Raw genomic sequence first — 126,694 nt, forward strand, 5'->3', positions numbered from 1 at the left:
AGGATTATTAAAGTAGTACATAATATCTTTCACATAACCAGCATCGAGGGTTTTAGGAGGTTCCCCATCTCCATGAGCAGAAAGTACACCTAATTTTTTTGGTATTTCGTGTTCCATATCCATAACTAAAGATAAAGAACAACTAAGAACAGCAAATAAAAATTACTTAGTGATAAAGCAAACAAGCACACACGAGAATATTCACCCCACGCTATTGCTCCCCGGCAACGGCGCCAGAAAAAGGTCTTGATAACCCACGTGTAGGGGATCGCAACAGTTTTCGATAAGTAAGAGTGTCGAACCCAACGAGGAGCTAAAGGTAGAACAAATATTCCCTCAAGTTCTATTGACCACCGATACAACTCTACGCACGCTTGACGTTCGCTTTACCTAGAACAAGTATGAAACTAGAAGTACTTTGTAGGTGTTGTTGGATAGGTTTGCAAGATAATAAAGAGTACGTAAATAAGAAGTAGGGGATGTTTAGATAAAGACACAACTAAGTTAGTTTTAGTAAAGAGCTTTTTGTTACGAGAAAGTTATTTGTCCCTAGGAAATCGATAACTAGACCGGTAATCATTATTGCAATTTTATATGAGGGAGAGGGATAAGCTAACATACTTTCGCTACTTGGATCATATGCACTTATGATTGGAACTCTAGAAAGCATCCGCAACTACTAAAGATCATTAAGGTAAAACCCAACCATAGCATTAAAGCATCAAGTCCTCTTTATCCCATACGCAACAACCCCCTTACTCAGGTTTGTGTTTCAGTCACTCACGCAACCCACTATAAGCGAATCATGAACGTATTGCAACACCCTACAGCGGGGATCCCTCACGCTTGCACGATATGGAGAGCACCATAGGACAGCACCAATAATAAAACATGCAACTCAAACCAATCTTGATCATCAAATAGCCCATAGGACAAAACGGATCTACTCAAACATCATAGGATAGCCATACATCATTGGGAAATAATATATAGCGTTGAGCACCATGTTTAAGTAGAGATTACAGTGGGTAAGAGAGAGGTTACACTGCTGCATAGAGGGGGGAAGAGTTGGTGACGATGGCGGTGAAGTTGTTGGTGAAGATTGCGGTGATGATGATGGCCTCCGGTGGCACTCCGGTGCCACCGGAAGCGAGGGAGAGAGAGCCCCCTCCTTCTTCTTCTTCCTTGACCTCCTCCCTAGATGGGAGAAGGGTTTCCCCTCTGGTCCTTGGCCTCCATGGTGTGGGAGGGGCGAGAGCCCCTCCGAGATTGGATCTGTCTCTCTGTCTCTCTCTGTTTCTCTGTTCCCAGATTCTTCCCTTTCACCGTCTCTTATATTCCTGGAGATCCGTAACTCTGATTGGGCTGAAATTTTGACACGATCTCTATCCAGATATTAGCTTTCTTGCGGCGAAAGAAGGGCATCAACCGCCTTACGGGGTGGCCACGAGGGTCAGGGGCGCGCCCCCTGCCTCGTGGGCCCCTCGAGCATCGTCCCGCGTGGATTTTTCTTCCCAAAAATCATATATATTCCAAAAAAATCTCCATCAGTTTTTATTCCGTTTGGACTCCGTTTGATATGGATATTCTGTGAAACAAAAAACATGCAACAAACAGGAACTGGCACTGGGCACTGGATCAATATGTTAGTCCCAAAAATAGTATAAAAAGTTACCAAAAGTATATGAAAGTTGTAGAATATTGGCATGAAACAATCAAAAATTATAGATACGACGGAGACGTATCATCAACCTAGAAGGACCGCGAACTATTCAGCAATTCTTTGGCATGACGCTCGAAGGGATGTATGGATTGTTCTTCGGATCACGAATAAAGTGTCCGGGCACCATCGAGGATGCGGGCCTAAACTACAATCGTCCAGGTACCCATGTAAGTAATTCTGCGGTCGTACACATCGTCTTTTCATTTGTCATAACATCACTCTGAAAAAATTTCTTTCGCCAGGACTGGATAAGAAAGGCGAAGATGATCAGGTGTTCGGCCCCCTTCCCGAAGGCTCACCGGATCCTGTACTAGTCAGGATGCTTGAGCACGCACTTTATCAAGTGCCATCAGGGGAAGATAAAGGGAGGGATAAAGAAGCCGAAAGCAGGACTCACGCATTACCCATCCAAACCGGGGGAATTAGTGTCTCCGCGAAGGAGGATAGTCGGGGAGAAAAATCTAGAATCCCCTCTCCCCAAGGAAGAAAAAGGACTGCCTCTGACGACTCGGAAACGAAAGTTTCCAAACGAGGGAAGAAACCTTCGCTAGGGGGCCCTGCCTTGGAGGGCGTCCTTACCGCATAGTGCCTGCAAGGGGGCCAGCCCTCCACCGAGCTATAAGTGAATCAAGAGTACTTTTGGTAAATATATCCTACTTTATCTCTGAGGACAATAACCGAGACATATATTTTCTGTCCGGCTCGTAGCCCTTCTCAACAGAGTTCGTCTTCGGGGGATCTTCTTTTGGAGATGATGGAGAGCGAAACGCCTCCCCCTGTATCCCCGCCTCTTGGGCAGACGACCCTGAGGTGTCATCACAGAGGATTTCTCCTGATCCGCCGAGGCCAGAAGGTAACCCTTCGGCCACCCGAAGTCCGGAGTATTCGGCTTCTAAGGAGAGCAACAGAAAGAGTCTGGGATTGTCCGGTGCACAATCGGACTTGCTGATGGGCCTTTTGGAGCAAGCGGCTATCTTAGAGGAGCATCGTACTTTAATGGGTACGGTGGTTGAGAGGATCTCATCCACCAAAAGTGGGTTGCATGAAGCTTTTACGAGGCTGCTAAGAGGCTTTGAGGTACGCAAAGTAATATATGTAAAAAAAATGACGGTGCCGCACACGCTAGGTGTGCTCTATACAGATAGTAGCCCCTAAGACTCTGGTTGCTGTCCAAAGGCGGCAAACAGAGGATCGTAGTCCCAGGTAATGATCGCGCTGCTTTCATGTGCAGGCGGCTGATGGTCCGGTGGCTGGCCGAACTGCTGAGTTTTCTGGACTTAGCCGGCAACTTGACGTGGCAGATGTTGACATCGCGCTTGTGAACAAGCGGCTTGACGAGGCACAAGGTATGTATTTTTTGGTGGTCAACAAATATTAAGAGGAGCATGATGCTAGTATCTATAATATGTTGTGAATGCAGATGGAGCTGCCGCTGTGCAGACCCTTTGGGCGGAACTTGTCCGAGCCAAGGAACAAGCCAGGAGGAGTGATGCGGCCGCCCTAAAGGCGGCCGAAGAGTTAAGAGCCGAACGGGCTTCTCATCGCCAGAGCGAAGATAAAATAGCCAAGATTGCTGTTGAGCTAAAGGATGCCGCCGACCGGTATGAGCTTCTTGAAAAGGAAAGCCAAGCGAAAGCGGCGGACCTGGAAAAAACCATGGTAGCAGCCAAGGAGACCCACTCTAAAATCAGAGTGGCGAAAGAAGAGCTTCATCAAGCTAGAGATATCACGGCTGGGAAGCCCTTTTTGTTGCGGACGAAGTTCGGAGATCCGAAGTATGCCCCTCTGGATCAATTATGGAGTGCTACAGACGCGTATTCGGACCTTGCAGTGAGTGCTGTTGATGCGACTGAGTTTTTCAAAGATCAAAAAGATCACGAAGTGGAAAAGTTGTTCTGGTCACAGTTCAGTGCTCCAACGCGTCCGCTGCTGTTAAATGAGCAAATGGCAGAGTGGGCTGAGCTCCATAGGTTGTTCGGGCTTGCCATGAGGTCTGTCGTGGATCATCTTTGGCCGGAAGGACCAAGGCTAAATAGTTATTTTGGTTTAGTGCAACGATTCCTTGGTGTTACGCCGCATATCGATGTTGTAAAGAGCTCGGCGTGCATAGAGGGTGCGCGGATGGCTCTTGCCCGAGTTAAGACATACTGGGCTGAGATGGATGCCACAGCTACTGCAACCCGGGGTCCGGCCGTAGGGCAGGGCTCGGCCGAGCACTATTTTGTAGAAGTCCTAGAAGGCGCTCATTTAATAGAGGATCGGTGCTCGAAGAGTATCATGTTCGAGTGACATGTATCATGATTGTAAAAACAATGCTATTTGGATTATAAAGGCTGTGTTTATACTTTTTCCTGAAAGTATTATGATGCCTCCTGTGCGGCCGTTTTATGTATGTATATAACCTGAAAGTTTGCAGTCATCGGCTTCAGCCCCCTGATACGTCTCCGTCGTATCTATAATTTTTGATTGTTCCATGCCAATATTATTCAACTTCCATATACTTTTTGGCAACTTTCTATATTATTTTTGGGACTAACATATTGATCCAGTGCCCAGTGCCAGTTCCTGTCTGTTGCATGTTTTTGGTTTCGCGGAATATCCATATCAAACGGAGTCCAAACGGGATAAAAACGGACGGAGCTTATTTTTGGAAAATATGGAAAATTCGGAAGGAAAATCAACGCAAACCAGTGCCCGAGGTGGTCACGAGGCAGGGCCCCCCCCCGGGCGCGCCCCCTACCCTCGTGAGCCCACTGTAAGGCGGTTGACGCTCTTCTTTTGCCGCAAGAAAGCTAATATTCGGAAAAAAAATCATGGCGAAGGTTTCAGGCCAATCGGAGTTATGGATCTCCATATATATATATGAAACGGTGAAACAGAGTCAGAGGAGAACGCAGAACCAGAGAGAAACAGAGAGATAGATCCAATCTCGGAGGGGCTCTCACCCCTCCCATGCCATGGAGGCCAAGGACCAGAGGGGAAACCCTTCTCCCATCTAGGGAGGAGGTCAAGGAAGAAGAGGAAGAAGGGGGCCCCTCTCCCCCTCTCCTCCGGTGGCGCCGGAACGCCGTCGTGGCCACCATCATCATCACCGCGATCTTCACCAACACCTCCGCCATCTTCACCAACATCTCCATCACCTTCCCCCCTCTATCTACAGCGGTCCACTCTCCCGCAACCCGCTGTACCCTCTACTTGAACATGGTGCTTTATGCTTCATATTATTATCCAATGATGTGTTGCCATCCTATGATGTTTGAGTAGATTTTCGTTGTCCTATCGGTGATTGATGAATTGCTATGATTGATTTAATTTGCTAGTGGTTATGTTGCTATCCTTTGGTGCCCATCATATGATTGCACACGTGGATCACACCCTAGGGTTAGTTGTATGTTGATAGGACTATGTATTGGAGGGCAAGAGTGACAGAAGCTTCAACCTAGCATAGAAATTGATGCATACGGGACTGAAGGGGGACCAATATACCTTAATGCTATGGTTGGGTTTTACCTTAATGAACATTAGTAGTTGCAGATGCTTGCTAATAGTTCCAATCATAAGTGCATAGAATTCCAAGTAAGGGATGACATGCTAGCAGTGGCCTCTCCCACATAATACTTGCTATCGGTCTAGTAAAGTAGTCAATTGCTTAGGGGCAATTTCGCAACTCCTACCACCACTTTTCCACACTCGCAATATTTACTTTATTGTTTCTTAACCTAAACAGCCCCTACTTTTTATTTACGTACTCTTTATTATCTTGCAAACCTATCCAACAACACCTACAAAGTACTTCTAGTTTCATACTTGTTCTAGGTAAAGCGAACGTCAAGCGTGCGTAGAGTTGTATCGGTGGTCGATAGAACTTGAGGGAATATTTGTTCTGCCTTTAGCTCCTCGTTGGGTTCGACACTCTTACTTATCAAAAACTGTTGCGATCCCCTATACTTGTGGGTTATCAAGACCTTTTTCTGGCGCCGTTGCTGGGGAGCAATAGCTTGGGGTGAATATTCTCGTGTGTGCTTGTTTGCTTTATCACTAAGTAATTTTTATTTATTGTTCTTAGTTGTTTTCTATCTTTAGTTATGGGTAGGAAACGCAAAATACCAAAAAAAATAGTTGTACCTACTGAAGCAATGGTTGAAGAACCACTCAAAATCTATCACACTGTTGAAGCTTTTTACTTGGATCATCTTCGATCCCTTTGTGCTCGTGCCGAAACCCCAACTAGCTTAGTTGAGGGCAAATCTTTAGATGAACATGCTTGTTATGTGCGACACCGTATATCTGAAAAAGGGAAATTATTATGGAGTCAAATTCAACGTTTGCAATGCTATGCTTGGAATTTATGTGAAATATATGATTTTACTTGTTGTTCTGAAAACCCTAAGAAACACCTTCCCTATCAATGTGAGTTTAGTGATAATGGAATCGTATCTTCGTATGCTAAGGGTGTTTACAATTACTATGATGTTCAACAAATGGAAGAATTTGTTGCTTTTGAGGGTGCTTATGAAATTGCTTCTTTGATTGAAAAGTATGATGCTACTTTTCACAAATCTGAAAATTTTGCTATACTTAAATATTGCTATGATAATTATGCGTCTAATACCTATGTTAAACAATATATTGAGGAATACTTCGCTGTCCAAGAAGAGACTAATATTTTGCAGGAGACTATGGAAGAAGAAATTGATGAAACTGTGAGCTCATTGGATGAAAAAGATGATGAGGAGAGCGAAGAACAAAAGGAGGAAGAGTGGATTGATCACTCGTGCCCACCTTCTAATGAGAGTAACTCTTCAACTCATACATTGTTTAATTCCCCTTCGTGCTTACCGAAGGATGATTGCTATGATGACTGTTATGATCCCATTGATTCTCTTGAAATATCCCTTTTTGATGATGCTTGCTATGCTTGTGGCCAAGATGCCAATATGAATGATGCTTATGGAGATGAACTTGCTATAGTTCCTTATGTTAAACATGAAATTGTTGCTATTTCACCCACGCATGATAGTCCTATTATCTTTTTGAATTCTCCCGACTACACTATATCGGAGAAGTTTGCCCTTATTAAGGATTACATTGATGGGCTGCCTTTTATCGTTGCACATGATGATTTTTATGAATATAATATGCATGTGCTTGCTGCTCCTACTTGCAATTATTATGAGAGAGGAACTATATCTCCACCTCTCTATGTTTCCAATACGATAAAATTGCAAGAAACTGTTTATACTATGCATTGGCCTTTACTATGTGTGCATGAATTGTTCTTTTATGACATGCCGATGCATAGGAAGAGAGTTAGACTTCGTCATTGCTTGATATATGTTGCTTTGTGCTCACTACTAAATTACAAATCATTGTTAATTAAAATTGGCTTTGATATACCTTGGGATCCGGGTGGATTCACTACTTGAGCACTATATGCCTAGCTTAATGGCTTTAAAGAAAGCGCTGCCAGGGAGACAACCCGGAAGTTTTAGAGAGTCATTTATTTCTGTTGAGTGCTTTCATATAGTTTAAAAACAACAAAAATAAAGAGGGGAACCCAAAACTTTTTCAAAAAGGAAAGCGAAAGTGAGAAAGACAAGCATTGTTGAAGTGGGAGAGCTCCTTGAACTTTGTTCATGCTCACGACAACTTTGTGAATCTTGATTACAGAATATTTTCAATAAAAATAATTATCCCCTTGTACAATTCCATTGTATTATAAAAATAATGTGCCAAGGTTTGCCTTTAGGATGTTTACGATGCTTGTTGGTTTGTGCGGTGCAGGACAGAAACTTTGGCTGTAGTGCATGAATTTTAATTTTTTACTGGAACGTCAAATGGTTCTGATTCTCTTTGCAATGTCTTTCTGTACAAATTTTTTATTTTTCCTAATTTTTGCAGAATTTTTAAAGTATCAGAATTATGGTGAATGTTCAGATTGCTACAGACTGTTCAGTTTTAGACAGATTCTGTTTTTGATGCATAGTTTGCTTGTTTTGATGAAACTATCAATTTATATTAGTGGATTAAGCCATGAAAAAGTTATATTACAGTATACACAATGCAAAAACAAAATATGAATTGGTTTGCAACAGTACCTAGAGTAGTGATTTGCTTTATTATACTAATGGATCTTGCCGAGTTTTCTGTTGAAGTTTTGTGTGGATGAAGTGTTCGATGATTGAGAAGGTTTCGATGTGAGAAGAAGGAAGAGAGGCAAGAGCTCAAGCTTGGGGATGCCCGAGGCACCCCAAGTAAATATTCAAGGAGACTCAAGCATCTAAGCTTGGGGATGCTGGGAAGGCATCCCCTCTTTCTTCAACAAATATCGATATGTTTTCAGATTCGTTTCGTTCATGCGATATGTGCAATCTTGGAGCGTCTTTTGCATTTAGGTTTTCATTTTTTTTATGCACCATGCTGGTATGAGATGGTCCTTGGTTGATTTATAGAATGCTCATTGCACTTCACTTATATCTTTTGAGTATGGCTTTATAGAATGCTTCATGTGCTTCACTTATATCATTTGAAGTTTGGATTGTCTGTTTCTCTTTACATAGACAACCGCCATTTGTAGAATGCTCTTTTGATTCACTTATATTTGTTAGAGCACGGGCATATCTTTTGTAGAAAGAATTAAACTCTCTTGCTTCACTTATATCTATTTAGAGAGATGACAGGAATTGGTCATTCACATGGTTAGTCATAAAATCCTACATAAAACTTGTAGATCACTGAATATGATATGTTTGATTCCTTGCAATAGTTTTGCGATATAAATATGGTGATATTAGAGTCATGCTAGTGGGTAGTTGTGGATTGTAGAAATACTTGTGTTGAGGTTTGTGATTCCCGTAGCATGCACGTATGGTGAACCGTTATGTAACGAAGTCGGAGCATGATTTATTTATTGATTGTCTTCCTTATGAGTGGCGGTCGGGGACGAGCGATGGTTTTTCCTACCAATCTATCCCCCTAGGAGCATGCGCGTAGTACTTTGTTTTGATAGCTAATAGACTTTTGCAATAAGTATGTGAGTTCTTTATGACTAATGTTGAGTCCATGGATTATACGCACTCTCACCCTTCCACCATTGCTAGCCTCTCTAGTACTGCGCAACTTTTGCCGGTACCATAAACCCACCATATACCTTCCTCAAAACATCCACCATACCTACCTATCATGGAATTTCCATAGCCATTCCGAGATATATTGCCATGCAACTTTCATCATCATCATATACATGACTTGAGCATTCATTGTCATATTGCTTTGCATGATCGTAAGATAGCTAGCATGATGTTTTCATGGCTTGTCCATTTTTTGATGTCATTGCTACGCTAGATCATTGCACATCCCGGTACACCGCCGGAGGCATTCATATAGAGTCATATCTTTGTTCTAGATATCGAGTTGTAATATTGAGTTGTATGTAAATAAAAGTGTGATGATCATCATTATTAGAGCATTGCCCCAGTGAGGAAAGGATGATGAAGACTATGATTCCCCCATAAGTCGGGATGAGACTCCGGACGAAAAAATAAAAAAAAATAAAAAAGAGAAAGGCCAAAAAAAAGAAAAGAAAACAAAAAAATGAGAGAAAAAGAGAGAAGGGGAAATGCTACTATGCTTTTTCCACACTTGTGCTTCAAAGTAGCACCATGTTCTTCATATAGAGAGTCTCTTGAGTTATCACTTTCATATACTAGTGAGAATTTTCATTATAGAACTTGGCTTGTATATTTCGATGATGGGCTTCCTCAAATGCCCGGGGTCTTCATGAGCAAGCAAGTTGGATGCACACCCACTTAGTTTCAGTTAGAGCTTTCATACACTTATAGCTCTAGTGCATCCGTTGCATGGCAATCCCTACTCACTCACATTGATATCTATTGATGGGCATCTCCATAGCCTGTTGATACGCCTAGTTGATGTGAGACTATCTTCTCCTTTTTGTCTCCTCCACCATCATATTCTATTCCACCTATAGTGCTATGTCCATGGCTCACGCTCATGTATTGCGTGAAAGTTGAAAAGGTTTGAGAACGTCAAAAGTATGAAACAATTGCTTGGATTGTCATCAGGGTTGTGCATGATTTGAATATTTTGTGTGGTGAAGATGGAGCATAGCCAGACTATATGATTTTGTAGGGATAACTTTCTTTGGCCATGTTATTTTGAAAATACATGATTGCTTTATTAGTATGCTTGAAGTATTATTGTCTTAATGTCAAAGGATAGACTATTGCTTTGAATCACTCGTGTCTTAATATTCATGCCGTGATTAGACATATGATCAAGATTATGCTAGGTAGCATTCCACATCAAAAATTATCTTTTTTTATCATTTACCTACTCGAGGAAGAGCAGGAATTAAGCTTGGGGATGCTGATACGTCTCCGTCGTATATATAATTTTTGATTGTTCCATGCCAATATTATTCAACTTTCATATACTTTTTGGAAACTTTTTATATTATTTTTGGGACTAACATATTGATCCAGTGCCCAGTGCCAGTTCCTGTCTATTGCATGTTTTTGGTTTCGCGGAATATCCATATCAAACAGAGTCCAAACGGGATAAAAACGGACGGAGCTTATTTTTGGAAAATATGGAAAATTCGGAAGGAAAATCAACGCGAACCAATGCCCGAGGTGGTCACGAGGTAGGGGGCGCCCCCCCTAGGGCGCGCCCCTACCCTCGTGAGCCCACCGTAAGGCGGTTGACGCTCTTCTTTTGCCGCAATAAAGCTGATATTCGGAAAAAAACCACGGCGAAGGTTTCAGGCCAATCGGAGTTACGGATCTCCATATATATACGAAATGGTGAAACAGAGCCAGAGGAGAACGCGGAACCAGAGAGAAACAGAGAGATAGATCCAATCTCGGAGGGGCTCTCGCCCCTCCCATGCCATGGAGGCCAAGGACCAGAGGGGAAACCCTTCTCCCATCTAGGGAGGAGGTCAAGGAAGAAGAGGAAGAAGGGGGCCCCTCTCCCCCTCTCCTCCGGTGGCGCCGGAACGCCGCCGTGGCCATCATCATCATCACCGCGATCTTCACCAGCACCTCCGCCATCTTCACCAACATCTCCATCACCTTCCCCCCTCTATCTACAGTGGTCCACTCTCCCGCAACCCGCTGTACCCTCTACTTGAACATGGTGCTTTATGCTTCATATTATTATCCAGTGATGTGTTGCCATCCTATGATGTCTGGGTAGATTTTCGTTGTCCTATCGGTGGTTGATGAATTGCTACGATTGATTTAATTTTCTTGTGGTTATGTTGCTGTCCTTTGGTGCCCATCATATGATTGCGCGCGTGGATCACACCCTAGGGTTAGTTGTATGTTGATAGGACTATGTATTGGAGGGAAAGAGTGACAGAAGCTTCAACCTAGCATAGAAATTGATGCATACGGGATTGAAGGGGGGCCAATATACCTTAATGCTATGGTTGGGTTTTACCTTAATGAACATTAGTAGTTGCGGATGCTTGCTAATAGTTCCAATCATAAGTGCATAGAATTCCAAGTAAGGGATGACATGCTAGCAGTGGCCTCTCCCACATAATACTTGCTATCGGTATAGTAAAGTAGTCAATTGCTTAGGGGCAATTTCGCAACTCCTACCACCACTTTTCCACACTCTCTATATTTACTTTATTGTTTCTTAACCTAAACAACCCCTACTTTTTATTTACGTACTCTTTATTATCTTGCAAACCTATCCAACAACACCTACAAAGTACTTCTAGTTTCATACTTGTTCTAGGTAAAGCGAACGTCAAGCGTGCGTAGAGTTGTATCGGTGGTCGATAGAACTTGAGGGAATATTTGTTCTACCTTTAGCTCCTCGTTGGGTTCGACACTCTTACTTATCAAACTGTTGCGATCCCCTATAATTGTGGGTTATCACCCCCACGCATATAATGCGGGGGTGTTTGGAAAAGCGCGTGTTCACACTTGATCCAATGTCTTGGTCCATTAAGGAGGTGATAGCGCGGCGAACAAGGCAATCGGACTATATTGCTTTAACACTTTCACTTAGTCATAGGAGTTTGACAGTGGGGCTACTATATAGCCCTTGGTATTTCCGCGCTTATCCGAATACGGTGCGCGTACATACATGACCGGGAAACCGGTCCTTCGTTAATGCGGAGGAATCGCGAAGATTTCGCTGAGTCCTAGAGTGGTTGACCAGTCTCGCGCTTTATCATGACAGTCAATTTTCGGCTTTCTCTACTGAGGTGCTCATCCAGATGAACCAGGGCACAATCGTAGTAGTTCTCCCGGTGCCACCTTAGTCGATAGAGCAGAATGTAAGGTAGCAAAACATGGGAGCCGGGCAAACCCAACTATTGACCAAAGACATGATTCGGAGCTGATGCATATAAGGCCAAACTCGCGACGCCGAACACTCCCTAAGGTATTCGGTCTTTACAACATATACTGGGCTGAGTAACGCCCTCGATAATAAGCCCTGAATTTCCAGGTACGTGCATTAGTCTGACGTGACAAATGTCAATAACGCCAGCATCCCTCTTGGTTATGTTCAGTATCCTGAGGGTGTGAAGCAACAAGAGACAGTAAAAAAGGTTTACACAGGGTCTTAATCTAAAAAGAAACCTTTGAACGGGGCCCTGCTGCATGTCTGTGCCTGTGTCTCCGTTGTGCCGTATCCTTGAAGGGTATAGCACGATGATCATCTGTAAGAGAGAAAAGCCCAAGTGAAAGTTTTCGTGTGTGAAAAATTGGTTATTCTTAATAAACCATGAAAATTCAATCTAAATAAGATCAAGCCGAACTGTAGTCCTTTTTACATGTGGGAAGCCCCTAGCACCACCTATGGGGGTATATCCATCGACCCAGTCTTAGGTTTATTTGAGCTGTTACAGCTAGTGGTGCGCCGGACTCGTCTAGCCGTGTCCGCGGTCTTGACGATCGATCATTTATTCTGGTTGGAGAGGGCGTTCAGTGTTCGGCTGCTAAAGCTGCCACACGTTCTTCCGCACGTAAGGAACATTCTGTGTTTCTCCTAACTATGATGATGCCATGTGGACCGGGCATCTTAAGCTTAAGATAAGCGTAATGCGGTATTGCATTAAAACAAGCGAAGGTCGTTCTTCCAAGTAGTGCTTGATAGCCACTTCGGAATGGAGCGATGTCGAAGGTTAACTTTTCACTTCGGAAGTTGTCAGGAGAACCGAATACAACCTCTAGTACTAGAGAGCCCGTGCAGCGGGCCTCTGGGCCTGGTATTACTCCTTTAAAGGTAGTATTGCTTTGGCTGATTCTTGTCGGGTCTATCCCCATTTTGCGGACTGTGTCCTGATATATCAGATTAAGACTACTGCCGCCGTCCATAAGGACTCGGGTGAGATGGTATCCGTCAATTATTGGGTCTAGTACCAAGGCAGCCGATCCTCCGTGCCGGATACTAGTCGGGTGATCCCTATGATCAAAAGTGATCGGGCAGGCCGACCAAGGGTTGAACTTGGGGGTGACGGGCTCCACGGCATATACATCTCGGAGTGCGTGTTTTCTCCCCCTCTTCGTTATGTGAATCATGTTCACTGTTTTGACCTCTGGTGGGAATTTTTTCTGTCCCCCAGTGTTCGGCTGGCGATGCTCATCCTCGTCTTCGCTTTGAGTCTCCCTCCCCTTGTGTTCGGTGTTTAGCTTGCCGGCCTGCTTGAAGACCCATCATTCTCTATTGGTGTGATTTGTCGGTTTGTCGGAGGTGCCATGAATCTGACATAACCTGTCTAGAATCTTGTTTAGGCTGGGCGGTCCATCTCTGCTGCCTTTGAATGCCTTTTTCCGTTGACCGGGTCGAGAGCCCGTGAATCCGGCGTTTACCGCTGTGTTGTTTGGGTTGTCTTCATTGTTTCGACGCTCGCTTTTATTTCATCGTGGTTTTCCATTTCCATCCCTGACTTCGGATGTGCCTGGGTCGCTGGTGCCGCTATGGGCCAGCCAGCTGTCTTCGCCCGCGCAAAAGCGGGTCATAAGGCTTGTTAAGGCTGCCATTGTCCTCGGTTTTTCCTGGCCGAGGTGTCTGGCGAGCCATTCGTCCCGGACACTGTGTTTGAAAGCCGCTAAGGCTTCGGCGTCCGGGCAGTCGACAATTTGATTCTTCTTAGTGAGGAATCTGTTCCAAAGCTTTCGGGCTGACTCCCCGGGCTATTGAATTATATGAATTAAATCATTTGCATCCGGAGGTCGGACATAGGTCCCTTGAAAATTAGCCCTAAAAGCATCTTCGAGCTCTTCCCAACTTCCAATTGAGTTTTCGGGGAGGCTCTTCGGCTAGTGCCAAGCTGGTCCTTTCAACTTGAGGGGCAAGTATTTGATGGCGTGGAGATCATCTCTGCAAGCCATGTGGATATGAAGGATAAAGTCCTCAATCCAGACCCCAAGGTCTGTCGTCCCGTCGTATGCCTCTATGTTCACGGGTTTGAATCCTTCTGGAAATTCATGATCCAGAACCTCATCGGTGAAGCATAGGGGGTGCGCGGCACCCCTGTATTTGGATGTGTCATGGCATTCTGACGGTTGTAGTGTTCGGTTTTGATTCTGTGTCGGAGCATGCTTCCTAGATCTGTAGACAGACCTAGTCATACCGGCTTTTTGGCGCAAGTCCTCACGTAAATCGTGTGCTGACTTATGTGCAACATCGTTAGCCGCCCTATCGCGGCCACGGGGTGGTCGATCCGGCTAATCGTCTGTTTTATTTTTCGGCTGTATAGGCTCTAAAGCCTCGTCATCGAATTCGGGCAGCAGCTTGAGCTTTGGATAGCTCTTTGTGTGGCGACTGCCACCGTACTTTTCTTAATGTCGAGCACTTTGTTCCATCTACTGTTGAGTGTATTTTGCGCGGCCTTAAGCCTTTGCTTCTTCTTCTTCAGACTCCTCGCGGTGGCAATAAGCCTTCTATGGAGGTCCTCTTGCTCCAAGTGCCTTTCCGGGATGATGTGTGCATCGTCGTCCGGACTGTTCTCCTATCCGGAGACAGGTTGATGAGCTTTACCCTTGGCGTCGCCGTGATTGGATAGCGGCTCCGTACAATGTTCGTCGTCTGCTGGTTTATCCTGCTCTGTCGCTGGGTCCATGTGGTCGTCGTTTGCTTTGGAGTCAACCGGGGTATTATTCTTTCTTGTGTTGTTATCGCTGTTTTTGCTGAGGCGGGATTTGGAGCGGCGCCTACGCCGTCGCTTTGGTTGCTTCTCGAGGGCATTATCCTTCGCTGCATCCTTCCGTTCCTCATCATTGTTTTCTTTGGGTGTATCCACCATGTATATATCATGTGATGAGGTGGCTGTCCAGCGCCCTGCGGGCGGTGGTTCCTGTTCTTCTCCTGCATCGTCGTCCATACCGTCGATGTCTTCGGAGTCGAAATCAAGCATGTCGGTTAAGTCATCGACAGTGGCTATTAAGTGGGTGGTGGGTGGGGAATGAATTTCTTCGTCGTCCGCTTCTCACTCAAGCCGAACATAGTTCGGCCAAGGGTCTTCTAACAAGGAGAGAGACCTCAATGAATTTAGCACGTCGCCCAAGGACGAGTGCTGAAAGATATCCGCGGAGGTAAACTCCATGATCGGTGCCCAATCAGATTTGATAGGCACGGACACAGGCGGTTCAGAGCCTATGGTCGGGGACGAATCCAAGGGTCCGGCAACACAGGTCTCATAGGGGGTGAAGTCAGTATTCGGCTCTATCGCCGCTGGGTGTGCGGCCTCCATGGCGGGGTCCATCCACCCGTCCTCGGACGGCACGATCTGCTCCGTATTGAGGGACAGAGTAGCCACAGGTGTGATCTCCTGAACACCGTCCGGCGGCAGAGCTAACGCATGCTCGTCGTGACTGTGCAGCGCACCTGACACGGGCTCGAATCCGCCGAAGATCAAGTCTCCGTGGATGTCGGCAGTATTGTTTAAGTTTCCAAACCTGACCTGACGGCCAGGGGCGTAGCTCTTGATCTGCTCTAGATGGCCAAGCGAGTTGGCCCGCAGTGCGAAGCCGCTAAATACGAAGATCTGTCCGGGGAGGAAAACCTCACCCTAGATCGCATCGTTGTCGATGATCGAAGGAGCCATCAAGCCTTATGGTGATGACATAGTGGAACTCTCAATGAAAGCACCAATGTCGGTGTCAAAACCGGCGGATCTCGGGTAGGGGGTCCCGAACTGTGCGTCTAAGGCGGATGGTAACAGGAGGCAGGGGCACAATGTTTACCCAGGTTCGGGCCCTCTCGATGGAGGTAATACCCTACTTCCTGCTTGATTGATCTTGATGATATGAGTATTACAAGAGTTGATCTACTACGAGATCGTAGAGGCTAAACCCTAGAAGCTAGCCTATGATTATGATTGTTCTTAACCTACGGACTAAACCCTCCGATTTATATAGGCACCGGAGGGGGCTAGGGTTACACACAGTTGGTTACAAGGGAGGAGATCTACATATCCGAATTGCCAAGCTTGCCTTCCATGCAAAGGAGAGTCCCACCCGGACACGGGACGAAGTCTTCAATCTTGTATCTTCATAATCCAACAGTCCGGCCAAAGGATATAGTCCGGCTGTTCGAGGACCCCTTAATCCAGGACTCTCTCAGTCTTATTAATTCCTTACGGTCGTAGCCACTTGGGTAGTCATTGCTCGTGCCACTAATGGATGGGATCCATCTATGCATGTACGTACCCCATGACTGAAAGGTCAGGTTCAGCCGGCTGCAGATGCTGAGGTAGGGCGATTGAGGCGTACCATGTGGTGAAGATCTTGTTGGACTGGGCGATGGCGAATCGAGAACGGCGGGGAGGAGCCTATAGTTGTCGGCATGGTCAAGTAGGAGAAGGAAGGCGACACCGCATGTAGTGGCTGCGCGACGGAGGCGAGCGTCTCCCATCGAAAACCAGTTAGTTCTAGAAGCTTCCACAGTCATCCTCTTCCGCGAGACTTGCACCGCAGGTGATGGTCGACGGAGGCGGACGTCTCCCATCAACAATTAGCTGGTTCTAGAAGCTTCCACACTCAGCTTGTGCCGCAGGCGGAGACCGTGGACAGTGCGGGGGCGAAACCTAATCCCCAGATTCTGGATCGGGATTAGGAGCAAGGCAGCACCTTTGCATTTCTCCTCGCCAACAGGGACGCACGCTCGGCTCCTCACAGCACCGCCGAGGACCTCCGGCTCGCGTCGGTTTATTGATACCGCACCATCTGTTGCTTATTCCTCTTCTCGACCGAATAAATGCATGAGAAACAGATGGTGCATTTCTCTTCTGCACGCACTATGGAAAATTGGAAATCAATGGATGATGGAGTTAATTGAGGAGATGGGTGGGGGAAGTTAATTAGGGGAGATGATTGGGCCGGGATTCATAGACGATGGGGAAGAAGATGTGTTTTGCACTGTGCGCATGAACATGCGGTGGTTGCCCTCATGTAAACCTGTAACCCAACGTTCATATGTGGATTGATATGTGGTGGGTCCCTCTTGTAAGCTGGTAACGGAGCATTGATGTGGCGGTGCCGCTGATGTGGATAGGCTGCATGTTAAGGGAAATAGGTTAGTGGGGATAAAGTATTATAGTATTATAGATTGGTGTTAAACCTACTGTATTCCAACTTCTCTATGGTTCATACCCTCCGATACTAGCCATAGATTCATCAAAATAAGCAAACAACACATGAAAAACAGAATCTGTCAAAAACAGAACAGTCTGTAGTAATCTGTAGGTTTCGAATACTTCTGTAACCCCAAAAATTCTGCAATAAGTTGGTGGACGTGAGGAATTTGTCTATTAATCATCTGCAAAAAGAATCAACCTAATCTCACTCTCCAGTAAAACATGACAGCAAATCTCGTGAGCACTAAAGTTTCTGTTTTTTACAGCAAGATCGCAAAAACTTCCCCCAAGTCTTCCCAAAGGTTCTACTTGGCACAAACACTAATTAAAAGCATAAAACCACATCTAAACAGAGGCTAGATGAATTATGTATTACTAAACAGAACCAAAAAGCAAGAAACAAAAATAAAATTGGGTTGCCTCCCAACAAGCGCTATCGTTTAACGCCCCTAGCTAGGCATAAAAGTAAGAATAGATCTAGGTATTATCATCTTTGGTATGCAATTCTTCAATAGAACACTTACAACCCTTGGGAGTTTCCCTATTTTTATTAATGATCAAACTCCTAGGCAAGAAATCAAGAAATTCATTTGTAGTAAAAGGTTCCTTAATGATATCGAAGAAGTTGGGGTGAACACTTATTGATTTGAGATCCGCATTTCCTTACTAGAAGATTCACCCTTATTTTTAGGAACATACATTAATTTGGCAATCTTGGTAGTAGGAGGATTTGGAGTATTTTTAATGGATGAAAAGGTAGACTCTAAATTAGTAATAATATCCTCGAGTTTACCAATTCTTGTGGAATCTTGATCTATTCTTTCATTAACTATATGTTTTTTCTTTAAAAAAATTCAGAGTAACCCCTACCTTAGATCCATATTGGGTGATTTGGTTGTGGATCTTTTTATCCAAATTTTCAATCAACTCCACAGAGGCAACTTTATTTTCAATAATTTCAAGCCTTTGCATCACATGTTCCAAAGTTAAAATAGTTCCATTAACCAAAAGAGGTGGTGGGCCAAACAAATCTATCATAGCATTATAAGAATCAAAAGTATGGATACCCAAGAAATTCCCTCCGATAATGGTATCAAGAATATATCTGTTCCAAGGAGTGATGCCTACATAAAAATTGCGAAGAAGAACGGAAGTGGATTGCTTCCTAGTAGATCTATTCTGAGCATTGCAAATTCTATGCCAAGCATCTTTTAGATTTTCTCCCTCCCTTTGTTTAAAATTAAGAACTTCATGCTCAGGAGTACTAACAATGATAGAAGGATTAGCCATGACGACACACAGAGACACAAGAAGCAAGCGAAAAAGAGGCGAACGGAAAAAGAGGGCGAATAAAACGGCAAGGGTGAAGTGGGGGAGAGGAAAACGAGAGGCAAATGGCAAATAATGTAATGCGAGGGATAAGAGTTCGTGATGGGTACTTGGTATGTCTTGACTTGTGCGTAGATCTCCCTGGCAACGGTGCCAGAAATCCTTCTTGCTATCTCTTGAGCACTGCGTTGGTTTTCCCTTGAAGAGGAAAGGGTGATGCAGCAAAGTAGCATAAGTATTTCCCTCGGTTTTTGAGAACCAAGGTATCAATCCAGTAGGAGACTACACGCAAGTCACCTCGCACCTACACAAACAAATAAGAACCTTACGACCAACGTGATAAAGGGGTTGTCAATCCCTTTACAACCACTTGCAAAAGTGAGATCTGATAGAGATAATAAGATAATTTTTTGGTATTTTTATGATATAGATTGAAAGCAAAGATTGCAAAGTAAAATAGATTGGAAACTTATAAGATGGAAGATAAACCCGGGGGCCATAGGTTTCACTAGTGGCTTCTCTCAAGATAGCATAAGTATTACGGTGGGTAAACAAATTACTGTCGAGCAATTGATAGAAAAGTGCATAATTATGAGAATATCTAGGCATGATCATGTATATAGGCATCACATCCGCGACAAGTAGACTGAAACGATTCTGCATCTATTACTATTACTCCACACATCGACCGCTATCCAGCATGCATCTAGAGTATTAAGTTCATAAGAACAGAGTAACACATTAGGCAGGATGACATGATGTAGAGGGATAGACTCAAGCAATATGATATAAACCCCATCTTTTTATCCTTGATGGCAATAATACAATATGTGCCTTGCTGCCTGTGGGAGTCCTGGATAAGGGGGTCTCCGGACAGCCGGACTATATCCATTGGCCGGACTGTTAGACTATGAAGATACAGGATTGAAGACTTCGTCTTGTGTCCGGATGGGACTCTACTTGGCGTGGGAGGCAAGCTAGGCAATATGGATATGTGTATCTCCTTTGTAACCGACCTTGTGTAACCCTAACCTCTCCGGTGTCTATATAAACCGGAGGGTTTTAGTCCATAGGACAACATACAATCATACCATAGGCTAGCTTCTAGGGTTTAGCCTCTCCGATCTCGTGGTAGATCTACTCTTGTACTACCCATATCATCAATATTAATCAAGCAGGACATAGGGTTTTACCTCCATCAAGAGGGCCCGAACCTAGGTAAAACATTGTGTCCCCTGCCTCCTGTTACTATCCGCCTTAGACGCACAGTTCGGGACCCCCTACCCGAGATCCGCCGGTTTTGACACCGACATTGGTGCTTTCATTAAGAGTTCCTCTGTGTCGTCGCCGTTAGGCTTGATGGCTCCTACTATCATCGATAGCGATGCAGTCCAGGGTGAGACTTTTCTCCCCGGACAGATCTTCGTGTTCGGCGGCTTTGCACTGCGGGCCAATTCACTTGGCCATCTGGAGCAGATTGAAATTTACACCCCTGGCCACCAGGTCAGGTTTGGAAGCTCAAACTACACGGCCGATATCCGTGGAGACTTGATCCTCGACAGATTCGAGCCTCTGCCTTGTGCGTCACGCGGTCACGATGAGTACGACTTAGCTCTACCATCGGACAGTGTTAAGGAGATCGCACCAGCGGCCGCTCCGACCCTCAATTCAGAGCTAGTTGCGCCTTTCGCGGACGGGTGGATGGACCCCGCCACGGAGGCCTTACCCTCAGCGGCGATCGAGCCGAACATCGACTTTACCTTGCACGAGAGCCGTGTTGTTGAACTGCCAGATACTTCTCCGGCCACGGTCCAAACCGCCTGCGCCCGTTCCGATCGAATCCGGTTGGGCGCCAATCATGGAGTTTACCTTCGTGGATGTCTTTCAACACTCGCCCTTCGGCGATATACTGAAGTCATTAAAGTCTCTCTCCTTGTTAGGAGAATACGGGCCGAACTATGCCCGACGGGATTGGGATGCGGATGACGAAGAAATTCACCGCCCACCCACCACCCACTTAATAGCCATTGTCGATGACTTAACCGACATGCTCGACTCCGACTCCGGATACATCGACGGTATGGACGACGATGCAGGAGACGAACAGGAACCACTGCCCCCAGGGCACTGGACGCCTACTTCACCACATGACGTATACATGGTGGACACACCAAAGGAAAACGACGACGAGGAATGGAAGGACGCAGCGAAGGGTTGTTCCCTCGAGAAGCAGTCAAAACGGTGGCGTAAGCGCCGCCCCAAATCCCGCCTCGGCAGAAACAATGATCATATAGACCCAGCGTTAGAGCAGTGGGAACCATTGCCGGACCATGGCAACACGGAGAATCAAGCCGAACAACCCGACTCTGTCAAAGATCATAGTCCAGATGACGTCACACCAGACGGACACCCGGAGCAACAGAATGCCCATCAAAGGATCGTTGCCACCGCGAGGAGTCTAAAAAAGTAGAAGCAAAGGCTCAAGGCTGCACAAGACACACTCCAAATCAGATGGAGCAAAGTACTCAACACAGCAGCAAAGTACGGCGGTAATCGCCCCACCAAGAGCTACCCGAAGCGGAAGTTGCTACCTGAATTCGATGAGGAGGCCTTAGATCCCCCACAGCCAAAAATCAAAACAGCCATCTGGCCGGAAGGCGACCTCACGGCCAACATAGAGCGGCAAACAACGCCGCACATAAGCCAATACACGATCCACGCGAAGACTCACATCAAAAGGACGGCACAACCAGATCCATCTATGGACCACGTAAGCGCGCTCCAGCATACAACGCAACACAACAAACATCCGAAGAACGCGGTACACCTGGATATAGGGGTGCCGCACACCCCCTATGTTTCACCGATGAGGTGCTGGAACATGAATTTCCAGAGGGATTCAAACCCGTAAATATAGAGGCATACGACAGAACAACAGACCCTGGTGTCTGGATTGAGGATTATATCCTCCATATCCATATGGCTCGAGGAGATGACCTCCACGCCATTAAGTATTTACCCCTCAAACTCAAAAGGGCCAGCTCGGCACTGGCTTAAGAGCCTCCCCGAAAGTTCCATTGGAAGCTGGGAAGAGCTCGAGGATGCTTTTCGGGCAAATTTTCAGGGGACTTATGTCCGACCTCCGGACGCGGACGATTTGAGTCATATAACTCAACAGCCCGGAGAGTCAGCCCGAAAACTTTGGAACATGTTTCTTACCAAAAAGAACCAAATAGTCGACTGTCCGGACGCCGAAGCCTTGGCAGCTTTTAAGCATAGCGTCCGTGACGAATGGCTTGCCAGACACCTCGGCCAAGGAAAGCCGAGAACAATGGCAGCATTAACAAGCCTCATGACCCGCTTTTGCGCGGGTGAGGATAGCTGGCTAGCTAGATGCAGCATCAGCGACCCAAGTACATCCGAAGTTAGAGATGGAAACAGGAAATCATGGCGCAACAACAATAACAAACGCCGGAATAAAGAAGACAGCACGAAGAGCACGGCAGTAAACGCTGGATTTAGAAGCTCTCGGCAAAGTCAGCAAAAGCAGCCCTCTAAAGGCGCCAGAGATGAACTGTCCAGCCTAAACAAAATTCTGGACCAAGTATGTCAGATCCATAGCACCCCCGGTAAACCTGCTAATCATACCCACAGAGAATGTTGGGTCTTCAAGCAGTCCGGCAAGCTCAACACCGTACACAAGGGGGAGGATACACCAAGCGAAGACGAGGATGAGCCTCCCAAGCAAGACACTGGGGAACAAAAGAAGTTTCCACCAGAAGTCAAAACAGTCAACGTGTTACACGTGATCAAGGGGAGAAACAAAGCGGCACTCCCAGAAAAATATGCCCAAGGGCCTATCACCGCGGAGTCCTGCCACTGGTCGTCTCAACCGATCACTTTCGACCATCGTGATTACTCAGCAAGTATCCGGCGTGCAGGATGGGCTGCCCTGGTATTAGACCCAATAATTGACGGATACCACTTTACATGAGTCCTGATGGACGGTGGCAGCAGTTTAAACCTGATATACCAGGATACAATCCGCAAAATGGGGATAGATCCAATGAAAATTTGCCATAGCAACACTACCTTTAAAGGAGTAACGCCAGGCCCAGGGGCTCACTGCACGGGCTCCCTGCTACTAGAGGTTATATTCGGCTTCCCCGATAACTTTCGTATCGAACATTTAACCTTCCACATTGCTTCGTTCCAAAGTGGATATCAAGCACTACTTGGACGCAAAGCTTTCGCTCGCTTTAATGCAATACCGCATTACGCTTCCCTCGCGCTCAAGATGCCCAGTCCACGTGGCATCATTATAGTGCATGGAAATATTGAGCGATATTTGCGCGCCAAAGAGAGTGCGACTGCCTTGGCAGCCGCACACTAAAAACGGCCTCACCAACTAAAGCATTTGATAGGTCGTCAAGACCACGGACACGGTTAGACGAGTCCGGCGCAGCTATATGTAATTCATACCAGATTGATGGCCACACCCCTATTACAAATACAAGGGGCTCAACGCACGCAGACAAGTGGCAATTTTTACTTATCTTTAATTATACATGGTTTCTTTAAAAACTACCTTTTTGCACGACAACTTTTCACCTAAGTTCCTCTCTTTTACAGATGACCATCGTGCTACACCCGTCCAGCATACGGCACAACGGAGACACAGGCGCAGACGTGCAGCAGGGACCCGCTCCAAGGATTCTTTTTAGATTAAGACCCTGCATAAACCTTTTTTACTGTCTCTTGTTGATATACATCCCTCGGATTCTTAGTACAAATTGAGAAGGATGCTGACGTCTTGGCATGTGGCCACGCCAGAATAACGCACGTACCCGGACACAAGGGGCTTATTACAAAGGGCACTATTTAGGCCCGGTTTATACCTTAAAGACCGAATACCTTAGGGAGTGTTCGGCGTCGCGAGTTTGGCCTTATATGCATCAGCTCCGAATCATGTCTTTGGTCAAATGTTGGGTTTGCCCGGCTCCTGTGTTTTGGTGCCTTACGTTCCGTTCTATCGGCTAAGGCAGCACCAGGAGAACTACTACGATTGTGCCCTGGTTCGTCCGGACGAGCACCTCAGTAGAGAAAGCCAAAAACTGACTGTCATGATATAGCGCGAGACTGGTCAACCACTCGATGACCTATCGGAATGTTAGAATTCCTCCGCTTTAACGAAGGGCCGTTTCCCGGCCAGGCATATACGCACCCCGAGTTCGGGAGAGTGCGGAGCCACCAGGGGCTATATAGTAGCCCCACCGTCAAACTCCTATGGCTAAGTGAAAGTATTAAAGCATCATAGTCTGGTTGCCTCGTTCGCTGCGCTATCACCTCCTTAATGGGACCAAGACGTTGGGTTAAGTGTGAACATGCGTTTTCTGCGAGCACCTCCGCATTATATGCGTGGGGGTTGAAGCCGACGACTGCAATCTTTCAGGTTATATACATATATACATAAACGGCCGCACAGGAGGCACCATATTACTTTCCGGCAAAAGTATAAATACAGCCTTACTACATTTCATAAAAACATTGTGTTTACAATGGGGACGCATGTCACTCAAACATAATATTGTTCGAGCACTGGGCCTCTATCAAACGAGCACCCTCAAGAACCTCTTCAAAATAGTGCTCGACAGCTACTCGGCCTATGGCCGAACCTTGCGCCGCAACAGTGGCAGCATCCATCTCCGCCCAGTATGCCTTGACACGAGCAAAGGCCATCCGCGAGCCTTCTATGCACGCCGACCTCTTCATCGCATTGATGCGCGGCACCGCACCAAGGAACTGCTGCACTAAGCTGAAATAGCTGTTCGGCTTCGGCTTCTCCGGCCACAAATGATCTACGACGGACCTCATGGCAAGTCCGGACAACCTATTAAGTTCGGCCCATTCGGCTAGCTGATTAGTCAAGGGAAGCGGGCACTCTGGAACGTTAAATTGCAACCAGAACAGCTTGTCCACTTCACGATCTGTCTGATCTCGGAAGTATTCGGCCGCATTGACAGTGCTTGCCGCCAAGTCCATATATGCGTCTGCCGAACTCCACAGCCGATCCAGAGGGGCATACCGCGGATCTCTGAACTTCCTCTGCAGCAGAAAGGGCTTCCCAGCCGCAATATCCCCGGCTTCGCACAACTCCTCCTTCTTCGCCCTCATAGCAAAGCGAGTGTCTTTGGTCTCCATCATGGCCTTTTCAAGGTCCGCTGCCTTCACTCGGTTCTCTTCTTCAAGGAACTGGCAATGGTCGGCAGTGTCTTTTACTTCTACGGCCATCTTGGCCATCTTCTCTTTGCTTTCGCAATGCGCGGCCTTCTCGGCTCTTAACTCTTCGGCCGCCTTCAAAGCAGCCGCATTACTAACTCTTGCTTGTTCCTTGGCTCGGGCAAGTTCCGCCCGAAGGGTCTCCATGGTGGCAGCTCCGTCTGCAGTCACAATATATTAAAGATACTGGCATCATGCTGCTCTTATTATGTGACATTCACCAGAAAACATTACTTACCCAGTGACTCATCAAGCCGCTTGTTAACAAGCTCGATGTCGGCGTCTGCCGCATCCAGTTGCCGCTTTAGTTCGGCAAACTCATTAGTCCGGCTAGCCACCGGAGCTTCCACCACCTGCACATAAAGGCAGTACTGGTTATTACCTGGGACCATGATCCTCTGTTCGTTGCCGTTCTCGACGACAACCAGAGTCTCAGGGGCTACTATCTACACAGGGAACACCTAACATGTGCGGTACTATCAAAAAGTATATCATTTCACGTACCTCAAAGCCCGTCAGTAGACTCATAAAGGCTTCATGTAATCCGCTTTCGACGGACGAAATTCTTTCCATCACTGTACCCATCAATGTACGGTGTTCTTCTGAGATGGACGCTCGCTCCAACAGCTCCCTCAAAATGTCCGACCGCATACCAGATGGTGTCGGACTCTTTTGTTTGCTCTCTTCGAGAGCCGGACGCTAGAGACTTCGGGTGACTATGGGATTATCTTCTGGCCTCACCGGATCCGGAGAGGCCCTCCGTAACGACACTTCGAGGTCGCCCGCTTCTTGAGCGGGGGAGTCCGGGGGAGGCGTTTCGCTCTCCATCATCTCCGGAAGAAGATCCCCCGAAGACGAGCTCAGCTGAGAAGGGCTCAGGTCCGAACTGCAAGATATATGCTTCGGTTATTTTCCTCAGAGGAAAGGTAGTATACCTTCACTATTAAAGTATTTTTTGATCACTTACGACTCGTTGGAGGGCCGATCCCCACACGGACTTTGTGTGGCAAAAGCACCCCCCGAGGCAGGACCCTTTGTCGGAGACTTCTTCTCCCGTTTGGAGGCCTCGATTTCCGGATCCTCAGAGGCAGTCCTCTTCCTCCCCCGTAGAGAGAGAAGGTCATAATCTTCTCCCTGGTTATCCTCCCTTATGGAGGCGCTCATTCCCTCGGTTGGAACTGGCAGCGATGGGGGCCTGCTTTCGCCCATATTATTCCCCCCCGTATCTTCCTTCGAGGGCTCTGGGCAGGGTGCGAGCTCGAGCATCTTTTATAGTACCGGGTTTTCCAAACCCTCAGGGAGGGGGGCCGAACACCGAATCATCTTCGCCTTTGTTAGCCAGTCCTGGTCAAAGGGCGATTTCTCAGGAATGACATCATGGTAAATAAAAGATGGTGTGTCCGGCTAGAGGATTACTTACTTGTTCGGCGGCACGGTTGCTACTCAGGCCCACGTCCTCGGTAGTATCCGGACACTCTGTTGGAGGTCCAAAGAATGACTTGTACATCTCCTCGCGCGTCAGGCCGAGGAAGCTTTGAATAGCGCGCGGTCCTTCTGGGTTGAACTCCCACAAGCGAAGGGGCCGGCGTTTGCAAGGCTGGACTCGACGAACCAACATGACTTGCATTACCATTACCAAATTAAAATCTCCCTCGAAGAGATCTTGAATGCGGCTTTGCAGTATAGGCACGTCCTTGGCTGGACCCCAGCTCAGCCCTCTGCTAATCCATGACATCAGTTGTGGTGGGGGGCCCGAGCGGAAAGTGGGGGGAGCCACCCACTTGGCACTTCTGGGAGCTGTGATGTAAAACCACTCCCGTTGCCATAATCCGGACACCTCTGGAAAGGAACCTTTTAGCCACGGAGCTCCCGCAATCTTGCTTATTAATGCTCCTTCGCACACTGCGTGCTGTCCCTCGATTGTCTTCGGCTTCACATCAAAAGTCTTGAGCCACAGGCCGAAGTGAGGGGTAACGCGGAGGAAGGCCTCACACACGACAATAAATGCCGAGATGTGAAGAAAGGAGTCCGGGGCTAGATCGTGGAAGTCTAGCCCGTAGTAAAACATCAAACCCCTTACGAAGGGATCCAGAGCGAGGCCTAGACCTCGAAGGACGTGGGAGATGAACACGACGTCTTCGTTGGGTTCAGGAGTAGGGACGACCTGCCCTCGGGCAGGCAGCCGATGCGAAACTTCGGCGGCCAGATATCTGGCCTCCCTCAATTTCTTGATATCTTCTTCCATAACGGAGGAGGGCATCCATCGGCCTTGAAGGCTGGATCCGGACATGGTTGAAGATCCGGAGCACCTGACCTGGGCTTTGGGTGTTAGAACTCAAGGCGGGGGAATGATTCAATTGAGCACGGGAGGGGAAAAAGTGAAAGCCTTGGCCCTTTATAAAGAGGGTGAATACCAAGCGTCCTCTCCGTGGCCGTTTGGGGCTTGCCTATAATCTAGGAGTCCTAGACGCGGTTGGGTTACCCACGCCCGTATTGATGAGAATCCCGTGATAAGGGGACACGATCTTTGCTTTGACGAGACGTGTTGAAAAACTGCCTTGCGTTATGTGCGGGGCTAGTTAAAAGAAACGATTCGAATAATCACCGGGCCGTGACATAATGTCGTGTTGCCAAAACAAGTCAGCAAATTGGATTTGTGGAAATATTATTCTCTCTACGGTGGTATGTGGAACTTATTTTGCAGGGTCGGACACTATCCTTGTATTCAAATTCTTCCGTGGTGTATTTGGAGGAGGAACCCGTCTTGCAATGCCGAAGACACTACTGCGCGCCGGACTCATCGTCATTGAAAGCATGGTCCGGGGGCTACTGTGGGAGTCCTGGATAAGGGGGTCTCCGGACAGCCAGACTATATCCATTGGCCGGACTGTTAGACTATGAAGACACAGGATTGAAGACTTCGTCTCGTGTCCGGATGGGACTCTACTTGGCATGGGAGGCAAGCTAGGTAATACGGATATGTGTATCTCCTCCTTTGTAACCGACCTTGTGTAACCCTAACCTCTCCGGTGTCTATATAAACCGGAGGGTTTTAGTCCGTAGGACAACATACAATCATACCATAGGCTAGCTTCTAGGGTTTAGCCTCTCCGATCTCATGGTAGATCTACTCTTGTACTACCCATATCATCAATATTAATCAAGCAGGACGTAGGGTTTTACCTCCATCAAGAGGTCCCGAACATGGGTAAAACATTGTGTCCCCTACCTCCTGTTACCATCCGCCTTAGACGCACAGTTCGGGACCCCCTACCCGAGATCTGCCGGTTTTGACACCGACACTGCCCCTGCTGTCATTGGGAAAGGACACCGCAAGATTGAACCCAAAGGTAAGCACTTCTCCCATTGCAAGAATGATCAATCTAGTAGGCCAAACCAAACTAATAATTCGAAGAGACTTGCAAAGTTAACAAATCATGAAAGATTTAAGAGAAGAATCAAACATTGTTCACAGATAATCTTGATCATAAACCCACAATTCATCGGATCTCTACAAACACACCGCAAAAAGAATTACATCGAATAGATCTCCAATAAGATCGAGGAGAACTTTGTATTGAGATCCAAAGAGAGAGAAGAAGCCATCTAGCTAATAACTATGGACCCGAAGGTCTATGGTAAACTACTCACACATCATCTGAGAGGCTATGGTGTTGATGTAGAAGCCCTCCGTGATCGATTCCCCCTCTGGTGGAGCTCCGGAAAAGGCCCCAAGATGGGATCTCTTGGGTACAGAAGGTTGCGGCGGTGGAAATAGGGTTTCGTGGTGCTTCTGGATGTTTTTGGGGTATATGGATATATATAGGAGGAAGAAGTAGGTCGGTGAAGCTGCGAGGGGCCCACGAGGGTGGGGGGCACGCCCAGGGGGGCAGGCGCGCCTCCCTGCCTCGTGGCCTCCTCGCTCCTTTCTTGACGTCTACTCCAAGTCCCCTGGATCACGTTTGTTCCAAAAATTACTCTCCCAAAGGTTTCATTCCGTTTGGATTCCGTTTGATATTCCTTTTCTGTGAAACACTGAAATAGGCAAAAAACAACATTTTGCACTGGGCCTTGGGTTAGTAGGTTAGTCCCAAAAATAATATAAAAGTGTATAATAAAGCCCATTAAACATCCAAAATAGATAATATAATAGCATGGAACAATAAAAAATTATAGATACGTTGGAGACGTATCAGACGCGGGCTCCTAGGATCCGTCTGTTCGGTGCCGAATCCGGTGGCAACGATGGTGGTGCAGAGCATCGGGGCGCCGTGGCGGGGAAGACCTGCGATCAATGCACCCGACCACCGCTGCCAGGCTCACCGACCTCGGCCTCGCCAGCGCCTCCAATGGCTTCCATGCCACCGAGCTCGGGGCCATCGCAGCCACGTCCCCCTGCCCTCGGTGGCCAACTGGCCATGGCATCCTGTAGTTTGGGAACAGAGAGAGATTAGTGGGGAGAGGGGGAGAAAACGTAGGAGGGTGTTAGGCGCGGTTGACCGGCTGAGGAGGTCGGTGGCGGCTTGCAGGAGCGCGGGCGACAACCGGAGGCAGGGTCAACTCGGGGTGGATCGGGGAGAAGTGCACAGAAGGAGGAGAAGCGAGGAGCGGCGGCGCCGTTTTTCTTGATCTAGGAAGAGAAAGAAGGATCAGGCAGGCACAATTCAGTTGGAATCGGCCCGAAAATTAGGGAGCTGATCGAGGATGCGGTTGTTTCCGCTGTGCAGGCGTGCGAACACTAGAGTTTTCATCCGCCCTGAAACATGTTCTCTTGTTTAATAGTAGTGTAGACTCATGAATGAATGACCTGGCACATACCAGAGATACACATACTGGTATTGATCGGAGATCAAGATGACAATAGATATACAAAGGAGCAAAGGTGTAGCGCTAGGTGTGGATTGTAGGACTTTGAATCCATCATGATGACACGTGAGTGACATGGACGAAGTATACAAAAGATCACTTTATAATTTCATCCATGGTTATGTATAAGTGTTGTGCTACCTTAGTTTTTGGCAAGGTCCATGAATTCTCGGAATAAATGACCACATGTGATTTTGACTGTTTTTAGAGAGGAGATGGACTTAAGGTTAGATTTGACACCCCCTCCTTGGGCTGGCCGACTCACGCCTCATGTCTCCCCTTAAATACCCACTAGGTCGTTTTAGGGTTTTGGTTTTGATTGATTGAGTTTTACCATTTGCTACTCTTTGCCATAGACACAGAGTCGGCAATACCTCATGTAAGGGTTGCAACAATCATGGGTGAACAGAACAGATATGAAGCACTAACCATGCAACTCAACTCAATGCAAATTAAAGCACTCCTAGTTTGTTGTATCCATCTTAATCCACTTTCAGATGGCAAACACCAAACTATGACAATAAAAAATAGCAACCAATGACCCCAGGCTAGGGAATATCATCGATTATTTCTTGTACTAAGCCATGAAAGCATCATATATCATCAATCTACACCATAGGAATTAAAAAAAACTCTAAACATAATGTACATATTGGCAAAAACTAAAGCATGGGTTGTATAGTAACATTCTCTTATCACTATTTGTGTACACACCATTATTGGAGAGCCAGTAATATCAACATTAAGTCGGAACTTATGACTAATTTGTTCCATATAGTCCATGTCTAAAGTAGCTGTTCACAATCTATCATGTCAAATTTTCCATGTAACATACTTTTTGTTCCCTCTTGAGAAAGTAAGGAGCACACAAGTTGTACCAAGTAGAATGTAGATGTGCTGGTTTCATACTAACCTGGTAGTCTAGGACAAAAACGCCACAGGTAGAGTGGTCATTAGGATGGAGATCTGACCATGCAATGAACTAAATAATTATTGATTTACTGTTTCTCAGCATGTCAACTAAAAGAAGGCAATCATCTCTATTAGGCAGCAGAAGCAAATATCTGAAGATGAAGACATTGTTGTTCGCATCATGGAGACCAAGTCAATGAAAATGTTCTCAAAATACAAGACACACAACAAACCCAAACCCTTGAATGTTAAATATTTAGGTGACAATGCAACCAGAACATAAAAGCTATAAAACTAAAACACTCTACCTTTCGGGGATTGCAATGGAGCAATGAAGTGAAGCTCACCATCATGGATGTCTTTTGTCATGTTCTCCGACATGCTTAAGATCATCAATTCACCATGGATGCATGTCCATCACGCATGCAAGCAACAAGTCGCCCAAGCAAAAAAATGTATTGGTTTTAGGAAAGATAAATCATAACATAGGAAAACTCTGGATACATGTATTGCCAAATATCATTACGAACGTGACCAACAACACTCTTACAACAGAGAAAAGAAGTCTGAACAATACAAAACAGGAGTTAAAAAATGCACTACATTTTTCAAAAAGGATGACTAACACCAAAGCACATAATTAATTCGTAAATACAAGAAGTAGCAGCTTGCTACTTGCATATGCAATAAGGACCAAACTGGGCGAATCAAAAGGAATTGCCTCGCATAACAGATCAATGAGACGAAGGGATGTGTTTCAGTCGCTTAAGGCCTAACATAGGAAATCAAGAACAACAACCTCATTTCTGCATCAAACTTGAAGTTTGACAGAGGCAAACATTAAATACTAGCGTGAAAGTAAAAAAAATCATGATTTTAAATAGCTCGCTATAGCGAAGGTCTTGCTCTAAGAGACTTTGGTCCAAACAAATGAACAATCATTTTAAGTAGCGCGCTATAACTCCGCTATAGTATGCTATTTCATTTAGAAGAGGTCCGCCGCTAACAGGCTTATCACGCTATTTAAAACTATAGAAAAATGTTGAAAAATAAGAGCATAACAACAATCAACAATAAAAAAGGAAAAAAGAAATCAAGCTCCAGCCATATCAAGCTTTTGGTTTCTTGTAGTGAGAGTTTTAATGTATTCCAGGCATGCATGACACTATATATAAATTTAGAAATAGCAAGTATTTCGACAACAAGGATTTCAACTTCTACCCCACCCAGGACACAAATTTTTTATCACTCAAGCCAACTTCTCAGCTGGCGGCGACGCATATGGGTGGAGAAGCGACAACGTCAACGGCAGAGCATAGAGAGAGAGAGTCGACGACATAGCATAGAGGGAGATGCGAAGGGGTGGGGCCAGACGAGATGGGATGAGAAGGAGGACACAGGGGATTTTTCACTACGCGAGTAGAGCACAAGAAGGACGGCTCAGATCGAGGGACAGACAAGATCGGACGGCCCAAATGCTTTTTTTAGGGGATTTTTAGAATTAGTTTTTTTTGAGGGATTTTTGAGAATTAGTTACGCTGGTTTTTTTTTTGAGCAAAATTAGTTTTTTTAGAAGAGAGCAAAATTAGTTACGCTGGTATCAGCAGCACATGCAGGCTGTGTCAGCCCATTTGCAGACTGAAGCCCAGGCCCAGGAATGGCACGGGCGTCGCGCATAAGGTCGCTGACAGAGCCCATCACTCCGCCGCATCCATTCCAGAACCCTAGCTCTAGCTAGAGCAGCAGCGTCTCCCCCGCCGCCGCCGTCCTCGCCTCCGGGCGCTGAGGATCCACTGCAGACGAAGATGGCGCTAGCGATCTCGATGGAAGCCATAGATGCGCGCGCGCGGGAGCTGGGGATCGACCTCGACTCCGTCGACGTCGACTCCATCACCCTCCCGCCCGGCGAGGACTTCGACATCCTCAGGTATCCACCCACACCGCACGTCCTTCCAGATCCGTCACCTGGTTGGTTGATGGCCCTATTTGCTTAGAGTATATCTGTCTCATCGGGACGGGATGCAAGCTCCTGGAGCCTCCAGGATTGTTAGAATCTGTGAAATAATGATTTTCTTTGGCCGCAGATTCATTCTAGTGGTGTGTAGTTTTCAACAGAAATGCTTGCTTGCTTTGTGTTCAGTACACTAGTATGCTGACCCACTCTGTATGTTCAAGTAGATCACTACATGGTCCGTCTTACCATCTACCATCTTGGTTGGTTTACTGGCGTTATTCAGTTGTGCAGAGCTGTAAACATGTGCTGCTGTTTTGCTTATGCAATCGGTCTATTACTGCTTTTATTTATTGTGCAATACCGTTGTGCTGCTGATACATTGTTACATGACACTAATCAGCTAATTATTAGGGTAGCTACATCAAAGATCCAACATGTTTAAGAAGAATACCTCAATCCTGCTTGACCAGGAGGGGGGCATCTTCACATTGTTTATCTATATACAGCTTTCCTGGCTTGGGGTATATCTTGACTCTGTTACCTTTGTTTTTGCGATTATATTTTCAGTGATGATGAGGATTTACTTCAGAATGAAGACATTCCAGAGCTGGAGATGGGCTTTTCAAACATTATTGTGGTGGACAATCTGCCCGTTGTTCCCCCAGAAAAGTATGAGAAGCTGGAGAACGTCGTACGCAAGATATACAGTCAAATTGGTGTCATCAAAGAAGGTGGGCTTTGGATGCCTACACACCCAGAGACCAAGAAGACCTACGGCTACTGCTTCATTGAATATAACACTCCGCAGGTATGTTGCTTCTTGTCAGTTATATTTATTTACTTATCTGCATCATGGAATGATTCTGTTACCTTTGCAAGTCATGTGCATTCCTTCTATGAAAAAGGTCATCCCAGTTTCATTTGAATTATTTATCCTGCTTCACGTTTTTACTAGTAGTTAACATGGATCGGAAGAAGATAATCAGTAGAGAGGAAACATGCATGAAAAACATCTTTGTTTGGGTAGAGTTTGTTTGATTGCTTAATTAATAGGTTTTTCCTGTACAAAGACGATTGCTCGAAGCAAGAATATCTGTACTTCTAGTTTTACTGGATTATTGCTATTGTGTTATAGTGTTTTGCAGTTATGACCAAATTTATTTAAATGTCTGTCCCAACTGAACTCCACTTTTGCTTTCATAAATTGTTTTTTGTTCTGTGACTCTCAAATTATTCATGTCCCTCAAAGATGATTGTTTGACAATGTGCCAGGAAGCTGAGCTTGCTAGGGAAAAAACAAATGGCTACAAACTGGACAAATCTCACATATTTGCTGTTAATATGTTTGATGACTTTGAGAAGTACATGAAAGTTCCTGATGAATGGGCGCCAGCTGAAATCAAGCCATACACTCCTGGAGTATGTGCTCTATCCACCCCCACCCCCCCCCAACACACGCACGCACAATGTTGTTTCTTTACGTTACGAGAGGTTTCATGTAATTTGTGTTATATGTCTGTGTTCTGCAGGAAAATCTTCTGAAGTGGCTAACTGATGATAAGGCCAGAGATCAGTTTGTGATCCGTGCTGGAACGTTTACTGAAGTGTACTGGAACGATGCCAGACGGGCAATGCCTGAGCTTGTGTACCAAAAGCAGGTACTTAACTTTTTGTGGATTTAGCTTGTATTACGAAATGGAAATAAAGTTCATGGGAGGCCTATTCTATACGGAGAACTAACTTTAATTAATATCCTATATCCTTCTTCTTTGCCAGTACTGGACGGATAGTTATATCCAATGGTCCCCTCTTGGAACACACTTGGCTACCGTGCATAGGCAGGGCGCACAGGTGTGGGGTGGTGATGATAAGTTTGTTCGTCTAATGCGCTTTGCTCATCCACAGGTACTGGCTTCTGCTAACAGTTAATCTATGCAATACACAATGTTCTTTTAGCTGACAGCTACCTGTGACAGGTGAAACTCATTGATTTCTCTCCCGGTGAGAAATATTTGATCACTTACAGCAGCCAGGAGCCCAGCAACCCTAGGGACACACATGTAAGTGAATGTGATAAGACTTATTTTCTGTCATGTCTTGGGTCCTATCTGACTTGCATTGTTATGCTTGTAGAGGGTCGTACTAAATATCTTTGATGTACGCACTGGAAAAGTGATGCGGGACTTCAAGGGAAGTGCTGATGATTTCACTACTGGTGGAAATATGGGTGTCTCTGGTGTTTCATGGCCTATCTTCAGGTGAAAACACTAGTTTTGTACTTTGAAGTGAATGCACAACTTATTAGGTTGCCCCGAGTTGATGCTTAATATGGTTTTTTTCATGTGTTTTTTAAGGTGGGGTGGTGGAAGAGATGATAAGTATTTTGCTAGACTTGGAAAGAATGTCATATCTGTCTATGAGACTGATACGTTCTCTCTTATCGATAAGAAGTCCCTAAAGGTAGAAAATGTGGTTGACTTCAGTTGGTCTCCTTCTGATCCTATCATATCACTCTTTGTGCCTGAATTAGGTGGTGGAAACCAGCCTGCCAGGGTAAGTACAAATTGCTACACTTACCTCTTCTAAGATGTTCATTCAGTTAGCATCGAATGCTAAAATATGTGCTTTGTGTTGAAAGGTGAGTCTTGTGCAAATTCCGGGCAAAGAGGAGATTCGACAGAAAAACCTTTTCAGTGTTAGCGACTGCAAAATGTACTGGCAGAACAATGGAGAATATCTGGCTGTCCAGGTAGACAGGTACACAAAAACAAAGAAGAGCATTTACACTGGGTTCGAGCTGTTCAGAATCAAGGAACGAGACATCCCAATTGAGGTCTTTGAATTGGAAAACAAGAATGACAAGATAATTGCCTTTGCATGGGAGCCTAAAGGTCACCGCTTTGCTGTTATTCATGGTGATGGGCCTAAGCCTGATATAAGTTTCTACACCATGAAAGCAGTCAACAATAATGTTAGTCGTGTGTCCAAGCTCACCACACTCAAGGGCAAGCAGGCCAATGCATTGTTCTGGTCTCCTGCTGGGCGTTTCATTGTTCTGGCAGGGCTGAAGGGTTTCAATGGCCAGCTGGAGTTCTTCAACGTTGATGATCTTGAGACCATGGCGACAGGAGAACATTTTATGGCGACTGACATCATGTGGGATCCTACTGGAAGGTGAGCTGATCACTTGATGAATTTTTTCCTGACGCCACTATCTGGTGAAGTTTACAAAATCAAGTGTTAAAGCAATAATAAATATCTACTGAATTGGTTAGGAATTATTATACATAACCTGAACACTGGGAACATAGAGGCTCAGCTGAGATGGAAACTTTATTTTTCTTCACCTGTTAAAACACTCACCCTCAAATTGTATGGACTTATTAGTTGAGAGCAACAAATAGTAATAGTGTGTTTCATTTTCCATGGATTGGTTTCCTTGTAATTTAGTAGAACTAAAATAAAATGTGTTCCATTTGACCACTGATGAACTAAGACGATTGTGGAACTTGCTTGTTCAGATTTCTCGCAACTGCAGTTACGTCGGTTCATGAGATGGAAAATGGTTTCCAAATTTGGTCCTTCAATGGGAAGCTAATTTACAAGATTTCAAAGGATCACTTCTATCAGGTAGAGCTTCGGTCCATCCTTTGTTCTTTGAATCCCCAATTCTCCATGCATATGCTGTAGTAATGCTTCATCCTTTACTGCATGATGGTACAGTTCCAATGGCGCCCAAGGCCACCATCTCTACTTACTCCTGAGAAGGAGGAGGACATCTCAAAGAACCTCAAGCGGTACAGCAAGAAGTATGAACAAGAGGATCTGGACGTGTCCAACCAGGTGGGCGAGCAAGAGCGCAAGAGACGGACGCAGCTTCAAGAGGAATGGCAAGGATGGGTGGCCAAGTGGAAGCAGCTGCACGAGGAGGAGCGATCATACAGGATGGAGCTGAGAGGCGGGGAGGAGAGCGACAAGGAAGAAGAGGCGGAGTACAAGGAGATTGAGGCGGAGGAGTTGGTGGATGTCACGGAAGAAATTGTTGCCTTTGACCTGGACCAGGAGTGAAAGCACAGAAGAAGCTCATGCTAGTCTCTCTGCTGCTGAGTGTTCGTTTTCTGCCTGTCGTGTAAATTGCTATCGTTTTGCATGATAGGCTCCGTAGATCAAGCGGATAATTTGTTGATCTTTCTGCTAGTTGTATTGCACACTTTACCTAAACTCACCCGTCATGTTTAAGGAGATCAAACTTTGTGGTCGAATGTTAATCAATCTGTTTTTCAATTTGGGTTGCTCCATATTTCATTTTATTTGCCTGCGATATCGAAGTTGTCTCGAAAACGGTGCTCTTCCTGGTGTTTGGGCCCAGTTTTGGTGTTCAACACAACTCTATTTATTACTGTTTGATCTGATTAACATTGTGTTGCAAGTCAGAAAATGCCCGCCTTTCTTATTTGATATGCACGGTGTCGTGTTTTCTCGTCTCAAGCAAACCTTCCAGCCAACTTGTGGCATTTTGGCAATTTGACTCAACTTTAGGTAATATGATAAACTCGGTTTTGGCAATTCAACGAGTGAAAATGCGTCCAGCCACATAGACCATAAGTATTGATCGACTTCGTTCACAGCGGCAGCCTTGTTTCCATTTGAAATAAGCAAAAGACATAAGAAGATACTACAAAAGGTAAACAATTTTCGAATATTTGTTTCCGAGCCCGAGCTCATCTGCATCATTTGAACAGTAAACTAATAAAAAATAAACTGCACCAATTTTTGAATATTTGGTCCTACGAGCGTAACTTGTTACAAACCGGTGAAGGGGTTCATGGCACCAACAACAGCGTTCGGCCAGCAGACATGAGTGGCCTCTTGATGGTCGTGGTGGTGATATAAGGTGTGAGACAACCCATCCCATCGATTTGCTAATGCCTTTTCGGCAAAGCGTGAAGCAAGCATGAGCATTCGTGGATGCGAGTACAACTTATTAAAACACCGCTTTCTGAGTGAGGTGAAAACTCTTGTACTGACCTTTATAGATCGGGCTTCGTTACGACGAACTTACCATTATATGTTGCATTCTCCTTACCCCAGGTTCGAAGAAGTTTTAGCAACACATCAAACACATTTCTCCTTCCACTATTTTCACACTTTTTTTTGAGGAATCTTCATCCAAGATGAAGTTTGCTGACGATATCAAGCATTTTCTTTTACCAAAGCCGATAAATGAATTGAACTACTCCGTTGAAGACAGTTTATCTACGGACGCGCTTAAACTTCCTCCCGTCGTCAACACGCAGCGACGTGGACGGCACCCCGCCCCTGCCGCGGTGGTGCCTTCCGGCCCCATGGCTCCTCGCCGTAGCATACTGCTCCTTGTGCGAGACGAGTCTCCTGAGGCGCAGCGACCGGCGCAGCCTGTCCTTCCTCCTCTCCCTCACCGACGACGACGACGACCCCTCTCTAGCTCTGCCCCACCTCCTTGTACCATGACCGTGGCCACCATCGCCGTCGCTCTCCTCCTCGTCGGAGCCCCAATCTCCCGCTCCCGTCTCCACGTCCGGATGCCGCCGGCGGCGGCGGCCGCGGCGGCCATGGTACACGCGCTTGGTGTCCCGCAGCTTGCGCCAGAGGAAGCACGAGGATCCCTTCAGCGCGTGGCAGCAGCCGGAGCACGCGGCGCCGGCGACCTTGCAGGCGTTCTTGGCGACGCAGCGGACGATCCCGGCTTTGCAGACGAGGTAGGCGAAGAAGAGCACGACGTAGGTGAGGACGATGACCATGAAGAGCCTGGCCAGGCTGGCGGCGCAGAGGTGCTCCAGGAAGCACGCAACGTCCCACGTCCCCGAGCAGACGCCCTCGCAGGACGCGCCGAGGATGGCCCTGAAGGGCGCGGCGACGGCGCCGCCGAGCAGCGTGCCCACGCCGCTCGCCGCCGTGCCCACCACGGATCCCATCTGCCTGTCGTCGAAGTAACTCCCTCTCTGTCTGCAGTTGATCGACGACGGTTGTTTGGATTGTCAATCCATTTCGTACAAAACCGTCGGCGGTTGCCTTTGGTGGCATGCGCTCTGGACCTCTGGTTGGCTCGCGTCAGGGTCAGGCTACTACCAGCGTTTTGATTTTCGGTTTGTGATTTTTCTCGCCCTAGGCCGAGATGGCCGAATTTCGGTCGTTTTTAAAAATTTCGGCCGAAATTTGACCAAATTTTGACTGAAATTTGATTAAAATTTGACCAAAATTTCTCAAATTTGACCAATTTCGGCGGAAAATAGATTTCGCCCTAGGCCGAGATGGCCGAAATTCGGCCGAAATCCATTTTTTACGGCCGAATTTCAAAACCCTGGCTACTACTGCTGCTTCAGGGCACGAGACAGAACAGAAAGTAGACAGTTTTTTTTCTTTCTAGATAGAATACGCACAAGTATGCATATTATATATGTTTCGCCCACCAGGTTCAAGTCGCGTCCCGTCCACAACGAGGCGCCTACAGTGTCTTCATAAATTTCAAGATGACATGCCGCAGGGGCGAAGCCAGAAAATTTAGCCATTGGGTTCACTCATTAACTAAATGTAAAGTCTAATTTTACAACATCTTATAACGCGAGTACAACACTCAAAACCAACATAACGAATAGAAATGCATCACTCAAAACCATCACAACGAATAGAAATATGATAGAAGCCATCTATTGTCTTACATTAAATACAGAACATGGCGGGACATACTTATTGGATTATATTGTAAAATCACATGTTTACATAATAGAGTAGTACTCAAATTACTTCGTAGCTTGAGGTGTAGCTTCTCATCTTCTTGAAAACATTGAAAAATGTCAACTTAGTCACTTTGGAAAATATTGATCTATAATCTAGATCAATCAAAGATCTTATAGAAAAAATGATTAAAAAATTTAGGGAAAGGAAACAAAAACCATTACCGTCTTATGCTGGATAGATAGAAAAATGTGCAAGGGCTACCTCAACTTTAAGTTACAATTGTTGGCTTGCCACTGTGGTCTGCAATTATCTACTTGCCATTGTGCGACGAAGCGATCGGAACAGGAGCGATGAGAGAGAGCCGAGTTGGGAATCGAATAGGAAAGATAAGGGTGAGCAGCTGCCGTGTATAATACATCTCGTATGAGAACAGGTCACTAACAATCAAGGGCGTGAGACAATTAGCTTGTGGGCTTGTAGCGTTTTGATGGGGTCAGCTACGATTTTCTACTGGGTTCACGCCACTAAATTCTTGTACTTGTGTACATAGCAGACAAAAGTCGCTGTGTTCAGCTGAACCCAACAATAATAAGCTGGCTCCGCCCCTGACATGCTGACTCAGTTTGTCGGAGGTGCTCATAGGGATAAGATATGCATACGTGCGCTCATAGAGATAAGTGTATGCACGTATGTATGAGCGTTTCTCAGGCTCATTTCGATTTGGCAAGAATCTCGTAGGGCAGATTTTGCAAAAGAAAACATTTCCTCTCGATTGTTCTTCGTGGCGAAAAGTTTGCCGTGTTGTTCATGACAAAATCGAACTGTTTTTTTTTGGGTTTCTATTTGACCGTATTCATATCAAAATGATTTCATTCGCGAAGTGGGGAAAATCTGCCATGTCTACTAAACATGGATATTTTACTGAAAAAAGATTTCCTCCGCTTTGTATTCCAAAGCAAACCACCATGATACATATTGCAATGCTGAGGCGAGCAGCACATCAAGCCCAAAGAAAAAGAAAAAGAAATAAGTGCCAACAACGGCAGCTCGACAAAGCGCGGCAGACCCACGACCGCTGCGCCCTCCGGATACAAACCACCACAGCCCGAGGCTCCGATCTACCGCGAACTAAGCAGCACCTCCAAGAAGGGATGCGACGCCGACGACGCTGCTGCCCGGACAAGTCCTAGGGTTTCCCCCGGTACGCGGAGGGAGGTGGGGGATAGGTACTCCCGACACCCTCCAAGAAGGGATAGTGGCACCTGCCGGTGTCACCGCATCGGAGCCGGACGAACCGGCAAGGATTTCTCCCGCACGCCAAACCCCACCGGCCAATCGGAGCCGACCAGCCAAACCACCGCCCAACCATGCGCCATCACGGTTGCGCCGCCACCAACGCCGTCTCGCTGCGAGCACCACCACGAGGCCAAGAAGACCGGAGAGAAGATCCAAGCGACAGGAGCAGCAGCACCGAGGCCGAGCGGGAGGGAACCACCTCCACCATCGTCGTGCGGGAGGCTCGCGCCTCCGGCACCGCCGCGGTAGCCGTCCGGACACGGCAGCGGGGCATACCAGGCCACCCCTGGCCCGGCCAGGCCCGAAATGGGCCCGCTAAACATGGATATTTTCAGTAGGTGCTTGGACCTGTGAAGCTACAAGATGTTACAAACAAAGCACTAGCAATAATAACAAGTAAAAACAGCAATTGGTTAGAAGCTGCAAGCGTCAGGTTACACTACTACTTCAGGGCACGACACATAACATAGCCTAGCCAGTAAACATTTCCATGGACCAATTCACCAACCTTTGGACAACCTATGACTACGGTTGGTTCAAGTCCAAAACTCATCATTTTTTCTTTTTTTCAAAACGAAGGCAAAAGATTTGCCTCATCGATTAATTAAGGAGAAGAAAATTGCTCAATTAATTAATAGAAAACCGGGCGAAAACTGATACAAACCTACCACATGAGGACTACTCATATAACATGTAACCCCATAAGCACACAATCAACCGGACAATCATACCCAACACATAACGACCACCAACCTCCACATAGCTACATTGCATAGGCACTCCCAACGAGAGTACCTCGGCCAGAGACCACGAGCATCACCAAGACCACAAAGACAAGTCAGGCCATATGGACAACTGAAGAGACTGATGACCATACATCAAGCAGCTGCAGACGCCTTTCCAGCGCCACCACTCTTCTTACTTTTGCTCTTGATGAGAGCCTCCTCCACAATTGCCTTGCCGGATCCAGGACAAGCCGCCTCCAAACGCTTGAGCAAGCTGTGAACCTCTAACTCGAAGAGAATCTCATCGACCTTGTCGCGCACATACACCACCTTCCCAACGGCCACATGCGAGTGGGTGACCGCATCGTCGGAACCTCCGCGCTCCACAAAGGCGAGCGGTTGGCTGGGCTCCAAAGAGTCAGGCATCAACATACAGACCGCCTCAACATCATCAGCCACAAAAACCACCGACACGACATCATCACCCACGGGAATCACTGACACGATTGACTCAGGCACCTCCAGTTGCTCACATGACAGAGGCGAAACATACCCCTCACACGAGGTCATCGAAGAGTCCACCTCCACGCGCTCCACAGACAAAGGTAAAACAGGGCATAGACATAGCTCCTATAGGCCAGGCATGATCTGCAGAACTGGAGCCTCGCGCACGGCGATGGGCTCGCCCTCACTGGTACGCAACACTCCACGCAAAAGCAAAAGCCAAAGTGAACGCCCCAAATTACATTCTCCGGGCTCTGGCCCTACTAGGCGACCCAACAATGCCGTACAACCACCGTGCCCTTGCGATTGCCACCACCAAGGCTAATCCCGCTCTGCAAGGGACAAGACCAACCTCGGAATGGCTGCCAGTCGCAATGCGAAAATAAAGAGGTAAATACACCGGGAGTCATAGAACTTGCAGGCGATGTGCAATTTGGTGCACAAACTTGCAAAGTACGTGTTTCTAGTCATCGAACTTGCACAGACGTTCATATACGGTCACATTTCATGTAAACACGGACCGAAAAGCCCTTAACTTCTTTTATTTGTGTATTAATAAGCCCATAAAATAAAATTATTAAAAAGCAAGGGGCAATGGGGTTTTGAACTCAAGACCTCCGATTGTTGGGGCGTGTGGACAACCACCAGAACAATGATCATTTACGCTTGAACAAAGCTATCAACATCTGCTATATCATATAAACACGGACCGAAATTAAATTTAAAAGGAAATGTAACCCAAAAAAATGGAGCACCATGTCTCGACTATCTAACCTCATGGACAACGTTGACTAAGATTACCACCAGGTTACAACAACACAACATGTATAGAAGGGATAAACATTTTTCATGTTGTTATTCCTTCTTGTTCTATGTAAGAAAACAACTTTATATTATTGTGTTTGTGACATTTAAAAAATGTTTATATGTTACAAAAAAAGATACGTGACATTTTTAAATTTTTTTAAACATTGTAAAATTTATGGACTTAAAAAACATACGTTGCATTTTAAAAATGTTCACACATTTCAAAAAACTGAATATGACATTTTTTAAAATGTGCATACAATGTACAAACATGTTTTCATAGCTGAAAAATGTTTCGTACAATGCAAAAATATTTAACATGTAGTATTTTAAAAAAAGCTTCAAAACTTGTATTTTAGAAAATGTTAATAATATGTTTAAAAATATATTGAACGTGTATAAAAATGTTTTTAATTGTATACTGGAAATACATACACGTCAGAACATAAAAGTTTAATTATGTTTAACATTTTCCAAATACATGATTAGCATTTTTAAAATATTTTTTTGTGTCTATTTTTCCAGTATAATCTTAAAACATTTTTATACATTTTTAATATTTTTTAAACATATGATTAAGATTTTATCAAATACGAGTTTCAGAATCTTTTTCAAAATACATGTTAAACATTTTTGGATCGTACCAAACATTTTGTAAACTACATGAATATTTTTGTACATTGTATAAATATTTTTGAAATTGTTATGATTTTTTTTCTAAAATGCATGAAAAATATATTAAATGCAACTTATGTTTTTGTAATTAGACACATATGTTTTACAATATTTTACATTCTTTTAAATGTCATGTACCTTTTGTGTAACACATAATCATTTTTAAATATCAGAAACACAAGAATATAAGTTGTGTTCTTACATAGAACAAGAAGGAATAAAAACATGAAAAATGTTTATCTCTTCTGGACATTTTCTGTTATAGTAGCCTGGTGGTAATCTTAGTTAACATTGAGCATGAGATCACATGGTCGAGCTACGTTGCGCTCTTTCTTCAGGTTGCATTTCTTTAAAAAAAAATCGGTATGTGTTTATATGATATATAAACTAGTAGTGATTTCCAAACTTGAATAATCATCCGGTATGGTGGTTGTCCACACAATCCTGGTGGTGGCAGTCCCACGTGTTCAAAACCCGTCATCTCCTTGTTTTTTATCATTTTATTTTAGGAGCTTAATAAATAAAAACTTTTATGTAAATCGACCTTGTGAGAGCGGCCCACAGCGAGCCCTGGCATGTCATGTAGGCCATGGATACATGTCTCAAAAAGAAAATGTAGGCCATGGATATGTTTGCGTACGTAAAATGTGACCGTATATGAACATCCGTGCAAGTTCAATGACCAGAAACACGTATTTTACAAGTTTATGCACCAAACTGAGTGTCGCGTGCAAGTTCAATGACTCCTAGTGTATTTACCTCGAAAATAAACCTCAGTACTGAATTCCATGATTTAACCAAAATATATAACAAGCTTGACGTTCTGCGATAATAAAGCTTGTTGACACTTGAACTGGAATCAAAAGCTAGCGAGTTTCATCCCCGGTCATATTTACAAACGATGGGTGCGACAGAAGTCTTAAGAACCACAGGTAATTATCATTACAAGTTTTCAGACTAGACAAAAGGTGCTCAGCAACAAAACAAAGCCTCGGATTCTGCATGTAAGACTTGACATGTCAGTCACTTTTCACGGCGACGAGCATTCTTTGCTGCTTCTTGGGCTTCCCTGCGACCAAAATATTTTGAACATGAGAATTGTCAAGAATCTGTGTACAACTTGCACTGGAGATGAATCATGAAATGCAAAGATCAGCACTAGTGTTCTTTCTGCGATTAGTAAATCGCTCCAGCTCAAGAAAAAAAGAACTTAATAGACTTGAATGACTGAATCCATGTAATATTCCTCAAAAGAGATGGAGACCCATCTTCCATGCGCACAGTTGTCTATCAAGATATCATTTGTTCTTTTACTTAACTTACGAAGCAGGGGATTGCACATCACCCTACACACCACGAAAATATGGACCAGTTACCTTAAAGCATTTGCAAGATCACCATTTGTAGGGTCAAGCTTCAAGCCATCCACAAAAGCCTCGCATGCTCTCTCGTACTTCTACAAGTACATGCCATAAGATGATTAGTTATATGATCATGATCACAAATGCTTGAAGAAAACTACTGCGTTCTTTTTACCTTCAATAACATAAGAGCAGCGCCTTCTCGATAGCAAGCTTTTGGCCAAAGAGGTCTCGCCATCCTGCACATGGTAGCATCAGAGAGAGCAGCTCTTCCATTCCCACCGCGCAACGTACTGAGACTCCTATTTGCCAATATGGCCGCACAATCATCTGGACTAGGGTCAAATGCCATTGCCTACAACACATCAGTCGCATGCAGCTTTTAGCAATTCCAAAATAGAGTACTCCAAGACAATAATTATATCAATGAGGATGACGCTCAGAAGGTGTTATTCTGATTGATATAGAGATCTCCGTACACATGAAACCAGCAGATGTATTGGACAAGCAGATACATTTCAAAGTAGGAACTTCTTACCTACATTCTAAAAAAAAGGTACTGTGTTACCACCGCAGCCCTTTGAACACAAACTGCTCAACTACCTCATAATTACTAAGAGAGCAGGACGCCTAGATTGTGTATGCCTTGTACTGTGGAACTGACATACAACAGCACATGTTTTACCAGAAAGAGGTGTGAACAAAAATATAGCATGGACTGATATTAACAGTATACAAATATAAAAAATAACCACCACTCCTTCAGGCAATAAAGATGGGCCTTAGTGACTTACACCAGTATACATCTCTGATGCCACATAATATTTCCCTTCCTTAAATGCCTCTGAAGCTTTCTGTTTTAGTTCAGTTCTTATCTTCGCACATTTTTGCTTATCCTGACCACAAAAACAGAACTGGTTACAACAAATACGTAGAACTAGCTAGTAATGTAAAACATGAAAAATGCACAAATTTGTAGGTGTCGTCCTATATCACCTAAATAATGTCTAAGGCAAGAAAAAATGTGTTGTCCTGCAGTGTTGCAGGGTTTATCCAGAATTCAGGGTGTATCCTAATTAATGTACTCCCTCCATAAAGAAATATAAGAGTGTTTAGATCACTAAGTACTGATCTAAACGCTCTTATATTTCTTTACAGAGGGAGTACAAGACTATAAACTCGTAATAAAAACTATTGTCCGGAGTTTCAGGGCAGGCACAATATCATCCAAAATAACTTGTTAAGTCTAGCACATTAATAGTACACCATGCGGGCATACCCAAAGACTAGGAGTTTGCTAATAGTGATGCAATGCACCAAAAGTAAAATTTGCATGGAATGTTTTTGTTTGCATAATGAAGTTTAGAATAATTGTGGAAAAACTATTTCTACTCTAAATGATAGGCAGAACTTCCAAAGAACAGACTACAGGGTGATGATAAATAACATATGGAAATGCAAGTGAGCACAGAAGGAAACACATACCATCGGCTTCAAACCAAAGTGTTTCACATGAGAAATGATTCCATCAATACTCCAGTTCGGCAGCGTTGAAACAGGAGAAGTTAAAGGGAATAACATTTCAACCATGTCCCTACTGCCTTTAGAGGCAGCAACTTCAATTGGTGTGTTACCACACTGCAAGAGTAAATACCAAATATAAATACAAAATGTAATTGGAAGATTTACACATTAACGAAATGGCTGGATGAACTTCAAGAGAACCACTATGCAAGGACAACAAATGGTGGAACAGCCTCGTTCATCCTTCGTAACAAAATTTGTAAGACAAGGGTTACATCAAATACAGTAACATTAATAATCGAAAGCTTCAGTTCATATGTTGTATTGCATAAACTTTTCAAAACAGAATAGGATGAAGATGATCCAGACACCAAAATATGAATGGAAGGCGCAAAAGAAATCTTTGCAGAAGTAGCATTTTATGTTTCTTTGACCAGGTTATGAAGAAGCTGGAGATTTTTTTTAATTCCTAGTTCAGTAGACAAGAAACATTTACATGACATACTTTCGACATCATCTCTACTACTATAAACACACATCTCTTTGTCTCCTTCCCTCCTTCTCTACACCACTGCTGCCTTTTGTCAGAGCGCAGCTATGTGGAGTCCACCTGCAATCCCTGCTGCACCGGTGCCGACCTCCATTGCCTCCTGGCCGCAGAGCCGAAGTTCAGGTGGGGCGAAGGGGTCCTTGGTGGGACACATGGTCTGATCCTCTTCTAAGCGTCTGATGCATTGATGGTAATGTTCCACACAGAATCATCTAGGCACTGGGACGTTGGTGCCAGCAGAAACCTAGGTAGTGATGGATTTCAGTGCCAAATGCTTCGAAGATTTCAGGTTTGCGATTTACATTGATTTATTTCTGTTCACCGATATAGCTATATTTTTTATACTATATTCGCATTTCTTCTTTTTGGTTGTGTTGGCTGTGTGCATCGTGCACATCAGAAGGCCGGGCATTCGCTCAGTGCGGTTGTATCACCTCGATATATCAATTAAATGTAAATGTCCTTTATCGAAAAAGCTATATTTTTATCATAAATCTATATCTATACTCCTATTCCTATATAGTGTACCAGTAGCACTTCGTATAAGCCGTTGGATCTTTCTAATTGAACAGCTCATATTTAGTGGCTTGTGATAGAGGACTACGTGGCCACATTGACACCGTTGGATATGTTAATCTGATGGCTCATATTGCAAGGATTCGCTGTGGGCCCCATCCCCCTGCTGCCTGTCACTCCCACATGAAATTTGTACCACGCACGTGATTCTGCCTTCGCTATCCAGAAATTTCTGGTGAACTCCCATGACAAATTTGTACTGCGCATAGAGTAGTACTAGCAAAGGTACTAGCTAGCAAGTAGGCATCCTAATCACGATGAGAGAGTGCGAAAAAGCATGCAATGGTGCAGGATAATACATGTTACGGTTGAATAGATTTTACTTTCTCCCATATTCATTTTAGAAATAGTACTACCCTGTTTTTTTCCTTTTGTTTACCAATATTTTTTGTGGACAACTCTGATCAACCAAAAAGGACATAATCAATGCTTGAATAATTATTTTATTCTTCTTTTTGAGTTGAATAATTAATTTATTCATAATGATTAATAACTTGCAACTTAGTACTCTTTCCGTTACCCAGTTTAGCACATATTAAATTTATATATGTTTGAGGATTTCAAATTATGTAAAAGCAAGATTACACAAATATTAAAGTGTTTACGTCATTACGATTAATAGTGTTAGTATGCGTACGTGACTCTACTCATCGTAGTTTAAATTATATAGATGTGTGTCAAGAGAAAACAACCGCTTCTCATGTGTATTGGTCATACTTGAAAAAAATAACCAAATAAATGCTGACAATATAATTATATTGAATACAATTAATTGCCATAGGTCACCCCCCACCCCACCCCAACATGCGGCATTTCACAATAATCCTAGAATTATACACGTGCACGGCACGTGCCATTTACTAGTAATTAAGTAAAGCACCAATACTAATGTTCTTCGCATGTTAATTTTTAGATTTTTGTAATCGTTGTAAAAACATAAGGTAAGTGCGAGAAAAATGACCATATATAAATACACCTTAGCTTGTACACCCTACTTCAGGATATCTATGACCTGGGGACAAGAAACTTTATACCATCAATTCTGATGATACAACGAAAGTAGTGTTTTATCCTCATGTAAGCCTATTCCCGGCATCAGACGATGTGTGGGTAAGAAGATTATCCTAATCTGTCGAGTGTCAAGAGTCTACAACCACATTTTTTAAACAAGATCTGCAGCCTAACATGACCTCATAGAGAAAAAATGGAACAATGTTCAGCTAACTTACAGCATATGCATGAAAAGTAGATGATGACAAATGACAACAGCAAAACAAGTAAGGCTCACTTCATCAGGAATATTGGGGTTAGCACCAGCATCTAGCAAGAACCTCATGATGCCAGGGAAGCCAGACTTCACTGCCAACATCACATAACTACCACCATTGAAGTCAATAAAATTAAGATCTGCACCAGCCTGTGCAAATGAATAATTATTTGATCATTTGTTTGAGTTAATGCTTGATATGTCAGCCACAGAAAACATATACACAAAGAAAATGAAGCTGTGCCTACAGAACTTTAACAAAGCTCCATACGAAGAAAAAGTACTGACCTTAACAAGTAGCTTGACACATTCCAACGGCTCTCTCGGCATGGGCTCGAAGGCCCTGATGGCCCAACTCAATGGGGTATAACCAAGACCAAAAACCTTGTTAGGCTGTGGAAAGTAGAAGAATCAATAACTCACACTTGTCAAAAAAAGTAAAGGAACCAATAGAGATTAATTCTTAGATACGTCAATAGAGAAAAATAAAATCTACTCCCTCCGTACCATAATATAAGATCGTTTTGCAAGCTAAATAGCTTGCAAAACGTTCTTATATTATGGGACGGAGGGAGTTCTTGTGATGTGTTAATTATATTGGTATTTCTGAAGGCAACAGAAAGAAATACATTTACATAGAAATTAGACATAACATGTCATTGGCTTCTGGGAAAGTGAGCATGTTTTACTTTAGGATAATTAAGTGTTGTCCATGGTAACTACTGTTGCTTCAAATACAATGCAAATCTTTTGTTCAGATGGAGCACAGGTATCAGAGGCAACAAGATTTTCCCAATTATCTATACCACTATATAGTGTGCCAATAGCTTCAAATATTGGTCGTTGGATATGCCCATCCAATGGTCAAGAGAAGGCAAATCCGAGCATTATCATCCGTTGGATATAGTTTTCAACTCATAGGATTCTGCCACGTGGCCTTCTCACTGAACCCCCAACTCAACCATCTCATGTGTTCTAGAAGCATCTATTCACATGCTTATCTGATACTCTAATAAAAAGAGACTAGAACAATCTGGATTCTATAGAGGTAAGAACCAATTTGGATCTTGTCCGATTCAATTCTAGAAAAGATAATACATATTCAAATGTATTTTCCATGCTTTATATATATATATATATTTAAATGACATGGTGCTTTGCACAATTTACTAGCAAGACCAAGTATGAGAAGTGTTTTTGTCCAATCATAAAATAAATTATGACATGCATACAACTATTTTTGCATTAAAGACCTATTAAAAATGCTTGTATGTTTTAAAACAAATAGTCACGAGTCTCAAAAAAATATCCACATTTTCCCCCAAAAAATGCATGGCTCAATGAAAAATGTTCATACATTTTCGAAAACAATGTTCTTGACATTTAAAATGTTTTCTTATTTCTCTGAGACAAGCTAGCACACTTACTAAAGGACGAAATGACAAAAACATCAACAAAATTAAAACAGGTAATTTATTCAAATTCTAAAATAAATAAAAATCAAGGAAGTAATAAATGTGCATATGTATACCTATAAAATTTATGAGTCAATTACACCGACGGTGCTAGAACTTGGCGTAAATGGTCACTTTGGTGCTAGAAGTTGCAGTGTACATTGAAGTGGTGTAAAAACTTGGCTTGAATATACAAATACAGTGCATATCCCGTTTTGTATACATAATTTGTGCTGACCAGGCGCGTGAGGTCCGTTGTCAGCCCGTGAACCAGGCAGAATGTTTTTTTTTGAAAATCCCCTAAAAAAATATATTTTGACAAAAAAGACCATATGAACATGCCATTTTTCCTCTCTATGCCCAGTGGGTCCCGCCTGTCAATCTCTTCTCTATCTCTACTACTATTAAACAAGCAAACATATTTATCCCTAAATGTACCCAGCCTAATTTACATATAACACTCTCAATCAATTATAGCCTCACGATCCGAATCATTTGATTATATCTAGCCGTCCATATACACTAATCATCAGCCAAAAGTGCGTTTAGCGATTTGAGAGAGCGGACGAAAACTCTGCCGTATCGGTACGATCCGCAGCCGCGGCCCCAACAATCACGCATGAAAAAAGGAAGTAGATCCAATCGAATCCTCTCACCCTCAACGGAGCGCTGCACCTCCGGCTTGTGGCGTCAGCCTTCTCTCCCTCCTCGCCAGATTTCGTCTTCGCCATCAAGAGGTGTTAAGGGAGGCGCCCGCGACGCGACGACGGCTGGGAGAAGCGGCGCATTGGCGGACAGATGGACATCAGCGCATGTGCAACACATAGCAGCGGCGGCTGTAAGGCCACGGCGGACGAGCAGGTGGTGCGGCTGAGGGCGGGAGAAGAGAGGCCGGGCTGCGCCGGAGGCGGAGCTCGGCCGCGAGCGTGGCACGCAGAGGGCAGTGCCGCGCGAGCGCCCTGCAGCCGCATCACCGAGCGGCAACCCCGCCGCCACACTACTGCACGAGGGCAGCGCCACCGCATCGCCGAGCCACAGCCCGGCCGTTCCCGGCCGGAGGTCGCCGACGCCTTTCCCAACTTTTGGGTTGGCACCCTGATCGGACGCCTCCCTTTTGGTTAACATGTTTCTATGAAATTGAACATTTCAGTAACATTCTGCTGTGTGTTCACAACTTCACATTAATTCAGAAATTGTATGTATGAGTCGACTGCATCCGATGTTGTGCTTCTCCTGTTCCCTTGAAAGGATTGCTGGATGGAAAGATGTTTTTGCTTTCAGGATTTCTGGTGTGTGTACGACCCTCTAAGTAACTCTTTTTCATCTCATGCAGCAGCAGAGGCTTAGAGGAAGGCGCTGCAGCGTGGATGCACATGGGATGCTGCAGGTTAAAGTCCTTTTAGTTTGTTGATAATTTGTCAGACGTAGATTGTAAGTTATATAGCAGAAATAGATTTTAATTTGTGTATGGTGTGTATTCCAAAAACTAATCTGCTTGTACTGAATTAATGTCTTGTACATAAATTTGCATGATGAATCTTTTTGCAAGATACATGTGCCAAAGAGGAGGAGAGTATGAAAGGATAGAGGAGTCAGGAAGGACCGAAGGAGAAATCATATGTGAGCTTAATTAATGCTTCCTAATCAGTATGCTTTTCATATTGACGTTTATTGAACTAATATAGTTTGCTTTTGATTAAGGATCTTGACAAGGCACCTAGCTGTTTTTTATTTTCTGTAGCTTTTGTTGATCTTCTCCTTGTTTGGATTAAATTTCTCATTGGTTTCCTATCCTTTGCAGGAACATGAACCTGATGATGACCCATAGTTGGATGTATGTGAGAGGTACAGGTGTTAGCTCATAAGCATATCAGAATACAACATGACGTGTATAATTATTCAGTTGTTCTTTTTATCCATGCCTCAGTCAGACCAAATTAAATGACAAACTGCAATTATACGAAGACCCATTACATACACGACCAGCCCATCTGTCATTGCGAGACAAGTTAAAAGTGAAGCAACTAAATGTTTGGGTCGAATGTTGTTACTATTGGTTTCTTCAAGGGTAGTAACTTTTACCCAACATATGTCATTTTTTTAGGTTAATTGACTAGCCCCTCTTTTTATAATGGTCCAGTCAATTAAGAGAAAAGGGGAAAGGAAAATGTATGACGACACAAGGGCTATCAATTACAGAGTGAATTACATAGCCTGCAACATTTTCATCCCTGGCCCTATTTATGATCTTACAAGGGCTATCTCTATGAGCTGAACAATTACAGCAGAGGACACACTCAAATTCAGAGTTTAGAGCCTGATGAGCAATGTTGTGAGAACTTGTTGATGATCTGCCTATTTTCCGTGAAATTTGGACGTGTTGGATGGTCCATGTGAGGTTCTCCAAGATTTTTTTTCCTCATTTTTCTGTTCTGGTAGTATGATGGATTTTGATTAGATAAGAACCTGCAGTTTCTTTGTAAGTTGGGATTAAGAGTTCCATATATATGCGCCAAGAGAGTATGTAGGGAAATCATGATATGACCTTGCTTGAGTTGGTATTTTCTTGTGCATTTCAATACCTACTATTAATTATATTGTTTTTCCTTCCTCGGGATCCACAAATTGTCAAGCACACATGCTACAACCATCAACTTCTGGGATATTAACTATCTAACTTGGCAATGTTCACAAAATGGTTTCCATCATCTATGCGATTCTGTTTCCATTATAGCTGTTTGTTTCTCCAATGACTATGTCTACTGTTACGCACGATAAGAAATCTATTCAGGCTATGTCACTGCATCCAAAAGACTTGGTACCCACGAGTTCGTTTTCCTATTATGTACATTGCTGGAAGCCTGGAACCTTTTAAAAAAATATAACCTTACAATTCAGTATTTCATATGCCATCTGATGATACAAGGTCTTCACAGGAAAAACAATGGCACTTGCCCTTTTAGAAAACAAACAGAGGATTTCTGGGCGAACCCTCACTTTTAATGCAAGTTCACTGGACGACTACCATATCTTTATGTACCATTTGATTGCTTGGATGAAGTTTTTTTTGCGGGGGATTGCTTGGATGAAGTTGAACGGGAGATCCCCATCAGCTTTTAGAAGGCATGATTTTGTTTGGTTGGTTTGGTGGACAATACAGGTATATATCCCATTAAAACTAATATAGCTCCAACCAGGGCAGAACCAAGTGGTAAAAAACTGAGTGAGCCGAGACATTTCTTGACGCGACTGGTTAAGCTTAAATTTCCATGTGATATTCAATTCTTAAGTAATAAGGAGTTCCATGCAAAGTTCTGCACCGAGCTTGAGCCAGGAAAGTTAAGTAGAACATAGTCTGATGATCCATTGACAAGGAAATTTAAGCGAACACAGCTGTTGATGGGTGGCTCTGCTGTCCCCAATGCTCTTGCTCTTGGATCATTACTCAAGCATATCTTTGTATACACCGACAAACCGTGGGCTAGGCAATATTCGGTTCAAGATGACCTGGATTAATGATATTTCCATTATCATTTATTTCATTAATGAAGAAGCTTTAGTCGATTCCAATACATTTTAAAGGTAGTTATTTTTTTATTGGAACTAGCAGTTGTAACAAATATTTTGTGCCTTAGTAAGAATTTTTGGTGTTGAGATTTTGCTTTAGAATATTGGCTCACTGCCATTGATATGTTTATGTGAGGCTTTTTTCAGTCATAAAAAAATCATCTTCCTTATTAACAACCAATGAGAAGACCTAATGGATGGAGTAATATATATTGTGGTCTGTATGCAACAACATAGCCACAATTGTGTCTCACCTTTGAAAATGCAACTTGAGCGACATCAAAGAATTGTGCTTCTATTGAACACTTTTGTGAAACATTTATTTTGTATTTGTGGAAATCTCATTGGCTCACCGTATAAGACGTGCATTGCACGTGCAAGCTTACTAGTAGAATATAGAGATGGAGCACGAGTACCGCTGGCCACAGTCCGTTCCAGAGTTTTCTTTTTCATACACCGCAAAGAAGAGAACCAATAAACTGGTGTCTTACATTGGCATGGTGCTCCAACAAAATCTTAATTATGTCATGGTCTTTAGAGATAGCAGCTGCATGCAATGGCGTCCCTTGTAAAGAATCTAAATCCACATTGATTCCTCTTGAAAGCAGCAGTTTTACTATTTCGCAATGTCCTGGAAAATGAAGTTTCAAAAAGATGAATGAGACAAGAACATTTTCCAACATGTAGCTGACTTTACATAAAAGGGCAGCCCTGTGCATCTAGCTCCTGCTTGCGAAGGGTCCGGCGAAGGGTCCAACCACTTTGGGTCATTTGTATGCATGCAGCAGCCTTTCCCTACATTTCTGCAAAAGGCTGTTCCCAGGACTCGAACCCGTGACCTCATGGGCAACACCTTTTACCTCAGATGTAGCTAACTTTACATCTGCATGAAAAATTAACTCTGGACCAGTTTTCAGTTTAGTGATCATGAACTGCAGTAACCTTTTAGTTTACCACACATCTCATCCAGGACCAGGTTTTCAAAAGTGATCCGATTGGGACTATTCAAAATTTACTTGTTTATCCTTGGAAATAGAAGAAGTCGTCGATTTTGAGCTTATAAGATTATAATCAACAACTTGGATAACATTGGATATTCAACTTCAAAATACCAAACCTCAAAGTTATTCTCCACACATATGATAATGGTTCTTCAGCCATCACCCAAATCATATATATGGGAGCTTTGTTCTATGGAAATCACATAAAACATATGGCAAGCTATGCTAAAATAGAAACATCAAGCATCACACTAGCCAGGAGAGGTGTCATAGTAGTCAACTGTCGCGATCCCAAGAGTGGAGGTTGTAGCTCTGTGCCTGTGACGTGTGTTTCTTGCTTACTTTATTCCTTAACCAAGTCTATTCCAACTGAGAGAGGCCACCAAACAAATGTTAACAAAATTAAGACTAGCTAATCTTATCAAAAGAAAACTACTCCCTTCGTTCCTAAGTATAAGTCTTTTTAGACATTTCAAATGGACTACAACATACATCCGTATGTAGACATATTTTAGAGTATAGATTCACTCATTTTACTCCGTATGTAGTCACTTGTTGGAATGTCTAAAAGGACTTATATTTGGGAACGGAGGGAGTAATAACTAATTTGAAGGAATGGATCCAATTTGGATCAGTCGATCCAGAAATGCTTACTTCTCTCAATGATATGAGGAATTGATTTGAACTAACAGTGACAAATTCAAATTTTATTTTATAACAGGATGAAACAATGACAAATTCAAAATTGAAAACACAGGTTCATATGACTTTCCTTCTCCTTTTCCAATTCCCTCCATTCAAATACAGGATTAGATTTAACTCCAGCAAGCATTTCTGATTCCAAGCCTCCATATCCCTAAATCAAAGCGAACCCTGAAGGAATAGCAACAAAACGTTTGACAGCATCAAAGAAGGGAATCACGTCTCCTGAACTCCTTTCCAGTTCTTCTTGCTCTCTCAGCTCTATTGATAGTTTGTCGGAGTCTAATGTTGCTTATATCGAGTGATGTGGCTTTCTAAGCCAAAAAATCAGATTGACTATGTATGCACTGACACATGCGATGAATAAGCATACTTGTTGGGAAAGAGAGAGACCTTCCTTTGCAGCGGCATAGAGAGGTGAGTGTACTTTGCCAGCTAGTGGATCAGCACCATGATCAAGAAGATATCTTGCAGCATCAGCTCTTCCATACGAGGCAGAAAGGTACAGTGGCGTGTCACCTGCAACAGTTGAAAAAATAAACATGAGGAGCTGAACAAATTCACGCCAATCCTGCCCTCAAATCAAAAGGTTGTACACAAGAGAGCCAAACGTGAAAAGAGAACTTCACTAGAGCAGTATCAAATGCCTTTCCATCTGACACATGCTTACTGTTGACAAAATTGCATGACGGCAGGCAGGGGAGACACTTTAGATACAGTTCACACATGGTGTGGTTTGCTCATATAACATATCCAAAGAAAATCAATGATGTTTGAGGTATGGTGAATGGACTCTCTGGGCATGGCCGTGTGCATATATTGGATATCTTAACTCCACTTGTTACGTAGTCACAATTTACATATGTAACACCAAATTTGAAGCCTGAGATGCAAATTCCACATGGTATATAACTAACTAGTTGAAGAATAAGCATAAATACATGAACAAAAGTTGACGAATCTGCGAATTGACGCAAAGGGAACACCACCTATGAAGTTGAGTTGATTGACATCGAGGCGGAGGTCCTCGACGAGGTACCTGCAGACCTCGAGCCGACCCGACCCGGCCGCCAGGTGCAGCACGCGGTCCCCTACGCCGTCCTCCACCGTGCCCAGGATGGCGGCCTCTCCTTCGCCTCCCGACCCCATCCACCGCGCCATCTCTTCGCAACGCGAGAAATGGGAGCCAAGTCCAGCACTAAATCCGTCAAGCTACTACCATCATCAAACCCTAAGAAGGAAGAGCGTAAGGAAGATGCGGAGTTACCCTTGAGTAGACGGAGGTTGCCGTCGGCGGCGGCGCGGAGGAGCGCCTCCTCCCGCTGCTGCTTCCCCATCGCCTTCATCTCCATCTCCATGGCGATCGAGCAGGCGGCGAGAGGGAGTCGCCAAATTTCGAGAGCGGCAGTGCGCTGCGGGGTGGAGAAGAAGGGGAGAGCCGGATCGGAGGGGAGGAGTCCGTGAGCCCTGGGCCGTGGGAGCAGGCAAGATGTTATTGACGGGGAAAATGTGATTTTGTTTTGATGGTTCGAGAGCCCATGGCCATGGCCCATGCCCAAGTAAACATTGAAGCTACCTTGTTTCTTATTTTTATTTTTGAAAGGCAAACTCTGCCAGAACAGACCATAAGCTTGACTTTCGTTTGTTTTCTTATATGATACTAGGAAAATTGCCCGTGCCTTGCAAAGGGACATACATATTTTAAATATATATCCTTTGGAAGTAGGGAAAAGCTTCTAAACAGCCGGCTGATTTGCTTGAGGAAATCAGCCGCCTCGCTCAGGCGCCACGCGTCATATGGTCCCACGCGTACGCTCTCCCTGGACCATCGATGTGGAGTGCCATCAACCTCACCACCATCCTGGCACCACCGGCGCAAGCAGCAACCATATAACCACGCAGTACGTCCATGTCCACTCCAAGTTTCTGTAACAATAACGTTGTTGCGGAACGGCGACATGGTGACAACATAGGACGATTGTGTTAGTGCGCGATGCGGACAGAGATGTTGTTGCAATTTTTGCAACAAATATCTTGTTACAGAAAATTAGACGTGGTGGAAGATGTGTTTGGAATTTTTGCAACAAGAGTCTTGTTGTAGAAAATTAAAGAAGAAAAGATTTTGCAAGATGAGACGTGTTAGAGGAAATTAGTGAACGGGAAGTTTTGCAATAAAAGTCTTATTGCAGAAAATTAGAAAAGAGAAGGTTCCGCAATAAAGCTTTTGTTGCAGAAAATTAGAGAAGAGAAGTTTCCGCAACAAAGATCTTGTTGCAGAAAAGTAGAGAAGAGAAGGTTTGGCAACAAAAGTATTGTTGCACAAAATTAGAAAGGAGAAACTGATGGCTCGCATCACTCAAGCAAACAGCTCGCGAGCCGGTGGAAATGCCATTTGAAAGCGACTAGAGATCTGGGGCAGCATGCAGCCCCGCGAAGTGATCCAACGGATTAATCCTACGGCGGTCAAGCCGGCTGATCTATATGTCAGATCAGCCGGCTGACGCGTAGTGCTGCCCTTGGAAGTACCATGTTAGATATTAATTTCCCACCCAATCTGCACATATTCTTACCCATACCAATTTTTTTTGCCAATTAAAGCTTCATCAAATTCTTAACATTGAAGCCCACGGTTTGTTTCTTAATTTTATTTTTTGAAAGGCAAACTCTGCCAGAACAGACCATAAGCTTGACTTTCGTTTGTTTTCTTATGTTATATAAAAAATCTACACACAAATATGTAGGGGGGTGCATACTTTTTTTTTTTGCAAAATGGGATGCATATGTATTTGTATGTTTTTTAGCAGATAATAAAAGCCATCAATGTTAAAAAGAGCACGTTGTTTGATATCACTTTCTCCTTACACACCTACCCCTCAGGTTTGAAGGAGTTTTAACCACATATCAAACACATCTCTCCTTACACTATTTCCACATTTTTTGAGGATTCTTTATCAAAATGAAGTTTGCTGGCAATATCAAGCATTTTATTTACCAAAGCCGATAAATGATTTGAACTAGTTGAAAGGCAGTTTAAGCACAGACACGCTTAAACTTCCTCCCGGCGTCAGCATGCAGCGACATGGACGGCATCCCAACTCCTCTGCTTAACCCAACACGGCCGCGGGGATGCCTTCCGCCCCCATGGCTTCTCGCCGTGGCCTACTGCTCCTTGTTCGAGCTCCTGAGGCGCAACGAGTCTCCTAAATTTGGGGTCTGTAAAGATTTATTGTTCTGACTCAATTTGTCTTTTTTGCTAAGAGCTACTCGTATGTTCAAATGGTCAGAAAATTAGAGCGCACTTCATGCACTAAATTATATACCATGCATTTTTTTGAATTTTTTTTGTATTTCTGTGATTTTTCTCTTGACCGGGTGCAGATGAGCCTTGGCTCAAAAATGGATATTCGGATTGTTAATCCATCTTGTACAAAACCATTGGCAGTTGTCTTTGGCGACATGCGCATTGGTTGGCTTGCGTCGTCAAGATACTACTATTAGAGCGTGTTTGGTTGCCTACATGATGGTTGATAGACTGCACATGGATGTAATCTTTTACTTCGCACGGTATTTGGTTACTTGACTCGCATCAATTCCTTGCATCACACAGTGTTTAAAGCACTCCGGTACTAGACTGTGGAGAAACGACCGAATTAGCAGTCTCTACTCATGCAGACTCAAGCAGACCACGAGGTGAGAAAAATTCTCTTATTTTCTGTGTGAGGCTTCATACTCCTCTCATCGCATGCGGGAAGCCGCTACTACCAAACGTGCCTGCACACTGCGAAACCACGCCAACTACCATGCAAGCAACCAAACAACATGACTACATCATTTTTTGCACTATTTTTCTTCAACATGGTCCTGGTCACGAGGCAGAATAGATAGACAGTAAACAGTTTCCTAGATATTTTGCCCAATTCACCGACCTTTAGACAACCTTTTAAAACAAAGAGTTTTCTCATGCACATTTCGATTTGGCAAGAATCTAGTAGGACTCTTGTTTGTTACTCCCTCTATTCCAAATTACTCGTCACAAAAATGGATGTATCTAGAACTAAAATACATCTAGATACATCTATTTCTGCGACGAGTAATTCGGAACGGAGGGAGTATTTGTGGCTAAAAGTTTGGCATGCTGTTCCTGGCATGGTGTTTCTTTGTCTCTATATGACCGTATTCATATCAAAATGATTTCATTGTCAAAGTGGGGAAATCTGCCATGTCTGAACATGGATATTTCCAGTAGCTGATTGGACTAGTGAAGCTACAAGATGTTACAGTACAAACAAATTAAAGCACCAGCAATAATAACAGGTTGAAGCATCAGGATAGTAGTACTACTTTGAGGGCACGACACAGAACATACCCTACATTTACTGAACAATAAACGTTTCCCTGGATCTTTTGCCCAATACACCAAGTTCCAAACCTTTCTGGTTAGTGCCAACTTCGAAATGGCTGCCAGTCACAATGCAAAAAGGAACCTCAGTACTGAATTCCATGATTTCAACCATAAGATATAACAAGCTTAACGTTCTGTGACGATAAAGCTTGTCGACACTTGAACTGGAATCAAGCTAGCGAGTTCATCCCCAGTCATATTTAAAAACGATGGGTGTGACGGAGGTCTTAATTAACAATAACAGTATATTATCATCACAAGTTTTCAGACTAGACAAAAGGTGCTCAGCAACAAAACAAAGCATCGGATTCTGCATGTAAGACTTGTCAGTCGGTCACTTTTCACGGCGACGAGCATTCTTCGCTGCTTCTTGGGCTTCCCTGCGACCAAAATATTTTGAACATGAGAATTGTCAGGAATCTGTGTACAACTTGCCCTGAAGATGTATCATGATAATAAGCAGATCAACACTAAGTGTTCTTTCCGTGATTAGTAAATCGCTCCAGCTCAAGAAAAAACAAACTTAACAGACTTGACGGACTGAATCCATGTAATATTTTTCTAGAGATGGAGACCATCTTCCATGCACACAATTGTCTATCAAGATATCATTTGTTCTTTACTTAACTTACGAAGCAGGGGATTGCACGTCACCCTACACACCACGAAAACATGGACCAGTTACCTTAAAGCATTTGCAATATCACCACTTGTAGGGTCAAGCTTCAAGCCATCCGCAAAAGCCTCACATGCTCTCCCGTACTTCTACAAGTACACACCATAAGATGATCAGTTATACGATCATGATCACAGATGCTTGAAGAAAACTACTGTGTTCTTTTTACCTTCAATAACATAAGAGCTGCCCCTTCTCGGTAGCAGGCTTTTGGCCAAAGAGGTCGCCCCATTCTGCACATGGTAGCATAAGACAGAGCAGCTTTTCCATTTCCAGCACGCAACGCGCATAGACTAATATTTGCCAATATGGTTGCATACTCATCCGGACTAGGGTCAAATGCCCTTGTCTACAAACACATTAATCACATGCAGCTTTTAGCAATGCCTAAAAAAAGAGTACTACTCCCTCCGTCCGAAAATACTTGTCATCAAAATGAATAAAAAGGGATGTATCTAAATGTATTTTAGTTCTAGATACATCCTTTTTTGTCCATTTCGATGACAAGTTTTTTCGGACGGAGGGAGTACAAGATTATAAATATATCAATGGGGATGGTGCTCAGATGGTATTATTCTGATCGATATAGAGATCTCTGTACACATGAAACCAGCAAATGTATTGGACAAGCAGATACATTTCAATATAGGAACTTCTGTATAACAGTACTGTGTGATGCCCTAGTTTACAGATATAAAAAATAACCATCACTCCTTCAGGCAATAAAAATGGGCCCTAGTGACTTACAGAGCTATACATCTCTGATGCCATATAATAGTCCCCTCTCTTAAAAGCCTCAGAAGCTTTCCGTTTAACTTCAGTTCTTCTCTTTGCGTACATTTCTTTATCCTGATCACAGAAAAATTGCTGTTAGGATAAATATGTAGAAATATCCTGTAATGTAAACATGAAAAATGTACAAATTTGTAAGTCTCAGCTTATATCACTTAATTAATGTATAAGACTAGGAAAACGCTATAACGCCGCTATAGCGTTTAGAGAGATCCTGCGCTTAGAGACTTTGGTCCTAACACATGAAGTAAAGTTTTAAATAGCACGCTATAGCGTTTAGAGATGTCCTCTGCTAAGAGTCATAGCCCGCTATTTAAAACTAACTATGGTTGTACTGCAGTGTTGCAGGGTTTATCCGGAGATCAGGACGTATCCTAATTAATGTATAAGACTATAAATTCGTAATAAAAACTACATTGTCCGTAGTTGCAGGGCTGGCACAATATCATCCAGGATAACTTTATTAAGTCTAGCACATTAATAGTTCACCATAAGGTCATACCCAAAGACTAGAAGTTTGCTAATAGTGATGCAATGCACGAAAAGTAAAATTTGTGCATGGAATTTTTTGTTTGCACAATGGAATTTACAACAATCGTGAATTAAAACTATTTGTACTCTAATGGACAGAACTGCCAAAGAACATAACTACAGGGTGATGATAAATAACATATGGAACTGCAAGTGAGCACAGAATGAAACACATACCCTCGGCTTCAAACCAAAGTGTTTCACATGAGAAATGATTCCATCAATACTCCAGTCCGGCAGCGTTGAAATAGGAGAAGTTAAAGGGAATAGCATTTCAACCATGTCCCTACTGCCTTTAGAGGCAGCAACTTCAATTGGTGTCCTACCACACTGCAAGAGTAAATAATAAATAACAAATATAAATACAAAATGTAATTGAAAGATTTCCAAATTAATATTTAGGAATCACAGCCTAAGATCTCAATGAAATGGCTGGTTGGACTTCAAGAGAATCACTACGAAGGACAAATGATAGAACAGTCTCGTTCATCCTTCCGAACAAAATTTGTAAGACAAGGGTTACGTCAAGTACACTAACACTAATAACCGAGAGCTTCAACTAATATGTTGTATTGCATAGACTTTTCAAAACAGAATAGGATGAAGATGATACAAACACCAAAATATACATGGAAGGGGCAAAATAAATCTTTGCAGAAGAAACATTTTATGTTTATTTGACCAGGCTATGAAGAAACTGGAGATTTTTTTTTCAATTCCTAATTCAGTAGACAAGAAACATATAAATGACATACTCTGCAATTTACAACACAGAAGATTCAAATTTTACAATGTTTCGACATCATCTCTGCTACTATAAACACACAGCTCTTTGTCTCCCTCCTTCCCTCTCTACACCACCGCTGCCCTTGTCAGAGCGAGATTGTGACCAAAAGCTCAAGTAGGGAAATAACATAATCTATTATGCTGATCTGAGAGTGAAATTATTTAGATGGCGTTTTGGAGGTCCTCTTTACATGGAGGTGAGATATCAAGCATGAGTAAGTGAGAATGTGAGATGATTGAAGAGATTGAGGAATATTGGCATAAGTTCGCCTATGGTATAATAACTGGCAATTTTGATCTACCATAAGTTCTCTATTTTTACATCCTTTTACTTATGTATTTAGTACTTACAGTACCTATAATACTTAATCCAAGGCGCAAGAAGGTATCCTCACAGAATAAGAAGTGAAATAAGGTTACTGAATTCCCCTGACCATGTGTCATCAAGAATTGACCGGGGTGAATGTCAGATGTATAAATACAACCTAACCATTCCATTTTATAATCCCACATAGGTTTGAATCGTGTATTTTTCTTCTGTGCAGCTGAAAAATGGATTTCGGTTATGCACAGAAGCAGCATCTTCTCTTCTGCTTGCTGCATTGCATACTGCATATATAGTCGTCACAAATGTCTTAAGCCTTGACCTTAACCAATAAAATGTGGGTTATGTGTCACAAAAATTATACCATTAAATTCGTACTATATAAAGAATTTTCCTATGGTACAATCTTTAAGTTACATGACTTGTGTTTTCTCTAATTGATGATCAAAGTTAAATCTCGAAAATGTGTATGCCATCTTTTTGTAGCCCAAGGAAGTAGTGTTTTCCCCTCATGCAAGCCTATTCCTGGTGTCAGACGATGTGTGGGTAAGATGATTATCCTAATCTGTCAAGTGTCAAGAGTCTACAGCCTAACATAACCTCATAGAGAAAAAATGGAACGATAATGTCAGCTAACTTACAGCATATGCATGAAAAGTAGATGATGACAAGTGAAAACAGCAAAACAAGTAAAGCTCACTTCATCGGGAATATTGGGGTTAGCACCAGCATCTAGTAAGAACTTCATGATGCCAGGTGAGTCAAACTTCACTGCCAACATCACGTAACTACCACCATCGAAGTCAATAAAATTCAGATCAGCACCAGCCTGTGCAAATGAATAACTATTTGATCATTTGTTTGGGTTAATGCTTTATATGTTATATACACAAAGAAAATGAAGTTGTGCCTACAAAACTTTAACAAAGCTCCATACAAAGAAAGAGTACTGACCTTAACAAGTAGCTTGACACATTCCAACGGCTCTCTAGGCATGGGCCTGATGGCACGGATGGCCCAACTCAATGGGGCATAACCAAGACCGTAAACCTTGTTAGGCTACGAAAAGTGGAAGAATCAATCACTTACACTAGTCGGAAAGAAAAGAGCGACCAGTAGAGAAATTAATTTTGAGATACATCAATAGAGAAGTAAAGTATACTCATGGTGTGTTAAATATATTGGTATTTCTGAAGGGAACAGAAAGAAATATATTACATAGAAATTAGACATAACATGAGCACGTTTTACTTTAGGATAATTAAATACTGTCCATGATGATTTTTTGTTGTTTCAAATACTCCCTCTTAAACTAATATAGGACCGTTTAGATCACTAAAACGGTCCTATATTAGTTTACAGAGGGAGAGTACAGTGCAGATCTTTTGTTCAGATGGAGCACAAGATCAAAGGCAACAAGATCTTCCATTCCAGTGCATTCCCAAATAGAATATACAGATGAAGCACGAGTACCACTGGCCACAAGATATTCCGTTCCAGAGTTCTCTTTTTCACCGCAAAGAAGAGAACAAAGAAACTGGTGTCTTACATCGGCATGGTGCTCCAACAAGATCTTAATTATGTCATGGTGTTTAGAAATAGCAGCTGCATGCAATGGCGTCCCTTGCGCAGAATCTAAATCCACATTGATTCCTCTTGAAAGCAGCAGTTCTACTATTTCACAATGTCCTGGAAAACGAGGTTTCAAAAAAGAATGAATGAGACAAGAATATTTCCCAACATCGGATACCAGCTTTCAGTTTTCATTTTGCACTAAAAATTAACTCTGGGCCAGTTTTCAGTTTTGTGATCATGAACTGCCCAGTAACCATTTTGGTTACCACTTATCTCATCAAGGACCAGGTTTTCAAAAGTGGACGGATTGGGACTATTCAAATTTTCCTTGTCTATCCCTGGAAGTAGAAGAAGTCGTCAATTTTGAGCTTATAAGATTATAACCAAAACCTTAGATAACATTAGATATCCAACCTCAAAGTTATTCTCTCCACACACTCGTTAATGTTTCTTCGGCTATCATCCAAATAAAAAATATGGCAAGTATATGGGAGCTTTGTTCGATGGAAATCACATAAAAAAATGGCAAGTATATGCTAAAATATAAACATCAAGCATCACACAAGCCAAGAGAGGTGTCATAGTAGTCAACTATAACGATCACAAGAGTGTGAAGGCTGTAGCTCTGTACGCTGTGATGTGTGTTTCTTACTTACTTTATTCAAAGAGAGAGAACCTACCAAACAAATGTTAACAAAATTAAGACTAATCTTATCAAACGAAAACCAATAACTAGTTTGAAGGAATGGATCCAATTTGGATCAGTCGCCCAGAAATGCTTACTTCTCTCACAACAATATGAGGCAAAACCAAACAGTGAGAGGCTACCAGACAAATGTTAACAAATTAATCCAATTTGGATCAGTCGACCCAGAAATGCTTACTTCATATAACAATGGAAAACTGAAAGTTTATTTTATAACCAGCCATATAAAACAAAAAAAAAAAGAATCCTGAGACTAATTTTCACTGACCGAGAATTAGCAAAACCATTACGAAAACGGTTTATCCAGTTATCTCTAAGGCTGATGCGGTGCCTCCTACCACCGGTTAGGATCCCTATGCCTGCTAACCCACAGCTGCGGGGCCATGTTGGTCGGAGTCTAATGCTGCTTATATCCAGCGATGTGGCTTTCTAAGGCAAAAAATCAAATTGACTATGTATGCACTGACACGTGATAAATAAGCATACTTGTTGGGAAAGAGAGAGACCTTCCTTTGCAGCGCCATGGAGAGGTGAGTGTACTTTGCCAGCTAGTGGATCAGCACCATGATCAAGAAGATATCTTGCAGCATCAGCTCTCCCATATGAGGCAGAAAGGTACAGTGGCGTGTCACCTGCAACAGTCGAAAAATTAAACATGAGGAGCTCAACAAATTCATGCCAATCCTGCCCTCAATACAAAAAGTTGTACACAAGAGAGCCAAACGTGAAAAGAGAACTTAGCTAGTGCAGTATCAAATGCCTATCCATCTGACACATGTTTACTGTTGACAAAATTGCACAACGACAGACAGAGGAGACACTTCATATACAGTCCACAAGTAGCGGTTTGCCCGTACAACATATCCAAAGAAAACCGGCGATGTTCGCGGTATGTCTGTGTGCATATATTGGACATGGGGATATTTGAAATCGATCCACTTGTCACTTAATCACAATTTACAAATGCATATATACACCATACAACATGTAACACCAAATTTGAAGCCTAAAATAAGGATTTCACATGGTAGTAAGTAGTAACTAACTAGTAAGCAGAATCAGCATACTAATACACAACTAGAAGTTGACAATTTACAAATGCATACACCATACAGCATGTAACACCAAATCTGAAGCCTGAAATGCGAATTCCACCATACAGCGTGGTAGTAACTGACAGTGAGCAGAATCAGCATAAATAAATACATAAATAGAAGTTGACAGAGCTGCCAAGTGACGCGGAGGGGAGCAGGGAAGGGAACGCCACCTATGAGGTTGAGCTGATTGACATCGAGGCGGAGGTCCTGGACGAGGTACCTGCAGACCTCGAGCCGCCCCGCCGCGGCCGCCAGGTGCAGCGCGCGGTCCCCTTGGCCGTCCTCCACCGCCGCCAGGACGGCGGCCTCGCCTTGCCCGCCGGAGCCCATCCACCTCGCCATCTCTGCGCGACGCGAGAATTGGGAGCCAAGTCAAGGCACTAACCCGTCAAGCTACTACCATCATCAAACCCTAAGGAGAAAGAGCATGAGGAGGAGGAGGAGGAGGCGGGGTTACTCTTGAGGAGGCGGAGGTTGCCGGCGGCGGCGGCCCCGAGGAGCGCCTCCTCCCTCTGCTGCTTCCCCATCGCCTCCATCTCCATGGCGATGGAGAGACGCGAGAGAGAGTCGCGAATTTTTGAGAGCGAGACTGCGGGGTGGGCTGTGGAGAAGACGAGGAGACCCGGACGACGGGGAGGGGAGGAGTCCGTGGGCCGAAATGGAATCCTACTTGACGCTCACTGCGCCAGAATGCTCTGGCCCGACCGCTGGTTGACCCAGAGGCCCAGCTTACTACTCCCTCCATTGAATAATGTACTCCCTCCGTCTCAAAATAAGTGACTGAACTTTGTACTAGCTTTTTTTTTTAGGAAAAACTTTGTACTAGCTTTACAAAGCTTATTTCAAAACAGGGGAGTAGGAATGAGGAAGTATTTTTGTGAAAAAATGTCATCATCAAAAGATAACCCTAATTGCCATTATCTTAATTATGAAAGAAAAACAGTCGTGCTTCTTTATTACTGTCATTTCTCTCATTTATAAATCTACAATGAGTATGATAAGAAAAATGTCGTGTGATCTACAAAATAAAACTGCCATGCTAAACTTTAAAAACTGCCATCCTCTAAATAAGAAATATTTTCTCTACTACTAATAAACAATCCAACATTATCTTCTCTAAATGCACCTCATAAAACATACATGGATTTAAATGCTACTATATTACTGTCATTTCTCTCATTTATAAATCTACAATGAGTATGATAAGAAAAAGGCCGGGTGATCTACAAAATAAAAGTGCCATGCTAAACTTTAGAAAACTTTCATCCTCTAAATAAGAAATATTTTATATGGATAAGCCCCAAGTTAGATTCTATTGTTTCGTTTTAAAAATAAAATAAAAAATCACACACAGGGATTGCCTTGGCCAATAAAAGAAAAAAAATCCATGCCATTAATTCTAAAAATATCATCGTCTTGCTAATAAAAATGCCATCCTCTCAATAATAAATATCTCATCCTCTCAACAATAAAAATTAAATCCACTTAATAATAAAATTTACATCATCTTGATAATAAAAATGGCAAGTTATTAATACTAAAAATGCCATATTTTAAATAATAAACTGCCACGTGATAAAGTGGAAAACAATCCCAAAAATATTGCCATGGACTTGTAAAAAAACGGGACATGGCCAAAAAAATAGGACTTTGACCTTTCAAATAGATGAAATGAAAAAACAGGTTTTCTGGATTTTATTTGGTCAAATTTTCAAATGAGAAATTGAATCAAAACACAAAATAGCTTCAAGGATACATATAGCATCTTGAACTCAAGATTTCACAAACCCCCGCTTTGAACCCTCCTCACCCACATTGGTTCGTGCATTTTTTAGATAGATAGAAAGAGGGTGTTTGCCTGGAAACGGGTTACAATGAATGACTCTAGCTTATCTACGTGGCGTCGGCCTTGCACCAAGATCCATGCAACGTCAGGGAAGGCGTTCGCTAAGATTGGCTCCCAACGAACGTTCGCTAGATATCATTTCCGTTCATATTTAAAAAAAAATTCCTCACAAGGTGTTGCAATCAAATACTTACACTGGAAAAGGAAAAATGTATTTTAGATACTTTCTGTGTTAAAATTTTCGATCATCTAGTATAAAGAACACCAGAAGTAACAATTTGTTGAAGTCCTCATGCTCTTATGTGCTATTATTATTTTTGGATGCCAAAGTAACAAGAACGATTCCATCCATGCATTGGACTATACAGAAAATGAGATCGATAAAATGATAATTCATTCCACAAACTTTTATTGAAGAAATATACATGTTCTTTAAGAGGCTACAACAGTCAGGGACAAAATGATGGAAATAGTACAAGATCGAAGGTACAGTACAAGATCAAAATGACGAAAGTACTGAGTGTACAACAACGTGACAATTCTACATTAATCTCAACCAAAGACTGTTACGGAAACCTATCATCGTCCAAAATTACACTCCTTTCGCAAGCCCCGTGGCTGAATCAATCAAGGCATGGCCCTCATCGGTGAGAACTTTTGGGCCGGCCCCAGGCCTGCTACAGATGAAGTAGCTAACATCACCTTTGAATTTTTGGTTTGGAGCTTTCATTTCCGGAGGCGCTGGAAGGGCCTCGACATCGGCTATGGATTGCAAACCAGCATCGCTTAGGATCGATTTATCGCCGAGCATATAGCTGCCATGATCATGTTTGTCAGAGGTGCACATGTTTGTAGTATACCTAGAAACAAATAAATACTAGGTTTTAATCTTGATAATACCAGACACACCTGTCCAAGTCATTCTCCTGTGGGGGGAAAGTGTATAAAAGCCTCTGAAGGAGAAGGGTGGCAGTTTTGCGGTTCCGTGCTATTAGGACAGCGTTAGGCCCAGCATCAAATGTGTAGGCAACCTGCAATTACAAGAAATCAAATTTCGGTATCAGATCAATCACACCATCCAGTACCAATGATTTGCAGTTTAGGTGAAATGCATGCCAGACAAAGACAAATAATACTGCCAAGATTGCAATGAAGTTTTATCGTTTGATGAAGGAAATACAATAAGATATTTCTTATGAATTCTTTTCATAATTCAAACTTTCGATGCTATTTGATAGATACAACACCTATAGAACTATAGAAGTATTTTAAGTCTGCAGCTCCAGAACTATTACTATTACTACTAGTAATAGTTCATGTACTCAGGAAGGACTCTAAAAAATATGTTCCATCAAAATCAAGGGTTCAAACTTCAAAGCATAAGCATGACTCATATTTTCGCTATTTTTCAGAAACATGCAATGATTTTACCAAGGTTCACACCTTTTAAATTAGGATAAATTACTCCAACAAGTGATGCTACTGATACATGTTTGGTCCAGTGCAGTAAAAACTCCTTGTACTGCCATGTCATAATTAAGTTTAGCCCGCCTTGATGGATACCAGAACTATATTTAAGATCCCTAGGCAGCAGACACAGTTCAGAGAATTGAAAAGTAGCACGTGTTAAACAGGAACAGAATATACCTGTGGTGTTCCTTCCGAGTGATTCCACTTTTCCACAAGGCTAATTATCCTGCAGTTGGTTGAGAGAGCAATTCTTAACTCTGGAATTTCAGTAGGAACAGATCCTCAAAATCAGGACTGCGATAAAAACTACCTGTGTGATGTGTCGTTCATGTAGAAGATGGGAGGACTCGTGTCCAAACATACAGCATGAAACTGGTTGCTATCGGCACAAGTTAACCTGGCGAAGGATTCAAAATCACGATTCTTGATAGCATCTTCCATTTTCAATATCCGACTTGGCACTACAGTCTGGAATACAAGAAACAGTGCAGTGCACAGTCAGTGCAAGAAACAGTGAAGTGCAGCTAAAGATATTGATCAGTATAATTTCCAAAACACTTCGGTTTTTTTTTCAAAACCACAAAACCTGACGGTCCACAGAACAGGAGGGATAAAATTACAGTTCAGATTTCATATTGCAGCTTCATGACGATTCTTATAAGAATAATTGTACATCATGTGAACCGTTCAAAACATTTCAAGTTAAAGATGAAAATGCATTCACCTGGGCCCTGTACTGCAAGAGGGGGCTTGTTTCAACAGTGTCTCGCATCCCACCGGTGCTACTGGTTTCCTTCTGCTTTGAACTGACCTAATTCCACAAAGCAACATAATAGGAAAATAATTTGGGACAAAAATGGTAAAATGGTGTCACTAGCTAGTTGAGATTTGGTGTAAATGAAACCATGACTCAATGAGCAATTTCCAATGATAAATATATGAAACAGATCATGTTATATAACAGAGATCACATTGACATACCACTGCTATGATTATAACAAGATCATCCCAGTGTGACTCGTTAACAAGCTGTACTGCCATGCTGTCACTTCCGTCGTCATTCTGCAAGTATAAAGTCAAACTCAATCGTTTTCCAAGAGAAAAGCATGTATTTTAACAAATACAATTTCTCTGCCATAACCAAGAGATAAGTTACTTTTCCCATACACCATTTCACAAATCCACCATATATACTGCGGCATGCACTTCCAGACCCCTGCCTGCACTGAAATTTGTTAGCCAAGAGAAGCATATAAGGAAAGCGAAGACATAAATCCACCAGCTTATCATTTTTTTAGATGAAAGGCCTTGGCCTAGCTTTTCCATTCAAAGCTTAAAGTTCGGTATAAAGTATAAAAAAAGGTAGAAGACAGGGGGTGCCTGGTTTACAAAGTAGCTCAACACCCATAAGGAGGAATCAACTAGATTTCCCCCAAAAAAGATCAAGCTGCTAGCTTATCATTTAACAAAATGAAGTACTCCATTGTTGCGCTATACCATCAAGCAAACATCGCAAACAGGATAGAGCACAAACAGGGTGTTGCTACATAATGTTTCCATACATACCTTGCTATTGAAGAAAGTTCTCCGTAATCTTCATTCACGTTCATTAGCTTCCCCAGGGTGAAAACTGCAAACAGTATTCAAATGAGTAATTATGTGCTGTGCTATTGGCATGAAAGCAAGACCGCGCTTAGCATGTTTATGATCAAAATAGTCATTTTGTGTTGGATAGCACTATCAAACTTCAAGACACAAAATAAAGTAATCGATATTTGTACAAAACAAGCATGCAGAGAAGTGTTAGTCAATTAGGACAAAACAAGACCCGGGACCAGATATTAGCAGTATATCATGGAACTTTGTTAGGACCAGCCATTTCTAAGATTAACCAGCAGACCAGAACCAAGAAACATATTTTCTACTTATTATGTTTTGGTGCCTCTATACAACCAAATAAAGAACAAATTGCAGATAAATAGGACAGCCTTAGCAGCAGGATTCAGGGCAGTATTAGGCAGTTGGATAACCATAATGTTTCCCTAATATTATGAATAGCTCACAAAGGTGTATCTGGAAGGTAGAAACCTCTCGATAGGAGCACCGTCCACTTCTATCTAGAAATGCATCTACCCACATCAAGATTAATGCTGGCAAGAGAATAAGAAAGAAACCCCTCTGCTACTAAACACAACTCGGGTGCGTGTAGAACAGCAGAAAACAAAAGGAAATCAAAGCCTGACACGAAATATTCACAATTTTGGTTATACATATGTTTTCCTGACTTATAACAGTGGCATCTGAACTAGGAGAATTACCAAGACAAGCAAGGCCAGCAGCCGAAGAGGCCAAACCGGCAGCGGTTGGGAAGTTGTTGTAGGACGCTATGTGGACATGCAACTTTTCCCAGTCCTCTTTCTTGATCTTGATCCCCTTTTTCTCGTCGTCGACATCACGAGCCCGCTTCCGTATCTCCCTCAGGCAGCTCTGGAATCTCCCGCCCGACAATGAGATCTCCTGCCCAATTCCAAATCAAAAGGATGACTGAATCAGAATCACACTACCATCTGATCAGACAGCAATTCCGTTATTCCGGCTAAAGCATCGCTATAGAATCACCTTGCACTGGCCACTTACCTAGAGTCAATGTCCAAAGCATGAGCTGGGCATCAATATAGTACTGACGCTAGTGCAGACAACAGAAACAGAAATGTGCCTTTTGGCTTTTCTTTACAAGACAAATTTTCAGAGCTCCGCTAACTGCCTTTGCAAATGCAGCGAGCTTTGAAACAGGTCCCGGTCCAGATCTAAGAAGGGGCAGCCAATTTGACTAGACGAACACTCACACTGCCCAAACCATCGTGTAATGCCAGAAACACGAGACAGAAATTCTTTCAAGCTTGAAATCTGGCGGATCACCACAGGGACACTCAGCCGAGGAGTCGACCGCATCCACCCTAGAACAAAACATCTAGACAGCCGTAGCGGCGGCGGCGGTGGCAATGGGGGGCAAGCGAGCGTGGGGCGAAAAGGAAAAAAAAAAGTCCAGGCAGTGGGGGAGGGGGAGCTCACCTTGCCGTTGAGCCACATGCGGTCGGATGGGAATGCGGGGCTGGCAGCGACGGTGGTGGTGGCGGAGAGGTGGTCGGGGTCGAGGGTGACGCTGATGCTGTCGTTGACGGGGAGGATGAGCGCCTCGTCCCGCTTCCCCCAGTACTTGATCACCGCGATGTTGGTCGGCGACCGCCCCGTGGCCATCAGCACCCACTGCGGCTCCGTCGCCCCCATCGGATCTGAGCAGGTCCCGCCGCCGCCGCCGCCGCCGCGCCTGGGGTCTCGCCGCAGGTAGGGGGCGGGCGTCGGCGTCGGCGTCCGGCGGAGACTACGAGGAGAGGATGGGGAGGGGGGAGTGAAGTCGGGAGGAAGCTGCTGGCCGCAGTAATGACGGTATTTTCATGCACACCCTCCGTATCATAATTAATACTGTACTACTGTACTGTATTACCGTACTCCCTCCCCCCAAAGTGTTTTTAGAAATTTCAATACCAACTACATAGGAATGTATGTAGACATATTCCACTCGTTTTGCTTTGTACCTTATTTATTTTGGAATTTTTAAAAAGACTTATATTTAAAAACGGAGAGTAGTATTGCTTATTATTTGGTCTGGACTGCATAGAGGATATTGTATTGGGGTTGTTTCATTTATTTGCATATTTTTATATAGAAAAGAGACCAAAAGGCATGGTAGACAATTAACTGTTTCTAAATATAAGCCCTTTTAGAGATTTCAATATAGATTACGTACGTAGCAAAATGAGTGAATTTACACTCTAAAATACTTCTATATACAACCGCATGTAGTTTGTATTGAAATCTTTAAAAGGTCTTATTTAGAAACGGATGGAGTGCAAATATGAGTCTTTTTAGACATTCCAATATGGACCACATTCGGAGCAAAATGAGTGAATCTACACTCTATCGTGTCTATATACATTCATATGTATTGAAATCTCTAATAAGACTTATATTTAGGAACGAAGGGAGTAAATCTTTCCTACTTAAAAAGAATGTAAGGATATGTCGTTCAACTCATCCTTTGTCTATCCTTATGTACATTCTCATGTTCATCTCTTCATTTTGATATTTTATCTCCTGTCTCCCATATTTGCATCGATTTTTCTTGAAATTTGCCTTAGTTGTCATGCCTTTTATTAACTTGTCAAATAAATCTATGTCTTTCATAAGCCAATAGCTTCTACCAAACAATTGACCATCAAATAAAATCCTACTGTTTATTTAGGTAGGTAAATCATAGGCAAGATTTGATAACATTTATTTACAGAATCACATTAATATGGGCAGGTAAATCATGAACTAACATACTAGAATATTTATACCGCATTGCAACGCACAACCAACTATCCAATTACATCAAAAAGATCATAATGGTCATCTTTTTCCCTCGCTTCTCGTTGTCCATAAAAAAATCACAGTGATCATCTTTTTCCTTCGCTTCTCGTTGTCCATCGGAGCTTAAAGAATACATTGGATAGGCACACCTGGCAAACTCCATCACCATACAAAACTTTGAAGTCTGCAATAGTCACTCGCCGCCAACAACAAGATCTAGTAGCTGCTGAAGAAACATCGATTGGGCCAACACTCCGTGCAGTGCAGAGTTGCAATTCTCCACCACCAATCCATAGGGTTGCGGAAAATGAAGCTTGCCGCAGAATAGAACAAATGAAGAGGTCGAGGTCATCGTGCCAATAACCAACCAAGTATTCGCTTGATAGACCCAACAACTCAGAACCGAATATGACTACACGTACCCCGACATGCTCTTTGTTGACGCCCAATTGGATGCCATTGAGGTAGGAATAGGCCGAAGTGACCTTATTTCGATGCGTCCTCACCGCCGCCACTGGGAACAGAGAAATGAAAAAAACATGCTAAAAAGGAACGAAGAGGACGTGTCCCGCTCCTATAGCCGACGGCGTAACCGCTGGAGGGAAGAGAGGAGGGGGAGCAAGATGGATGCGACGATTGTTTCTCTTGTGAGGCACACGATCCAAGACTGCCCTACTCCTACCATTGGTCATCTTTACTATTAAAACAAGGTCTTGATTGTAAATCATCTTTTCCCTCTCGTCATCCCCTTGTCATGGTTCGTTTGGCTCTCTCACTCATTCGGTGAGAAACTGAAAAAACATTGTAGATGCAATACTAGCTGGGTTGAGTTGGTTTTATGATACCATGAAGCATGAACCCTATATTATGTGAGAGAGGGTTGTCTCTATTTTCAAATGTATTTATCAATTGAATACGACAATTTTTTTAATACCGAGTTGGTGGGTTGATTGATGAACTAGATGATGGGTATGTTTCTTTGAAAAAATTATGCTTTGTCTCGGCCTACCATCCCCAACCATCAACCAACTCCACACAGTTGCTCCTCGTCATCGAGCCCGTCCCATTGACAAGACCGACACTACTGGAAACTCGTTACTTGTCGAGTGCCAGGTACACTCGATAAAGACTTTGATGCGTGTTACAATCAACAAAGCGCACTAGGTGTACACCCTTCAGGCAAAGAACTTTTTGCCGAGTTCTTTTTGTCACGCACTGGACAAACCCTTTGTCGAGTACCAAAACCTAGTACAATATGACAAAGAAAAGCGTCTAGACGAAACAGAGTGGTTGTAAGTGTATCTAGTGCCCCTTAGTGATTTTGGTGTATTGAAGACTTATAGGTTAAGGGACTGATGCGTTTGTGAGTGTACACAAGTCTATAAGACTATGAGGAGTTTGATATTTACAGAGAAAGTCGACCCCTAAAAATGAAGTTCTTCGACTGAAGACTTTGGATTTCTGAAGACTTTGAAAATGAAAGAAATTGGTGTGATCCTGAAGACTTAGTATTCATTCGAGGAACATGAAGCGTGAAGACTTTTGTTTTTGTAGTTTCATTTTCTCTTTCTTGAGTCATAGGAAACACCGTACTGTTAAAGGGGGTCGAGGAAATACTAAGGAAAAACTTCCAAGTGATGCTCAACTCAAATCCTACATCTACCAATCCCTTCGAGTGAAGCCATTGGAAATCTCATACAGTTCAGTCAAATTTCTTTAGTGACAGAGATGAAGTTCTTCTGGTCTCTGTGGAATTTGTTCTGACTAAGGAGTTAGGAATTCGCTAGTGCGGATTGACTACACAGTGAGGAACATGATAGCCCTGAGGAATTTGATACTCAAAATTCCGACCATTGATGTGCTATGCACCAGCTGTCCCAAAATATCTACCCACCTAACGATCATATCATTGAAGGGCATTTATGTCTTATCATGTCGGGCTGCTCCCTAGGCTATAAATAGCCGCCCCCCTACAACCACTAGCTGGTTGGCTGCTCCAAGAGAAACTGACACTTCTCATTTGAGAGCATCCCATCCTCCGAGGACTTTGAGTGAAAATCATCAAGTGAGGAAAACCCAAACCCAAACACCTACAAACCCAAAGTGATTGAGCATCATTGAAGAGATTGATCCTGCGTGGATCCGACACTTGTTACCTTTGAGGACTGTGTATCTTCCAGACCGTTAGGCGTCATGGTCTAGAGGATCCAAGAGAAAATTATGGATCGCCGAGTGACCGATCGAGTCTGTGAAGGTTTGGAAGTCACCTGAAGACTTACCACGAGTGATTGGGTGAGGTCTGTGTGACCTTAGATCAAGGGGAATACGGTGAGGACTAAGTGTCCTGAGCTGCGTGTTCATGACTGGGTTTCTAGGACTGTGTGTCCTCAGGTTTAAATACCTAGCCGCACTAACCAGACGTACAACCGCCACAGCAGTTGGAACTGGTCTACCAAATCATTGTCTTCACCGAGCTAAGTAGTTCCAATTCCTCAACCCTTATATTTCCTCATCTCTGTGTTGTGTGCTTGTTCATATCTGTTTGAAGACTTTGACTGAAGACTTTCTCTATTTCCTCAGCTCAATTTTTTCAGTCTGTTTGTCTTCATTCTGTTTATCCTGTGTTTACGCTTTCTGTACTTTGTGCTTGTTTTCATTTCATCATGAAGACCATGCTCATGTTCTGTTATGTTTACTTCTGAGTACTTATCCCGCTGCAAGTAGTTCTTCACTCAGGAATTTCCTCACCCGCAAATTCCTCAGTGCAAAATTCATAAAAATCGCCTATTCACCCCCTCTAATCGATATAACGCACTTTCAATTGGTATCAGAGCAAGGTACTCCCTTTTTTTGTATGATTTTGGTTTAACCGCCTGGAGTTTTAGTTATGTCGACCGCAGGTATGATCAAGGTCTCTACTGGGTGTCTTACCTTCGATGGGACGGACTACCCCTACTGGAAGAACAAGATGCGCATGCATCTTGAGGCAATTGATAATGATCTCTGGTACGTTGTGGAAAATGGCATCCCCTCTATCACTCCTACCATCAACGCTGCTGATGTGAAGAGATTCAAGCAACTCGACTCTCAAGCGAAGAACATCATATGTGGCCATCTGAGCAAAGGGCAGTAGGGCAGAGTGAGTGCTTTGGAGACAACAAAGCTTATCTGGGACAGACTGTCCAAGGTCAATGAGGGAGTCTCAACACAGCGTGACTCTCGAGTTGACGTTCTTCGCAATCTCTTCAACCGCTTCAAAAGACTCGACAATGAAAATGTTCATCAAATCTTTGATCGCCTCACTAGCATCTCAAATGAGCTTCAAGCACTTGGTGCCACTGATATCACTGATCATGAGGTGGTGAAGAAATTGCTGAGATCGCTTGATTCCTCATTTGATACCTTGCATTGATGATACAAGAACGTGGAGACTATAAGTCACTTGATCCCGCTGATATCCTCGAGAGACTAAACACTCATGAGTTCCAGCTTGCTAAGGAGAGAGATCTCTATGGACCAAGTTATGGCAGATCACGGGCTCTGAAGGCCAAGACAGTGTCTGAATCTGAAGGTGAAGATTCTGGTAGCAGCCTTGGTGACCCTGAAGAACTGAGCCAGGAGCTAGCAATGCTCGTGAGGAAATTCCAAAAGTTCTCAAGACGTGGTCGCTTTGGAAAATCCTCAATAAGTGGTGACTTGAGATCAGATTCCTCATCCCATTATTACAAGAAGAGACTCTATCACAAATGCAAGAAACCCAGACACTACATTCAAGATTGTCCTCAGTGGGAAAATGAATCAAAGAAGAAGAATGTAACGCCCCGAGACTGTTGCGCCAGGTGTCTTCCAGTTATTCGCCGGCGTTGCCATGTCATTTGCTTGCGTGTTGCTTTTCATCATGTCATCATCCGCATTGCATCATCATGTTTTCGAAACTTGCATTAGTCCGGGTCCAGTTCCGTCCGTTGTCCGTTTTGAGCCTAGACACACTTGCACGCGCCCACGGCATGTCCGAAATAGTATTTTATAAGTGGCCGGAAAATGTTCTCGGTTTGGGTTGAAAGTTGGCGTGTGGTCTTATTATAGTGTAGATAGACCGCCTGTCAAGTTTCATCGCATTCGGAGTCCGTTTGACGACCCAACGTTTAACTATAGCGACAATATAATCGGTCTATCGTCGGACGTTTCCGGTCTCTGAAAACAGTTGCCGGGTTGCTTTCCCCCTCTCTCTTCTCAGCCCACCACCACTCACCGTCAGGCCCTACCTAACCTCTCTCGTCAACCCGCGGCCCTCCTCGCGCGCGCGTCCGAAAAGTTGTCCCGGACCCGACCCGGACAATCGTTACCATTGTGTCCAGATCATCCCCAAACGTTTACAAAACATCACCGTTTTCTTTTTTGGACTCCCTAGCTATTTTATCCAGAATCGTCTGATTACGATCGGATGGACCGAGTAGCCCCTAACCTAACCAACCTACCTATATAAACAGTCAACCCTATTTTCTAGGGGGGTTTTCCCATCCATCCCTCTCGGCCGCCGCCACTAATCCTCTCGGGATCCCCTCACTCAATCTCCCTCGATCCCATCACCCAGCCAACCAGAGCCGCACTCCTCCCGTTCCAAATCCTCTCCAACCTCCTTCTTTTCCCCGATCCAGTGCGCTTGAGCTCCACCCTGCGTGCCCGCCTCCTCGTCCTCCCAGCCGCAGCAGATGAACGGGAGGCCTCGTGCCTGCCTCCTCGCACTCCTCGTCGACCCAAGGAGTCGAACGCCTCCCTTCGGCGCCAACCGCGCTGCCGGCGGAGCTCGCCGGAGCAGCCAACCCTCAGGCGTTCTTGCTCCTTCCCGTCTCCCCCGCAGCTTCCTCTCCCTTCTCTCTCTCACGATCTCTCTCTCTCTCTTGCTGTTCACAGGAAGCGCCTCCTCCTCCCTGCACCAAGCCGCAGTGTCGCCGCCCATGGAGCTCCACCACCCACCGGATCCGGTGCCCCAAGGCCCGATCCGTCCATTCCAGCCGCCGCCGGACCGGCAAGCCTTTCGCCGGAGCCCTGCAGTCCCGTTGTCGCCGTTGCCAAGCCCCTGCCTCTGCTTCTTTCGAACCAAGGAAGGGGACGAGCGCTCGCGTTGACCAGTCCTGCCTCGCTGAACCGCTCGACTGCCAGATCAGCGCCCGCGCGTGGGCCTCCTCTTGCCTCGCACCCAGGCCCAGCGCTAGGCCTCCCGGCCCAGCCCCTGCTAGCCTTCCTCCTCCACCTGGGCCTGGCCCAAAGTGAGCAGCCCCTCCAGCCCTCTCCTATACACTTGGCCTACCCAGATTCGGCCCGTTGTGTTTTTTTCTTGCTGCTATGAATTTAGCTTTTTCCTGAAATAACTGTTTTGCAGTTTAGTCCCTAGAATCATGCATCTAATAACTTCTCACCCGTGCATCGGATTAAAACAAACTTTATATGTAAAATGTCTAGGATTTTGTCTAGTTTATTAATATCCAACTTTCATCTATGTTTAAAATATTTAAAATGATGTTTGCGTAAATTTTGCCCCTATGCCATGTTAAAATGCTTTATTTCATAACTAAATAACCGTAACTCGGTTTGTAACAAACTTTATATGTAAATGGGGTGGAAAAATGCATAGTTTAACATGGTGCACTCATCTTGCATGTTTAACAACTCTAAAATATGGTTTAGGGCAGAACAGTACCAAACCTAATAAATGCACATGAGGATTTTCCGGAATTGTTGTTTGTTATTTCCGGCCTCATTTAAACTTGACTAGATAGGTAGTTTTCTTTGCTTCACCCTCTTTCCATGTTTAACAACATTTAATATTGTTGGGTACATAAACGAGAGAGAACTAAATAAGTCATGTGTTGTTTTCTTCAATATGCAACTCCGTTGCATAATGAGCTCCACTTAATTTGTAGGATTGTTTGTGCACTTTGCCATGCCATGCTTCATTAAACTGGACACGCATCATACTTGGTTGTGCATCATGCCATGCTTATGTGATGAGTGTTTACTATGTTGTTTGCTTTCTTTCCGGTGTACTTCTTCTCGGTAATCTGGTAACGTCGCGTTTGTGAGGACCCGTTCGTCTACGTCTGTTTGTCTTCTTCATGGACTTGTTCTTCTTCCTTGCGAGATTTCAGGCAAGATGACCATACCCTCGAAATCACTTCTATCTTTGCTTGCTAGATGCTCGCTCTTTTGCTATGCCTATGCTGCGATACCTACCACTTGCTTATCATGCCTCCCATATTGTTAAGCCAAGCCTCTAACCCACCTTGTCTTAGCAAACCATTGTTTGGCTATGTTACCACTTTGCTCAGCCCCTCTTATAGCGTTGTTAGTTGCAGGTGAAGATTGGAGGTTGTTCCTTATTTGAACTGTTGGAAATATGCCCTAGAGGCAATAATAAAAGGATTATTATTATATTTCCTTGTTCATGATAATTGTCTATTATTCATGCTATAATTTTATTATCCGGAAATCGTAATACATGTGTGAATACATACACCACAATGTGTCCCTAGTGAGCCTCTAGTTGACTAGCTCGTTGATCAACAGATAGTCATGGTTTCCTGGCTATGGACATGGGGATGTCATTGATAACGGGATCACATCATTAGGAGAATGATGTGATGGACAAGACCCAATCCTAAACATAGCACAAGATCGTATAGTTCGTTTGCTAGAGTTTTTCCAATGTCAAGTATCTTTTCCTTAGACCATGAGATCGTGTAACTCCTGGATACCGTAGGAGTGCTTTGGGTGTACCAAACGTCACAATGTAACTGGGTGACTATAAAGGTATACTGCGGGTATCTCTGAAAGTGTCTGTTGGGTTGACACGGATCAAGACTGGGATTTGTCACTCCGTATGACGGAGAGGTATCTCTGGGCCCACTCGGTAATGCATCATCACAATGAGCTCAAAGTGACCAAGTGTCTGGTCATGGGATCATGCATTATGGTACGAGTAAAGTGACTTGCCGGTAACGAGATTGAACGAGGTATTGGGATACCGACATCGAATCTCGGGCAAGTAACGTACCGATTGACAAAGGGAATTGTATACGGGGTTGCTTGAATCCTCGACATCGTGGTTCATCCGATGAGATCATCGAGGAGCATGTGGGAGACAACATGGGTATCCAGATCCCGCTGTTGGTTATTGTCCGGAGAGCCATCTCGGTCATGTCTACATGTCTCCCGAACCCGTAGGGTCTACACACTTAAAGTTCGGTGACGCTAGGGTTGTAGATATATGAATATGCAGTAACCCGAAAGCTGTTAGGAGTCCCGGATGAGATCCTGGACGTCACGAGGAGTTCCGGAATGGTCCGGAGGTGAAGAATTATATATAGGAAGTGCAGTTTCGGCCATCGGGAGAGTTTCGGGGGTCACCGGTATTGTACCGGGACCACCGGAAGGGTCTCGGGGGTCCACCGGGTGGGGCCACCCATCCCGGAGGGCCCCATGGGCCAAAGTGGGGAGGGGAACCAGCCCATAGCGGGCTGGTGCGCCCCCCTTGGCCCACCCCATGCACCTAGGGTTGGGAACCCTAGGGTGGGGGGGGGCGCCCCACCTGGCTTGGGGGGCACTCCACCCCTTGGCCGCCGCCCCCCCTAGGAGATCCCATCTCCTAGGGCCGGCGCACCCCCTATGGGGCCTATATAAAGGGGGGGGGGAGGGGGCAGCCGCACCTTTGAGTCTTGGCGCCTCCCTCTCCCCTGCAACACCTCTCCCTCTCGTAGTAGAACGGCGAAGCCCTGCTGCGATGACCCCTGCATCCACCACCACGCCATCATGCTGCTGGATCTTCATCAACCTCTCCTTCCCCCTTACTAGATCAAGAAGGAGGAGACGTCACGCTGACTGTACGTGTGTTGAACGCGGAGGTGCCGTCCGTTCGGCGCTAGGATCTCCAATGATTTGGATCACGTCGAGTACGATTTCCTCATCCCCGTTCTTTGAACGCTTCCACACGTGATCTACAAAGGTATGTAGATGCAATCTGATCACTCAATGCTAGATGAAATCATAGATGGATCTTGGTGAAACCGTAGAATTTTTTTGTTTTCTGCAACGTTCCCCAACAGTGGCATCATGAGCTAGGTCTATGCGTAGTTCTCTTTGCACGTGAAGATTGGAGGTTGCAGGTGAAGATTGGAGGTTGTTCCTTATTGGAACTGTTGGAAATATGCCCTAGAGGCAATAATAAAAGGATTATTATTATATTTCCTTGTTCATGATAATTGTCTATTATTCATGCTATAATTTTATTATCCGGAAATCGTAATACATGTGTGAATACATAGACCACAATGTTGTTGGGGAACGTAGCATAAATTCAAAATTTTCCTACGTGTCACCAAGATCTATCTATGGAGTCATCTAGCAACGAGGGAGGAGTGGATCTACGTACCCTTGTAGATCGCGCGCGGAAGCGTTCAAGAGAACGGGGTTGATGGAGTCGTACTCGTCGTGATCCAAATCACCGATGATCCTAGCGCCGAACGGACGACACCTCCACGTTCAACACACGTACGGAGCAGCGATGTCTCCTCCTTCTTGATCCAGCAAGGGGGGAGGAGAGGTTGATGGAGATCCAGCAGCACGACGGCGTGGTGGTGGAAGTAGCGAGATTCCAACAGGGCTTGGCCAAGCGCTGCGGGAGGAGGGAGATGTGTCATGGGAGGGAGAGGGAGGCGCCAGGGCTTAGGTGTTGCTGCCCTCCCTTCCCCTCACTATATATAGGGCCAAGGGAGAGGGGGGCGCAGCCTTGGCCCTTCCTCCAAGGAAGGGTGCGGCCAGGGAGGAGTCCATCCTCCCCAAGGCACCTCGGAGGTGCCTTCCCCCTTTAGGACTCTTCCTTTCCCTTATCTCTTGGCTCATGGGCCTCTTGGGGCTGGTGCCCTTGGCCCATACAGGCCAAGGCGCACCCCCTACAGCCCATGTGGCCCCCCGGGGCAGGTGGCCCCACCCGGTGGACCCCCAGGACCCTTCCAGTGGTCCCGGTACAATACCGGTGACCCCGAAACTTGTCCCGATAGCCGAAATAGCACTTCCTATATATAATTTTTTACCTCCCGACCATTCCGGAACTCCTCGTGACGTCCGGGATCTCATCCGGGACTCCGAACAACTTTCGGGTTACCGCATACTAATATCTCTATAACCCTAGCGTCACCGAACCTTAAGTGTGTAGACCCTACGGGTTCGGGAGACATGCAGACATGACCGAGATGACTCTCCGGTCAATAACCAACAGCGGGATCTGGATACCCATGTTGGCTCCCACATGTTCCACGATGATCTCATCGGGTGAACCACGATGTCAAGGACTTAATCAATCCCGTATACAATTCCCTTTGTCTATCGGTATGTTACTTGCCCGAGATTCGATCGTCGGTATCCCGATACCTTGTTCAATCTCGTTACCGGCAAGTCTCTTTACTCGTTCCGTAACACATCATCCCGTGATCAACTCCTTGATCACATTGTGCACATTATGATGATGTCCTACCGAGTGGGCCCAGAGATACCTCTCCGTCACACGGAGTGACAAATCCCAGTCTCGATTCGTGCCATCCCAACAGACACTTTCGGAGATACCTGTAGTGTACCTTTATAGCCACGCAGTTGCGTTGTGACGTTTGGCACACCCAAAGTATTCCTACGGTATCCGGGAGTTGCACAATCTCATGGTCTAAGGAAATGATACTTGACATTAGAAAAGCTTTAGCATACGAACTACACGATCTTTGTGCTAGGCTTAGGATTGGGTCTTGTCCATCACATCATTCTCCCAATGATGTGATCCCGTTATCAACGACATCCAATGTCCATGGTCAGGAAACCGTAACCATCTATTGATCAACGAGCTAGTCAACTAGAGGCTTACTAGGGACATGGTGTTGCCTATGTATCCACACATGTATCTGAGTTTCCTATCAATACAATTCTAGCATGGATAATAAACGATAATCATGAACTAGGAAATATAATAATAACTAATTTATTATTGCCTCTAGGGCATATTTCCAACAGTTTCCCACTTGCACTAGAGTCAATAATCTAGTTCACATCGCCATGTGGTTAACACTCACAGGTCACATCGCCATGTGACCAACATCCAAAGAGTTTACTAGTGTCACTAAACTAGTTCACATCATCATGTGATTAAGACTCAATGAGTTCTGGGGTTTGATCATGTTTTGCTTGTGAGAGAGGTTTTAGTCAACGGGTCTGCAACAATCAGATCCGTATGGACTTTGCAAATCTCTAGGTCATATTATAAATGCTGCTTCCACGCTCCACTTGGAGCTATTCCAAATGGTAGCTCCACTATACGTATCCTGTTTGCTACTCAGAGTCATTCGGATAGGTGTTAAAGCTTGCATCGATGTAACCCTTTACGCCGAACTCTTTATCACCTCCATAATTGAGAAACATGTCCTTGTTACTCCAAGGATAATTTTGACCGCTATCTAGTGATCCACTCCTGGATCACCTTTGTACCCTCTTGCCAAATATGTGGCAAGGCACACATCAGGTGTGGTACTCAGCATGGCATACCGTATAGAGCCTATGACAAAAGCATAGGGGACGACATTCGTCCTTTCTCTTTCTTCTGCCGTGGTCGAGCTTTAAGTCTTAACTTCATTCCTTACAACTCAGGCAAGAACTCCTTCTTTGGCTGATCCATCTTGAACACCTTCAAGATCATGTCAAGGTATGTGCTTATTTGAAAGTACCATTAAGCATTTTGATCTATCCTTATAGATCTTGATGCTCAATGTTCAAGTAGCTTAATCCAGGCTTTCCATTGAAAAACACTTTCCAAATAACCCTATATGCTTTCCAGAAATTCTACGTCATTTCTGATCAACAATATGTCAACAACATATACTCATCAGAAATTCTATAGTGCTCCCACTCACTTCTTTGGAAATACAAGTTTCTCATAAACTTTGTATTCACCCAAAATCTTTGATCATCTCATCAAAGCATACATTCCAACTCCGAGATGCTTACTCCAGTCCTTAGAAGGATTGCTGGAGCTTTGCATACTTATTAGCATCTTTCAGGATTGACAAAACCTTCCGGTTGTATCACATACAACCTTTCCTCAAGAAAATCGTCGAGGAAACAATGTTTTGACATCCTATCTGCAAGATTTCATAAATAATGCAGTAAACTCTAATATAATTCCAACAGACTCTTAGCATCGCTACGAGTGAGAAAGTCTCATCGTAGTCAACTCCTTGAACTTGTCGGAAAACATCTTAACGACAAGTCGAGCTTTCTTAATGGTGATACCTACCATCATTGTCCGCCTTCCTTTTAAAATCCATATGTACCTAACAGCCTTACGACCATCAAGTAGTTCTCCCAAAGTCTACACTTTGTTTTCATATATGGATCCTCTCTTGGATTATATGGCCTCGAGCCATTTTGGAATCCAGGCCCACCATCGCTTCTCCATAGTTCGTAGGTTCATTGTTGTCTAGCAACATGACTTCCAAGACAGGATTACGTACCACCCTGAAGTAGTACGCATCCTTGTCATCCCACGAGGTTTGGTAGTGACTTGATCTGAAGTTTCATGATCACTATCATAAGCTTCCACTTCAATTGGTGTAGGTGCCACAGGAACAACTCCTGTGCCCTGCCACACACTAGTTGAAGAGACGGTTCAACAACCTTATCAAGTCTCCACCATCCTCCCACTCAATTCTTTCAAGAGAAACTTTTCCTCGAAAAAGGACCTGATTCTAGAAACAATCCCTTATTGCTTTCGGATCTGAGACAGGAGGTATACCCAACTGTTTTGGGTGTCCTATGAAGATGCATTTATCCGCTTTGGGTTCGAGCTTATCAGCCTGAAACTTTTTTCACATAAGTGTCGCAGCCCCAAACTTTTAAGAAATGACAGCTTAGGTTTCTCTAAACCATAGTTCATACGGTGTCATCTCATCGGAATTACGTGGTGCCCTTTTTAAAGTAAATGTGGTTGTCTCTAATGCCTAACCCATGAACTATCATGGTAATTTGATAAGAGACATCATGGTATGCATCATATCCAATAGGGTGCAGTTATGATGTTCGGACACACCATCACACTATGGTGTTCCAGGCTGTATTAGTTGTGAAACAATTTCCACAATGTCTTAATTCTGTGCCAAACTCGTAATTCAGATATTCATCTCTATGATATATCATAGATCTTTTATCCTCTTGTCACGATGATCTTTCAACTTCACCCTGAAATTACTTGAACCTTTCAATAATTCAGACTCATGATTCATCGAGTAAATATACTCAACATCTACTGAAATCATCTGTGAAGTAAGAACATAACGATATCCACTACATGCCTCAGCACTCATTGGACTGCACACATCAAAATGTATTACTTCCAACAAGTTGCTTTCCAGTTCCATTTTACTGAAAACGAGGCTTTCAGTCATCTTGCCCATGTGGTATGATTTGCATGTCTCAAGTGATTCAAAATCAAGTGAGTCCAAACGGTCCATTTGCATGGAGTTTCTTCATGCATATACACCAATAGACATGGTTCGCATGTCTCAAACTTTTCAAAAATGAGTGAGCCCAAAGATCCATCAACATGGAGCTTCTTCATGCGTTTTATACTGATATGACTTACATGGCAGTGCCACAAGTAGGTGGTACTATCATTACTATCTTATATCTTTTGGCATGAACATGTGTATCACTACGATCGAGATTCAATAAACCATTCATTTTAGGTGCAAGACCATTGAAGGTATTATTCAAATAAACAGAGTAACCATTATTCTCCTTAAATGAATAACCGTATTGCGATAGACATAATCCAATCATGTCTATGCTCAACTCAAACACCAATCTTGATGGTAGAGGGAGCGTACGATATTTGATCAACCTTGGAAATACTTCCAACACATATCGTCATCTCACCTTTTAGCTAGTCTCCGTTTATTCCGTAGCTTTTATTTCGAGTTACTAACACTTAGTAACCGAACCGGTATCTAATACCCTGGTGCTACTAGGAGTACTAGTAAAGTACACATTAACACAATGTATATCCAATATACTTCTACCGACCTTGCCAGCCTTCTCATCTACCAAGTATCTAGGGTAATTCTGCTCCAGTGGCTGTTCCCCTTATTACAGAAGCACTTAGTCTCGGGTTTGGGTTCAACTTTGGGTTTCTTCATTAGAGCAGCAGCTGATTTGCCATTTCATGAAGTATCCCTTCTTGCCCTTGCCCTTCTTGAAACTAGTGATTTCACCAACCATCAACAATTGATGCTCCTTCTTGATCTCTACTTTTGTGGTGTCAAACATCGCGAATATCTCAAGGATCATCATATATGTCCCTGATATATTACAGTTCATCACGAAGCTCTAGCAGCTTGGTGGTAATGACTTCGGAGAACCATCACTATTTCATCTGGAAGATCAACTCCCAGTCGATTCAAGCGATTGTTGTACTCAGACAATCTGAGCCCAAGTTCAACAATTGAGCTTTTCTCCCTTAGTTTGCAGGCTAAGAAAATCGTCGGAGGTCTTATAACTCTTGACGTGGGCACGAGCCTGAAATCCCAATTTCAGCCCTCGAAACATCTCATATGTTTCGCGACATTTCAAAAACGTCTTTGGTGCCTCAACTCTAAGCTGCTTAACTGAACTATCACGCAGTTATCAAAATGTGTATGTCAGATGTTCGCAACATCCACAGACAACGTTCGAGGTTCAGCACACTGAGCGGTGCATTAAGGACATAAGCCTTCTATGATGCAATGAGGACAATCCTCATTTTACGGACCTAGTCCGCATAATTGCTACTATCAACTTTCAACTAAATTTTCTCTAGGAACATATCTAAACAGTAGAACTAAAGCGCGAGCTATGACATAATTTGCGAAGACCTTTTGACTATGTTCAGGATAATTAAGTTCATCTTATGAACTCCCACTTAGATAGACATCCCTCTAGTCATCTAAGTGATTAGATGATCCGAGTCAACTAGGCCGTGTTCGATCATCACGTGAGATGGACTAGTCAACATCGGTGAACATCTTCATGTTGATCGTATCTACTATACGACTCATGCTCGACCTTTCGGTCTCTTGTGTTCCGAGGCCATGTCTATACATGCTAGGCTCGTCAAGTCAACCTAAGTGTTTCGCGTGTGTAAATCTGTCTTACACCCGTTGTATGTGAACGTTAGAATCTATCACACCCGATCATCACATGGTGCTTCGAAACAACGAACTATCGCAACGGTGCATAGTTAGGGGGAACACTTTCTTGAAATTATTATGAGGGATCATCTTATTTACTACCGTCGTTCTAAGTAAACAAGATGCAAAAACATGATAAACATCACATGCAATCAAATAACAGTGACATGATATGGCCAATATCATATAGCTCCTTTGATCTCCATCTTGGGGCTCCATGATCATCTTGTCACCGGCATGACACCATGATCTCCATCATCATGATCTCCATCATCGTGTCTCCATGAAGTTGCTCGCCAACTATTACTTCTACTACTACAGCTAACGGTTAGCAATAAAGTAAAGTAATTACATGGTGTTGTTCAATGACACGCAGGTCATATAATAAATAAAGACAACTCCTATGGCTCCTGCCGGTTGTCATACTCATCGACATGCAAGTCGTGATTCCTATTACAAGAACATGATCATCTCATACATCACATATATCATTCATCACATCCTTTGGCCATATCACATCACATAGTATACCCTGCAAAAACAAGTTAGACGTCCTCTAATTGTTGTTTGCATGTTTTACGTGGCCACTATGGGTTTCTAGCAAGAACGTTTCTTACCTACGCAAAAACCACAACGTGATATGCCAATTGCTATTTACCCTTCATAAGGACCCTTTTCATCGAATCCGATCCGACTAAAGTGGGAGAGACAGACACCCGCTAGCCACCTTATGCAACTAGTGCATGTCAGTCGGTGGAACCAGTCTCACGTAAGAGTACGTGTAAGGTCGGTCCGGGCCGCTTCATCCCACAATGCCGCCGAATCAAGATTGTACTAGTAACGGTAAGCATATTGAACAAAATCAACGCCCACAACTACTTTGTGTTCTACTCGTGCATAGTAACTACGCATAGACCTAGCTCATGATGCCACTGTCGGGGAACATAGCATAAATTCAAAATTTTCCTACGTGTCACCAAGATCTATATATGGAGTCATCTAGCAACGAGGGAGGAGTGGATCTACATACCCTTGTAGATCGCGCGCGGAAGCGTTCAAGAGAACGGGGTTGATGGAGTTGTACTCGTCGTGATCCAAATCACCGATGATCCTAGCACCGAACGGACGGCACCTCCATGTTCAACACACGTACGGAGCAGCGACGTCTCCTCCTTCTTGATCCAGCAAGGGGGGAGGAGAGGTTGATGGAGATCCATCAGCACGACGGCGTGGTGGTGGAAGTAGCGAGATTCCAACAGGGCTTGGCCAAGCGCTGCGGGAGGAGGGAGATGTGTCATGGGAGGGAGAGGGAGGTGCCAGGGCTTAGGTGTTGCTGCCCTCCCTTCCCCTCACTATATATAGGGCCAAGGGAGAGGGGGGGGGGGCGCAGCCTTGGCCCTTCCTCCAAGGAAGGGTGTGGCCAGGGAGGAGTCCATCCTCCCCAAGGCACCTCGGAGGTGCCTCCCCCCTTTATGACTCTTCCTTTCCCTTATCTCTTGGCGCATGGGCCTCTTGGGGCTGGTGCCCTTGGCCCATACAGGCCAAGGCAGGTGGCCCCACCCCCTACAGCCCATGTGCCCCCCCGAGGCAGGTGGCCCCACCCGGTGGACCCCCGGGACCCTTCCAGTGGTCCCGGTACAATACCGGTGACCCCGAAACTTGTCCCGATAGCCGAAATAGCACTTCCTATATATAATTCTTTACCTCCGGACCATTCCGGAACTCCTCGTGACGTCCAGGATCTCATCCGAGACTCCGAACAACTTTCGGGTTACCGCATACTAATATCTCTATAACCCTAGCGTCACCGAACCTTAAGTGTGTAGACCCTACGGGTTCGGGAGACATGTAGACATGACCGAGATGACTCTCCGGTCAATAACCAACAGCGGGATTTGGATACCCATGTTGGCTCCCACATGTTCCACGATGATCTCATCGGATGAACCACGATGTCAAGGACTTAATCAATCCCGTATACAATTCCCTTTGTCTATCGGTATGTTACTTGCCCGAGATTCGATCGTCGGTATCCCGATACCTTGTTCAATCTTGTTACCGGCAAGTCTCTTTACTCGTTCCGTAACACATCATCCTGTGATCAACTCCTTGATCACATTGTGCACATTATGATGATTTCCTACCGAGTGGGCCCAGAGATACCTCTCCGTCACACGGAGTGACAAATCCCAGTCTCGATTAGTGCCAGCCCAACAGACACTTTCGGAGATACCTGTAGTGTACCTTTATAGCCACCTAGTTACGTTGTGACATTTGGCACACCCAAAGTATTCCTACGGTATCCGGGAGTTGCACAATCTCATGGTCTAAGGAAATGATACTTGACATTAGAAAAGCTTTAGCATACGAACTACACGATCTTTGTGCTAGGCTTAGGATTGGGTCTTGTCCATCACATCATTCTCCCAATGATGTGATCCCGTTATCAACGACATCCAATGTCCATGGTCAGGAAACCATAACCATCTATTGATCAATGAGCTAGTCAACTAGAGGCTTACTAGGGACATGGTGTTGTCTATGTATCCACACATGTATCTGAGTTTCCTATCAATACAATTCTAGCATGGATAATAAACGATCATCATGAACTAGGAAATATAATAATAACTAATTTATTATTGCCTCTAGGGCATATTTCCAACAAATGTGTCCCTAGTGAGCCTCTAGTTGACTAGCTCGTTGATCAATAGATAGTCATGGTTTCCTGGCTATGGACATGGAGATGTCATTGATAACGGGATCACATCATTAGGAGAATGATGTGATGGACAAGACCCAGTCCTAAACATAGCACAAGATCGTATAGTTCGTTTGCTAGAGTTTTTCCAATGTCAAGTATCTTTTCCTTAGACCATGAGATCGTGTAACTCCCGGATACCGTAGGAGTGCTTTGGGTGTACCAAACATCACAACATAACTGGGTGACTATAGAGGTATACTGCGGGTATCTCCGAAAGTGTCTGTTGGGTTGACACGGATCAAGACTGGGATTTGTCACTCCGTATGACGGAGAGGTATCTCTGGGCCCACTCGATAATGCATCATCACAATGAGCTCAAAGTGACCAAGTGTCTGGTCACGGGATCATGCATTACGGTACGAGTAAAGTGACTTGCCAGTAACGAGATTGAACGAGGTATTGGGATACCGACGATTGAATCTCGGGCAAGTAACGTACCGATTGACAAAGGGAATTCTATACGGGGTTGCTTGAATCCTTGACATCGTGGTTCATCCGATGAGATCATAGAGGAGCATGTGGGAGCCAACATGGGTATCCAGATCCCGCTGTTGGTTATTGACCGGAGAGCCATCTCGGTCATGTCTATATGTCCCCGAACCCGTAGGGTCTACACACTTAAGGTTCGGTGACGCTAGGGTTGTAGAGATATGAATATGCAGTAACCCGAAAGTTGTTCGGAGTCTCGGATGAGATCCTGGACGTCACGAGGAGTTTCGGAATGGTCCGGAGGTGAAGAATTATATATAAGAAGTGCAGTTTCGGCCATCGGGAGAGTTTCGGGGGTCACCGGTATTGTACCGGGACCACCGGAAGGGTCCCGGGGGTCCATCGGGTGGGGCCACCCATCCCGGAGGGCCCCATGGGCCAAAGTGGGGAGGGGAACCAGCCCATAGCGGGCTGGTGCGCCCCCCTTGGCCCACCCCATGCGCCTAGGGTTGGGAACCCTAGGGTGGGGGGGCGCCCCACCTGGCTTGGGGGGCACTCCACCCCTTGGCCGCCGCCCCCCTAGGAGATCCCATCTCCTAGGGCCGGCGCACCCCCTAGGGGGCCTATATAAAGGGGGAGGGAGGGGGCAGCCGCACCCTTGAGTCTTGGTGCCTCCCTCTCCCCTGCAACACCTCCCCCTCTCGTTGTAGAACGGCGAAGCCCTGCTGCGGTGACCCCTGCATCCACCACCACGCCGTCGTGATGCTGGATCTTCATCAACCTCTCCTTCCCCCTTGCTGGATCAAGAAGGAGGAGACGTCACGCTGACCGTACGTGTGTTGAATGCGGAGGTGCCGTCCGTTCGGCGCTAGGATCTCCGGTGATTTGGATCACGTCGAGTACGACTTCCTCATCCCTGTTCTTTGAACGCTTCCACGCGTGATCTACAAAGGTATGTAGATGCAATCTGATCACTCGTTGCTAGATGAACTCATAGATGGATCTTGGTGAAACCGTAGAATTTTTTTTGTTTTCTGCAACGTTCCCCAACAGTGGCATCATGAGCTAGGTCTATGCGTAGTTCTCTTTGCACGAGTAGAACACAATTTGTTGTGGGCGTAGATGTTGTCAACTTTCTTGCCGCTACTAGTCTTATTTTGCTTCAGAGGTATTGTGGGATGAAGCGGCCCGGACCGACCTTACACGTACGCTTATGTGAGACTGGTTCCACCGACTGACATGCACTAGTTGCATAAGGTGGCTAGCGGGTGTCTGTCTCTCCCACTTTAGTTGGAGCGGATTCGATGAAAAGGGTCCTTATGAAGGGTAAATAGAAGTTGACAAATCATGTTGTGGCTTTCACGTAGGTAAGAAAATGTTCTTGCTAGAACCCTTTTGCAGCCACGTAAAACTTGCAACAACAATTAGAGGACGTCTAACTTGTTTTTGCAGCAAGTGCTTTGTGATGTGATATGGCCAAAGTTGTGATGAATGATGAATGATATATATGTGATGTATGAGATCATGTTCTTGTAGTAGGAATCATGACTTTCATGTCGATGAGTATGACAACTGGCAGGAGCCATAGGAGTTGTCTTTATTTTTTGTATGACCTGCATGTCATTGAGAAACGCCATGTAAATTACTTTACTTTATTGCTAAACGTGTTAGCCATAGTAGTAAAAGTAATAGTTGGCGAGCAACTTCATGGAGACACGATGATGGAGATCATGATGATGGAGATCATGGTGTCATGCCGGTGACAAGATGATCATGGAGCCCCAAGATGGAGATCAAAGGAGCTATGTGATATTGGCCATATCATGTCACTATTATTATTTGATTTCTTGTGATGTTTATCATGTTTTTGCATCTTGTTTACTTAGAACGACGGTAGTAAATAAGATGATCCCTCATAATAATTTCAAGAAAGTGTTCCCCCTAACTATGCACCTTTGCGACAGTTCATTGTTTCAAAGCACCACGTGATGATCGGGTGTGATAGATTCCAACGTTCACATACAACGTGTGTAAGACAGATTTACACATGCAAACACTTAGGTTGACTTGACGAGCCTAGCATGTACAGACATGGCCTCGGAACACAGAAGACTGAAAGGTCGAGCATGAGTCGTATAGAAGATACGATCAACATGAAGATGTTCACCGATGTTGACTAGTCCGTCTCACGTGATGATTGGACACGGCCTAGTTAACTCGGATCATGTTATACTTAGATGACGGGAGGGATGTCTATCTGAGTGGGAGTTCATTATATAATTTGATTAGATGAACTTAATTATCATGAACTTAGTCTAAAATCTTTACAATATGTCTTGTAGATCAAATGGCCCACGTTGTCCTCAACTTCAACGCGTTCCTAGAGAAAACCAAGCTGAAAGACAATGGCAGCAATTATACGGACTGGGTCTGGAACCGCTAGGTGACGCACCCATCCCACAGAACCAAGACGTTATGAACGCTTGGCAGACACGTGCTGATGACTACTCCCTCGTTGAGTGCGGCATGCTTTACAGCTTAGCATCGGGGCTCCAAAAGCGTTTTGAGAGACACGGAGCATATGAGATGTTCGAAGAGCTGAAAATGGTTTTTCAAGCTCATGCCCGGGTCGAGAGATATGAAGTCTCCGACAAGTTCTTCAGCTGTAAGATGGAGGAAAAATAGTTCTGTCAATGAGCACATACTCACTATGTCCGGATTACATAACCGCTTAACTCAGCTGGGAGTTAATCTCCCGGATGACGCGGTCATTGACAGAATCCTTCAGTCGCTTCCACCGAGCTACAAGAGCTTTGTGATGAACTTCAATATGCAGGGGATGGAAAAGACCATTCCTGAGGTATTTTCAATGCTAAAATCAGCAGAGGTAGAAGTCAAAAAGGAACATCAAGTGTTGATGGTCAATAAAACCACCAAGTTCAAGAAAGGAAAGGGTAAAAAGAACTTCAAGAAGGACGGCAAGGGAGTTGCCGCGCCCGGTAAGCAAGCTACCGGGAAGAAACCAAAGAATGGACCCAAGCCCGAGACTGAGTGCTTTTATTGCAAGGGAAGTGGTCACTGGAAGCAGAACTGCCCCAAATACTTAGCAAACAAGAAGGCCGGCAACACAAAAGGTATATGTGATATACATGTAATTGATGTGTACCTTACCAGTATTCGTAGTAGCTCCTGGGTATTTGGTACCGGTGCGGTTGCTCACATTTGTAACTCAAAGCAGGAGCTGCGGAATAAACAGAGACTGGCGAAGAACGAGGTGACGATGCGCGTCGGGAATGGTTCCAAGGTCGATGTGATCATCGTCGGCACTCTACCTCTACATTTACCCACGGGATTAGTTTTAAACCTTAATAATTGTTATTTAGTACCAGCTTTGAGCATGAACATTGTATCAGGATCTCGTTTAATTCGAGATGGCTACTCATTTAAATCTGAGAATAATGGTTGTTCTATTTATATGAGAGATATGTTTTATGGTCACGCTCCTATAGTGAATGGTTTATTCTTAATGAATCTCGAGCGTAATGCTACACATATTCATAGTGTGAATACCAAAAGATGTAAGGTTGATAATGATAGTCCCACATACTTGTGGCACTGCCGCCTTGGTCACATAGGTGTCAAACGCATGAAGAAGCTCCATGCAGATGGACTTTTAGAGTCTCTTGATTACGAATCATTTGACACGTGCGAACCATGCCTCATGGGTAAGATGACCAAGACTCCGTTCTCAGGAACAATGGAGCGAGCAACCAACCTATTGGAAATCATACATACTGATGTGTGCGGTCCAATGAGTGTTGAGGCTCGTGGTGGCTATCGTTATGTTCTCACCCTCATTGATGACTTGAGTAGATATGGGTATGTCTACTTAATGAAACACAAGTCCGAAACCTTTGAAAAGTTCAAGGAATTTCATAGTGAGGTTAAAAATCAACGTGACAGAAAAATCAAGTTTTTGCGATCAGATCGTGGAGGAGAATACTTGAGTCACGAATTTGGCACACACTTAAGAAAATGTGGAATAGTTTCACAACTCACGCTGCCTGGAACACCTCAGCGTAATGGTGTGTCCGAATGTCGTAATCACACTCTATTGGATATGGTGCGATCTATGATGTCTCTTACCGATTTACCGCTGTCATTTTGGGGCTATGCTTTAGAGACTGCCGCATTCACTTTAAATAGGGCTCCGTCGAAATCCGTTGAGACGACACCGTATGAATTATGGTTTGGGAAGAAGCCTAAGCTGTCATTTCTAAAAGTTTGGGGATGCGATGCTTATGTCAAGAAACTTCAACCTGAAAAGCTCGAACCCAAGTCGGAAAAATGTGTCTTCATAGGATACCCTAAAGAAACTATTGGGTATACTTTCTACCTCAGATCTGAAGGCAAGATCTTTGTTGCCAAGAATGGATCCTTTCTAGAGAAAGAGTTTCTCTCAAAAGAAGTAAGTGGGAGGAAAGTAGAGCTTGATGAAGTACTGCCTCTTGAAGCAGAGAGTAGCGCAGCTCAGGAAAATGTTCCTGTGGTGCCTGCACCAATTAGAGAGGAAGTTAATGATGATGATCAAGATATTTCTGATCAAGCTCCTACTGAACTTCGAAGGTCCACAAGGACACGTTCCGCACCAGAGTGGTACGGCAACCCTGTCTTGGAAATCATGTTGTTAGACAACGGTGAACCTTCGAAGTATGAAGAAGCAATGGCGGGCCCAGATTCCGACAAATGACTGGAAGCCATGAAATCCGAGATAGGATCCATGTATGAAAATGAAGTATGGACTTTGACTGACTTGCCCGATGATCGGCGAGCCATAGAAAATAAATGGATCTTTAAGAAGAAGACAGACGTGGATGGTAATGTGACCATCTATAAAGCTAGGCTTGTCGCTAAAGGTTATCGACAAGTTCAAGGGGTTGACTATGATGAGACATTCTCTCCCGTGGCAAAGCTGAAGTCCATCCGAATCATGTTAGCAATTGCCACATACTATGATTATGAGATATGGCAAATGGACGTCAAAACGGCATTCCTTAACGGTTATCTTAAGGAAGAGCTGTATATGATGCAGCCGGAAGGTTTTGTCGATCCTAAGAATGCTGACAAGGTGTGCAAGCTCCAACGCTCGATTTATGGGCTGGTGCAAGCATCTCGGAGTTGGAACATTCGCTTTGATGAGGTGATCAAAGCGTTTGGGTTTATGCAGACTTATGGAGAAGCCTGCGTTTACAAGAAAGTGAGTGGGAGCTCTGTAGCATTTCTCATATTATATGTAGATGACATACTTTTGATGGGAAATGATATGGAACTTTTGGACAGCATTAAGGCCTACTTGAATAAGAGTTTTTTAATGAAGGACCTTGGAGAAGCTGCTTATATATTAGGCATCAAGATCTATAGAGATAGATCAAGACGCCTCATAGGTCTTTCACAAAGCACATACCTTGATAAGACTTATGTAGTAACCCGAAAGTTGTTTGGAGTCTCGGATGAGATCCTGGACATCACGAGGAGTTCCGGAATGGTCCGGAGGTGAAGAATTATATATAGGAAGTGCAGTTTCGGCCATCGGGAGAGTTTCGGGGGTCACGGGTATTGTACCGGGACCACCGGAAGGGTCCCGGGGGTCCACCGGGTGGGGCCACCCATCCCGGAGGGCCCCATGGGCCAAAGTGGGGAGGGGAACCAGCCCATAGTGGGCTGGTGCGCCCCCCTTGGCCTACCCCATGCGCCTAGGGTTGGGAACCCTAGGGTGGGGGGGCGCCCCACCTGGCTTGGGGGGCACTCCACCCCTTGGCCGCCGCCCCCCTAGGAGATCCCATCTCCTAGGGCCGGCGCACCCCCTAGGGGGCCTATATAAAGGGGGGGGGGAGGGAGGGGGCAGCCGCACCCTTGAGTCTTGGCGCCTCCCTCTCCCCTGCAACACCTCTCCCTCTCGTAGTAGAACGGCGAAGCCCTGCTGCGGTGACCCCTGCATCCACCACCACGCCGTCGTGCTGCTGGATCTTCATCAACCTCTCCTTCCCCCTTGCTGGATCAAGAAGGAGGAGACGTCACACTAACCGTACATGTGTTGAACGCGGAGGTGCCGTCCGTTCGGCGCTAGGATCTCCGGTGATTTGGATCACGTCGAGTACGACTTCCGCATCCCCGTTCTTTGAACGCTTCCGCGCGTGATCTACAAAGGTATGTAGATGCAATCCGATCACTCATTGCTAGATCAACTCATAGATGGATCTTGGTGAAACCGTAGAATTTTTTTTGTTTTCTGCAATGTTCCCCAACAGGAACATGGTTATTTTGTTGGGATATCACAATATCTCTTATTTAATTAATGCATCTATATACTTGGTAAAGGGTGGAAGGCTCGGCCTTATGCCTGGTGTTTTGTTCCACTCTTGCCACCCTAGTTTCCGTCATATCGGTGTTATGTTCCCGGATTTTGCGTTCCTTACACGGTTGGGTTATAATGGGAACCCCTTGACAGTTCGCTTTGAATAAAACTCCTCCAGCAAGGCCCAACATTGGTTTTACCATTCGCCACCTAGCCTTTTTCCCTTGGGAGTCGCGCATCCCGAGGGTCATCTTTATTTTAACCCCGCCGGGCCAGTGCTTGTCTAAGTGTTGGTCCAAACTGAGTGATGTCCGGAGCTACCAGGGGCAACTCTGGGCTGGCCCACCCGACGTCTGGCTCATCCGGTGTGCTCTGAGAACGAGATATGTGCAGCTCCTATCGGGATTTGTCGGCACATCTGGGTGGCTTTGCTGGTCTTGTTTTACCATTGTCGAAATGTCTTGTAACCGGGATGCCGAGTCTGATCGGATTGTCTTGGGAGAAGGAATATCCTTCATTGACCGTGAGAGCTTGTGATGGGCTAAGTTGGGACACCCCTGCAGGGATTTGAACTTTCGAAAGCCGTGCCCGCGGTTATGGGCAGATGGGAATTTGTTAATGTCCGTTGTAGAAAACCTGAAGTTGACCTTAATTAAAATACACCAACCGCATGTGTAACCGTGATGGTCTCTTCTCGGCGGAGTCTGGGAAGTGAACACGGTGTTGGAGTAATGCTTGACGTAGGTTGTTCTAGGATCACTTCTTGATCATAGTTGTTCGACCGTGCTTTTGCCTTCTCTTCTCGCTCTCTTTTGTGAATATGTTAGCCACCATATATGCTAGTCGCTTGCTGTAGCTCCACATCATACCTTTGCCTTTCCTATAAGCTTAAATGGTCTTGATCGCGAGGGTATGAGATCGCTGAGTCCCCGTGACTCATAGATTCCTTCCAAAACCAGATGCAGGGACTGATGGTACCGCTCCAGATGATATGACCGAGCTCAAGTGGGAGTTCGATGAAGACTCTCGTCGTTACTACGTGTCTTTCCTAGATGATCAGTAGTGGTGCCCAGTTGGGGCGATCGGGGACTATGTTGCATTTGGGGTTTATCTTCATTTTGGTTCCGTAGTCGGACCTTGAGTGTATTTGGATGAATGTAATGTTATTTATGTATTTGTGTGACGTGGCGAGTGTAAGCCAACTATGTATCCTTTCCCCTTTATTTATTTACATGGGATGTTGTGAAGATTACCTCACTTGCGACATTGCTTTCAATGCGGTTATGCCTCTAAGTCGTGCTTCGACACGTGGGAGATATAGCCGCATCAAGGGCGTTACAAAGAAGTACAAGGATTATAGTTCTGATGATTCAAAGAAGAAGAAGAAATCTTCAAAGTCCTCTTCATCAAAACCTTCAAGGTCCTCATTTCACAAGAAGAGCAGCTCCAAGAAGGCTCGGGCATTCATTGGCAAGGAAATGGACTCTGAGGCTGAATCTGAGGAAAATGAGGAAGAGGAGGAATCTGAGGAGTCAGACTCTAGTGTGGCAAGCCTAGCCCTCGCTACCGCGTTCATGAGCAAGTCCATCTTCAACTCTGAGGAAAAGGACCTCCCCAACACTACTGATGACAGCGATGAGGACTACGCTCCCACCTATTGCTTCATGGCAAAAGGCTCAAAGATACTCAAATATCCCTCCTCTGAATCTAGTGAGGATGAATCTGATGAAAACCTCAAACCCAACTATTCTAAACTTGCTAAGATTGCTGTGAAACTGCAAAAGGCTCTGGAAAAGGTTCAAAACATGCTAGATAAAAGCGATGATATGTTGGGCGAGGAAATGGATTGCACTAAAATTTTGACTAAAAATCTTCAGAGACTTCAGTCCAAGTTTGACAATCTTCAAGGTCATCATAACACTCTCCTATCTGATCATGAGAAGCTTTCTTACGAATTTCTTCAAAGAAAGCAAGACCTTGAGCAGTTAAGAGTGAGTTATGAAGATCTTCAGAAGGAGCGTGATTCATTACTTGCTCAACAGATCAGCGCTACTCAGGAAGAGTTTGTTCCTCCATGTTTGAAGTGCATTGAACGTGAAACTGCTAATTCTTCACCCGAATGCTCAAATGCTTCCATTGCTGCAAATTCTTCAACTGCCTCTGCTATCACTAATTCCTCATCTAAGGACATTGCTAGTATCACTGATGATGCAGGGCTGAAGGAATTGTATATGACAGGCATGTACAAAAGCCTCAAAGGGCATCAGGCTCTTTGTGACGTGCTTAAAAAGCAGATCCTCAACAGAAACCCTAGGAAAGAGGGTATTGCCTTTGAGAGGAAACTTAATGCTAATGGGACCTACTGGAAACCTGAGCAGTATCCCAAAACCTCATGGGTTGCTGCAAATGGACTGAGGGAGTCCTGGATTAGGGGGTCTCCGGATAGCCGGACTATATCCTTTGGCCGGACTGTTGGACTATGAAGATACGAGATTGAAGACTTCGTCCCGTGTCCGGATGGGACTCTACTTAGCGTGGAAGGCAAGCTAGGCAATACGGATATGGATATCTCCTCCTTTGTAACCGACCTTGTGTAACCCTAGCCTCCTCCGGTGTCTATATAAACCAGAGGGTTTTAGTCCGTAGGACAACATACAATCATACCATAGGCTAGCTTCTAGGGTTTAGCCTCTCTGATCTCGTGGTAGATCAACTCTTGTACTACTCATATTATCAAGAATAATCAAGCAGGACATAGGGTTTTACCTCCATCAAGAGGGCCCGAACCTGGGTAAAACATCGTGTCCCCTGCCTCTTGTTACCATCCGCCTTAGACACACAGTTCGGGACCCCCTACCCGAGATCCACCGGTTTTGACACCGACATTGGTGCTTTCATTGAGAGTTCCTCTGTGTCATCATCATTAGTCTTGATGGCTCCTTCGATCATCGATAGCGATGCAGTCCAGGGTGAGACTTTTCTCCTTGGATAGATCTTTGTATTCGGCGGCTCCGCACTGCGGGCCAACTCGCTTGGCCATCTAGAGCAGATCGAGAGCTACGCCCCTGGCTATCAGGTCAGATTTGGAAACTTAAACTACACAGCCGACATCCACGGAGACTTGATCTTCAACGGATTCGAGCCCTTGCCGAGTGCGCCGCACGGTCACGATGAGCATGATTTAGCTCTGCCATCGGACAGTGTTCGGGAGATCGCACCGGCGATCACTCCGACCCTTAATTCGGAGCCAATTGCGCCATCTAGTGACGGGTGGATAGACCCCGCCGCGGAGGCTGCACTCTCATCGGCGATCGAGCCGAGTATCGACCCTACCCTTCACGAGAGTCGTGACGCCAAACTGCCAGATTCTTCCCCGGCCACGGACTCCGAACCGCCTGCGCCCGTGACTATCGGATCCGGCTGGGCGCCGATCATGGAGTTCACCTCCACAGATATCTTTCAGCACTCGCCCTTCGGCGACATACTGAACTCATTAAGGTCTCTCTCCCTGTCAGGAGAGTCCTGGCCGAACTATGTTCGGCGGGATTGGGATGCGGATGACAAAGAAATTCGCCGCCCATCCAGCACCCACTTAGTAGCCACTGTCGACAATTTGACCGACATGCTCGACTTTGACTCCGAAGACATCGACGGTATGGACGACGATGCAGGAGACGAACAGGAACCACTGCCCACAGGGCACTGGACGCCCACTTGATCATATGATGTATACATGGTGGACACACCCAAAGAAAACGACGACGAGGAACGGAAGGACGCAGCAAAGGGTTGTTCCCTTGAGAAGCAGTCAAAGCGGCGGCGTAAGCACCGCTCCAAATCCCGCCTCAGCAGAAACAACGATCATATAGACCCAGCGATAGAGCAGGGTGAACCATCGTCCGACCATGGCAACACGGAGAATCAAACCGAACAACACGACTCCATCGAAGATAATAGTCCGGACAACATCGCACCGGACAGGAACCCGGAGCAACAAAATACCCATCAAAGGCTTATTGCCACTGCGAGGAGTCTGAAAAAGCAGAAGCAAAGGCTCAGGGCTGCACAAGACACATTTAGAATCAGATGGAGTGAAGTACTCAACACCGCAGCGAAGTACGGCGGTAATCGCCACACCAAGAGCTACCCAAAGCGAAAGTTGCTACCTGAATTCGATGAGAAGGCCTTAGATCCCCCGCAATCAAAAAACAAAACGGCCATCCAGTCGGATAGACGACCTCATGGCCAACATAGAGCAGCAAACGATGCTGCACATAAGCCAGTAGGCGATCCACGTGAGGACTCGCATCAAAAGGATGGCGCAACCAGATCCATCTACGGACCACGCAAGCGCGCTCCAACATGCAATGCAACACAACAAACATGCCAACACCATGGTACACCCAAATACAGGGGTGCCGCAAACCCCCTATGTTTCACCAATGAGGTGCTGGACCATGAATTTCCAGAGGGATTCAAACCCGTAAACATAGAGGCGTACGACGGAACAACAGACCCCGGGGTCTGGATTGAGGACTACATCCTCCATATCCATATGGCTCGAGGAGATGATCTCCACGCCATCAAGTACTTACCCCTCAAGCTCAAAGGGCCAGCTCGGCAATGGCTTAAAAGCCTCCCCGAAAACTCCATTGGAAGCTGGGAAGAGCTCGAAGACACTTTTTGGGCAAATTTTCAAGGGACCTATGTCCGACCACCGGATGCAGACGATTTGATTCATATAACTCAACAGCCCAGAGAGTCAGCCCGAAAGCTTTGGAACAAGTTCCTCACTAAAAGGAACCAAATAGTCGACTGCCCGGACGCCGAAGCCTTAGCAGCTTTTAAGCACAGCATTCGAGATGAATGGCTTGCCAGACACCTCGGCCAAGAAAAGATGAGAACAATGGCAGCATTAACAAGCCTCATGACCCGCTTTTGCCCAGGCGAGGATAGCTGGTTAGCCCGATGCAGCACCAGCGACCCAAGTACATCCGAAGTCAGGGACGAAAACGGGAAACCACGACGCAGCAAAAACAAGCGTCGGAATAAAGAAGACAACCCAAAGAGCACGGCGGTAAACGCCGGATTTAGAAGCTCTCGGCCAGGTCAACAAAAGATGCCCTCCAAAGGCAACAGAGACGAACTGTCCAGCCTAAACAAGATTCTGGATAAAATATGTCAGATCCACAGCACCCCCGATAAGCCTGCAAATCATACCCATAGAGAATGTTGGGTTTTCAAGTAGTCCGGCAAGCTCAACGCCGAACATAAGGGGAAGGATACACCAAGCGAAGACGAGGACGAGCCTCGCAAGCAAAGCACTGGGGAACAGAAGAAATTCCCACCAGAAGTCAAAACAGTAAACGTGTTACACGTAACAAAGGGGAGAAACAAAGCGGCACTCCTAGAGACACATGCCCCAGGGCCTATCACCGCGGAGTTCTGCCACTGGTCGTCCCAACCGATCACCTTTGACCATCGGGATTACTCGGCAAGTATCCGGCGTGCAGGATGGGCTGCCTTGGTATTAGACCCAATAATTGACGGATACCACTTCACACGAGTCCTGATGAACGGCGGCAGCAGTTTAAACCTGATATATCATGACACAGTCTGCAAAATGGGGATAGACCCAACAAAAATTAGCCGCATCACTACTACCTTTAAAGGAGTAACGCCAGGCCCAGAGGCCCATTGCACGGGCTCCCTGCTACTAGAGGTTATATTCGGCTTTCCCGATAACTTCCGTAGAAAATTTAACGTTCCACATCGCTCCGTTCCAAAGTGGTTATCAAGCACTACTCGGACGCGAAGCTTTCGCTCGCTTTAACGCAATACCGCATTACGCTTCTCTCATGCTTAAGATGCCTGGTCCATGTGGCATCATTACAGTAAATGGAAATATTGAGCACTCCTTGCATGCGGAAGACCGTGCGGCTGCCTTGGCAGCCGCACACTAAACGGCCTCACCAAATAAGCATCTGATAGGTCGTTAAGACCACGGACGCGGTTGGACGAGTTCGGCGCAGCTATATGTAATTGATACAGGCTTGATGGCTATACCCCTATTACAATACAAGGGGCTCAACGCGCGCAAACAAGTGGCAATTAGGCTCAACTTTACTCATTTTGAACTATACATGGTTTATTTAGTATAACCTACCTTTGGCATGACAAATTTTCAATTAAGTTCCTTTCTTTTTCAGATGACCATCATGCTACACCCGTCCAGAATACGGCACAACGGAGACACAGGCGCAGACGTGCAGCAGGGACCTATTCCAAGGATTCTTTTTAGATTAAGACCCTGCGTACACCTTTTTTACTATCTCTTGTTGATACACATCCCTCGAATTCTCAGTACAATTGAGAAGGATGCTGACGTATTGGCATGTGGCCACGTCAGAATATTGCACATACCTGGACACCAGGGGCTTATTACAAAGGGCACTGTTTAGGCCCGGTTTACATCATAAAGACCGAATACCTTAGGGAGTGTTCGGCGACGCGAGTTTGGCCTTATATGCATCAACTCCGAATCATGTCTTTGGTCAAATGTTGGGTTTGCCCGGCTCCTGTGTTTTGCTGCCTTACGTTCCGCTCTATCGGCTAAGGCGGCACCAGGAGAACTACTGCGATTGTGCCCTGGTTCATCCGGACGAGCACCTCAGTAGAGAAAGCCGAAAACTGACTGTCATGATATAGCATGAGACTAGTCAACCACTCGATGACCTAGCGGAATCTTCAGGATTCCTTCGCCTTAACGAAGGGCCGTTTCCCGGCCAGGCATGTACGCGCCCCGCATCCGGATGAGCGCGGAGACACCAGGGGCTATATAGTAGCCCCACTGTCAAACTCCTCTGGCTAAGTGAAAGTGTTAAAGCATTATAGTCCGATTGCCTAGTTCGCTGCGCTATCACCTCCTTATTGGATCAAGTGTGAACATGCGTCTTCTGCGAACACCCCCGCATTATATGCGTGGGGGCTGAAGCCGACGACTGCCATCTTCCAGGTTATATACATATATACATAAACGGCCGCACAGGAGGCATCATAGTCCTTTCGGGCAAAAGTATAAATACAGCCCTGATAAATTCAATAAAACATTGTTCTTACAATGGGAATACATGTCACCTAAACATAATATTCTTCGAGCACTGAGCCTCTATCAAACGAGCGCCTTCAAGAACTTCTTCAAAGTAGTGTTCGACGACCACTCGGCCTATGGCTGAACTCTGTGCCGCAACAGTGGTGGCATCCATCTCCACCCAGTATGTTTTAACACGGGCAAGGGCCATCCGCGAGCCCTCTATGCACGCCGACCTCTTTACAACATCGATGCGTGGCACAGCACCAAGGAATTGTTGCACTAAGCTAAAGTAGCTATTCGGCCTTGGCCCTCCTGGCCACAGATGATCCACAACGGACCTCATGGCAAGTCCGGATAATCTATGGAGCTCGGTCCAACCGGTCAATTGCTCATTCAGCAACAGCGGACGGACTGGAGCATGAAACTGCGACCAGAACAAATTTTCCACTTCGGGACCTTTCTGATCCTTGAAGTACTCGGCTGCATCAGCAGCACTTGCAGCCAAATCCATGTACGCGTCCGCAGAACTCCATAGCCGGTCCAGAGGAGCATACTTCGGATCTCCGAACTTAGTCCGCAACAAGAAGGGCTTCCCAGACACGATATCTGCAGCTTGATTTAGCTCCTCCTTCGTCGCTCTAATTTTGGAGCAGGCTTCCTTGGCAGCCACCCGGGCCTTCTCTTGGTCCGTCGCCTTCGCCTGGTTTTCCTCTTCAAGAAGCCGGTAACGGTCAGCAACATCTTTTAACTCCACGTCCATCTTGGCAATATTTTCTTTGCTCTCGCAATGTGCGGCCTGTTCGGCCCTTAACTCTTCGTGTTGGGGGACGTTGCAGAAAACAAAAAATTTTCCTACGGTTTCACCAAGATCCATCTAGGAGTTCATCTAGCAACGAGTGATTGGATTGCATCTACATACCTTTGTAGATCACGCGCGGAAGCGTTCAAAGAACGGGGATGAGGAAGGCGTACTCGACGTGATCCAAATCACCGGAGATCCTAGCGCCGAACGGACGGCACCTCCGCGTTCAACACATGTACGGTCAGCGTAACGTCTCCTCCTTCTTGATCCAGCAAGGGGGAAGGAGAGGTTGAGGAAGATGACTCCAGCAGCAGCACGACGGCGTGGTGGTGATGGAGCTGCAGTACTCCGGCAGGGCTTCGCTAAGCACTATGGAGGAGGAGGATGTGTTGGAGAGGGAGAGGGAGGCACCAAAGATGTATTATGAGAGGCCCTCCTTACCCCACTATATATAGGGAGTCCAAGGGGGGGGGGCGCCAGTCCTAGGAGATCCAATCTCCTAGGGGGGTGCGGCCAAGGGGGGGAGTCCCTCCTCCCCAAGGCACCTAGGAGGTGCCTTCCCCCTTTGGGACTCTTCCCTTCTTGAACCCTAGGCGCATGGGCCTCTTGGGGCTGGTGCCCTTGGCCCATATAGGCCAAGGCGCACCCCCTACAGCCCATGTGGCCCCCGGGGCAGGTGGCCCCACCCGGTGGACCCCCGGGACCCTTCCGGTGGTCCCAGTACAATACCGGTGACCCCGAAACTTGTCCCGATGCCCGAAATAGCACTTCCTATATATAATTCTTTACCTTCGGACCATTCCGGAACTCCTCGTGATGTCCAGGATCTCATCCGGGACTCCGAACAACATTCGGGTTACTGCATATACATATCCCTACAACCCTAGCATCACCGAACCTTAAGTGTGTAGACCCTACGGGTTCGGGAGACATGTAGACATGACCGAGACGACTCTCCGGTCAATAACCAGCAGCGGGATCTGGATACCCATGTTGGCTCCCACATGCTCCTCGTTGATCTCATCGGATGAACCACGATGTCGAGGATTCAAGCAACCCCGTATACAATTCCCTTTGTCAATCGGTATGTTACTTGCCCGAGATTCGATCGTCGGTATCCCAATACCTCGTTCAATCTCGTTACCGGCAAGTCACTTTACTCGTACCGTAATGCATGATCCCGTGACCAGACACTTGGTCACTTTGAGCTCATTATGATGATGCATTACCGAGTGGGCCCAGTGATACCTCTCCGTCACAGGGAGTGACAAATCCCAGTCTTGATCCGTGTCAACCCAGCAGACACTTTCGGAGATACCCGTAGTATACCTTTATAGTCACCCAGTTACGTTGTGACGTTTGGTACACCCAAAGCACTCCTACGGTATCCGGGAGTTACACGATCTCATGGTCCAAGGAAAAGATACTTTGACATTGGAAAATTCTAGCAAACGAACTATACGACCTTGTGCTATGTTTAGGATTGGGTCTTGTCCATCACATCATTCTCCTAATGATGTGATCTCATTATCAATGACATCCAATGTCCATAGTCAGGAAACCATGACTATCTGTTGATCAACGAGCTAGTCAACTAGAGGCTTACTAGGGACATGTTGGTGTCTATTATTCACACATGTATTACGATTTCCGGATAACACAATTATAGCATGAATAAAGACAATTATCATGAACAAGGAAATATAATAATAATGCTTTTATTATTGCCTCTAGGGCATATTTCTAATAGTCTCCCACTTGCACTAGAGTCAATAATCTAGTTACATTGTGATGAATCGAACACCCATGGAATTCTGGTGTTGATCATGTTTTGCTCTAGGGAGAGGTTTAGTCAACGGATCTGCTACATTCAGGTCCGTGTGCACTTTACAAATATCTATATCTCCATCTTGAACATTTTCACGAATGGAGTTGAAGCGACGCTTGATGTGCCTTGTCTTCTTGTGAAACCTGGGCTCCTTGGCAAGAGCAATAGCTCCAGTGTTGTCACAGAAGAGTTTGATTGGCCCCGATGCATTGGGTATGACTCCTAGGTCGGTGATGAACTCCTTCACCCAAATTGCTTCATGCGCTGCCTCCGAGGCTGCCATGTACTCCGCTTCACATGTAGATCCCGCCACGACGCTCTGCTTGCAACTGCACCAGCTTACTGCCCCACCATTCAAAATATACACGTATCTGGTTTGTGACTTAGAGTCATCCAGATCTGTGTCGAAGCTAGCGTCGACGTAAACCTTTATGACGAGCTCTTCGTCGCCTCCATAAACGAGAAACATTTCCTTAGTCCTTTTCAGGTACTTTAGGATATTCTTGACCGCTGTCCAGTGTTCCTTGCCGGGATTACTTTGGTACCTTCCTACCAAACTTACGACAAGGTTTACATTAGGTCTGGTACACAGCATGCCATACATAATAGAACCTATGGCTGAGGCATAGGGGATGACACTCATCTCTTCTATATCTTCTACCGTGGTCGGACATTGAGCCAAGCTCAATTTCACACCTTGTAACACAGGTAAGAACCCCTTCTTAGACTGATCCATATTGAATTTCTTCAATATCTTATCAAGGTATGTGCTTTGTGAAAGACCTATGAGGCGTCTTGATCTATCTCTATAGATCTTGATGCCTAATATATATGCAGCTTCTCCAAGGTCCTTCATTGAAAAACTCTTATTCAAGTAGGCCTTAATGCTGTCCAAGAGTTCTATATCATTTCCCATCAAAAGTATGTCATCTACATATAATATGAGAAATGCTACAGAGCTCCCACTCACTTTCTTGTAAACACAGGCTTCTCCATAAGTCTGTGTAAACCCAAACGCTTTGATCATCTCATCAAAGCGAATGTTCCAACTCCGAGATGCTTGCACCAGCCCATAAATCGAGCGTTGGAGCTTGCACACCTTGTCAGCATTCTTAGGATCGACAAAACCTTTCGGCTGCATCATATATAATTCTTCCTTAAGGAAACCATTAAGGAATGCCGTTTTGGCGTCAATCTGCCATATTTCATAATCATAAAATGCGGCAATTGCTAACATGATTCAGACGGACTTCAGCTTCGCTACCGGTGAGAAAGTCTCATCGTAGTCAACCCCTTGAACTTGTCGATAACCCTTAGCGACAAGGCGAGCTTTATAGATGGTCACATTACCATCCGTGTCTGTCTTCTTCTTAAAGATCCATTTATTTTCTATGGCTCGCCGCTCAACGGGCAAGTCAGTCAAAGTCCATACTTCGTTTTCATACATGGATCCTATCTCGGATTTCATGGCTTCTAGACATTTGTCGGAATCCGGGCCCGCCATCGCTTCTTCATAGTTCGAAGGTTCACCGTTGTCTAACAACATGATTTCCAAGACAGGGTTGCCGTACCACTCTGGTGCGGAACGTGTCCTTGTGGACCTTCGAATTTCAGTAGGAGCTTGATCAGAAGTATCTTGATCATCATCATTAACTTCCTCTCTAGTCGGTGCAGGCACCTCAGGAACATTTTCTTGAGCTGCGCCAATTTCCGGTTCAAGATGTAATACTTCATCAAGTTCTACTTTCCTCCCACTTACTTCTTTCGAGAGAAACTCTTTCTCTAGAAAGGACCCATTCTTGGCAACAAAGATCTTGCCTTCGGATCTGAGGTAGAAGGTATACCCAATAGTTTCTTTAGGGTATCCTATGAAGACGCATTTTTCCAATTTGGGTTCGAGCTTTTCAGGTTGAAGTTTCTTGACATAAGCATCGCATCCCCAAACTTTTAGAAACGACAGCTTAGGTTTCTTCCCAAACCATAATTCAAACGGTGTCGTCTCAACGGATTTCGATGGTGCCCTATTTAAAGTGAATGCGGCAGTCTCTAAAGCATAGCCCCAAAAAGATAGCGGTAAATCGGCAAGAGACATCATAGATTGCACCATATCTAATAGAGTGCGATTACGACGTTCGGACACACCATTTCGCTGAGGTGTTCCAGGCGGCGTGAGCTGTGAAACTATTCCACATTTTCTTAAGTGTGTGCCAAACTCGTGACTCAAGTATTCTCCTCCACGATCTGATCGTAGGAACTTGATTTTTCTGTCACATTGATTCTCAACCTCACTCTGAAATTCCTTGAACTTTTCAAAGGTCTCAGACTTGTGTTTCATTAAGTAGACATAGCCATATCTACTCAAGTCATCGGTGAGGGTGAGAACATAACGATAGCCACCGCGAGCCTCAGCACTCATTGGACCGCATACATCAGTATGTATGATTTCCAATAAGTTGGTTGCTCGCTCCATTGTTCCTGAGAACGGAGTCCTGGTCATTTTACCCATGAGGCATGGTTCGCACGTGTCAAATCATTCGTAATCAAGAGACTCTAAAAGTCCATCAGCATGGAGCTTCTTCATGCGTTTGACACCTATGTGACCAAGGCGGTAGTGCCACAAGTATGTGGGACTATCATTATCAATCTTACATCTTTTGGTACTCACACTATGAATATGTGTAGCATTACGCTCGAGATTCATTAAGAATAAACCATTTACCATCGGAGCATGACCATAAAACATATCTCTCATATAAATAGAACAACCATTATTCTCGGATTTAAATGAGTAGCCATCTCGTATTAAACGAGATCCTGATACAATGTTCATGCTCAAACTTGGCACTAAATAACAATTATTGAGGTTCAAAACTAATCCCATAGGTAAATGTAGAGGTAGCGTGCCGACGGCGATCACATCGACCTTGGAACCATTCCCGACGCGCATCGTCACCTCGTCCTTCGCCAGTCTCCGCTTATTCTGCAGCTCCTGCTTTGAGTTACAAATGTGAGCAACTGCACCGGTATCAAATACCTAGGAGCTACTACGAGTACTGGTAAGGTACACATCAATTACATGTATATCACATATACCTTTCTTTTTGCCGGCCTTCTTGTCCGCTAAGTATTTGGGGCAGTTCCGCTTCCAGTGACCACTTTCCTTGCAATAAAAGCACCGAGTCTCGGGCTTGGGTCCCTTCTTTGGCTTCTTCCCGGCAGCTTGCTTGCCGGGCGCGGCAACTCCCTTGCCATCTTTCTTGAAGGTTTTCTTACCCTTGCCTTTCTTGCACTTAGTGGTTTTATTCACCATCAACACTTGATGTTCCTTTTTGACTTCTACCTCTGCTGATTTCAGCATTGCAAATACTTCAGGAATGGTCTTTTCCATCCCCTGCATATTGAAGTTCATCACAAAGCTCTTGTAGCTTGGTGGAAGCGACTGGAGGATTCTGTCAATGACCGCGTCATCCGGGAGATTAACTCCCAACTGAGTCAAGCGGTTATGTAACCCAGACATTGTGAGTATGTGCTCACTGACAGAACTATTTTCCTCCATCTTACAGCTGAAGAATTTGTCGGAGACTTCATATCTCTCGACCCGGGCATGAGCTTGGAAAACCATTTTCAGCTCTTCAAACATCTCATATGCTCCATGGCTCTCAAAACGCTTTTGGAGCCCCGGCTCTAAGTTGTAAAGCATGCCGCACTGAACGAGGGAGTAGTCATCGGTACGTGCCTGCCAAGCGTTCATAATGTCTTGTTCTGCAGGGAGAACAGGTGCATCACCTAGCGGTGCTTGTAGGACATAATCTTTCTTGGCAGCTATGAGGATGATCCTCAGGTTCCGGACCCAGTCCGTGTAGTTGCTGCCATCGTCTTTCAGCTTGGTTTTCTCTAGGAACGCGTTGAAGTTTAGGACTACGTCGGCCATTTGATCTACAAGACATATTGTAAAGATTTTAGACTAAGTTCATGATAATTAAGTTCATCTAATCAAATTATTCAATGAACTCCCACTTAGATAGACATCCCTCCAGTCATCTAAGTATAACATGATCCGAGTTAACTAGGCCGTGTCCGATCATCACGTGAGACGGACTAGTCAACGTCGGTGAACATCTTCATGTTGATCGTATCTTCTATATGACTCATGCTCGACCTTTCGGTCTTCTGTGTTCCGAGGCCATGTCTGTACATGCTAGGCTCGTCAAGTAAACCTAAGTGTTTTGCATGTGTAAATCTGTCTTACACCTATTGTATGTGAACGTTACATCTATCACACCCGATCATCACGTGGTGCTTCGAAACAACGAACTGTCGCAACGGTGCACAGTTAGGGGGAACACTTTTCTTGAAATTATTATGAGGGATCATCTTATTTACTACCGTCGTTCTAAGTAAACAAGATGCAAAAACATGATAAACATCACATGCAATCAAATAATAATAGTGACATGATATGGCCAATATCACATAGCTCCTTTGATCTCCATCTTGGGGCTCCATGATCATCTTGTCACCGGCATGACACCATGATCTCCATCATCATGATATCCATCACCGTGTCTCCATGAAGTTGCTCGCCAACTATTACTTCTACTACTATGGCTAACGCGTTTAGCAATAAAGTAAAGTAATTTACATGGCGTTTCTCAATGACACGCAGGTCATACAAAAATAAAGACAACTCCTATGGCTCCTGCCGGTTGTCATACTCATCGACATGCAAGTCGTGATTCCTATTACAGTAGCATGAACATCTCATACATCACATATATATCATTCATCATTCATCACAACTTTGGCCATATCATATCACAAAGCACTTGCTGCAAAAACAAGTTAGACGTCCTCTAATTGTTGTTGCAAGTTTTACGTGGCTGAAGTAGGGTTCTAGCAAGAACGTTTTCTTACCTACATGAAAGCCACAACGTGATTTGTCAACTTCTATTTACCCTTCATAAGGACCCTTTTCATCGAATCCGCTCCAACTAAAGTGGGAGAGACAGACACCCGCCAGCCACCTTATGCAACTAGTGCATGTTTGTCGGTGGAACCGGTCTCACGTAAGCGTACGTGTAAGGTTGGTCCGGGCCGCTTCATCCCACAATACCGTTGAAGCAAGATAAGACTAGTAGCGGCAAGAAAGTTGACAACATCAACACCCACAACAAATTGTGTTCTACTCATGCAAGAGAACTACGCATAGACCTAGCTCATGATGCCACTGTTGGGGAACGTTGCAGAAAACAAAAAAATTTCCTACGGTTTCACCAAGATCCATCTAGGAGTTCATCTAGCAACGAGTGATTGGATTGCATCTACATACCTTTGTATATCACACGCGGAAGCGTTCAAAGAACGGGGATGAGGAAGGCGTACTCGACGTGATCCAAATCACCGAAGATCCTAGCGCCGAACGGACGGCACCTCCGCGTTCAACACACGTACGGTCAGCGTAACGTCTCCTCCTTCTTGATCCAGCAAGGGGGAAGGTTGAGGAAGATGGCTCCAGCAGCAGCACGACGACGTGGTGGTGATGGAGCTGCAGTACTCCGGCAGGGCTTCACTAAGCACTATGGAGGAGGAGGATGTGTTGGAGAGGGAGAGGGAGGCACCAAAGATGTATTATGAGAGGCCCTCCTTACCCCACTATATATAAGGAGTCCAAGGGGGGGGGGCGCCGGCCCTAGGAGATCCAATCTCCTAGGGGGGTGCGACCAAGGGGGGGAGTCCCTCCTCCCCAAGGCACCTAGGAGGTGCCTTCCCCCTTTGGGACTCTTCCCTTCTTGAACCCTAGGCGCATGGGCCTCTTGGGGCTGGTGCCCTTGGCCCATATAGGCCAAGGCGCACCCCCTACAGCCCATGTGGCCCCCGGGGCAGGTGGCCCCACCCGGTGGACCCCCAGGACCCTTCCGGTGGTCCCGGTACAATACCGATGACCCCGAAACTTGTCCCGATGCTTGAAATAGCACTTCCTATATATAATTCTTTACCTCCGGACCATTCCGGAACTCCTGACGTCCGGGATCTCATCCGGGACTCCGAACAACATTCGGGTTACTGCATATACATATCCCTACAACCCTAGCGTCACCGAACCTTAAGTGTGTAGACCCTACGGGTTCGGGAGACATGTAGACATGACCGAGACGACTCTCCGGTCAATAACCAGCAGCGGGATCTGGATACCCATGTTGGCTCCCACATGCTCCTCGATGATCTCATCGGATGAACCACGATGTCGAGGATTCAAGCAACCCCGTATACAATTACCTTTGTCAATCGGTATGTTACTTGCCCGAGATTCGATCGTCGGTATCCCAATACCTCATTCAATCTCGTTACCGGCAAGTCACTTTACTCGTACCGCAATGCATGATCCCGTGACCAGACACTTGGTCACTTTGAGCTCATTATGATGATGCATTACCGAGTGGGCCCAGTGATACCTCTCCGTCATACGGAGTGACAAATCCCAGTCTTGATCCGTGTCAACCCAACAGACACTTTCGGAGATACCCGTAGTATACCTTTATAGTCACCCAGTTACGTTGTGACGTTTGGTACACCCAAAGCACTCCTACGGTATCCGGGAGTTACACGATCTCATGGTCCAAGGAAAAGATACTTTGACATCGGAAAAATCTAGCAAACGAACTATACGACCTTGTGCTATGTTTAGGATTGGGTCTTGTCCATCACATCATTCTCCTAATGATGTGATCTCATTATCAATGACATCCAATGTCCATAGTCAGGAAACCATGACTATCTGTTGATCAACGAGCTAGTCAACTAGAGGCTTACTAGGGACATGTTGGTGTCTATTATTCACACATGTATTACGATTTGCAGATAACACAATTATAGCATGAATAAAGACAATTATCATGAACAAGGAAATATAATAATAATGCTTTTATTATTGCCTCTAGGGCATATTTCCAACACTTCGGCCGCCTGTAAAGCGGCCACATTGCTACTCCTTGCTTGCTCCTTGGCTCGAGCAAGCTCCGCCCGAAGGGTCTCCACGGTGGCCGCTCCATCTGCAGTCACAACATATTAAAGATACTGGCATCATGCCGCTCTTATTATGTGACGATCACCAGAAAAATCACTCACCCTGTGCCTCGTCAAGTCGCTTGTTGACAAGCACGATGTCGGCATCTGCCGCATCCAATTGCCGCTTGGCAAACCCATCAGTCCGGCTAGCCACCGGAGCTTCAACCACCTACACATAAACGCGGTCTGGTTATTACCTGGGACTATGATCCTCTATTTGTCGCCGTTCTCGACGACAACTAGAGTCTCAGGGGCTACTATCTGCATGGGCATACCTAACGTATGCGGTACTATTAAAGGCATACATTATTTTACGTACCTCGAAGCTTTCAGCAGACTCATAACAGCTTCGTGCAAACCGCTTTTGGCGGATGAAATCCTTTCAATTATCGTACCCATTAGCGTATGATGCGCTTCCGAGACGACAGCTTTCCCCAGAAGATCCTTCAGTGTGTCCGACCGCACATAGTACGGACCCTTGCTATCGCTCTCCTCAGGAGCCGGATACTGGGGATGCCGGGCAGCCAAAGGGCCATCCTCTGGCGATATTGGATCCGGAGATACCCTTCGCGACGACACTTCAAGGTCGCCCGCTTCTTGAGCTGGGGAGTCCGGGGGAGGCGTTTCGCTCTCCATCATCTCCGGAAGAAGATCCCCTGAAGATGAACTCTGTCGAGAAGGGCTGTGATCCGGACTACAATTTACAAGCATCGGTTATTGTCTTCGGAAGTAAGGTAGGATATCTTCACTATTAAGTACTTTTTAATTACTTACAACTTGGTAGAGAGCTGATACCCGCGCGGACATTGTGCGGCAAGAATACCCTCCAAGGCAGGACCCTCTGGCGGAGATTTCTTCTCCCGTTTGGAAACCTTAGTTTCCGGATCTTCAGAGGTGGTCCTCTTCCTTCCCCGAGAGAGAATGCCAGATTCTTCCCCTTGGTTATCCTCCCTCGCGGAGGCGCTCATTCCCTCGATTGGAATAGGTAGTGATGGAGGCCCGCTTTCGCCCTCTTTATTCCCCCTTCATCTTCCTTTGAGGGCACTAGACAAGGTGCTGGCTCGAGCATCTTTTCCAGCACCGGATTGTCCAAGCCTTCAGGAAGGGGGGCCGAACACCGGATCATCTTCGCCTTTGTTATCTAGTCCTGGCCGAAGAGCGATTCTTCAGAATGATGTCATGATAAATAAAAAGGACAGTGTGTTCGGCCATGGGATTACTTACTTGGGTAGCAGGGCAGTTGCAGCTCAGGCCCACGTCCTCGGTAGTGTCCGAACACTTTATTTGGGGTCCGAAGAACGATTTGTACATCTCCTCGTGCGTCATGCCAAGGAAATTCTAAATAGTGCACGGTCCTTCCGGGTTGAATTCCCACACGCGGAGGGGCCGGCGTTTGCAAGGCCGGACTCGACGAACCCACATAACTTGCATTACCATAACCAGACTAAAATCTCCCTCGAAGAGATCTCGGATATGGCTCTGCAGTATTGGCACATCCTTGGCTAGACCCCAGCTCAGCCCCCTGCTGATCCATGACATCAGTTGTGGTGGAGGGCCCGAGCGAAAGGTGGGGGCAGCTACCCACTTGGCACTTCGGGGAGCTGTGACGTAAAACCACTCCCGTTGCCACAATCCGGACACCTCTGGAAAGGAACCCTTTGGCCATGGAGCGTCAGCAATTTTGCTTATTAGAGCACCTCCGCACACTGCGTAATGCCCCTCGACCATCTTCGGCTTCACATCGAAGGTCTTGAGCCACATGCCGAAGTGAGGGGTAATGCGGAGGAAGGCCTCACAAACGACAATAAATGACGAGATGTGAAGAAGGGAATCCGAGGCCAGATCGTGAAAATCCAGCCCGTAATAGAACATAAGAACCCTAACAAAGGGATCCAGAGCAAGGCCTAGTCCTCGAAGGAAGTGGGAGACGAACACAACGCTCTCGTTGGGTTCGGGAGTAGGGACGACCTGCCCTCGGTCGGGCATCCTATGCGAAATTTTGGCGGTCAGATATCTGGCCTCCCTCAACTTCTTGATGTCCTCCTCCGTGACGGAGGAAGGCATCCACTGGCCTTGAAGGCTGGATCCGGACATGATTGAAGGTCCGAAGCACTTGACCTGGGCTTTGGGTGTTAGAACTCGAGGCAGGGGAAGGATTCGATTGAGCACGGGAGGGAAAAAAGAAAAAGCCTTGTCCCTTTATAAAGGGGATGAATATCAGGCGTCCTCCTCGTGGCCGTTCGAGACTTACCTAAGATCTAGGAGTCATACCAACAGGCACGGTTGGGTTACCCACATTTGTATTGATGAGAATCCCATGATAAGGGGAACACGATCTCTGCTTTGACAAGACGTGTCAAGAAACCGCCTCGGGTTATGTGCGGGGCTGGTTAAAGAAAAACGGTTCAAACAATTACCGGGCCGTGGCGTGATGTCGTGCTGCCAAAACGTGTCAGCAGATTAGATTTGTGGAAATATTATTCTCTCTACGATGGTATGCGGAACTTATTTTGCAGGGTCGGACACTATCCTTGTATTCAAACTCTTCCGTGGTGTATTCGGAGGAGGAACCCGCCTTGCAATGCCGAAGACAACACTGCGCGCCGGACTCATCGTCATTGAAGCCTGGTTCAGGGGCTACTGAGGGAGTCCTGGATTAGGGGGTCTCCGGACAGCCGGACTATATCCTTTGGCCAGACTGTTGGACTATGAAGATACGAGATTGAAGACTTCATCCCGTGTCCGGATGGGACTCTACTTAGCGTGGAAGGAAAGCTAGGCAATACGGATATGGATATCTCCTCCTTTGTAACCGACCTTGTGTAACCCTAGCCTCCTCCGGTGTCTATATAAACCGGAGGGTTTTAGTCCGTAGGACAACATACAATCATACCATAGGCTAGCTTCTAGGGTTTAGCCTATCTGATCTCATGGTAGATCAACTCTTGTACTACTCATATTATCAAGAATAGTCAAGCAGGATGTAGGGTTTTACCTCCATCAAGAGGGCCCGAACCTGGGTAAAACATCATGTCCCCTGCCTCCTGTTACCATCCGCCTTAGACGCACAGTTCGGGACCCCCTACCCGAGATCCGCCGGTTTTGACACCGACAGGGACCTTCAGTGGATCCATCTACTTTATCTGGCTTTACATGTGAATCTTCATATTCTTTTGATGAGTCAACTGACTCCAACTATAAACTTTTCAAAATCAGAATGGTGAAGTATTTGCTAGATATGTTGGCACTAACTGCAGGAACGGTTCTCCTATGAAGAAAATCTGGATTCCCAAAAGGTGCCTTGGAAATCTTCAGGTGAATGTCATCATGACACCTCCTAAGAAGAATAGGAACCCCAGATCAAATTCTTCATATGGATCCAAGTCCTCATACGGATCAAACTCCTCACGTGGATCAAATTCCTCAAAAGGATCAAAGTCCTCGTATGAACATCATCGTGCTAACCCGTCTGTTTCGCAAGGAAGATCTAAGGAGTATGGATACATGCATTATTCTTCAAACCATTATGTTCATAAGTCCTCAAAGAATTTATCTCCTTACTCTTATGCTTACCCTAATCCCTCTTATGTGAAACAAAGTGGATTGACATCTATGCGACCTTTCTCTTATGGAGCTCGCAGAATGATGAACTCTTTGCCACCCCTTCAGATGTGGGTGGTGAAGAAAAAGAACTAATCTATTATGCAGGGTCAGGTCTCCAGACGAACTTAATCGTCTGAAGAATTTGCTGGAGACCTGAATGTGCTTGAAAGGACGCAAGCTAATCATGAAGAAATGAATTTTCATTTCTCACGTCCTCATACTGCTTTATCTTTGCTTGATGAAATTGATATCATATTATTCACTGATGAAGTATGTGAGTTCGTAAGTTGCACTAATTCATCTGCAGGATGATCAACCCAAAGCCACTGAGTGGGTCCTCGATAGTGGATGTACAAATCACATGACTGGTGACAGGAGCTTATTGATGGACTCTGCCTTATCTCCATCACATCTGAAGCATATCACCTACGCTGACAAAGGCAAAAGCAAGGTATTGGGTCTAGGTAAGATTGCAATCTCAAAGGATCGACACATGGACAAAGTCATGCTTGTCGAGTCCTTAGGGTTCAACCTCATGTCTATCTCAATGCTTTGTGATCTTGATATGGTTGTTGTCTTTGGCAAGTATCGTTGTGTTGTGATCATGGAAGCTGACAATTCCAAAGTCTTCGAAGGCTTTAGGAGAGGAGATTTGTATATTGTTGATTTCTCTACAGGACCACAACCTGATACATCTACTTGCAAAAGCTTCAGAAGGCTGGCTATGGCATCGACGACTTGGTCATGCTGGCATGAGGAATCTGCACACGCTCGCAAAGAAGAAGCATGCCATTGACATTGAAAATGTCAAATTCCTCAAGGATCACTTATGCGAAGCTGAAAAGATGACCAAGGCCAAGCATCCAGCGAAGACTATCATGACTACTACTCGACCATTTGAATTGCTTCACATGGATCTCTTTGGCCCTACTCACTATGCCACATTTACTAATGCTGCATCTTTATATGGCTTTGTCATTATTGATGATTATTCTCGATATACATGGGTGCATATCATCACTTACAAAACTGAAGTGCAGGAAGTCTTCAAACGATTTTCCTCAAGGGCTTCAACCAACTTTGGTGTGAAGATCAAGCACATCAGAAGTGATAATGGAACTGAGTTCAAGAACACTGGTCTTGATGACTATCTTGATGAACTTGGTATTACTCATGAGTTATCTGCTCCTTATACTCCTCAGCAAAATGGCGTCGTGGAGCGCAAGAATAGGACTCTTGTTGAGATGGCTCACACTATGCTTGATGAGTACAAGACGCCTACTCGCTTCTGGCCTGAGGCAATTGATACTGCTTGCCACATCATCAATAGGGTATATCTTCACAAATTCTTCAAGAAGACTGCATATGAACTCCTCACTGACAAGAAACCCAATGTGAGTTATTTCAAAGTCTTCGGTGCTAAATGCTGGATTAGAGATCCTCATCATAGTTCTAAATTTGCACCGAAAGAACATGAAGGTTTTATGCTCGGTTATGGTAAGGACTCGCACACCTACAGAGTCTTCAACACCTATCACCACAAGGTTGTTGAAACTGTAGATGTGCGGTTCGATGAAACTAATGGCTCGCAAAGAGAGCACCTACCTCCTGTGACATATGAAATACCTCCTGAGGAATCTATTAAGTTCAAGGCTACTGAGGATGTCATTCCTACCGAAGAATCTGCTGAAGAAGTCATTCCAGAACGTGAAGAACGTTATGCTGATGCACTTGAGGAAAATGGTGCTGAAGAAAATGTTGATCAAATTCCTCAACGACAACCCGCTCATCCTCGCGTTGCAAACGAAGTGCAGATTGAGAAAATCATCAGCAACATCAACATTCCAGGTCCTCTCACACGCTCAAGAGCTTCACATTTATCTAACTTTTGTGGGCACTTTGCTTTCGTCTCTATCACAGAGCCCACTAAGGTAGATGAAGCATTTCTGGAGCCTGAGTGGATTCAAGCTATGCAAGAGGAATTACATCAATTCAAGCTCAACAATGTCTGGGAACTGGTCAAACATATAGATCCTTGCAAGCACAATATCATTGGCACAAAGTGGATCTACCGCAACAAGCAAGATGAAAATGGCCTTGTGGTGAGGAATAAGGCACGGCTTGTAGCTCAAGGCTACACACAGGTTGAAGGAATTGACTTCGATGAAACTTTTGCACCTGTTGCTAGACTTGAAGCTATTCACTTATTACTTGCTTATGCTAACCATCATGATATCATCTTATATCAAATGGATGTGAAAAGTGCATTCCTCAATAGTAAGCTTGAGGAAGAAGTATATGTTGCTCAACCCCCAGGTTTTGAAGATCCAAAGTATCCTGACAAAGTCTTCAGACTCAATAAGGCCCTCTATGGCCTCAAGCAGGCCCCTCGGGCGTGGTATGATACTTTGAAGGAATTCCTCATGAAGAAAGGCTTCAAACCCGGTTCACTTGACCCAACTCTTTCACTAAATCTTATGATGGTGAATTGTTTGTGTGCAAAATTTATGTTGATGATATCATTTTTGGTTGTATTGACCAACGTTACAGTGATGGATTTGCCTATATGATGAGTGAAGAATACCAAATGTCTATGATGGGAGAATTTAAATTCTTCTTAGGTATTCAAATTCGTCAACAACGCAATGGCATATTCATATCTCAGGAGAAATACCTCAAGGATGTATTGAAATTCGGCATGCAAGATTGCAAAGGTGTCAAAATCCCTATGCCCACAAATGGACATGTATGCACTGATGAAAATGGTATTGACTTTGATCAAAAGGTATACCGCTCCATGATTGGTTCTTTATTGTACTTATGTGCATCTAGGCCAGATATTATGCTTAGTGTTTGCATGTGTGCCCGATTTCAAGCTGCACCGAAGGAATCACACCATAAGGCTGTGAAGCATATTCTTCGATATCTAGCTCACACACCAACACTTGGATTATGGTACCCCAAGGTCTCGGATTTTGATCTCACTGGATATTCAGACTTTGACTATGCTGGTGATCGTCTGGACCACAAGTCAACATCTGGCACATGCCATTTCCTCAGACGATCCTTGGTCTGTTGGTCCTCGAAGAAACAGAACTGCGTATCACTGTCTACTGCTGAAGCTGAGTACATTGCTGCTGGTTCTTGCTGTGCTCAACTGCTATGGATGAAGCAAACTCTCAAGGACTACGGCGTCAACATGAAGAATTTACCACTCTACTGTGACAATGAGAGTGCCATCAAGATTGCTCATAACCCGGTTCAGCACTCAAAGACAAAGCACATTCAGATTCATCATCATTTTCTTCATGATCATGTGTTGAAGGGCGACATCTCTATTGAGCATGTGAAGACTGAAGAACAGCTAGCCGATATCTTCACTAGGCCCTTGGATGAGAAGATATTTAGCAAGTTGCGGTGTGAGCTAAATATCTTAGAATCTTCAAATGTTCTTTGAAAAGGACACTCATCCTAACACTTATACAAAATTGATGACTTAGATGTGCAACACATGAAGAAACGTTTTTCTTCAATCAATGAAGACTAACACTCTAAGTGTGAAGAAATTAACAAAGAATTTGATTCTCAGAGCCCTACGACAATTGTACGCGGTGTCTGAAATCATCATTCTTATACGGTGGGTCATGCCACCACCAAAAGTTGAAAATCTTCAATTTGAGTTTTTTTCAGTGTTGAAATTCCTCAGTTGTTCAATTTCTTCAACTTTGCAATATCTTCACGATTTCCGTCATTTTTCTTCATTGGCTATATATTTATATGAGTTTATGTCCTCTACAGCATTCACTTATTGCTATTTCTTCATGTTGCCTTTTCTGCTAAGTGAATGTGATTGGACCCTTCCCCCCTCTATGCTAAACTCAACCCAAACTATTCACAAATTCTTCATGTGCGTTCTATTTGAAACTCGTTCAAAATCTTCACTGTGTCCTTGTCAGCTGAAGAATTTGCGAACGAAACTTTAAAACGTATCTTATCTAAATTTTCGACTTTGCCACTCAAACCGTTCTGCATTCTGTGAAATGTTTACCTATTCATCCATGATCGCACACGATCTTCACCTATCAGTACGTGGGTGACACATGTCAAGCGAATGAGAAGGGTCAGGGGCACGTGATGGAGTCCTGGACTAAGGGGTCCTCGGGCATCTAGCCTGTTATCTATGGGCCGGACTAATGGGCTGTGAAGATATGAAGACCGAAGACTGTACCCGTGTCCGGATAGGACTCTCCTTGGCGTGGAAGGCAAGCTTGGCGAACAACTATGAAGATTCCATCTTATGTAACCGACTCTATGTAACCCTAGATCCCCCGGTGTCTATATAAACCGGAGGGTGTAGTCCGGAAAGGATATACTCAATACCGTAGTCACACAGGCTAGACTTCTAGGGTTTAGCCATTACGATCTCATGGTAGATCAACTCTTGTAATACTTATACTCATCAAGGTCAATCAAGCAGGAAGTAGGGTATTACCTCCATAGAGAGGTCCCAAACCTGGGTAAACATCGTGTCGCCTGTCTCCTATTACCATCAACCTTAGACGCACAGTTCGGGACCCCCTACCCGAGATCTGCCGGTTTTGACACCGACATTGGTGCTTTCATTGAGAGTTCCACTATGCTGTTGTCGCAGAGGTTGATGGCTCGACTTATCATCAAGGAAAATATCACCTCAGGAGGAGCTCTGGCCTCGGGCCAAACCCTCCGGCTCGGCGGTTTTACCATGATCGCCCGCTCGGCCTCTGAGCCGACGAGGATGACCTCCTGAGTCATCAAAAAATGTATCTGCGTTGATTCCAAATACGCCAAACGGATGGATCCGATGGAGTTATCGTCTTTGAACGAACTCCTAGATTGCATCACCGTCTTGGGAGTCGCTACAGACTACGATCGGATTGGGCTTAAACCCGACCAGAGAGAGATTAATTCTCCACCGATCACCCACCAGATAGCGGTAGCCGAGGAGCAAGATAACCCTTCCTCTATACTAAGGACGAATTAAGTTCGGGTCTCCGACCTCGAGAAGCCGGACATCTACCGGCAGAAATACACGCCTCCGAACTTAGAGTCAGATGGCGGGCTTCAAAAATCAGAAGTTACTCCGGAGCCCGGACTGTTCAGTCTGGAAAAACCTCAGACTCCGGATCATCGATCGGGTCAGGGTTCAGATCCAACGCCACCCACCCACCCAGGCACTCTCATGAGCATACAACAGTAGCCCCAGGAAACGGTCCACCACTTTTGGGCCAGATTCCTCCTTGTCAAGGACAAGGTCAAAGATTGCCGCGACGAGGACGTAATATCAGCATTCCGCAACAATTGCACGAACAAAGGACTCCTCAACGCCATTAATTGCCGCCACATACTACACTTCACTGACTTGGCAACTATTGTACAGAAGTACAGCGCAATGGAGAGCGCCTGGAGAGATCAGACAGTCTGGGAGCTATCGGCCCCAACTCAACCACTGGTCCAGGCAAAAAGGGCGCACCCCTGTAACACGCCCAGACCAAAATCCAAAAAATGCAAACCCATTACGCGAGGGGAACTGTTCTGGAGGGATGGCTTGATGGCCCATGCAAAATACACACCACAGCGGATACCATACCAACCCACAGCCTTAGAGCATGTTGGATACTCTGGCAGGTAGCCAAAAACGGCGAGGACATCCTCACCAAAGACGCCCCAGAGCAACACCCTCCAGAAGACGACAAACCCAGAGTCCTGACTGTCGTTGAGACATCCACTTCAAACAATAGGCGCAAAAGGGCACTCCGCGAACTCGCCGAAGTCTGCCAGATGGCAACAATAAACCCTTGGAACGACACAGCGATAACCTTTAACGCTGGCGACGAACCAAAACACAGGACAATCCGAACACCAGCCACCTTGGTCCACAGCCCAATTGTGGATGGCTTTCGGCTCACCAAGGTTCTCATGGACAGCGGCAACGGACCGAACCTAATCTATGAGGATACACTATGAAAAATGGAAATAGACAGGAGCCGCATCGAGCAAAGCAGCATGACCTTCCAAGGAATCATTCCCAGTCGGGAGGCACGGTGTGCGGGAAAAATCACACTCAACGTGGTATTCGGCACGCCGGAGAACTATTGGTCCGAAGAGATAACCTTCCAGGTGGCCCCCTTCAACAGCGGATATCACGCCTCTTAGGGCGAGATGCATTTACGCACTTTCAAGCAATACCCTATTACGGGTACATGAAGCTTAAGATGCCCGGGCCCAACGGTATAATCACTCTAGTTAGTGATCCGAACATAGCACTCCACGCCGAGAATAAAACCGCGTCCCTGGCCCTTGAGGCATTATCTGAAGCCCTCGCGGCCGAAGAGTTAACCGCGCTGCGCTCCACGGTGGACAAAGATGATGTGGTCCTAGACAAACGACCCAAATCCACCTCATTCAAACCGGCAGAAGAAATAGTCAAATTCCAAGTCCATCCAACGGACCCCAAGAAGACAGCATCCATCATAGCACAACTAGACCCAAGGATGACGCCGCGCTACGAGAGTTCCTGCATGAGAATTGGGATATATTTGCCTGGCACCCTTTCGATATGCCAGGAATCCCACGCGAGTTGGCCGAACATAGCCTCAATATATTGAAGGGACACAAGCCGGTCAAGCAAACACAGCGGCGCTTTTCCGAACCCAAACGCCAAGCTATGGGGGAAGAGCTAGCCAAGTTAATCGAGGTCGGATTCATTAGAGAAATAAAACATCCGGACTGGCTAGAAAATTTGATGATGGTACCAAAGAAGGACAAATCCTGGCGCCTGTGCGTCGATTTCAATGACCTCAACAAGGCATGCCCCAAGGATCCCTTCCCCCTCCCCCGCATCAATCAAATCATTAACGCCACCGCAGGACACGACTCACTATGTTTTCTTGACGCATATTCCGGATACCATCAAATCAAAATGAAGGAATCCGATCAAGCTACAACAATAGTCATCACCCCACATGGGCCATTCCACTTCAACACCATGCCCTTCGGGCTCAAGAACGCTGGCGCCACATACCAACGCATGATTCAAACATGCCTGGTGTCGGGGAAACTGATCCACCAACACCTATGGGGACCGGGCCCCTTTCGGTTCGGAGGGGGCGGAGGCCGCGCAAAGAGTGGACCGAGGCAGTACACGCGAGCAGTTTTACCCAGCTTCGGGCCGCACAGATGCGTAAAACCCTACTGCTGCTTGTTTGTGTATTGAATTCTTGCTCAGGAGCGATGGACGCTGCCAGACCGAGCGTGAGAGTGTTCCTGATGTTTCGAATGAGCCGACCCCTTCTACGTTGCGCTTGGGCCTCCTTTTATACTTTCAAGGGGTCACCACAGGTGGCAACGTAGACTAGAAGGGTAAAAATGGAAAAGGATGCGGTAGGTGCAGCTACCGCTACTGTGGACACAGTGCACCCTACCTAACTCTGACGGCAGGGGACAAGGTCATTGAATGCCCGTCTGAGTTGCCTAAACAGTGCAAAAAGTGACCGTTAGGAGCACCACCATTTGCCATGATGGTCTTCTCTTCATCTCCGCTTGCCACCGCGTACCCCTGGCTGCACAGGCTCCCGCCCACGCGCCCCTGAGGAAGCCTCATGGCGACACGCGGGTGGGTGCGCTGGAGTGCGGGTATAGAGTGGCAGCGGGCCCCCGGCAAGTACCTTGTCGGGGTCGTCATCTTGTCGAGTCCAGAAGCTTGTCGCTCACCGGACCTTGCCGGGACGTGCGGTGCATCGCGGCAAGTTTCTTGAAGTGCCGTGGTTGGCCTTCTCGGCAAGCTCCTCTTGCCGGGGCCTTGTCTCTTCCCGGCAAGCTCCTCTTGCCGGGGCCTTGTCTCTTCATCTTGAATGCTTTGTTCTTGAATGGCTCCAAAGGAACCCACGGAGGACTCTGGCGGTCGTCCGGCAAGCCTTGCCGCGCGGCGCTGCAACTGCCCGTGCACAAGTTCGGGATATTAGGGTACCCCTACTCTAGTATACCGACAGGAGCCCCCTGGCCTGGGTCACACATGGTGCCGAGCGCTATTGGGCCAGGCCCAAATCAGGGCACGGGCACGCGTGGAGCCTGGGTTATGCCGAATCTAACTCCGTATCCACCGTGCCCCCCGTAACGGCACGCGTCAATCGCGGCGTCGTGGGAGAGATCGTGGGTGGTTGTTTATTTGGAAGGCCGAATGTCCGCCCCGTGCCTCTTTATAAGCAGGGGAAACAGGGGCATTTCCCCCACCTTCGCCCTTCGCTGCTGCAATCTCAGAAATCTCCGCCGCCCTCCTCCGCTTGCAGAGTTGAAAGAGGGCAGCGCTCTGCCCCCGTCGCTGCCGCCACCACCAGCGCCGTCGATCTCCCCCACCGCCTCCGCCATGCCTCCGAAGCCCGGGAAGGGGAAGGCCACGAAGGCCGCGGCCGTGAAAGCTGTGAAGTCGACC

At 45.1% G+C, this 126,694-nt stretch overlaps 5 protein-coding genes and 1 long non-coding RNA gene across 7 annotated transcripts; 2 read left to right on the plus strand and 4 right to left on the minus strand.

Annotated features, from left to right (window-relative positions):
• Positions 1-27,089: 27,089 nt before the first annotated feature.
• Positions 27,090-36,986, plus strand: LOC119303567 (eukaryotic translation initiation factor 3 subunit B-like). 2 transcript variants are annotated; one of them, XM_037580698.1, is made up of 12 exons: positions 27,090-27,096; positions 32,550-32,661; positions 33,256-33,496; positions 33,961-34,107; positions 34,218-34,346; positions 34,465-34,593; positions 34,665-34,748; positions 34,822-34,946; positions 35,043-35,241; positions 35,327-35,862; positions 36,210-36,318; positions 36,412-36,986. In XM_037580698.1, exons 2-12 carry the CDS (start codon positions 32,558-32,560, stop codon positions 36,754-36,756), a joined length of 2,148 nt encoding a protein of 715 aa, XP_037436595.1. In that variant the 5' UTR covers positions 27,090-27,096; positions 32,550-32,557; the 3' UTR covers positions 36,757-36,986. The 2 variants fall into 2 exon arrangements, with proteins under 2 accessions (XP_037436595.1, XP_037436594.1); XM_037580697.1 differs by lacking the exon at positions 27,090-27,096 and having other exon boundaries at positions 32,451-32,661.
• Positions 36,987-44,435: 7,449 nt separating this feature from the next.
• LOC119300225 (hsp70-Hsp90 organizing protein 1-like) lies at positions 44,436-45,125 on the minus strand. Its single transcript, XM_037577254.1, has 3 exons — positions 44,949-45,125; positions 44,789-44,868; positions 44,436-44,481 (listed from the first exon to the last, which is right to left on the minus strand). Exons 1-3 carry the CDS (start codon positions 45,123-45,125, stop codon positions 44,436-44,438), a joined length of 303 nt encoding a protein of 100 aa, XP_037433151.1.
• A 430-nt stretch (positions 45,126-45,555) lies between these two features.
• Positions 45,556-56,751, minus strand: LOC119300226 (ankyrin-3-like). The gene is made up of 8 exons (XM_037577255.1): positions 56,682-56,751; positions 56,404-56,577; positions 55,808-55,933; positions 54,203-54,342; positions 48,979-49,083; positions 48,712-48,840; positions 46,259-46,411; positions 45,556-45,669 (listed from the first exon to the last, which is right to left on the minus strand). Exons 1-8 carry the CDS (start codon positions 56,749-56,751, stop codon positions 45,556-45,558), a joined length of 1,011 nt encoding a protein of 336 aa, XP_037433152.1.
• On the plus strand, positions 50,772-51,992 carry LOC119303568. Its single transcript, XR_005147949.1, has 3 exons — positions 50,772-51,531; positions 51,694-51,764; positions 51,946-51,992. It is a non-coding gene; the product is annotated as an uncharacterized LOC119303568 (long non-coding RNA).
• Positions 56,752-59,889: 3,138 nt separating the features above from the next.
• Positions 59,890-66,878, minus strand: LOC119298188 (ankyrin-1-like). The gene is made up of 11 exons (XM_037575684.1): positions 66,762-66,878; positions 66,475-66,648; positions 65,714-65,839; positions 64,476-64,615; positions 63,881-63,985; positions 63,627-63,755; positions 61,993-62,145; positions 61,240-61,341; positions 60,662-60,841; positions 60,502-60,581; positions 59,890-60,196 (listed from the first exon to the last, which is right to left on the minus strand). Exons 1-11 carry the CDS (start codon positions 66,844-66,846, stop codon positions 60,151-60,153), a joined length of 1,320 nt encoding a protein of 439 aa, XP_037431581.1. The 5' UTR covers positions 66,847-66,878; the 3' UTR covers positions 59,890-60,150.
• A 1,655-nt stretch (positions 66,879-68,533) lies between these two features.
• On the minus strand, positions 68,534-73,054 carry LOC119303569 (diphosphomevalonate decarboxylase 2-like). Its single transcript, XM_037580699.1, has 10 exons — positions 72,693-73,054; positions 71,939-72,137; positions 71,187-71,250; positions 70,777-70,840; positions 70,602-70,682; positions 70,345-70,431; positions 69,931-70,088; positions 69,798-69,846; positions 69,060-69,181; positions 68,534-68,965 (listed from the first exon to the last, which is right to left on the minus strand). The coding sequence occupies exons 1-10, from the start codon at positions 72,906-72,908 to the stop codon at positions 68,743-68,745; spliced, it is 1,263 nt and encodes a 420-aa protein (XP_037436596.1). The 5' UTR covers positions 72,909-73,054; the 3' UTR covers positions 68,534-68,742.
• Between the last annotated feature and the right edge of the window lie 53,640 nt (positions 73,055-126,694).

The sequence above is a fragment of the Triticum dicoccoides genome, chromosome 5A (genome assembly GCF_002162155.2).
Source record: "Triticum dicoccoides isolate Atlit2015 ecotype Zavitan chromosome 5A, WEW_v2.0, whole genome shotgun sequence".
In the NCBI taxonomy this organism is placed as follows: domain Eukaryota; kingdom Viridiplantae; phylum Streptophyta; class Magnoliopsida; order Poales; family Poaceae; genus Triticum; species Triticum dicoccoides.

Coding starts and splice junctions, on each gene's coding strand:
- LOC119300225 (XM_037577254.1), bottom strand. CDS start 45,125: ATGGCATTTGACCCTAGTCCAGATGATTGTGCGGCCATATTGGCAAAT. Junction 44,869..44,948: donor CTGCTCTTATGTTATTGAAG/GTAAAAAGAACG, acceptor ATGTACTTGTAG/AAGTACGAGAGAGCATGCGA. Junction 44,482..44,788: donor GATCTTGCAAATGCTTTAAG/GTAACTGGTCCA, acceptor TTTTGGTCGCAG/GGAAGCCCAAGAAGCAGCAA.
- LOC119303569 (XM_037580699.1), bottom strand. CDS start 72,908: ATGGGGGCGACGGAGCCGCAGTGGGTGCTGATGGCCACGGGGCGGTCG. Junction 70,683..70,776: donor TGAAATGGTGTATGGGAAAA/GTAACTTATCTC, acceptor TTATACTTGCAG/AATGACGACGGAAGTGACAG. Junction 70,432..70,601: donor TTGTTATAATCATAGCAGTG/GTATGTCAATGT, acceptor TTGTGGAATTAG/GTCAGTTCAAAGCAGAAGGA.
- LOC119300226 (XM_037577255.1), bottom strand. CDS start 56,751: ATGGGGAAGCAGCAGCGGGAGGAGGCGCTCCTCCGCGCCGCCGCCGAC. Junction 55,934..56,403: donor CAATCAACTCAACTTCATAG/GTGGTGTTCCCT, acceptor CAACTGTTGCAG/GTGACACGCCACTGTACCTT. Junction 49,084..54,202: donor TGTTGGAGCACCATGCCAAT/GTAAGACACCAG, acceptor TACTTTCCACAG/CCTAACAAGGTTTTTGGTCT.
- LOC119303567 (XM_037580697.1), top strand. CDS start 32,540: ATGGCGCTAGCGATCTCGATGGAAGCCATAGATGCGCGCGCGCGGGAG. Junction 32,662..33,255: donor GAGGACTTCGACATCCTCAG/GTATCCACCCAC, acceptor TTATATTTTCAG/TGATGATGAGGATTTACTTC. Junction 36,319..36,411: donor CAAAGGATCACTTCTATCAG/GTAGAGCTTCGG, acceptor ATGATGGTACAG/TTCCAATGGCGCCCAAGGCC.
- LOC119298188 (XM_037575684.1), bottom strand. CDS start 66,846: ATGGAGATGGAGGCGATGGGGAAGCAGCAGAGGGAGGAGGCGCTCCTC. Junction 63,756..63,880: donor GTGTCAAGCTACTTGTTAAG/GTCAGTACTCTT, acceptor TCATTTGCACAG/GCTGGTGCTGATCTGAATTT. Junction 60,197..60,501: donor GATATTGCAAATGCTTTAAG/GTAACTGGTCCA, acceptor TTTTGGTCGCAG/GGAAGCCCAAGAAGCAGCGA.